At 36.7% G+C, this 116,815-nt stretch overlaps 4 protein-coding genes across 6 annotated transcripts in view; 3 read left to right on the top strand and 1 right to left on the bottom strand.

Annotated features, from left to right (window-relative positions):
• LOC125267868 (nucleus accumbens-associated protein 2) overlaps positions 1-19,552 on the top strand; it is a 47,004-nt gene extending 27,452 nt beyond the window's left edge. The window contains exons 2-7 of one of the 3 annotated variants that reach the window (XM_048189897.1): positions 2,828-2,979; positions 5,078-5,909; positions 12,022-12,198; positions 15,578-15,683; positions 17,983-18,080; positions 18,190-19,552. In XM_048189897.1, the coding sequence (XP_048045854.1) occupies positions 5,123-5,909; positions 12,022-12,198; positions 15,578-15,683; positions 17,983-18,080; positions 18,190-18,701 (1,680 nt within the window). In that variant the 5' untranslated portion in view covers positions 2,828-2,979; positions 5,078-5,122 and the 3' untranslated portion in view covers positions 18,702-19,552. The remainder of the gene's footprint in view (positions 1-2,827; positions 2,980-5,077; positions 5,910-12,021; positions 12,199-15,577; positions 15,684-17,982; positions 18,081-18,189) is intronic. The other 2 variants (XM_048189896.1, XM_048189898.1) reach the window with 2 other exon arrangements.
• A 10,478-nt stretch (positions 19,553-30,030) lies between these two features.
• On the top strand, positions 30,031-83,441 carry nup214 (nucleoporin 214). Its single transcript, XM_048189895.1, is given in 36 exon segments — positions 30,031-30,232; positions 30,663-30,858; positions 33,165-33,316; positions 34,665-34,863; positions 35,042-35,112; positions 35,205-35,268; positions 37,063-37,166; positions 37,252-37,358; positions 37,442-37,508; positions 40,543-40,669; positions 41,067-41,225; positions 42,307-42,430; positions 42,463-42,732; positions 42,814-42,953; positions 46,870-46,955; positions 47,616-47,696; positions 47,774-47,923; positions 49,934-50,092; positions 50,175-50,278; positions 50,771-50,953; positions 52,441-52,526; positions 52,716-52,799; positions 55,398-55,910; positions 57,007-57,109; positions 65,497-65,563; positions 65,679-65,757; positions 65,933-66,011; positions 66,161-66,213; positions 66,607-68,154; positions 72,065-72,135; positions 75,724-75,877; positions 76,052-76,204; positions 77,626-77,797; positions 82,438-82,580; positions 83,105-83,138; positions 83,233-83,441. Coding segments are annotated over 36 exon segments (5,961 nt in total). The 5' UTR covers positions 30,031-30,190; the 3' UTR covers positions 83,270-83,441.
• An 8,899-nt stretch (positions 83,442-92,340) lies between these two features.
• On the bottom strand, positions 92,341-102,103 carry fam78ab (family with sequence similarity 78 member Ab). The gene is made up of 2 exons (XM_048189894.1): positions 101,215-102,103; positions 92,341-95,190 (listed from the first exon to the last, which is right to left on the bottom strand). Exons 1-2 carry the CDS (start codon positions 101,505-101,507, stop codon positions 94,665-94,667), a joined length of 819 nt encoding a protein of 272 aa, XP_048045851.1. The 5' UTR covers positions 101,508-102,103; the 3' UTR covers positions 92,341-94,664.
• Positions 102,104-106,149: 4,046 nt separating this feature from the next.
• On the top strand, positions 106,150-111,248 carry LOC125267864 (inactive phospholipid phosphatase 7). Its single transcript, XM_048189893.1, has 3 exons — positions 106,150-106,378; positions 108,264-108,743; positions 110,300-111,248. The coding sequence occupies exons 2-3, from the start codon at positions 108,323-108,325 to the stop codon at positions 110,686-110,688; spliced, it is 810 nt and encodes a 269-aa protein (XP_048045850.1). The 5' UTR covers positions 106,150-106,378; positions 108,264-108,322; the 3' UTR covers positions 110,689-111,248.
• Positions 111,249-116,815: the final 5,567 nt, after the last annotated feature.

Below are 116,815 nucleotides of genomic sequence, written 5' to 3'. Positions count from 1 at the left end.
TCATAATGAAAACAATGCTACAATGGACTAGTTGCACGGGGCCGCCATTTTGGATTTTCAATCAGTGAGTGTACGCATATAGACTTCCAGTTTCACTTTGTTGTTTATAGAATCTGTTATATCACTTAAAACAACTAAGATATATAGTACAATCACATGAGCCAATGTCATTTAAATGCATGCATGCATGTGTTAGAATAGATTAACGAACTCGTGGTGCATAAGCATATACAAAGACAACAATGCCTTTAAATATGCAACTACGATTAGAGTTGTCTGCATAAAATGCCTTGTGAACATTGACACGTTTGCCCCGTTATAAATTTATTTCCATATTTCTCAATTCTGAGCATAAATTTTCACTTACCTACATTGCTCCATCAATATGATCACATAGCTACTCTTTCCATAAATTATTTTTTAGATAAAAACAAGGGCCGTGAAAAGATTGCGATTAGTTTACATTTTTAACTGTAGCACAAACAGTTTAGGTATCTTACGTTTTTTTTTTACCCGTAGTAAAATAAGTTTTCTGTTGCTTAGACGAGACTTATGCAACAAATGCTCTTTACTCGTCTCACTTGAACTAAATAAATGCAGTAATTAATAGAAACGCACAGGGGAAATACAAACACTGAAAATTATGCATTTGAATTACATTGGCTACTAATAATACAGTTAGCGATAATAATGTTACCAAATAAAGTTACTAAAGCATACACTGAGTCCATATCATATTCTCATGTTTATTTATCTCTGTTGAGGATTGATGCTTCAGTTGACAATAGCAAACATTAAATCTTCATGATGGTCCAGTGTTGTTCCACGCAGTTTTTGAGCCATTTAGTTCCCCAGCTGTCAGAACAAAATCAGGAGATATATTACATACTTGAGTGTTTTGTATGGATAAAGAGATCCCTATGGAGCCTGAACCACATAATCAACAGGAGAAAGATTAAAAGTCAAAGATCGTGTATCTCCGTGTATTTCGTTGAATTTCCACACAGAGGTAACGTTACACAATAATATAACAAGGATTTCTTTCGTCTCTGATAGGCCACCATCTTCTATTTAATTAAAAAAATTCTATTATATCGAGCCAAGTTTCATATTTAAGTTTCTCCCAGCACCAAATGCAAGCGTCGCTACGACCAGACGGGCACGAGCGGAAGTAACCATGCGCACAGTCGCATCGCCGCAGCTCACGGCGCCATCTTGTGCACCTAGTCCATAACTTCATACGGAAGCTTGTTTCTGCCACAGAAAACATAAACATAAATATACATACACATATATACATATATACAATTTTGGGTTGTATATATGTATATATACGCCACAATGTTGGAACGTTTTTTTAAAATTTGAATAAAACGAAAACTAAAAGACTTTCAAATCACATGAGCCAATATTTTATTCACAATGGAACATAGATAACATAACAAATATTTAAAGGGAGACATTTTACACTTTTATCCACTAAATGAGCTAATTTCAAATTTGATGTATGCTACAGGTCTCAAAAAAGTTGGCACGGGGGCAACAAATGGCTGAAAAAGCAAGAAATTTAGAAAAGATTCAGCTGATGAAGATGTCTTAGGATGTCTTAGAGAGGCAAAGATGGGCAGAGCTGTGAAAGAGTGTGTAAAAAGATTGTGGAATACTTTAAAAACAATGTTCCTCAATGTCAAATTGCAAAGGATTTGCAAATCTCATCATGTACAGTGCATAACATCATCAAAATATTCAGAGAAACTGGAGAAATCTCTGTGTGTAAGGGACAAGGCCTTTATTGGATGCCCGTGGTCTTCGGGCCCTCAGACGATACTGATTGTGTCTATCACATTACTAAATGGGCCCAAGAATACTTCCAGAAACCACTGTCAGTAAACACAATCCGCCGTGCCTTCTGCAGATGCCAACTAAACCACTGTCAGTAAACACAATCCGCCGTGCCTTCTGCAGATGCCAACTAAACCACTGTCAGTAAACACAATCCGCCGTGCCATCTGCAGATGCCAACCAAAGCTCTATCATGCAAATAGGAAGCCATGTGTGAACATGGTCCAGAAGTGCCGTCGTGTCCTGTGGGCCAAGCCTCATTTAAAATAGACTGTTTCAAAGTGTATATATATAAACACAGACACACAAGTTTTAGTAATTTTGTGTTTTTTGTCATTTCTATTCATTTTTTTAATGAGTCAAGTCAAGTCACCTTTATTTATATAGCGCTTTTTACAATGTAGATTGTGTCAAAGCAGCTTTACATTGATAACTAATACATTATTTTGACTGCACAGCAGCTCTTAAAGAATAGTGTGAATGCAGGCGGATCATATCAAATGTCAGGTGTCCCCAACTAAGCAAGCCAAAGGCGACAGCGGCAAGGAACCCAAACTCCATAGAGTCTATATTTTGTATTAATTTTATGTTTAAAATTACCATTTTTATTTATTTATTTTAGTACAAAAATGTTAAACTAAATGAAAATGAGATGGACAGGACAGGACAGTGTTTCTTCAGTAAGATGCAGATGTGAGTTATTCCATAAATTAGTTGTTTCATATTCATATTGTGATGCTCTTATAATAACAGCACAAGCTCATAAAGCATCCAACAAATGACATGAAAATCATCTGTGTGGTCTTTTCAGGACAGCATGATTTGCCTACATTGAAATCTGCAGTGTGTGTGTGTGAGTGTGTGTGTGTTTGATGGTGTCGTGCTGCAATTGCTTTTCTTTGCTGCTTCTGTCCTGAAATGACTTTGCTCTGTCTCTCACCCCTCCCTCACCCATCTCTCTCTCTCTCTCTGTCTGTAACTGTAGCTGGTCTCTGTGAGACGTATAGATGCAGCATTGATTTCTTTCAGCATGCAAACACTGGCACAGCTGCAGTCGCACTTGTTGAGTTCAGACCGGGAGACGGACGCAGGCGAAAGCTTTGTCACTTACACGGAAAACTCCGAAACTCCGATCAGGTCAGCCGTCTGTGAGCGAGTGATGGACAGAGAGACAGACTGCGCTTCAGTTGTTGTTCCTGGAAATGTGCTGCGCTGTTTCCCAAGAGCGGAACTTCAGTGTTTGTCATTGTTGATACTGTGGAGTGTGTGTGACGGTGTGATTACTGAGTGTGTGTGTGTGTGTGTCTGATCAACGCTCAGAGCTCAAATGTGTTTATCAGCTGATGTCGAGGCCATTCAGAGCTTCTTTACTGGTGTCCATTTCTCGTGGTCAACCAGTATGTTGCCAATACTGATATATCGGATGGTATTTGACTTTTTTCAATTACTGGCATCGGCCGTTAAGTTTTTCTATTTGCCGATAAGAGTCATGAGCAGGACTTTTATTTTGACATCGCTGAGATCGGCAGTGCGTTTCTCCGTTTTCATTAGTTTACTCTCTCTGTTTAACCGTTCTGTTTGATAATAGAAAGGCAAGTGCTATAATAATAATTTTCTCATATACGTCGACATTCAGCAAATATGCATTTATATCATTTAATCAAGTCTTTGAATATCTAAAATATTTAATTGTACAAACCTTGCCAACTTTTATGTCATATTCATGGTTTACTGTATGTAAAATTAGCGTTAGCGCAGGCTTACACCGTTTACAGTGCCTTTGACTTTTTATATTATCTTTCTTCCTTTTTTAACTATTTCTTTATTCATGAAAATAAAAAGTTCCTGTCTGAAGTATAAATCTGTTTATTTTACAGATTTATTTATCAAGTTCAAATGATTTTTTAATTGATTTATTTTCAAAAGATTTATTTCAAAATTATTTTAATAACAAGGTTCCTGTGAGTGTTATTTTATATGCTTTTATTTAATTTTTTTTAATTTTTTTTTTAATATTTCCCTTTTTTAAAGTAAATAAGTCTGTATTGTTTTTATCTTTATTTCAGTTTGAGTTATTTTAGTACATTAATTTACAACTTAATGAAAATGAGAAATGTTGCCTTGGCAACTAGATGAAGTTAAAAAATATATATTTTTTAATATTTTATTTTATTTAAGTGTTTATATTAATGTTTATTTCATATTTTAGGTTAGTTTTAATTTTTATATTTACAGTCCACTTCAGAATTATTGGCACCCTTGTTAATATGATCAAAGGGGCTTTGAAAATAAATCTACATTGTTTATCCTTCAGAATCTTGGGAAAAGGATGTTGCAATAATTGGATGCCAACATGAACTAGAGGAAAACATTCCCCACTTTCAATTGTTTTACTTGAATGATATGTTAAAATTTTTTGAATGAAAGTTCAAAAGGATTATCAATGCAGATTTATTTTCACAGCCGCCTTTGCTCATATTTACCAAGAGTTTTATTTTTTATTTTTAAATATGCATATTTATTCATTTTTATCTCATTTTTAGTATTGTATTTTATATATATATATATATATATATAAGTTATTGTTTATTTTATATTTTGAATAAGTTTTTGTTTATATTTCCCATTTTCATTATCATTTTACTTCAAGGCTTAGCAATTTTCTTGTTTTTGTCATTTTTATTATTTATTTATTTTTTTTAAATGTCTATAGTTTTATTAATTTATATTCGTTTCAGTTTTAGTTATTTTAGTACCCTCAGTTACAACTAAATGAAAATGAGTTGGCAACTAGCTGAAATAAAATAAGTAGCTTAAATATATGAATATATTGTGTTTTATTTCAGTTAATGTTTATTTAATGTATTTTTCAATTAGTTTTAATTTTTATGTTTCCCATTTTCATTCTAATTTTACTTGAAGTACAAAAATTACTCAAACTAGAATCAAAAACTATAGTCATGTTTAAAAAAAAAAACTAATAAAAATGACAAAAAGAATAGAATTACTAAAACTTTAAGTTGAATCTAAATTAAATGTCTTGGGAACTAGCTAATTTAAAAAAAAAAATAATAATAATTTTCAGTATTTCATTTGAATGTTTCAATGTTTCTTTGATTGTCAAGTAACAGAAATGGGTTTAGTTTGAACTCTAACCCTGGTCAGGATACCATCTAACCCTGTCATTCTCCGTCTAACAGTGTGTCCGTTTCTCTCTCTGCGTGTCTCTGTGCAGATGACCCTCTCGCCGACTCTGTCGACGGTGTGAACGCGGGCCGTCATGTCCCAGATGCTCCACATGGAGATCCCCAACTTCGGCAGCATGGTGCTGGGCTCTCTGAACGAGCAGCGCCTGCAGGGCCAGTACTGCGACGTCTCCATCGTGGTGAAGGGCCAGGCGTTCAAGGCCCACCGCGCCGTGCTGGCGGCCAGCAGCCTGTACTTCCGCGACCTGTTCAGCGGCAGCAGCAAAGCGCAGTTCGAGCTGCCGTCCTCCGTCACGCCGGCCTGCTTCCAGCAGATCCTGGGCTTCTGCTACACGGGGAAGCTGACCATGGCGGCCAGCGAGCAGCTGGTGGTGATGTACACGGCCGGATACCTGCAGATCCAGCACATCGTGGAGCGCGGCATGGACCTGATGTTCAAAGCCAACTCTCCGCACTGCGACTCGGCCACAGCCGCCATGGACGAGCCCAACTCGGGCCCGCAGAGTCCCAGCAACAACCCGCTGGTGCCGTCGGTGTGGTCGCCCTCGCTGCCATCCCGCAGGATCAAGCTGGAGGAGCCGCCGGTGAAACGGGCCGACGGGACGCGTCCGGGTCGAGGTGCTTCGCTCTTCTGTGCTGGAGCGGCGGGCACATTCGTACCCGGAGCGTCAGCGTATCTCGGAGAGCGCTCTAGTCCAGGAGCATCGAGCCTCCCAACCACTGACAGCCCCACGTCATACCAGAACGAAGACGAGGAGTTCGAGGAAGAGCCCTTTGACGCAGAGGAAACCTACAGCCAGCTGTGCGGCCGCTCCGCCAACCCTTACGGAAGTAAACCCAGTTTCTTTCCCACTCTTTCTGGTGATTTGAATGACAAATTATATTATCCAATGCCATTTTTGTCAAGGTGAAAAACAGATGCTTTGAAAAGAGATAACGAGAAAGTCAAAAAGCACAGTAAAATGTGTATATATATGAGCAATATCACACTCGTAGCTGTGCGATATGGCTGTATATCAGCATGGCTGTGAATCGGCTGTAGGTATTAATCACACTGTGCTGATATACAGCCATATCGCACGGCTACGAGTGTGATATTGCGTTTATACAGCAGTTCGACGGCACGAGTGTGTAAATAAGAAAGAAACCATTATGGAGTATCTTTAAAACCCTCTTTTGCGCCTGAGCGAGCATTACCTGTGTCTGATATAACATTCATTCTTCAGGTCGATCTCCATAATATTATATCCATTATAAAAAATCATTTGAATGTCTGCTGAGGAAAGCGATATCTTTACAGTTAAGGAAATTTCCAATAACATCCCTAAAACAACATCCTTCGTTTACAAGAGTCAATTTAAAAGTCTCTTGCGACTGATTCATTCACACGTAAAGTTTTCTCAATACCAAATATAACATATTTATATAAAATAAATTTATTGAACAACAAAATTTAAATGAACAACAATAGCCATTATAAATGACAATAGGAAATAAACACAATTGTACAATTCATTCAAAGGTACAAAAGCAGGATGTGAGTTAAATATAGCTTTAATATTAAATTATTACATTTAACAAAGCTCAATTTGATTAGCTCAGGAACAAGTAATAGATTAATAAGACCAAAGATTGCCCGTTTTATGTACCTAAACTTAATTATATCTCATGTTTAACCACTGTAAGACACAGCAGCAAATCCCTGAAGCACTGGCCGAGATGAAGCTGTTCTCAGCGGGTACTCGAGCACTGAACGACCGCTGACGGCCTGGAGCTCACATCTCCGAAAACATCTAAACAAATTGTAAAATAGATGCTATGATTAAATATGAATCACATATTTCAGGTCTAAACAACTACATTCTCGCCTAAAAACTCTTTGTTCGTGGTACAGTCTTTGTAAAAATATGGTGGATCTGCTCAGACACCAGTCAAATGTTTGTTTGTTTTTTTAAAGAAATTGTTTGTATGCCTCAAGGATGCATTCAATTGATCAAAAGTGACAGTAAAGATATTTATAATGTTACAAAACGATTCTATTTCAAATAAATGCTGTTCTTTAGAACTTTCTATTCATCAAAGAATCCTGAAAAATAAAATGTATCATGGTTTCCACAAAAATTCCACCAGGTTTCACCATTGATAATAATCATAAATGTTTCTTGAGCAGCAAATCATCATATTAGAATGATTTCTGAAGGATCATGTGACACTGAAGACTGGAGTAATGATGCTGAAAATTCAGCTTTGATCACAAGAATAAATTACACTTTACTATATATTCACATAGAAAACTGTTTTTTTTTTTTAAATTGTAATAATATTTCACAATTTTTACTGTATTTTTGATCAAATAAACACAGCCTTGGTGAGAAAAAGAGACTTCTGTCAAAAACATCTTTTCAAAGCACTTTTCACTACTAAACCATAGATTACAGACTCATTTCTTTGTGTCAGCGTGTGAAGTTGTCTAGACAATTTTAAGTAGAGGAGAGTCGGGTAAGATGAGCCAGAGCCAAAAGTAAAATTTGATACACCTAATTATATTTCAGAGCTGTGTTTAATGTGAAGGTCCCAATCCATCCTTGAGCTTACAAATGATTCTTTTTTTAACGACTGGCAGAATTTGAGCTGTCAAAACGGCTGTAATGAGACATAAAACAGGCTGCGAAGAGAAGTGTGAACATTGGGCAGACGAGACGTCTGTTTAACTGTGATAGCAGAGACGAGTGCTAAAGATAACCTGATGTTATTGTACAGAACATCTTTCTCCAGAAAGCACTCGTTCAAAAGCATGAAGCGAATCATTTATATAATTAGAGGTTTATTTTTAGGAAGTGGTGCTAATAAATCACATATCAAAACATATTAATAACCCATTTCACTTTTAAAACTCATCAACCCTGATACATTCAAAAGGTTACGGGATTGAAGATCAGTAAAAAAAATATAGCTGCAAGCATCGATGACGGGCCCAAGCCCCGGCGCCACGCCACCCCGGTTGCTTAAGGAAACGTGCATGGTGGGCAACATACAAAATTATTTTAATTTAAATCAAACGATGATTTTACACGATATGAGAGACTTTTTCCCTTTTATTGTCATTAATTTAATCCCTCATCATGGCAACACTGTTCGAGATATCCTATAATCATTCGCTTCTTCAGTGTCTTTGTGGTGACTGTAGGTAAGAATAACCCTCCCCAACTTTTGTCAAAAGGTGGCGCTATAGTGCCCCTCCTCCCTGCCCATTTCTAAGGCTTTGCCCATGTCTACTGGCTGACAACTTTGACATGTGTGTTGAGTTTCATGAAATTTGAAGCATGCTAAGAGACTCAAAAACACCCAAGAATGTTATTAAAGTTCTATGTGTTGCCATGGCAACAGTATTTAAGATATCAAGAATCCTTTCACAAGTCTACATCTTCTATGCCTTGACATTATTCTAAATTTGAAGCGAATCAGGTAAAAATTAGAGGGCAATTTCAAAGGATTTTGAAAGTGACACACTTCCTGCTGCCAGTTGGTGGTGCTATGACTTTGACTCACAATAGTCACATCCATGTGATCGGATTCCTACAACGAACACATGGCTGAAGTTTCATCAAAATCAGTCCACGTTTGCAGAAGTTATAACACACTTTCTGTTTCCCTTTTTCCTGCCATAAATTAATTTCAACGCCACGGCCAAACCATTTGAGATATCCAAAATCTGTCCGCAATTTAGCATCCTCAATGTCTTGTCTTCATGCTGACTGAGTTTGGTGGTGATTGGATGATTCCCCTAAGAGAAGTATATCAAATTCCAGAGCATGTGTTTATCTAACAACCCTAAATAGCCGACTTCCTGTAGCGCTGTCGTATGACTGAACGTTGTTCGGCTGATGAGATCTATAACTGTATGAAGTTTGGTTATTGTAGGTGAAAATGGGTGCACTACAGAGCCCTTCAAATACAACCATATAAAAGGGAGTGCCACAGAGCCCCCCTACGATGGCCGACGATTCCTATGTGTGTGCGAAGTTTTAAGAGTTTTTGAGCATGTTAAGGGACCCAAAAGTGCCTGAAAGTTCGGGGGGAAAAAAGCTTACCTAAGGAAACAATAGGGCCTTCGCCCCTTCAGGGCTTGGGCTTTAATAATGCCTAAATTAGCAAATTAGTTTTCATGTACTTTGTAAGTTGAAATATTAAGCTTTATGAGACTAATATATCAGTGCAAAATTGTGCAAATTAATTTAAAGACATTTATTTATATGTAGTTTGCGCCAAGATCAATCATTTTAAAAATGTATTAAGCTTTATGATGCCAATATAAGTATAAAAAAACATGGTCAGGAATAAAATTCTGATGGCAATTACTCAAATATGAAATTATAAAATCCCCCAGCCTAAGTTCATCCTTTTTTGCCCAAAAAATACAAAAAAGGAACAATTTTATGTCATTAAAAGCTAAATTTAGGTCGAATCTTTTTCCATGCAAAGAAAATCCAATGATGTTCCAATAAAAAACATCTTTTTGTTGTAAAAGTTATGATTTGCGTACTAAACCCAGTCCAGTAAATACAGTGATGGATAGTTCAGTTTGCAGTTTATTTCATCAGCAGTAAGTCATGAAGACAGTTTCCTGAGAATGAGCCTGAGTTTAGGGAGTCAGGGTTTGAAAAAGGTGCAACTGAAAGCTCAAATCCTTCTGGATATGAAGTAACATGCTGGTCTATTGTCTGCTGTGTGTTATCAGTTTGATTTGACTGTAGACCTGCTTCATTATTGCATAGAGACGGCCGTACAGGAGCTCATATCATGCATCTGTCGGTAAAGTCACACTGAACTCACTGCAGGTCTCGTCCGGCACTCGGGCGTCAGAGATTGTGAAATGCACTCTGTCTGTAATCAGTTAGCACTCTAGAGGGTCACATTGTAGGTTATTTGAGAGATCTTTGTGTGTGTGTGTGTGTGTGTGTGTGTGTGTGTGTGTGTGATTGTTGAGTGTCAGTTTAAGGACTGAAGGACAAATGGAAAGCAGAACTTTTCGTGGCAGTGCAGAGCTTTGAGTTGAGGCAATCTGATGCATCAAGGAAGCGAAAGAGCAGGTTCTTTCCCTGAATAAAGTCACTGTAAAAGACAATTGGTAACACTTTTAAGCCGGTCTCATTTGTTGACAATGCATGAGCTAACATCAACTAACAATGAGCGATATGTTTAACAGCATTTATGAACCTTTGTTAAGGTTCGTTAATAAAAATGTTCATGTTAGTTCACTGTACAGTAATTAAAGGGTTAGTTCACCCAAAAATGAAAATTCTGTCATTTATTACTCACCCTCGTGCCGTTTTACACCCATAAGACCTTCGTTAATCTTCAGAACACGAATTAAGGTATTTTTGATGAAATCCGATGGCTCAGTGAGGCCTGCATAGCCAGCAATGACATTTGACATCGAGATCCATTAATGTACTAAAAACATATTTAAATCAGTTCATGTGAGTACAGTGGTTCAATATTAATATTATAAAGTGACGAGAATATTTTTGGTGCACTAAAAAAAACAAAATAACGACTTATATAGTGATGGCCGATTTCAGAACACTGCTTCAGGAAGATTCGGAGCGTTATGAATCAGCGTATCGAATCATGATTCAGATCGCATGTCAAACCGGCAAACTGTTGAAATCATGTGACTTTGGCGCTCCGAACAGCTGATTCGATACGCTGATTCATAACGCTCCGAAGCTTCCTGAAGCAGTGTTTTAATATTCACCAAAAATATTCTCGTGGCTTTATAATATTAATATTGAACCACTGTACTCGCATGAACTGATTTAAATATGTTTTTAGTACATTAATGGATCTTGAGAGAGGAAATGTCATTGCTGGCTATGCAGGCCTCACTGAGCCATCGGATTTCAACTAAAATATCTTAATTTGTGTTCCGAAGATCAACGAAGATCTTACGGGTGTAAAACGGGACGAGGATGAGTAATAAATGACAATATTTTCATTTTTGGGTGAACTAATCCTTTAATATTAAAGGGGTCCTTGATTATGATTTCACTTTAACTTGTTATGCTCACACAACATCTGCAAAGTTACGACGCTCAAAGGTCAATGCAAAGGGAGATATTTTCTTTTACAGAAATTGTATTTTAAGGACTACAACAAGCTTCCTGGGTTGGTGACATCACAAACTTTAACATTTATATAAATCCTGACAATCCTCATTTTGGCTGCGTGAGATTCTCCAACTTTGTTGTTGTTGTTGAGCTGTTAAAGCTCCGCCCTCTTCTGGAAAGATACAACTTTTGATTTTAATAATGTATTAATAAATGTTTAGATTGACATTAAGATTAATAAATGCTGTGGAAGTACTGTTCATTGTTAGTTCATGTTAACTAATGTAGTTAACAAATGTTAACAAATGAAACCGTAGTGCAGTGTGTTAAAAATTTCACTTCAGTTTAATCAGTCTAATCAAACTGACTGCACAAGTCATTTTAACTTTTTAAAATCTTGTCCAGTTGAATTTCGTGCACTGTTGGTCTAAAGTTTGAAATATTTAAAAGTTTTTAATGTTTTTAAAAGAAGTCTCTTCTGCGCACCAAGGCTGCATTTATTGGATTAAAAATACAGTAAAAACAGTGAAATTATATTACAATTTAAAATAACTGTCGTCTTCTGTAATATATTTTAAATGTAATTTATTTCTGTGATGCAAAGCTGAATTTTCAGCAACTTTGAAATTATATTAATGAGTTAAAGTAGCTAATGGAACATATGTTGGCATGACTTATTTATCAAATCAGTTTTTGTAGTGTGCAGAACAGGGCCTGAAACTCTTAGAAGTGATTTTGAGCAGCGATGCAATGCATCTGATGGTCTTTTCGACTGACAGATTTCCAATATTCCTTTCAAAACATCATTTGAGTTGACAGAAAGGCCTTTTGGTTTAATGTCGCTGTCACTCTGTCTCTTCCAGTGGCAGAGAAGCCTGAGATGGCGGTCATGCCCGTGTCGCTGGAGAACCGCTCCTGTGTGCTGATCCGCCGGGATCTGGTGGCACTGCCCGCCAGTCTCATCAGTCAGATTGGTTATCGCTGCCATCCCAAACTATACACTGAGGGAGACCCCGGAGAGAAGCTTGAACTAGTGGGAGGTTGGTGAAATCACTCATTTCCTTATGGTCAAAGACGGTGTTGGGGGTAACGCATTACAAATACTGTGCACTATGTAATCAGATTATGGATGTAACAAGTAATACATTACAAGTACTATGTATTTGGTAATCAGATTAATTTTTGATGTAACGAGTAAAGTAACACATTACAAATACTGTCCATTACGTAATCAGGTTACAGTTTTGATGCAAGGAATAAAGTAACACACTTTGCATTACATAATCAGATTACTTTTTGATGTAACAAGTAAAGTAACGCATTACAAATACTGTGCATAACATAATCAGGTTACGGTTTTGATGCAAGGAATAAAGTAACACTTTGCATTACATAATCAGATTACTTTTTGATGTAACAAGTAAAGTAACGCATTACAAATACTTTGTATTTTGTAATCAGATTAATTTTTGATGTAACGAGTTAAGAAGTAACATATTACAAATACTGTGCATTACGTAATCAGGTTATGTTTTTGATGCAAGGAATAAAGTAACACACTTTGCATTACATAATCAGATTACTTTTTGATGTAACAAGTAAAGTAACGCATTACAAATACTGTGCATAACATAATCAGGTTACGGTTTTGATGCAAGGAATAAAGTAACACTTTGCATTACATAATCAGATTACTTTTTGATGTAACAAGTAAAGTAACGCATTACAAATACTGTGCATTACGTAATCAGGTTATGTTTTTGATGCAAAGAATAAAGTAACACACTTTGCATTACATAATCAGATTTGATTTTTGATGTAACGAGTAAAGTAACACATTACAAATACTGTGCATTACATAATCAGGTTACGTTTTTGATGTAAGGAGTAATATAACGCATTACAAGTACTGTGTATTTTGTAATCAGATTACTTTTTGATGTAACGAGTAAAGTAACACATTACAAATACTGTGCATTACGTAATCAGGTTACAGTTTTGATGCAAGGAATAAAGTAACACACTTTGCATTACATAATCAGATTACTTTTTGATGTAACAAGTAAAGTAACACATTACAAATACTTTGTATTTTGTAATCAGATTAATTTTTGATGTAACGAGTAAAGTAACATTACAAATACTGTGCATTACATAATCAGGTTACGGTTTTGATGTAACAAGTAAAGTAATGCATTACAAATACTGTGTATTTTGTAATCAGATTAATTTTTGATGTAACGAGTAAAGTAACACATTACAAATACTGTGCATTACGTAATCAGGTTATGTTTTTGATGCAAGGAATAAAGTAACACACTTTGCATTACATAATCAGATTACTTTTTGATGTAACAAGTAAAGTAACGCATTACAAATACTGTGCATAACATAATCAGGTTACGGTTTTGATGCAAGGAATAAAGTAACACTTTGCATTACATAATCAGATTACTTTTTGATGTAACAAGTAAAGTAACGCATTACAAATACTGTGCATTACGTAATCAGGTTATGTTTTTGATGCAAAGAATAAAGTAACACACTTTGCATTACATAATCAGATTTGATTTTTGATGTAACAAGTAAAGTAACGCATTACAAATACTGTGTATTACATAATCAGGTTACGTTTTTGATGTAAGGAGTAATATAACGCATTACAAGTACTGTGTATTTTGTAATCAGATTACTTTTTGATGTAACAAGTAAAGTAACGCATTACAAATACTGTGCATTACGTAATCAGGTTATGTTTTTGATGCAAAGAATAAAGTAACACTTTGTATTACATAATCAGATTTGATTTTTGATGTAACAAGTAAAGTAACACATTACAAATACTGTGCATTACATAATCAGGTTATGTTTTTGATGTAAGGAGTAATATAACGCATTACAAGTACTGTGTATTTTGTAATCAGATTACTTTTTGATGTAACAAGTGAAGTAACATTACAAATACTGTGCATTCCGTAATCAGGTAACGTTTTTTATATAAGGTGTAAAGTAATGCATTACAAGTACTGTGTATTTTGTAATCGGGTTACTTTTTGATGTAGCAAGAAACAGTGCACAGTATTTGTAATGTTTCTTGTTACATCAAAAAGTAACCTGATTACATAGTGCACAGTATTTGTAATATGTAATCAGGTTACTTTTTGATGTAAGGAGTAAAGTAACGCATACTTTACATAATCAGATTACTTTTTTGGTGTAACAAGAAACATTACAAATACTATGCACTATGTAATAAGGTTACATTTTTGATGTAATGAATAAAATAATGCATTACAAGTACTGTGTATTTTGTAATCAGGTCACTTTTTGATGTAACAAGTAAAGTAACATTACAAGTACTGTGCATTACATAATCAGATTACTTTTTTGATGTAACAAGTAAAGTAACGTATACTTTGCATTACATAATTCGATTTTTTTATTAAAGAAGTAATGCATTACATGTATTGTGCATTAGACAATCATTAGGTTTTTTTATGTAACGAGTAAAGTCACACGTTACTTTATAAATGTACACATTAATATTTGAGTTACTTTTTAAAAAAAATTAATGCAGGCTACTTTTAGTTTAATTAATTTGCTTTAACATTTTTTAAACTACTGAATTTAAATCCTCTCTCTTTTCCAAAACGTAATCACTTAGACATGTGCATCTGTGCGCAGGAACAGACAGACAGTACAGTAATACCAAAACATGTTACTTTAAATTTTGTAATAAAAAGACTAGGTAACAGTAGGTAATGTTAAGAGATACTTACACTTTAAGTAACTTGTCAACTACCAGTCATTAATGTATTAGTAGACTCTTAGGTTAGGGTTCGGGTTAGTAGAATAAAGTTGATGCACTTGCAAAGTTATTTATAGTCAGTAGAATTTCTGTTGAGGAGCATCAAAATAAAGTTTTAGCAGATATTAAGCAGATTGTCCACTAATACTCAATTAATACACTAATTAGGTTAGGTGACATGTAGTTGAAAAGTTAGTAGAATGTCTAAAGTGAACCATCAAAATAAAGTGTTACCAAAAAAAAAAAAAAAAACGCCTGCAATTTCTGGATGAGAGCAAAACTCTAAAAAAAAAAAAATGGTTGATGATTTAGTTTACTTTAAATCATTTTCACTAATAAATAAATGAAAATAATAAATTAAATCATACAAATCAAAGAACATACAATTCATACAAAGAATTTTGAACCTGGCTTTATCCAATATTCACATTTTTGTTCTGGAAATGTATGCAAATGAGGGCATATTTAATTAGATAGTAGCTCATTTGCATATTTAAATATAACATTTAAGAAAACTTGTAATACAAAAACAATTTATTTTCACCTTATTGGCGTTCCTGATGTTCTTGATGAGCTGATAGTCCAGTGTTGTTGATTGTTGTTGTGTTCAGGCACAGGTGTGTTCATGACCAGAGGTCAGCTGATGAACTGCCATCTGTGTGCCGGCGTCAAACACAAGGTGCTGCTGCGGAGGCTCCTCGCTACCTTCTTTGACAGGTTTGTGACATCACACCGAAACGACCGCTGTCTGCAATGGGTGTAACGGTTTGGGTATTCCTATTGAAAACCTTCGTTACGGGTCTTTTGTTTCGGTGCACATGTGTACCGAACAAATGCAGCGTTGCTTTAATCGTTGTATGTGCGGAACTTCTGTTATAAAGTCAGAATTGCGAGTTATAAAGTCAGAAGTGTGTGATATAAAGTCAGAATTAATTTTTTTATCATTTTATAATGTTTCTTAAGGTGCACTCATAATGATTTTTACATTAAAAATTGTCATAATTTAGAAAATATAAGGCCATTTACTACCCTGGTTTTAGCCTCTGATTTGAACACTCTGTTTTAAGGGGCGTGTCTACTGTGAGACTTCAATGTGAACGCCCACTGCTGTGATTGGCTAACATCTTTGCATATTACACATAGAGCTCTTTCGAACAAATAATGCTCTACTGAGAGATTCACATACTGTAGTTCAAAATACAGTGCACAGCATAAATGAGTACACCTCCTCTGAAACTTCTGAAAGTCAGCAATTACTCAGTTACTTAGAAGACATGTTAGTGTTCTTTAGAGATATAATGTTCCAGCAAGTCTGCTTAATCAATTACTAAAGAAGCATGTTAAAATTATTCAGGAAAATAAGATTTTCTTATCAAGGTGATAAAATGTTGCTTAGCAAAAATGAGTACACCCACCTAAATGTTACTAAGTAAAACGAAATAAAAAAAATTCTGGTGTAAGTTTAAGGAAATGTTTGATCAACAGATAAGTATGTTGAACCAAAACATTTAAAGAGAAGTAATTTCTATATTATATAGCCCACTGAATCATTCTCAGACTTAATGCTGTCAACATGGAAGCACTTGGGAGAGAACTGTGGTACAAGAGGATTACCAAATCATTTAAGTGTGAAAATATAGCAAAAGTAACACAGAAATTCAAAAACAATGGACTTGTGACAAGGCCCCTGAAAAAATCAGGCCTTCATTTTAAGCTTTCATTTAGGGATGAGGGATTTTTTTGCTAGACAAAGAGCAGGAGAAATCCCAAGCGAGTGTCTCAGAGCCAGCAAAAGCTATGAAAAGAGTGACTGTTGATCTCACAGAGTAAGATACAGCCTGCAGAAATGACATGCATGCTTGTTGTTCTCACTGGAACTACCCACTGTAGCCAAAGCACAATAAAGTCAGTTAGCCATTTCCAAAGCCCATATTTACAAATTATAGACTCTGGGAATCAATACTCTGGTCTCATGAGACCAAATCAATCATTTTGGATCTAACAGCATCAGAAATGTTCTGGTGTTGCTAGAGGAGGAGTATGGAGAGAAGTGCCTGATTCCCACAGTAAAGTTCAGGGGTAGTAAAGCTCTTATATAGGGATGTATGAGTGCTGAAGGTGTGAGGGAGTTGTGCTTTATCAATGCTGTCATGAATTCACACACCACTGTGTAATTTAATACACAAACTTGAAACAGAAGATGTTACCCTTTCCTCATTCCCTGCATTGTTGGGCATTTTTCAACATGACAATGTGGATATGCATTCTCCCAAAGTGAAAAACCTTCTGTGGACATGTATTTCACCAAATCTTAACACTCTTGAGCGCCTGTGGGGGATTCTGTAGAGACGAGTTGAGATTAAAGATCAGGGCATTTGAGGAGCTCATCATCCAGGAGTTAAACAGGACAGATTTGTCATGAACTTGTTCACTCCGTGCAAGAAGGGTCAGAGCAGTATATTCAAAATTATGGAGTGCTAGAATATTATACATTTGTTGAATTAAATCAAGGGTGTACTCATTTCTGCAATCCTTCATTTAAACAAAATTGGCTAATTTACTTATTTTATGGCTATTAATGACACACATTTCACAGTTTTCATTATGCATATGTTTAATACATTTTAGTTTTGCCATCTTTCCATGAATTGTTTTGGTGATCATAAAGAAAATACATCTTTTTGTATTTGTTCAGAGGGGGTGTACTCATTTATGCTGTGCACTGTAAATAAGAAATTTCCTAGCATTAGGATCCTTTGGAAGGTGATGTTATTTTTAGTCCAGTGATCCGGAATCACTGTATCACGTTGATCTGATTCTCGAAATGAGTCGTTTCATTAAAAGCAGTTTTTGGACTAACAAGGAAGTTTTGAGTTCTGTAACTTGACCTCTTATACTGCTGTACCGAAAACAAGGTACCGAACCGTGACTTTTTACATACACGTCATTCATCTGAAGTGCAAGTATATGAGATATTGAGTGTTTTCTCATTGCTTTCTGTTTGTTGAACCTGCAGAAACACATTAGCAAACAGCTGTGGGACGGGGATCCGATCTTCAACCAGCGACCCCAGCCGAAAACCACTGGACAGTCGAGTCCTAAACGCTGTCAAACGTACGTCACGCTCTATATGTCATGAGTCAACATTCATAATCCACCATTCATTCATGTTATGAGGAAACATTTTGTATTCACTCTCCTAATAACGTTCTTTTTCTTTCAGTTTACTGTCAGAACTTTGCTCCCAACTTTAAGGAAAGTGAGATGAACGTCATCGCCGCTGACATGTGCACCAACGCGCGCCGCGTACGGAAGCGCTGGCTTCCCAAGATCCAGTCCATGCTGCCGGATGGGATGGAGGTCTATCAGGGCTCGTCCGCGGCCGTGAGTCTGGGTGTCGGCGGGCTGCCGGTGGGCGTTCAGCTGCCCTTCGAGCCTGACTTCAAGAACCTGCTTCCCTCGGGCCTGAATCTGGAGCAGCGGCTCTACGCCGAGCGCAAGGAACCCGTGAGGACTCATTTGCCGATGGATAGCGGTGAGGATCTTCCCGGCGAGGAGGAGGACGAGGAGGAGGAAGCCCAGACCGACAGTGCTGAGGGGACGTTGGGGGCGGGGCCTGTCAAGCCTGGAGCTGAGGGCGGGGCCTCTGTGGCCACACCCCCTGAGCAGCAGCAGCAACAGGAGGAGGAAGAGGAGGAGGAGTTTGCAGACGGCCTGAGAATAAACGGGAAGTGAGCGGAGCAGACGGCTTCCTTATTGACTCCGGAAACCACCTTTCAGTTCATATCCACCGTGTGAATACATGCTGAAGGGAAGAATCTGTGTATTCAGAAAGCCAAACACACACAGGCATCGCTCGTGAAGAAACACTTACCTGTTCAGTTATCCTGGAAACTAGTATTTCAAGTTGAAAGTCATCTGGACAGTGTCATTTACTCCAGAGAGCAGAAGTCGTGTGACGAAGCTGCGGGTGACCTTCATTGTGAAACATAATATTACGTTTTGCATGTTCCGTTCTTGAGATCACTTTGCCATAAATATAGCAGTGAATCTCGCAAAAGCATGACCAGATCACATTACGCCCCAAAAAACAGAACTTTTGCAACAAGAAATGAAGCCTCATTCAAATAAATAGCCCAGTTTACATGTTTGTAATCAGATTGATGACTGAAAAGCCTCATGTAAACATCTGACTGAACTCAACTGTTGTTTGCAATACATGTAAACAAATATGTGAATCGGATTGTAATGTTTAGGGTTCATATAAACATAAAATCCTAGAATCTTAAATCCGATTGGATTCATTCCAGTGCATGTAATCATACCCATTATTTATGACAGTTAAGCCCCTAAAATTATAGAAATATATAAATAAATAAACTATTAAGAAATAATTACTAGTAATTGTTATAATATATATATAGTAGTGGCCAAAAGTGGGAGATACTTGTTTTTAATAATCCCACAAGTTTGATTAAAGCATCAAAATATTTTGTATTTTTTAGATATGAGGGAAGAACTTGTTTAAGGTATTTATCTGACAAAATTATTTGGCAAAACTACAGCTACACGTTTTATTTTACCATCCAAAAAAAAGGTCAGCACATTTTGTCATGTTTCATTGCATTATTATCACAAATAAAACAATCGACTACAAGCACAACTATGCAATATTATTACAAAACCTTTAATAATATTTGAATAAAGGGTGAAGATATATACATCACTTTTGGCCACTACTATACATTTCTTCTATGGAAGTAAACTAATGCCATATGTTTTTGAAATAAAAAGCTTGTTGAATTGCTACTTGCAAAAAATATGCATTGCATTAACTGTGCTTGTCTGTCTTTTAATGCATTGTATTTTTAGGGCTTGCATTGCGAAATGTTGAAATTTGAACCACTGAATTTGCGGACGTAAAATAAAATGGACAGAAAATTGCCTGCTGAATATTATAGGTTGTATTTTTAAACAGAATTAATATTTTGGAAGTGAAATCTGAAAGGTGAATATGGATTATTGATTTTTTTTTTTTACGATGAAAATGTGTGTGAATTGAAATATTCACAGCTTAAATATACAAACCATGTTGAATTTCAGCCCATAAAAATGCAAGCCTTAAAAATACAATGCATTAAAATACAAGCACACAAGTTAATGCAATGCATATTTTTTTCAAGGAGTGCAATTCAGCAAGCTTTTTATTTCAAAAACATATGGCATTATTTTACTTCCATATTGTTTTCATATTTATTTTTAAAGTACTGTATTAGAATCATTGATTAATGCAATTTGATGTAATTTTCATTAGAATAACGTCACAATGCAAACATAACATGGTGAAACGTGATCTGAGCATGTTATTTTGTGAGATTCATCTACTATCTGCGTTTAATAAAACTGAACTGATTCATTTCATGACAGTTAAGTGATGTTTCATGTCACTGCACAGTTTTTAAGTGCAGTAGTTTTGAATGCTTCCATCGTCTTTCAGATGCCTGCGCGTGTTTGACCGTCTGAACGCTCGCATGACGTCAGACACTCACAGAGACAAACGCACGCCGACGCTGCTAGAATGTGCGCTCACTTCCACCGCTTGCATGCCAAATCTGATACAAATTCACAGCCTTGATAAAATCTGCATCCCCAAAAACAAGCAGAAAAACTGCTACTGTTAATGTAAGGAAGGCGTCAGAGATGTGGGAACAGTCTGGAATCTAAGAGACAAGTTTTTCTGTACTGTAGACTGTTTAATGAACTCGCTGGCTTCTTCACATTTGCACTTGATGGGTTTAAGATGGCGACGAGCGGCACTAAGAGTGACGTTCGTGTCTCTGGGTGATTCTGTTCACGCAGGCTTTGCTTTACGTGCGAAGCGCTTCCTGTTCCCTATGTGTTTCTGACACATGCACTAGTCTAGAGGACACTAACAGAACAAGCCCTCCGGTCTACAGATGACACGATATGACAAAAACATGAAGTGATTCTCACCAAAATCACCAAATGATCTTTGGCCTTAAGAGACTCAAAATGTGTGTTGATGGAGGTTCTGCAGGAGCAGGGTTGGAAAGCACTTGATTTTTTTTGTGTGTGTGTGTGTGTGCGTTTTCTTCATGAAATATGTTATTTTGATTTACACTAGTGGTCAAAAGTTTGGAATATAGTTACGATTAAAAAAAAAAAAAAATTATTGTTGCCAAGGCTGCATTTATTTGATTTAAAAACAGCAAAAATTGTGAAATATTATTACAGTTTAAATCAGCTGTTTTCTATGTGAATATATTGTAAACTGTAATTTATTTCTGTGATCAAAGCTGAATTTTCAGACTCCAGTCTTCAGTGTCACATGATCCTTCAGAAATCATTCTAATATGCTGATTTGCTGCTCAATTATTATTAATATATATATATATATATATTTGGAAAGTGTGATACTTTCAGAAAAATGTTCAAAGGAAATATTTAGCATCATTATAAATGCCTTTACTGTCACTCTTGATCAATTTAATGAATCCTTACTTAAATTTGAATGGTAGTCTATCACCAGGGTTGCCAGATTTTCACAACAAAATCCACCCAATCGCTACTCAAAACTAGCCCAGGGGGTAAAATCCACATTTTTTTGGTGGGGTTCCCCTGGTAAAATTTGCATTTCAGGGGTTAAATAGCATGTTATTTGGGGTCACTTCAACCCGCGGACATGAAAAACAACCCGCTGCGATGGTATTAAAGTAGCCCAATTCCGCGGACTTGGCAACAATGTATCACCCTTTTCGCAAAAATGTTAATATTGATAATAAGAAGAAATATTTCTTCTTTTAAAAAAAAAAAAAAACATTAAAAAAATCAATTTTATTCCAAACTTTTGACCGGTAGTGTAAGCTCTTAAACATTTAATGACGCAAACATATATAATATTCTCACTGAGACTTTAAGAGCGTTATCTTTATCAGGCTATTAATACTGTGGTCGTCAGAATCTCCAGGTATGTCGAGTTTATGGAAATCCTTCTTCAGTCCTGATGACGTTGAGATCTACTGATTTGGCGGCGTTATATTTGATTCGATTGGTGGTTTATTTTGCACTGTCGGTTGTTAAAGTGCCTCGTCAGTGCCGTTGATTGACAGCTGTCATGATTCTAATCAACACTAGATGACTAAACTAAAGACACATTTGTTCTTTCTTTCTTGTGAAGAGTTCAAAACATCATCTTCACTCTCTTCTCTTGTTTTATCATTATTAATCAGGAAGATTCCTGACTCGCGTCTCTGTGAGGATGAAACGTCTTAAGGAGGAATAATCGCCTTGGTTTTGTTGTGGTTGAAGAACTTGTGCCTTATTGTGACTACTGATACCATCATAATAACTACACTTCGGCCTTGTTTGTTAATAATAATGATCAAACCTTCGTTTATGGAGACGGTTTGGGAAATTATGCAAAAAAAAAAAAAACTTGTTGTTTATCACAGCTGTTGGTTTGCTGTTTTAATAACCTCTACAAACCTGAAGATTCTGACCAGAACTGACAGATGGATCCTTGAAAAGATGTCTGGTATGATTAATACTGTTAGATTTCATGTTTATGTAGTCTGTGACTATTTAGAGCGATAGCAATACATTTCTAAAGGTAGAAAGAGTCACTAAAATGTGCTGGAACTAATATATGATCATTAAGGCCAGTTCTTACACTAGTACTTTCAAGCATGTCTTTTATCCACCTTATTTTTCAACGCAGTTTTCTGTGAATGTGTACGATTCTTCGGGAATCAACTAGTGCTGAAATGATAAAACTACTTGGGCTACAGACCTGTGTGTTACGACAACACATTCAAATAATATGGTATGAAATGTTTTGGGAGGAGCTGAAAATGACTGGAAGTGGATAAGACCTGACACATTCAATTTGCAAATGTCATGAGAAATCGAATCCCCCTTGGGGTTGCCAGGTTTTCACAACAAAACCCGCCCAATTGCATTTCAGGGGGATCCCATGGTAAAATCCAGAGGGTAAAATTTGCGTTTTTGGTGGGGATCACCTGGTAAAATTCGCATTCCAGGGACTAAATATCACGTTATTTTTGGTCGATTCAACCCGCGGACATGAAAAACAACCCGCGGCGACAATGTAAAAGTAGCCCAATTCTTGGCAACACTGTCTCCCCTGATTTTGCAAGAATTATAATCGGGCGCTAAAAATACTACCCATTAAAAGTCTGTTGAACCAATGGGATCACAAAAGGAGACCCGATTCCTGGGGGGGACTCGATTTCTCACCACACCGTTCTTACGTGAAAAATAAGGTGGTTCTCTCATTATTTACCCAGAAAGCCCAACGCAAACATGCATCAATATGCCAACCTTCTAAGTATATTGTTATATCTTTGAAACTAAGCACGTTGCACTATAAAGTGGATATCGGAGAATGTCCTTTGCCAACCTGTAGAGCGCAAAGCGGTTTGTTGTAGCTATTCGAATGAATGTAACGTGCTAATTTATAGATTTACGTAGAGGCTCCTTCAATAAGACCGCGTTTATATCAGCACTAATGGCTAACGTAAGCGCTTTTGCACAGCTGTGAGGTTTTGTTTGCGTGTGAGAATGAGAGACGAGTGTTTGTGTCTGCGAGAACTCTTTGAGCAGCTCCACGTTGTGAATATGAAATGCAAACTCTGTCAAACTGAACATATTCGAAGATCACAGTGGTCCATAATTTCACGTGCAACATTTAGTGTTCGTTTGGATGCTGCCCGAGTACAGATATCACGGAAATGGCCTTTGAATGTAATAAAAACAGCTGTTTTCGGGTGAATCTCGCAAAAGAAATGCTCGCAAAATAAGAATGCGTATGTGTTCACATCAACGATGATAACTATAATGATAAAGATACAATTCTAAATATAAAAGAATAGCAGAGTCCACATCACAACTATAATGATAACGGCACAGTGAAACGATATCGCAACAGGGTTGCCAGGTTTTCACAACAAAACCTGCCCAATTGCTACTCAAAACTAGCCCAAAAACCAGCCCAGTTGCATTTCGGGGGGTCCCCTGGTAAAATGTGCATTACGGGGAGTAAAATTCGCGTTTTTGGCAGGGTATCCCTGGTAAAATTCGCATTCCATGAGGTTAAATATCATGTTATTTGGGGTCGCTTCAACCCGCGGACGTGAAAAATAACCCGTGGCAACAGTGCTCAGTTGGCAGACTTGGCAACACTGATTGCTAGAATCACTTTCAGAGCGATTTTTCCAGCTGATGAACTATAAAAACATTGACAGCCATTAAAAATCCATCCTGCTTTAAAGAGCGCGAGCATTTAAAGCGACAGACGACAAAACTGCAGCGTGCTTATAATAAACCGAATGATATTGTGCTTTAATGTGGATGCTAATATCGTTCTTAGTGTGAATGGGTTTGTAAAGAAAATGAAGCAGGGTCATTCCTGCAGTTGAAAGAAAATTCAAATTAAATTATTTTCTAGACTTGTCAGAATGTCTATCATAAAAACACTGGTCAAGCTTTTTACTTTGTTTATGGAGTAGAGTGCGTTCACGCCATGTCGTAATTACCGTAATTACGAGATTCCAGCGTTCAAGTCCTCGTAGACCTCATAATTAGCTTTTTCTGAGAGCTCCTACTTGTACCATGTGACTGCTGCAGATTAATTTAGCCGTTGATAGTGTTGCCATATAAACACATAATTTCTGGTACAAGGATGTGAACAGCTCCGAGTAAAAAATTGTCAAGAAATTACGGTACGACATGGCATGAACGCAGGAAGGAAATGATTTCACTTCTAGAAAGTCATGTGATTTAGGGCGTATGCTTAAGATTTTAAAGGGCAAGTAGCACCAGTGTAACAGGGTGTACTGAAGTTTGAGAGACAAACCAATTTAATGGTTTTACACAAGAAAAAATATCACATTAAATTGTATTTTATGTCAAAGAGGAAAATGTACTAATACTCAAAATTGCTAATTTAGAAATATAACATTAATTTCAAAGTGAAGTTGAGAAAACAACTTTGAGGACAAGTGTCAAGTACTTCAAAAAGTTTTTGTTTTTTAATCATTCTTGGGTACTAATTATAAATTTGTGTTAGCTAGGTACATCTATGCATTGAAATCCATGTGCTATGATCAAGATTTTATGTAAAATATGAAGTATTGTTTCATGGGGACATAAAATCTACCAAACTATAGGAATGACCCCTAAAAATAGGCTTCATTTTCTTCATGCAAATGATCATTTCTCATTTTATTCCTTTGATTTTTGGAGTGAAAAACACCCTGAGGAAATTGCATATTCCTCTGTGCAACCGAAAGACTTACTGTTTAATTATTGAAATTATTATGCGCATTAATTATCTGCCTATAATAACTGCATGCTGTTTCTCCACAGACTGGTGTCCCGTGTGCACATGCGCACTGTACGTATGCGTGTTTCTCCTTGTAAATAACGGCAGCACTTTAAACGCCTCACAGTTCGTGTGAAGCTTGGTGAAATAAATTCACTGGGAGCTTTAAAGCCTTGAGCTCCGAGCGCCGACAATCAGAGGAAGAAGATGTTTTCAGGATTTCTGCTATTGAATGTGTTTCTCATCTGAACACACGAGGCCACGACTCAAATATAACGATAGCTAAGCTTTGCCTGTAGCGATGCGCTTTCATGCTTTGCATTAAAGACAGGTTCCTTAAGAAAGTTTATAACAAACCATTAAACTGCTTTTTTATTGAACTAAGAAACAATTATGTCTACTGCAACACATCACAAATAAAATCTCTTTCATTCCCAGTGTCTTTGTGTTGTGTGATTCTTGTTTCTTTTTAAACGTAAACAAAACTACATGCATTTTGCAGAAGAACATTGTTTTGGTTGTGCCTTCTGCTCTGTGGGGATGAATATGGTTAATCCTACTGCTCATAAAACATTCACTACTAGGCTTGAGAGATATAACCAGTTTAGATGGAAAGGATCTCAAGCTGATTAGCTGAAGACGTCACTGTTAATAGACATGGTACTCCTTGAAAATAAATTCCAGCACAGCGCTACAACAACCATAATGAGCCTTCACAATAGATAATGCTTTATAATGAACTCTGTTAGAGAGCTACATATGGCAATTTATCTGTTCAATAAAACACCTTACTCACCTGTTGAGTAATAAAAACACCATCACCTCTGAAAAGCCAAGCTAATGTTGATTCTTGTTTTATTACGAGGTCTGTCGCCGTCTCTTTTTGCCAGTAGACTCTCCTCTGTTCGGTGTTTGTTTAAAACGGGTGATTTCCCGGAGGCTGGAGATTTAGCTGCTGCATGTCGACCTTTCTCACCCGTTGTGTTGACTGAAGGCCAAAGTATACTTCATTTTTTATGTATAAGCCTGGGTCAGTGTACAGTGTGCGTGGCACTAATTTTGTCATCATCAGAGTACGCGCACCACCGGATTTTACGCTCAGGTCGCACATGCGCATTTAATTTTTTTATAGTAATTAGTTTTTCCACAAGGTGGCAGCCGTGCCCTGGGGGCGTTGATTCACAAGGTAGTCAAAGAAAAAAGAAGTGAAGTCGACCGTTGTGACTGCGGTCACGCCCACTGAGTGGCAAAAAGACTGAAGCTGCGTCCGAAATCGTGTACTGTTGAGTAGGTACTACATTTGAATTTAAATTTAGCCTACTTCACGACTGTTGAAAGAGTACGTTCTATATAGTGTGAATGCGTGTAGTATGAATTAATTCGGATATACTACATCCGCCATGTTGTTACTGTCACATGACCTACCAGTGTCAGTTACATCACAAATCCTCTCCCGTGGCCTCATGGGATAGTAAAGTGTCTATTGTATGCGCACTTCAGAATCTCACTACAAGTAGTAGGTCATCCGGATACTTTTCGCCTACTGTTTTTCGAATACTATGAATTCGGACATACTCTGTTCGCATACTGTTTTTCACATACTATATATTTGATTTCGGACACAGCATGAGTGGCAGTATTGATTTTCAGTGTGAACGCTGTGAAAAACACACAAAACATATAGATCTGAGGTATATTTTTACAGAGAAGCAAATGGTTCGCTACAAATCACAGAAACAGCTGGACTCCAGCAGAGAAACATGGATTTGCAGTTATCATTTTGTGTCAAAATGTTGAATTTTGGGGTAAAATCATACCGTATATATTGTATTGTTATATACTATATTGACAATTCATCAATTAAATACAGTATTTACCATCTTATATTCTGCATAATTGGGTGTTTTTAAATAAACACTGACAAAAACTATTCAAGTTTTAGGGCTGGACGATATATATAACACTGATATAAGTGATCACAAAGATTTAGAGCTATTATATTTATATAAAGCATTCACACACAGATTTGCTTTATGTATTTCCCCGGTGTCGAAATCAGGCACATATAAATGTCTGGAAACATGATTCCTGGCTGCATGTCAATATCCATGGATTAGGGGAGAGTGGGGTAAGATGAGCCATTTTTTATTTATGTGGTCCTCAAGATAAGGGAAAATGAGGCAGAAGTACAATGAAAGTATTTAAAGTAATTTCAGGATGTTTCCTATCATTTTAAATGAACAGAATACATCTATGACAAAGGGCTCTAAAAATATGACTTCTTAAAAAAAAGTGTTCCTCTGGCTCAATTTACCCCAGGTTAGGGGTAAGTTGAGCCGAGTCAGTAGGTGGGTGTAAACTGAATCTGAATCAAACCCATGTGAAATTTTAAAGATAATGTACCTATTTTAAAAACTAATTTAATAATCTAATTTCCTTTTACAAATATTTCTTTTTTTAAAGCTAAATTAAACAACATAAAACCAACCAAATGAAGTTGAAATTTCAGTATGTTTAATTGTTTGCATTTCTGAAACAATATGTTGAACACCAAAGTTGTAACCTTCCCATAAACAGACTAAACAGAGAGTTTGTTGAGTAAAATTAAATAAAAACTAAATAAGAATGAATAAATGTCACTGAAACTAATAAACATTTTAGTCAAAATGTTCTTGAAAAAATGTTCTTGACTGCAGGTGGAAAGATTTATATGATTAAACATCCTCTGGTTCGTATCAGAGAAGGATTTGGTGTACTTGTACACTGTTTTTATCAAATAAACTCGAAAATAAAGATAAACTAAACCAGTTGCGTAATATTACATTGAAATGACACCATTTTATACTTCAGATTTAACTTAACTTCAGTTAAAACGCTGGCTCAATTTACCCCACAGCATTGGCTCACTTTGCCCCACAGCTGCCATTTTAGGAAAAGCTAGCTAGCTTAACAATTCAGAATAATAAATGACTTGCATGGTTTAATACGCTGCTAAATCACCAATATGCATCATAAATAGTTTTAGACCTGGACAGATTTGCTTTGATGAAACAGCCATTACATCTGTTATGTTAAAATTTTACTTTGACAAGCCAAAAACAGTTTTCAAAGTAAATAAGCGACTTCCACTCCTCCCATGTGCTTCTCCTTTTCACAGTCTGGCAGAAATAAAGGGTGGTTCTAAAATATATGGTCACATGACAATAAAATGGTATGGTTGCCAAGATACAGGGGGTGGGTCAACTTACCCACTGGCTCATCTTACCCCACTCTCCCCTACTGGATTTTTGGTAAGTTGTAACACTAGGAACACTATCGAGTCCAACCTTTAGTTGAATTGTTTTTTTATTCGTGTTTTAATCATGATTAAATCCAATCATACAGTCTTTTGCCACTCGAGTCCGGCTGAGGGGGCGTGTTTCGGCGGGAAAGTGATGTCAATGCATACCCTCTATTTACAGATATAACAAGACATGCAAGATATGACGAGAAGTAAAGCACTTTATTAATGGAGAACAAGCTGTTCCTTGTCAGCAGTTTAATGATAACATGTGTCAAACAGACTATTAATTATAAAATATTAGCACTTCTACAAGTACCCTGATGCACTGAGAGAATTACAAATCTTACTGTTTACACTTTATTATAGCTTTCTTATGCATTATGATTTCAAAATCAGAAGATGTTATAAAATTCTATCGATTATGTGAATGTAGCCATGATTTTTATTTTAAACTGGGGGCAGCGAGGAAATTACATGGAAAAATTTAGAGTAAAACGGTAAAAAAATTAAATAAAAGTAAGTTAAAAATTAATTATTAATATAAACAATGGCATTTAATAAAAGGAATAAATAACAGTACAGTATTGTGGGCAGAAAAAAAAAGTAATAATGTAACAGAAATTGAATATTTTCCTAATAATATTTTACACATATTTATAGTATTCATTTTTCATAGTATAAATTGGGTCTGCTAGGGAATAATTAAGAAAAATTCAGAGTAAAACTGTAAAATAAATCAAAAATAAATGATTAAAATAAACATATTTTACATATATATATTTATATATATTTATATATATTTAAGTACAATGAAAGTATTTAAAGTAATTTCAGGATGTTTCCTATCATTTTAAATTATCAGAATACATCTATGACAAAGGACTCTAAAAATATGGCTTCTTAAAAAAAAGTGTTCCTCTGGCTCAATTTACCCCAGGTTAGGGGTAAGTTGAGCCGAGTCAGTAGGTGGGTGTAAACTGACCATCTAAGTTAAAAATTTTAAGTAAAAATGCATTTAATAAAAGGAATAAATAACAGTACAGTATTGTGGGTAGAAAAAAAATGTAATAATGTAACAGAAATTAAATATTTTCCTAATAATATTTTATACATATTTATAGTATTCATTTTTCATATATATATATATATATATATATATATATATATATATATATTTTTTTTTTTTTTTTTTTTTTTTTTTTTTTTAACAGTACAGCCTAAAATTTGTCTTTATACATATATAGCTGTTTTTTAAATTTTAGAATGGGGTCCCTTGAGCCAAAATGGTCAAATTTAGGGGTCAGTGTTTTAATAGATTAAAATCCCTCCATTATCACCTCATGTTCAGTCGCTGCTGTGCTCCATTTGGCCAGTAGAGGTCACTGTCCGAAGAGAAGGAGACAAGTTTCCGCTTCAAAACACGCGTCATTTCCTGCCAAAGTTCAACGCGGGTTCTTGCTAGCACGCAGAGAGTTTGAGATGACCAGAATAAATTCATTAATTCTCCATTAATCACTTAATTAACTACATATTTACTTGTTATTGTTCTTGGCGACGCGAGCGGGACGCTTTGTAAAGATGGGAGACGATCCGGACTCCATTCCAGAGAGAGAGATGAAGGTGACACACTCACCGGCTAATGTTGTTATTATTATTATTATTATTATTAGAGTAAAATGTTCTGTGGCAGATATATGTTGTCTAAATGTGTTTTTACTTTCTCTTATAAGTCGATGTAGTGTAACTTTTGTTAAATGGTTATAATCCTTAGAGAAATTAATATTATAAATACACTAAGTACATTAGAGACAAATATATTTTCCCATCAGATTCTACATAAAGGTTCATTTCAGAATGACTTATTACTCAGTTTTCTGAAATCAGGCTTTCTTTCGTCAGATTTTAAGTTATTTATGCTGTGAAGTGAAAGTGAATCATGACTGTGTTTGTTGTCATTATCAGTTTCACTTCTGTCATCATTACCATACATGTGTGTTTGCTGTACTAATAACTGATCTCACGTCAGTCATCTGATGCTCTTGCTCTCCAGGACTTCCAGTTCCGTCAGATGAAGAAGATCCGTGTGTTCGAGTCGTCTGCTGATCTGCCTAAAGAGCGCTCCAGTCTTCTCTCCATCTCCAACAAGTACGGCCTGACGTTCGTCGGCAGAGACCAAACGCTCAAGGTGTTCTGGACGAGAGACGTCATCACCGCCGGACGGCAGGAGGGAAACCCCAACGACACCGGTGTGAACGCAGTCGGTCATGTCTAAAAAGTCAGCGTGAAACAAGTTGCGCTGGTGTTTTCTTCCCTATTGTGACGTACACTACCAGTCAAAAGTTTGGACACATTACTATTTTGTAATGTTTTCGAAAGAAGTCTCTTCTACTCATCAAGCCTGCATTTATTTGATCAAAAATACAGAAAAAAAACAGTAAAATATTATTACAATTTAAAATAATGTTTTTCTATTTTAATATACTTTAAAATATAATTTATTTCTGTGATCAAAGCTGAATTTTCAGCATCATTACTCCAGTCTTCAGTGTCACATGATCCTTCAGAAATCATTCTAATATGATGATTTATTACAAATGTTGTGCTGCTTAATTTTTTTTTTATAACGTGATTCTTTTTTTCAGGATTCTTTGATGAATAAAAAGTTAAAAAAGAGCAGCATTTATTTAAATTAAATCTTTTGTAACAACATACACTACTGTTCATAAGTTTCGGGTCAGTAATTTTTTCTTTCTTCTTTTTTTTTTTGGAAGAAATTAATACTTTTATTCAGCACGGATGTGTTAAATTGATAAAAAGTGATTAGTAAAGATTTATATTGTTAGAAAATATTTCTATTTTGAATAAATGCTGTTCTTTTTGACTATTTATTCATCAATGAGTCCTGAAAAAAGTATCACAGTTTCCAAAAAATATTAAGCAGCACAACTGTTTTCAACATTGATAATAACTGAGTATCAAATCATCATATAAGAATGATTTCTGAAGGATCATGTGACACTGAAGACTGGAGTAAATTCAGCTTTGCATTACAGAGAAAAATATATTTTAAATGATATTAAAATAGAAAACCATTATTTTAAATTGTAATAATATTTCATAGGGCTGGGTTAAAAAAGATCGTTTTTTAATCGATTCTCATTTTTACGAACCGATATTGATTCTTAAATCCCAAGAATCGATTAGTCTAGTCTGTTTTCAGTTGATGAGCAGAATATTTAGCGCCTCCCATCCAATAAATCGCAATAATCTTTGTGCTTTGTTACTTTTGATATGAAGCAAAGTCTCAGATTTCAAATGACGTCCATCTTATTATGAGATTCAAAAAATAAATGACATTTTGGTGCTGTTTAATGTGGCGTGACAGATCGCTTTAGCACCTCAGTTAAAGAGAAGCATGTGATCATCCTCTCCTCCGCTTTAATACCAGTTACAGCGAAATAAACATGAATGAACATCTGAAGGTATGTTAAAATATACAGTACAACTTACCGAAATCCGTATCATGTCTCGTGTAATCGCTCAATCAGTGCTTCAACCTCGGAAAGACGTCAATAAAACAGCTTGTAGTGTCACGTGTGTCACATTTACCTCAGAAAAACATATTCAGTGACCATAAACTCATTAGTCAGCTAGAAAAGTGAACTCTAGAAAGCAGCGTTCTGATAAATATAGCTATGCACCATTACATATTCATTATAATGTTCTTCAATATTTAATGCATGTTTGAATAAATCAGACAGCTGCGATTTAAATGTTTATTTAAAAACAAAAAACAAATTTGGAGTAGAAATATGATTATGTAATTCTAAACTTTATTTGTAATAATAACATAATTGACTGTAATGTAAGTGTTTGTATATAAATAAGTTAATTTAACCTTTAATATTATTATAGTAGTACCAGCTGACTCTCATGTGTAGTTTACAGCATTAGTTGAGATTTTTTTCCTCTAGAAAATTTGCCATGTGCTGTAACTGAAATACTACATCCAAAATAATCAATATCGAATCAAATCAAAAGCATGTGAAAAGTGATCGAATCAAATTGTGGCAATACCAGCCCTAATATTTCACAGTATTACTGTTTTTTTTCTGTATTTTTGATCAAATAAATGAAGGTTTGATGAGCAAAAGAGACTTCTTTCAAAAACATTAAAAATAGTAATGTGTCCAAACTTTTGAATGGTAGTGTATATCCGAGTTGCCCCGCCCTCGTCATCAGAGAAGTGAAGAGATGTCACTGAGAGAGGGAGGGGAACTTATTCACTCACATGAGATCCAGCAATAGTAAACCACAACCATCCAATCAATTCACAACGGACAAAATCAAGCCCTGCCCTACATTTGTTCTTGTTTGGGAAGCCATTTCACTCAGGATATATGGTACAATAGAGAAGAAAAGACCAGCACAACTTCCCTTTCATGCTGACTTAAATTTAATTTCAAGAACATTATTCTTGTGTAACGTAAATAAAACTAAAAGCTGTCGGTGTGAGTGCGATCAGACTGATGTGTGTCTCATGTGTCGTCAGTCGAGTGCCCGAGTGCTGTCACGGTGACTGTTGACATGGTGATGCATCACATGGCCCTGAGCAGCGATGAGCTCACGCTGTCCGTGTGCGGTGTGGGCGGCGCCGCTGGCCTCACGCTGGACTTCTACGACGTCCGCACCTTCCTGAACAAGGTCATTCATCTCTTTTCATTATATTTCAGCTGTTTTCATTTGTTTCCTGGTCAAGCAGCATTTTATGTTTAGTTTGTTTTTCATCTTAAAGTTCAGTCATTAATAAAGCTCTGTGTCTGCTTTGCATGATGGGGGGGGGGGGGGGGCTGCTATTATTAACCCTCTGTTAAATTTTAGGTACATTTTTACAGACTATAAATAACTTTGCATCTACATGTCAACTTATTCTACTAACACTGACCTTACAGTCTACTAATACTCTAATGAGAGTTTGTTGACATGTAGATGCAATGTTACTTATAATTATTACTTATAATTAAAATGGACCATCAAAATAAAGCGTAACCAAATTTTTACTTTAATTTTTCGTACCATCTGAATGGTACGAAACTTGGTGACTTTTGTGGCACTTGCTATTTGAACAGAAAAATTAAATTGTGGACATAAAGAGAAAAGGCCAAACAGTCACACTTGTGATCTTTGTGAATTAACAGGAAATACGATAAATATGAATAGCAATTTTTGGGGAAGTGGGCTTTGATCATGCTGAAATGTATCCAAATGCACAACCTAATAACATTTTCTACTATTAGTAAATATGTCTGAAAATACTCTTATACTCTTACTCTTAAGCTAAGGAATACACAACCTTAAAAAACATCTAAAAGAAATGTAATTAAGTTAAAATAAAACTTAAAAAGTATGTAAAAAAAAAAAAAAAAAAAAAAATATATATATATATATATATATATATATATAATTGTTATTATTATATTAAAAAATAAAATAAAAAATGCATGAATGTATGTAAACAAAAATATACAGTGTGTATGTATATAAATAAATGTGTGTGTATATATAGACAAAAAAAATGTATAAAAATTAAAATTACATTTTACACGTGTGTATATAGTGTGTGTATATTTGTGTAAAATGTAATTTTAATTTTCATACATTTTTTATTTTTTGTCTATATATATATATATATATATATATATATATATAATTTTTTTTTTTTTTTTAACATACTTTTTAAGTTTTATTTTAACTTAATTATACTTTCATGCTTTGTTTTCATTAAATTATAATTTATACATTTTTATTTTTACATTTTTTTAACATAAATTTTCATACTTTTTATTTCATTTTTTAATATTTATATATATAAAATTTAATTTTTTTAATTTTTTAATTTTTTTTTTTATTTTATTTACATTTCTTTCAGATGTTGTAACAAAATATAGTACATTTATCTCATGGAAAAAAGTAAAACATGGCTGTTTGTCGTGGGTCTGTTGTGAGTGCTGATGGTCACCTGAGGGTTGATGTCATGTGTTTGCTGCAGCAGGACAGACAGGAGAAGCGTCCCTTCACCTCCTTCAGACCCTCGGCCGCTCCGGACACGCTGGTCCAGGATCTGAAGTGGAGTCCGGTGGAGGCGTTCCGTCTGGCCGCGTGTTTGTCCGACGGCAGTATGATGGTGCTGGACGTGCAGGACTCTGTCAGTGTGGTCGCTCAGCTCCCGGCCTCCACGGGAATCACCTGCGGTCAGTGTTTACTGTCAGAAGTTCACTGTGGGGCAATTTTATTTAGATATACTGAAGTTATTGTGATTTTTTTTTTTTTTTTTTTTTTTTTTTTTTTTTTTTTTTTCCCTTCCCAGTGGGATGTCACAGTGTCTTTGCTCTTAAATATGTTTGTTTGTTCCTCTCTTGAACATTGTAGTTTGCTGGAGTCCCAAAGGGAAGCAGGTGTCTGCTGGGAAACAGGACGCCACAGTGGTTCAGTTCACTCCTGTAAGTGTCTACATGGCCATTAATGATGGACAGATCTTCACGCATCATCTTTAGTCCAGTGTCTTAACTCATGCCGTGTGTTTGCGTCTCAGACCTTACAGGCCAAGAAGGTGATCCCCTGTCCCAGCTTCTACAGCCAGGATCACCCCGTCAAAGGTACGACAGCTCAGATTCACTTTTATTCTAAGCTGTTTTAATATATTTTATATCATCTTTTATTTTCACCTTTTATTGTTATTTTTATTTATTTATTTTATATTCCTACTATATAAAGCACTTTGGATTATTTGCAATATGAGCACCAGCACAACTTTAAACCCAGACTTGTGAATTGTGTAATGAAACTGTAGTGGACATCATCGGGCAGCATGATTGGGGAAATTATCTAAATAATCTATAGCAATATGACTACATAATTATTATTGTTGTTATTATTATTATGAATACTAAACTAGTATTAATAAATAAAAGTATTAAACAAAATAAGAAATATTACTATTGTGATATTTTACTGTAAATAAATAATATTTTTGCTATTTAAGAAAAGTATGAGTAATTGCATTTTATAGTACAACAGTACAATTGCAATACCAAAATAATTTATATATTTATTATATAAATACATACAATTTATTTAAATATATAAAATGATATAAAGTTTATATAAATAATACAAAAAAAAGTTCAAACATTAAACCGTCAAGCTTTTTTTAATACAGCACATTTATTATTATTACTAAACTATTAATAATAAATAAAAATATTTAAAATTAAATGAAATAGTATTAAATATTATTAAATAAAAAATTGCTATATTTTATAGTAAAATAAAAACATTTTTACTATAAGAAAAATAAAATAAAACAAAATAATAATTTTATTTTAAAGGTACAATTACAATACTTTAGCTTATTTTCAAACATTAAACCGTCAATGATTTTTGGGCAATATATTAGTTAATAGTAAATAGTAATTACAGTTACTGTTGTAATATTTTACTATAAATTTACTGTGAAGTTATTATAAAGATTATTTTGAAGTATTTAAGAAAAATATAATAATAATAATTTTATTTATAGTACAACAGTACAATTGCAATACTTTTGGTAATTTTCAGTTTTTTGATGCAGCACATTTATTATAATTATTATTACAAAACTACTGTTATTAAATAAAATATTTAAAAAATAAAAATATTACTATTGCAATTTTTTACAGTAAAATAAAAATAAAAAGAATTTTTACTGTAAGAAAAATAATAAAAATAATAATTTTATTTTAAGGTATTATTAAAATACTTCAAGCTAATTTTCAAACATTAAACAGTCTTTTTTGGACAATTTATTAGTTGATAGTAAATACAGTTACTATTGTAATATTATACTGTAAATTTACTGTAGAATTATCAAAATCAAGATATTTTATTTTACAGTACAATATTACAATTGATACTATAGCTAATTCATTCATGTTCTAACAATAAACCATCAAGCCTTTTTTGACACAGCATTTTTTTATTTAATAAAATCGCAGCCTTGGCAATTTGATAATCGCACTAAGCCATGTGGTGATTTTGGTTTTATTTCGGTTCATTCTTCAGCTCCATCCCATCATCCTCTGTTGTAGTGCGAGAAATAAAAAACGTGTAGTTAAACGTAGTTACACATGCGTCGTTTACACGTGTTTTCCTAAAAATCATCCAGTGTGGAAGCTTGTTTCCGCCACTGAATAAAAAATTTAAAAGGTAATTGCGACTTTTTATCCTGCAATTCAGAATTGCGAAATAAAAAGTCGCAATTACTTTTTATATTTTACTTCGAGGCGGAAACAAATTTCCATTATCCAGTGTTCGTTTGGAAAGTGAAAACGAGAGACAGAACTACGTAATTGCACATTTTAATCCTCAGTCAAACTCGCATCATGTTGTACTGTGTGTCATGTGATCTGCAGTGCTGGACGTGTTGTGGCTCAGCACATATAACTTCGCGGTGGCGTACGCAGCGGCTGATGGATCTCTGGAGACGCCGCCGGAGCTGGTGGTGGTGTCGCTGCCTGTGAGTTACTCTTGCAAAACACACATCATACAACACCTTTCAGACACGACCATGCTGACGTGCCCCGTGTGTGTGTGTGTGTCAGAAAAAGGATGAGAAGAGAGGCGAACGCTATCTGAACTTCAACGACCTGGTGTACGGCACCTGCACCGAGAGGCAGCATCACTACTACCTGACCCATATGGAGGACTGGTGAGACTGGTGTCGCACATGAGTTTTGTTGGCCAACGTCACTGGAATTGATAAATCTAATGAAACTGATTTCTCCTGCGCAGGGATCTGGTCTTAGCCGCATCCGCCGCTGCGATTGAGGTCAGCATCATCGCTAAACAAGAGGACAAGGTAAACACAACACTCCAAAGCACGGGTTATTATTGTTAACTAAAACTAAAACCATAAACTTACAAGCGAAAATCGTCACTTGAAATAAAATAAATGGTCACACTATATTAAGTGGCTTCTGTTAGGGCTCTATGATTTCCGTGATGCAGAAAATACGGACAGAATCCTGTCATAAAAATGGAATTTACTGTATAACGCAGATTGTCCTGGAATTTCTCACATTTTTGATCGATAAATAAAAAGTAGGTGGGTACACTTAAATCATGTTCTGTGTCTCCGTGTGAATGATTGGTGCAGACGCGCGGTTTCATTTACCTGACACACTGAAGCGCACGTGAGGCTCGCCGTGTTTTCAGCCTCTGCCGCCTCACTATATGAGGATATATACGCATGAACTTCATCTCCAGACTTCATGAGCATTTTACCATTTAATTTGAGAAAAACTATCATCATATCATAAACACACAGAAACTCAAAGGTCTTCACGGCAACCCGTCAAAATAAAAGGTCGGTTTAGAAATAGTGACAGAAGTATATTACTGTTGTACAGTAGAATTTAGCTGCGTCTCAATGTAATAATACCAATACTAATAATAATACTACTACTAATAATAAGTTATTATTAAAGCATTGTTTTTTAATATCACTACATTTTGTTGTTTCTATAAATTCAATTAATGAGGTATGCTTTTTGATTATTAAAATTTAATATAATTAAAATTAAACTATTAAAATGGAATCCAGACAACTGGTAAAAACAGAATTTTAGGGGGGAAAATAAAACGTATGTCATAGGGCCCTAAAAATATATATTTTTTGATTAAACTTTGTTGTTAAAGATTAATTGTTGTTAAAGGTGCCGTAGAACGTCTTTTCAAAAGATGTAATATAAGTCTAAGGTGTCTCCTGAATGTGTCTGTGCAGTTTCAGCTCAAAATACCCCATAGATTTTTTTTAATTAATTTTTTTAACTGCCTATTTTGGGGCATCATTAAATATGCGCTGATTCAGGCTGCGGCCCCTTTAAATCACGCGCTCCCCGTCCCCGAGCTCTCGACTATAAAACAGTGCATAAACAAAGTTCACACAGCTAATATAACCCTCAAATGGATCTTTACAAGATGTTCGTCATTCATGCTGCATGCATGCATCGATTCCTGTGAGTATAGTATTTATTTTGATGTTTACATTTGATTCTGAATGAGTTTGAGGCTATATGCTCTGTCGCTAACAGGCTAATGCTACACTGTTGGAGAGATTTATAAAGAATGAATTTGTGTTTATGAATTATACAGACTGCAAGTGTTTAAAAATGAAAATGCCGACAGTCTTGTCTCCGTGAATACAGTAAGAAACGATGGTAACTTTAACCACATTTAACAGTACATTAGCAACATGCTAACGAAACATTTAGAAAGACAATTCACAAATATCACTAAAAATATCATGTTATCATGGATCATGTCAGTTATTATTGCTCCATCTGCCATTTTTTGCTATTGTTCTTGCTTGCTTACCTAGTCTGATGATTCAGCTGTGCACAGATCCAGACGTTAATACTGGCTGCCCTTGTCTAATGCCTTGAACATGGGCTGGCATATGCAAATATTGGGGGCGTACATATTAATGATCCCGACTGTTACATAACAGTCGGTGTTATTTTGAGATTCGCCTGTTCTTCGGAGGTCTTTTAAACAAATGAGATTTACATAAGAAGGAGGAAACAATGGAGTTTGAGACTCACTGTATGTCATTTCCATGTACTGAACTCTTGTTATTCAACTATGCCAAGATAAATTCAATTTTTGATTCTAGGGCACCTTTAATTTGTATAAGTTTCATTATTTCAATTAATTGGACATGCTTTTTGATTACTAAAATGTAATTTAACCATTAAAATGGAGTCCAGAAATATTAAAACGGAATTTGGGAAAAAATAAAAAGGATTTCATAGGGCCCTATACTATGTAGTAACATTAAACACCTACAACTCTATGGATTTACTAGGCAACTACATGTTGTTCTGGAAAATTCCCACATTTACTGCTGATGAGTTTGAGATATGGTTAGGATTAGAGTAAAGGGTCAAGATTATTGGGGGTTTTGAGTTAACAGTTTAACTGTAATGCATTAAAAAAACTGTATACATCTGTTGCATAAACAGACCCGGTGAAATGTAAGCTTAAAATATAAAATATAAAACAGTCATAACTGTAACACTAAAACCATCTTGTATCTGATCAGTAATTTCCCATTAATTAGTGAATGTGGAAACTTTTTAGTTTTTGAATGTTACCATGTTTTTACCACTTAATTTACCCCCTTTTTATTAATTAAAAAATCGAGAAATTCTTTGAAATGTAAAATGTTACAAGAACTACAGCGAAAACCAGTGTGATGCAAGAAAATGTGTATTTTTTTTTTGTCAATATTTGTGATTTTATTTGATTATATCATTTGTACTGCTCAAAACAGTCTAAATTTATGAAAACAACATATTAATTTTCTAACAAAACATCACTATTACTCTGAAATGTATTCAAACAAAAAATATTCATTTTGCAGAAGCATTCTGAATCTCCTTTTTATGCTGCAATGGTTCATCAGTAGGTGGCAGCAAACTTCTTTTTCAAACCCTCTTTCCTTTTTCAAATTTAGACTATTTGGTCTATGAATTTTTGATCTTCAAACAGACATTAATTTGCCATTTTATAGTTGTTATATCTAAATATTTAAATGGTTATATCTCTTATGTTTTTATTTAAAAAAATCTGGGGAGAAAAACATGTATTTTGACAGTCTTAACACACATCCAGTTTAATTTTTGTACTAAAAACTGGTCAAAACAGACTTGAATGCATTAGGAGAGTTAACTGCAAATGTTAATTAAATTCAAGTACTTTAATTATAATGCACCAACATGAATGAACATAATAAAACATGAGTAAAATCTATAACGGTGTGTCAGTTACGCTTCAGTAGCACTGGTCAGGAGTGTTTGTCGCAGAGGTTTGATGTGTTGTGACGTGTGCAGGTGAACTGGGAGCTGTGGATTCTGGAAGACGCCAGTCGAGCGGAGCTGCCAGTCACAGAGAACAGCGAGGACACACTTCCTGTGGGCGTGGCCATCGATTACACCAGCCAGGAGGACATTCAGCTGTGTAAGAGCTCCTGTGATTGATGCTTGTCTACTTGCATGATGTGTTTCCTGTATTTACGTCCCAAAATGCACATTAAACTTGTGGCGCTTGTAGAGACGGAGTTGGTGAGATGCAACATTTATATGTAAATGAACACAGAGACACTCTTTTATTTTAAAAGATATATCGCCATTTCAGTTTTATGTCGTTTAATTGTGCAAAAGAGGGGAAAAGTATCAATCAACAGGTGCAAAATGGATCAAAATGAAAAAGGACACTGTTTAACTATTCTTTTTATTTGTGCAGCCACATTTGTTTATTTTAATGTTTCTTTCAGTTTAATGAATTAGCTTTTAATCAGTTGTCGCAGAGACTGGTTGTTTGTTGTAAAGTGTTTTATGTTTTGTGTCGTCCTCAGCTGATGAGAAGAGGTTGCCTCCAGCACCGACGCTGATGCTGCTGTCTACAGATGGAGTCCTGTGTCCTTTCTCTTTACTGAACCTCAACCCAGGGGCAAAACAGCTGACCGTGGCTGCCGTCCCGCTGCCCGAGGATGGAGAGAGAGCACCTGCCGCCGGTAAGACCGCAGCTATAAGACTCGCTTAAGGCCCCGACATACTCAGTTTTTTCATTCCTCACTTAGCGGGTAAAGTTTGAAATACTGGTGACACTTTCCTCAATTACAAAATAAATGCACAACGAAGATTAAAAGTTTAAAATTAAAATTAATAAGATTAAAATAAGAACAGTGACAGAAACTAGCTGCTTTCAATGTTTAAAGGTTTCTTCCTTTGAAAACCAGCATGTCCACCATTTCTGATTTCGCTGGCATTAGCAGCCTATGACTATAAATAATTAGAAAGGTCTAAGGATTTATTATAAAATATTAAATTATTATGATAAAAATCTGTGACGATAATTTCTTTATTTTTGTCAGGAGGTATCCAAAATCCATGTATTTAAAATGAAATATGTGCCTAAAACCCTTCTGTACACTGAAGAAAAACATTGATTTATATGTTTCCCTCAAAATTCTTTAGAAAGAGAAATTATTTTTCCTATTTTTACCCAGAATAGGATTGAGTGAGCTTTACTTGCCGTTAAACATGTCTGTTTCATACTGGACGCCGGAGGGCGCTCTTGAGCAGATACTCCAAATATGTCTCGCAGAAGTAATGTTGTTCCAGGAAGTCCCCTATGGACATCATACTATCACTGTGACTGAATAAAAAGGAGATAGAAACACTTTGATTACACATTATAATTAACAGATGACTATGACAACACATGGTTTATCCGTGTTTTTCAAGCCTTCTTAGGTATTTCCATAATAATAAAGTTAATCTTAATAAAGCTGTCATGATTAATGATATTCTAAAGCCCGCCCACGCATTGACGTGATTGGTTACAAGGTAGTTTGTGACGTCACTAACACTGGCCATTTCAAACCACGTTTTTGTTTACCAACTTTTCCGGAAAATTCGCTTTGGCAAGCTGTTTCTAACTGCCCAAACGAACTTCTGATTTTGTTCTAAATTACGTCACATCAGTTCGTTCTTTGATTTTGGTTGAAGTATATCATTGTGCTCTGAATCAAACCTACAGGCTGCTTTGATGTTGACTCCAGTCATGTGACTTTATTGCGTTCTTCGTTTCAGAGTCGTCCTTCTCTGCTGCTCCCGTCTCAGCCGCGTCCTCCATCTTCCCATCTTTCTCTGCATCTTCTGGCACAGCCCCGCCCCCAGCCACATTATCCTTCACAGCCCCGCCCCCAGCGGCCTCGTCGGCCCCGCCCACCTCTGCATCCACTACAGGTTTTCCTTCTCTCTTCCTCCTATGGGCTCTGCCGCACCCTCAGGCTTCTCACTTGGCTCCACCGCGGGGGGTTTCTCCTTTGGTGCTCCCAAAACGTCCTCCTCCGACGCTTCTGCCTTCTCCTTCGCTTCTTCCGCGCTGAAGGAGGTCAGCGGTGCTCCGGCGTCCGCTCCTCCTCAGCATCTGCCCACCGTGTCTCCCATCATCAGCGGCCCCAAAGCCCCGGCGGAGCCTGCCACGCCTGCCGTCAGGACGAACCTCGCTGACAGGTGAGCGCCTGATCTCAATATCGCTCTTCCTGGACAATCCTGAATGATCAAATGAGCATTTGACGTGTGTGTTTTCGGCAGGTTTTTGGCGGTGGACTCTATGACGTCAGTCGCACCTGCTGGCCCGCCGTTCTCTTTGACCTCCACACCCAAACCCCCAGCAGCGGAGGTCAGCGGTCTGACGGGAGCGCAAAACCAGCTCAAACCAGCTGCTCCTGCAGGTACACACTCACCTCACATCCTCTTCCGTCCAGTTCTTCACCCCTTCAGGTTATTCCTAGAGCCTCATTTATAAAGTGCACGGATTTCATCCTACGTCAAAAGTGAGAAACAAATCCGGATTTGTAAAGGCACAAACTGATGTGAAAATCTTATGCTGAAGAGCATGTTCAAACTTTTTGCACTCATATATACCACAAATTAAAATAATCTGGCTTTGTTTATTAAAATGTAAAGATAAATAGACATTTGCAGTGTGCAGATTTATTATTATATGTGCAAATGAGCAACTGCTTTGTGATAATTGTCACTGAAAATAATATATATGATTTCTAAATATATATATATATATATATATATATATATATAATATATGAAGAGTTTGGTTCCAAAACGCGATAAACGGCATTTTAAAAAAAAATCGAGTTTCCGCCAAAATCAGTATTGTATATGGTCAGTATTGAAAAGTCATTTATTAATTTTGCGCAAAATGCGATATCCGTCGTGTTATTCTGTCATGTTCCCTCCCTTTCTTTCCAAAATGCAACAAACGCCAGTCTCCTTTTTCTCCAAAACGCGATATATCCTCTCTTCAACCAATCACAGCGCACCATTCCACCCACTGTAAACATTGAAGGCTTTTTAAAAAGCCGATTTTAATAACAATGTACTTGGCAAATGTGTTTATTTAACAGTGCGGTGGCGCAAGATACTCTTTAATCGGTAATGACAAATAATTTATAACATTAACAAGATGACCCGTTGAATTCATTTTGGGAGCGACGGCTGAATGTATTTTTAGTAAAATGTCTGTACATAAGATAAATATTGGCAAAGTTTAGACTCTGTCATATATGTGTGAATCAACTTACTTTGTTGTGTATTTTCAATTTGAAAAATAAATTTTATATTGATGGATTAATTGCATTTTGAAAAAAAAGTATCATGGATTTATTGCATTTTGGGGACAAAAAATAACATGTTTTTATAATAAACTTTTTAAAATCAAAATGTAGATTTGAACTTTTAATGTTTTTATAACCAAAAGATGGTATGTGAAAGTTTGAAACAGAAAATAGTGGTTTTCATCTTGCCACTTTCTTGGTAAAGAAAACACCTTTTTACTCAAATTAATCAAAATGGAATTATTGCGTTTTGGAACCAAACTCTTCATATATAATTAGTAAGTGATTAAATAAATTGATGAAAAGACAGTAATATTGTGAAATATTACCATTTAAAAGAACAGGGGCCGTATTCACAAATCATTTTATCTTACCCCTAAAAGTTCTCCTAAATAGCAGTAAAAGTTCTTAGCTAAGAGTTTTCTCTTAAAACCTATTCACAAATCTGCTGAGACCAACTTTCACTAAGAAATATACTGAAGTCTTAAGCTAAGAGTAAGGGCGGGGTTGACCTCGTTGCTATGGAGTAAACACACAGTGATTGGCTGATGGGGGAGGAGTCAGCGATTTAATCATAGTAATATTGTAGAATGAGGTGTCATGTTTCCAAATTAAAATAAAGGTTTTAAAATACAAATGTTGCATTATTCAAATAATTTTTTTCATGAAAATGTTGCCATAGTCAAAATAAAATGTTGCCATATTGTTGCCATAAAGGTTTTAAAATGTAGGCACTAAAAGTGTCACTAATTAAACTAGTGTATATATACAGTTAATTGTCCACCTCTTGGATGTTTTTATCACAAGGGAATGCAGAATTCAAGCGACAAATTATGTTTTATAAACAAAGTTTGAGAGAAACACATTCAAACAGTTTTTCTAATCAGCTCGAGAGAAGGAATATACAGACGAGAGTTGCCTATAGTTACTTCGACAGTTTTCGGCATCCCTCCGCCAACCTCTCGGCTGGGGATATGAGGAGAACTCTGGGTTTGGGCTAAATTCCTTAGACAGCACGCCAAATACGCTTATTATGTTTTTTTTTTTTTACTCTATTCAATCATTTGTAAGTGTGAACTCATGAAAACCATTGCCACAGGTAATCAGACAATATTTATTTATTTGTTAAAGTTTTTTTTTTTTTTTTTTTTTTTTTTTTGGCGTCTCATCGTAGATTCAAATCTATAAATCAAAATGTATTGCATTTATGAAGAAAAGGTTCAGCAACTAAGGCTCTATCGCTATTGCCTCAATGGTGTTCAGTGTCTTTGGCTGGATTAGGACTGTTTGTGATTTGGTCTTAGTGATTTAGGAGCCCTCTTGACTACTCCTAACATTTCACAGACTTAGGAGCTAGTTTTAGCGCTATTTGTGAAATGCTTTGTGAAATACTCTTAAAGCAAAAATTTAGGACTCCTAAAATTAGGACTGACACGCCCATTATTTTTAAGAGTTTCTCCTAAATCGGCAAGTTAGGAGCTACTTTTAGCCTTAAGATGTTTTGTGAATACGGCCCCAGTTTTCTATATGAATATATAGTAAAGTGTCATTTATTCCTGTGATCAAAGCTCAATTTTCAGCATCATTACTCCAGTCTTCAGTGTCACATGATCCTTCAGAAATCATTCTAATGTGATGATTTGATGCTCAAAAGAACAACATTATTTGAAATAGAATCTTTTGTAACGTTATAAATGTCTTTACTGTCACTTATGATCAATTTAATGCATCCTTGATGGATAAAAGTATCAATTTCTTTTTCTTTTTTTTTTAATTCTTAACTTTTGAATGGGAATGCAAATCAGCATATTAGAATGATTTCTGAAGGATCATGTGAGGAATAAATTACATTTTACTATATATTCACATAGAAAACAGCTGTTTTACATTGTTCTATAGCTGGAGATGATGCGCTTGTTCACATTGTGCTTGAATTTAGGGTGAACTGTTTTTTTTGTGTGTTTTATAAAGCGGCATGTATTTACACTTTTTATTATTCATATGGGGCATTTTATAAATCATTCATAGGAACTTTTCAGGAACTGACATACTTTCACATTTTGGATCATTCTATGCATGTCTTTATAAATGAGGCCTGTGGAGCATTAAAGGGAAAGTTCACCCAAAAATGAAAATTATCCTATGATTTACTCACCCTCAAGCCATGTATATGACAATCTTCTTTTAGACGAACACCATCGGAGATAAAAAAAAATATCCTGGCTCTTCCAAGCTTTATAATTTTAGTGAGCGGGGGGCGTGTTTTGAAGCCCACCCCCCCCCCCCCCCCAAAAAAAGTGCATCCATACATCATAAAGATAATCCATACGACTCCAGTCGGTTAATAAAGGCCTCCTGAAGTGAAGCAATGTTTTTTTTGTAAGAAAAATATCAACATTAAAAACTTTATTAACTATAATAACTAGCTTCCGGCAGACGGCCGTACACATTGATTTGCAGTGGAAGAGTGACCTCTGACCCGACGCATGACGTAATGATGAACGCGGAAGCTCAGAGGATAGAGCAAAACAAAACACCGGTCACGAATTAGAAGTCTAAAATGAGAAAATGTGAAGAGAAATGTCGATATAAGTGAAGAGGAGCTCGAGTTTGTTGCACAGCTCTATTTGTTTAAACTGCGAGAGGCGTCTAAGCTTACGATACTCCTACATCCTGCGTCATAGATCATGTCAGGGGTTACTCTTGCGGTGCAATTCGACTTGCACAGTATGCGTACGGCCGTCTGCTGGAAGCTGGTTATTTTAGTTTTTAAAGTTTTAAGTTTGGATTTTTTTTCTTACAAAAAAAAAAATGTCTTTCTTAAATATATCTCTAATTGTGTTTGTCTGAAATAAGAGTGTCATATAGACCTAGGATGGCTTGAGGATGAGTAAATCTTGGGATCATTTTCATTTTTTGGGTGAACTAACCCTTTAAGGCATCAGAATATGATGATGATGATGATGATGATGATGATGATGATGATGATGATGATGATGTTGTTGTGTTTCAGTGTTGACACGGAGTGTCGTTCCTCCAGCCGCTCTGCAGAAACCAGCTGCAGTCGCCCCTCCTGCGTCCAGCGCTCCGTCTGCGCAGGTACGTCACCAGTGTCCGTCCAGCCTCATTGGCTGATATGGCGAAAACATCATGACTTTTTCTGGCAGGATCACGATCTACAATCTTGCCACAACTCTTTTCTATGTTGGTTTTAAGGCTGTTTTGCAAGTTACTGAGCAGTACAGCCAAACTAACTTACCTATTTAAAAATAAAAAATAGCCTTAAGCCAACAAAACATGAAAGAAAATATAATGACAGACCATTTTAGATCAAAGTTGAGGATGACCAATGATTTATTCCACTATATTTAATTTGATTATTATTAAAAATAAGAAAAAAGATTATTTAATTCTTATTAAAGCCACTAAAGTCATTCAGTCAAGAGCAGTGAGTGATTTTCTCATCATCTTTTGTTGTTTGATTAACATTAATGACACAGACAGCCTCAGTTATATTAGGCTGCTGTCACTTTAAGACCGAGTGCACAAATCCAATAGACGTGATTTCTGTTTAAGTTCACCTAGAACCATAGTCACTGCATAGCAACACGGTAATAAACACTGTGTTTTTTGCGCTGGAAATGGTTTAAAATGCATGAAAATAATGATCTGTCTGTGAAAGAAGATTGTGGAGACATTTGTATTGTCATAACGCACACCCCTATACTGATCTGAATGGTGTGTTTTTTGCTGTGGCAGGCCGTGACAATGAAAGCCCTGGAGAAACACCTGCAGCAGAAGAAAGACTCGGACCCCGTCATGACAGGAATACTGGAGGAGGTAGAGCCGATAATCACATGATCACGCGCTCACGTTTGAGTACAAGTCGTATTTACGCTGCTCTGTTCTCTGCTCAGATTGCCCACTTTCAGAAGGAGCTGGACGATCTGAAGACCCGCTGCAGAAATGCTGATTTCAGGGTGGGCAGCACAGACGACATGAAAGACCTGAGGAAAGACTCTGAGAACTTGCACGACTTCACCCTGGAGATCAAAGACACCACGGAGGTACGGCAAACACACACACACGTGTCATCATTTGCTCACCCTGCTGCTGTTCTAATGCCTTCTTTCTTTTTTGGACCACAAAAAAGCATCTTGTTTTCTCAACTCTTTTGCTGCGTCGAAGGCTGCATCCTCCGGAGGTCACATTTAAAGGCTGCATATGTCATCGAGGCAGTCTCATTTAAGAAAAGTAACAGTTAGATTGCAAAGTAAGAAATAAATGACAGTATTTTACACCTCACGAGGGACAAGTCAGTTTTATTACGGTTACTTTTCTTAAATAAGACATCCTTGATGACGTATGGAGTAGTGATCGACCGATATTGATTTTTTATAACCGATACCGATACCGATTATTTGCATGTTTATGTACCCGATAACCGATATGCAGAACCGATATTTATTTACTGTTATACTTCTGTTTTTGACAATTATTACAACACAAATGAGCTGAACAAACCATTTTATTTATAACAATCACTCCCTCCTTGCATACAAAAAAAAAAACTTTATATTTATACACAAATAAATAGAGGGGTCTGAGTCCAAAAAATTAAAGTGCAATTAACTAAATAATGGTTATGTAGTAAATCAAATGATTATATAATCTAGGGTGTTTAAACGAGATAATCTTGTCAAAAATTTCATGCAGTGGCCGTGCTTGAGGCTTCCTGATCATCAACCCATTCAGGTGCTGAGCAATATGAGCGAACTTTTTTTTCCGAGACTATATAAAGTTAAACAGCACTTGTCAGTTGGCATTTTATGATCTAAATTTAATCTAACGTTAAATCATGAAATGCCAACTGACAAAGTGCTGTTTGACTATAACTTAATCAACCGCGATCACGCATGGAGATAATAAATAATTAATTTCCACAAAGCGGTAGGCTATATTTATATGTGTATTAGCGAAATAATTGTTATGTAGTAAATGATAATATAATCTAGGGTGTTTAAACAAGATAATCTTGTCAAAAGTTTCATTCAGTGGCTGTGCTTAAGCCTCCTGATCATCCGTCAGTTGCTAAGCAATATGAACGAACTTTTTCTTCTAGACTAATGGTGAGCAAATACAACAGATAGAGAATTAAATTCAGCGCTTTTATTTTCAACATGCACTCATTCATGTCTGTTTTATTTAACTCATGTACAGTTACGTCTTTATTGGGGCAGGACATGACGAATTACACTACGTGACTCAATGAGTTCGTCTCAATTGTTTAGAAACATGCTGCATAAATTAACTATATCAGGAATTTATGTCTCAGATCTCATTTGTGCATGTCTGTTATGTTAAATAAAGTTGATTAATTAAAGCAAACCAAGTAGAACATATACTTTACCTGTGCACTGAGTTGTTGTTGACTGATCTCCTCAGACGCCCGGGCTGCAATGGCGGAAATCTCAAAACGGCCACAAGATGGCGCCGTAAAATCGGCGAATCCGATATTACAAAACCGATACCCGATTATGGAAAAATGCTTAAATATCGGGAAAAATATCGGTAAACAGATATATCGGTCGATCACTAGTATGGAGCTTTCAGATGTGACCTCTGGAGGACGCAGCCTCCGAAATGAGAGCTTTTAAGTTCATTTAAGCCGTTATTTAACTAATTTAAGACAGCTTTTATGAGGATACTCAAAAAAACGGCATTAATAAGAACTCGATACTGGAGCGCGTCATTCTGTGCACACGAGTCATGTGTGTCACATCACATGACATTCACTGATGTCTTGTGGCGCTTGAATGGTTTAAAAGCATTTGGGTGAATAAAAGGGCGTGATCATATAATGTAACGCTAGCCAAATTGTGACGGAAAAAACAGATACTGCATTAATTGTGTTAAATATTTTTAACATGATTAAACTAAAAAAATGTATTGCATGCAATGCATTAACGCTAATTTTGACAGCATTCGTTTAGTTTGATGTTCTGAAATAACTAGACGTCACAATAGTTGTGAGTCGTACGAATGCATGACTGACCGTGTCGATCCGTTGAGCGCAGTCTCTGCACGGCGACATCAGCGCGCTGAAGACCAGCCTGCTGGAGGGCTTCGCCGGAGCGGAGGAGGCGCGAGCTCAGAGCGAGCTCAACCGAGACAAAGACTACCTCCAGCTGCTCTACAAGAAACCTCTGGACCCGCGGCGAGAGGAGCAGCTCAAGGTCTCGTCACACGCACGCTTGACAGATCATCATATGAAGAGCGTATGAACGTGTGCTGAAAGTAAGTGTGCTTTTGTAACAGGAGATCCGACGCTTGTACCAGTACGTGAAGTTCGCCATGGAGGACGTGAATGACGTTTTAGACGTGGAGTGGGAGAAGCACTTGGAGAAGAAGAAGAAACAGAGGTGAGCGAATGTGATATTCTGTACGTACGGCATCTGTCCACCTATTTTGGGACATTGCATTAAAAAACACTTGATGAAACAGTAAAGTATGCATAAACAATATATTTTTTAAACTATATTGGAAATGCATTTACTGAGTAAATTCCTAAGTGCACAAAAACAAACCTCAGCAGAAGCTCATATGTTGGTTTGGTTGTTCTGAAACTCTGGAGTCAAAGTCTGTCATCAGAATGATTTAATTCCCTCTAGAAGCGTCTCACAGACACCAGCATCTGAACGCAAGAGAACATGACAGCGTTTATTGTGTTATGTCTGACAAAACTCATTTATGATGGAGGAAAAAAGAGCCTGATTGCAGCAACTTACATTTTTATTACTGATATTTTGCACCAGGAAGTGACGATTTTGTTCTCTTGAACACATTGGATGAAAACGCTGCTTTATTTCCAATTTTTTGCGTAGTGTTTCATTGTTCAGTGTTTTCTCCTGCAGGCACATGATCGTCCCTGAGAGAGAGGCTCTGTTTGCAGCGCTGGCCAATAATCTGGACATCATCAATCAGCAGAAGCAGCGTCTGGACCGTCTGGCGAGTGACCTGCACAAGCTGAGACTCTACAGAGGGACGTCAGTGTGGAGCTTCGCCAGCCGGACGCCCTCCACACCCTCCGAACAGAGGTTAGACCCACAACGTTAAAACAACAACTGCATTATCACACACTGCTAGAGTTACCGTCTGATACTGTCATTGTACTATGGTACCACCACAGAATGTTTTTAAAATGTAATATTACATAAACACAGTCGTTTATATCTTAAAGCGGTCCTTGATTATGATTTCACTTTTTTAACTTTAGTTAGTGTGTAATGTTGCTGTTTGATCATAAACATCTGTAAAGTTATGACGTTCAAAGTTCAATGCAAAGAGAGATATTTTCTTTTAAAGAATTTGCTGTTTAAGGACTACAACAAATGGCTGGTAGGGACTACAACAAGCTTCTTCCTGGGTTGGGTTAGTGACATCACAAACCTTAAAATTTACATAAACCCCGCCCCCGAGAACACTCAACAAAGGGGGTGAGGTCATGTCGGGCTGCTTTAGAGAAGAAGAAGAGTTGTTGTAGTAGAGTGTTGTTGACATGCCGTCATTTTACGCCGGACTGCTTCACAAACGAGGGCCAATTCAACACAAAAGATGAACATGACGGCACATGCTAGTGGATGAGTTGAATCAACTCCACAGCAACTACATAAATTTATCCACTAACCATTCAGAAATGTCTAAAAGTTGTAACTTCTTCCTGAGTCTCTCCATCAGTGTCGACTCCGGTTTGAACAATGTAAGACTGAACACCGTTACTGACAATCCTCATTTTGGCTGCGTGAGATTCTCCAGCTTTGTTGTTGTTGTTGAGCTGTTAAAGCTCCGCCCTCTTCTGGAAAGGGGGCGGGAGCAGCAGCTCATTTGCATTTAAAGGGACACACACAAAAACGGTGTGTTTTTGCTCACACCCAAAAAGAGGCAAATTTGACAAGCTATAATAAATGATCTGTGGGGTATTATCTAAAACTAAAACATTTTTATTACTTAATAAACTTAATAAACATTGACGGATATAAAACTCAATGAAAAAAAATAGTGCTGATAGTTTTTATAATCAATTCATTACAAATTTATGGATAATAAATTAACCATGACAATATTTTGTAATTATTAAAATAAATTAAATTGCTTAAAAATAGCTTAGCTTCTTCATCACTACCATACTAATGCTTTTATTTATTTTTTATTGCCATATGAAATATAAATAATTTGTACGTTAGAAATGGAGAGAAGAAAAAAGGGACAGAAAAGTCTTTTTTTAAAGTTTTCAAATGGCATTGTGACCTCACATGATTGTAATACCATTGATTGGATGGTTGTGAGAGAAGAGATGCCGCTGAGAGAGGGAGCGGAAGATATTCCTATTCAAGATTACAAGGAACATGAATTTAAAACGATGTTCATGCATAAATCATTTATAATAAATACTGCAATATTCCATAAAAAAGTAAATGGTGATTTCTTGGTGACTTTAAGAGCAGAAATATGTCTGGAGCTCCTGCTGAACAAGAGCGCGTCACTGTTGAACCTCAGGATTCACCTGCTCCTGTTTGTTTTACAGTCTGGACAGTGAACTGGAGAGTTTGAAGGATGCTCTTCTGAAGGCCAGTCTGGAAACGGCACCCAAAACTCCTGCCAAATCACCATGTAAGAGCTGCATGATTGTCCTTTTGTGATGATGCATGAACTCGTCACCACCCAGAGTTCAATCCGCCTTCACCTCGAGTCTAAAAGCACTGCTGAACACATCAGTCTGAATTATCCATGCCATTAGACTCAGGTTGAATGCAGTGAGGAGTTGATCTAGTTTGATGACACTCTCTGTGTGTGTTGCAGCTAAAATGACCCCAGCCAAACAGTCTCAGCTGAGGAACTTCCTGTCAAAGAGACAGACTCCACCGGTGCGCTCCACCGCTCCAGGTACGTCACACTCGTGCTCCTGTCTCGTATGCAGTGCTGGGTAGTAACTGATTGTCGTCTAGATTATGTAATCAGACTCCAAAAATGAAGTATTTGTCTTAAAATGCTCATAATCAGACTAGTTATTGTTTTACTGATTGCATATTATTCACATAATGGCAGTAAATTATTCATAATTTATTGATTCGCCCTAAAACCATGTCTTAACCATATTAATCATCATCTTTTCCATGTTAATCAGAGTTTTTGTCCTAACCAGCCGCGACAGCAACGGTTCTGTTTTAGAAACGGTTTCTATTTTTGCGACGCAGCGGCAGGAGCAACAACATACAAAGTATGACAATGATAATCTCAGGCACTGATTATGTGCTTTAAGGTTTAAAGAATTAATGCGAGTTTGAATGTTTTGCGTGTACTTTATAGCCGTACTGAAAACGATAATTCACCTCAGATCCTAAAAATAAGTTAAAGGAAACATTAACATTCAAATTTTCAACTCAATGTGAAAAATAGAGGCAAAGATTGTTTCAGTCTGTATATTTTTAATAATGTTAAAATGGTTTAATTTATGAATTTGATGTGCGCGTCCATTTGGTTGTGATTGCAGTGCACGCTTCTGATTGGCTGTGATTTTTTGATCGATTTGCGAGTGCAGTGTGCCTGCAGAGAGACTCCTCCCACATGCTCTTCTGATTGGCTGTGATTTGTGATTTATTTGTTTGCGAGTGCATTGTGCCTGCAGAGACTCCGCCCACACGCTCTTCTGATTGGCTGCGATTTTTGATTGATTTTGTTGCGAGTGCAGTTGCAGAGATACTCCGCCCACAAGCTCATCTGATTGGCTGTAATTTTGGATTTGTTTGCGAGTGCAGTTGCAAAGAGACTCCACCCACAAGCTCTTCTGATTGGCTGTGATTTTTGATCAATTTGGTTGAGTGCAGTGCGCCTGCAGAGAGACTCCGCCCACAATCTCTTCTGATTGGCTGTGGTTTTTGATTGAATTATTTGCGAGTGAATTGTGCCTGCAGAGACTCCTCCCACATGCTCTTCTGATTGGCTGTGATTTTTGATTGATTTTGTTGCAAGTGCAGTTGCAGAGAGACTCCGCCCACAAGCTCTTCTGATTGGCTGTAATTTTGGATCGATTTGGTTGTGAGTGCAGTTGCAGAGAGACTCCGCCCACAAGCTCTTCTGATTGGCTGTAATTTTGGATCGATTTGGTTGTGAGTGCAGTTGCAGAGAGACTCCGCCCACAAGCTCTTCTGATTGGCTGTGATTTTTGATTGATTTTGTTGCAAGTGCAGTTGCAGAGAGACTCCGCCCACAAGCTCTTCTGATTGGCTGTGATTTTTGATTGATTTTGTTGCTAGTGCAGTTGCAGAGAGACTCCACCCACAAGCTCTTCTGATTGGCTGTAATTTTGGATCGATTTGGTTGTGAGTGCAGTTGCAGAGAGACTCTGCCCACAAGCTCTTCTGATTGGCTGTAATTTTTGATTGATTTTGTTGCAAGTGCAGTTGCAGAGAGACTCCACCCACACGCTCTTCTGATTGGCTGTGATTTTTGATTGATTTTGTTGCGAGTGCAGTTGCAGAGAGACTCCTCCCACATGCTCTTCTGATTGGCTGTGATTTTTGATTGATTTTGTTGCGAGTGCAGTTGCAGAGAGACTCCGCCCACACGCTCTTCTGATTGGCTGTGATTTTTGATTGATTTTGTTGCGAGTGCAGTTGCAGAGAGACTCCGCCCACAAGCTCTTCTGATTGGCTGTGATTTTTGATTGATTTTGTTGCAAGTGCAGTTGCAGAGAGACTCCGCCCACAAGCTCTTCTGATTGGCTGTGATTTTTGATCGATTTGTTTGCGAGTGCAGTTGCAGAGAGACTCCGCCCACAAGCTCTTCTGATTGGCTGTGATTTTTGATTGATTTTGTTGCAAGTGCAGTTGCAGAGAGACTCCGCCCACAAGCTCTTCTGATCGGCTGTAATTTTGGATTGATTTGTTTGCGAGTGTAGTTTCAGAGAGACTCCGCCCACACGCTCTTCTGATTGGCTGCAATTTTGGATTGATTTGTTTGCGAGTGCAGTTGCAGAGACTCCGCCCACACGCTCTTCTGATCGGCTGTAATTTTGGATTGATTTGTTTGCGAGTGTAGTTGCAGAGAGACTCCGCCCACACGCTCTTCTGATTGGCTGCAATTTTGGATTGATTTGTTTGCGAGTGCAGTTGCAGAGACTCCGCCCACACGCTCTTCTGATTGGCTGTAATTTTGGATTGATTTGTTTGCGAGTGCAGTTGCAGAGAGACTCCGCCCACACGCTCTTCTGATTGACTTTGATATTTGATTGATTTTTTTTTTTTTTTGTCGCATCTCATAGTCATCGCATCTGGCGTGGACAGACAAACTTATTAGTATTCCAAAGTATTCTAAAGTATTTAGATTAAGTTACAAATCTTGGGTAATCTAACAAAATACGTTACAAATTACTTTTTAAAGCATAATCTGTAGTGAAATTCATTTTAAATGAACCTACTCAGCCCTGTTAATGACTACAGCTTTGTAAGTGACGTACTCTCACCGTGTCTCTCCGTGTCTCAGCCAACCTGTCGCGGTCAGCCTTCCTGTCTCCTCAGTTCTATGAGGATCTGGATGAGGTGAGCTCCAGCTCGTCTCTGTCTCAGCCTCTGGAGCCCGAGGACACGCTGGCGGTGGCCGAGGAAGAGGACGAGCCAGTGCCTGTCCCGGTGCTGACACCCGCCGTCCCACGACACCCCGCCGTGGTCCGAACACCCTCCATACAGCCGGGCTTCAGCATGCAGTCCAGTCCGTTCAGCAGAGTCCAGACCGGCCCCGTACCCGTCATCGGCGCCGGTGAGGCTCAATGTCAATCAAAACGCATCAAATAATGCACGTTTTTTTGGTCGTTAATGTCTCTTGAACGTGTTGCAGCTCCGAAGATAAACATGGACAGTGCCGACAGCACAGCGCTAGCCACAAAAACTGTGAAGCATGGAGCTCCGCCCACAGAGAAGACCACACCCACTACAGTCCCCGCTACTCAGGCTGCAGGAAGAGCCGCCCTTAGCAGACACATGACCAGCCAGAAACCAGGTACAAACACACCGGCCTTCACACATTTACCAGGCAGATCTGTGTCAGAATCCACATTTCAGCTTTGTTTTCATTTTAAAATGTTTAGAGCTGGTCTTTAATATAAACACTTCCAATAATATTAATGTATTTGCATCAGATGTCTGTGATTATCAGTGTCAGTGCAGTGTGTCTCTTTACACTAGAGGGCAACAGACACTATATATCAGACCTACAGCATGTCTGAACTGTTAAACCGACATTAGTTTTCTCAATTTATTGTTATAAATAAAATACACACTACAGTTCAAAAGATTTTATTGTGTTTCAGGAAATTAAGGACACAAATTAATTGAACAAAAGTCACAGTAAACACATTTATATAAAATAAAAGGTGTTATTTTGAACTTTATAATGATCAAAGACTCCAAAAAATATATAAATATGAAGCAGCACAAGTGTTTTTATTATTGATGATAATCTTGAGCAGCAAATCATCATATTAGAATGATTTCTGAAGGATCATGTGACACTGAACACTGGAGTAATGATGCTGAAAATTCAGCTTTGATCACAGGAATAAATTACACTTTATTATATATTCACATAGAGAACAGATATATTAAATTGTAAAAATATTTCACTATTTTTACTGTATGTTTGATCATATAAAAGCAGCCTTGGAGAGCAGAAGAGACTTTCAAAAACATTAAAAAATAAAATAGTTTTTGCACTTTTTTGAAACCTTTTGCTCTTCACTCTGAGTGTCTCTCTCTATTAATACAAGCTCATAAAATCAGTTTTAGATTTAGTAAAACACCATTGAGTGTTTCATTGAAACTGAAGTTATCCTTCCAAAACTCAGACAGTCTGATGTATCATCATCATTTGGGACACTAGATCACATCACATTGAGACTGCGTGACACATCAGCTTCTGGAAAGTGTTATATAACAATAACTGATAAATTAAGTTATTATTGACCGTTACTGTGCTCACATTGAATGCTGTGAAACACATGGACACACAGTTGTCACCGTGATCAGAAATGTGACTTCATTTAATATCGGCATATCCCTTCACGAGTAATGCAACTGTCTGTCTCTGTCGTTTCTAGGAGCGTCTTTGACCGAGTCCACGCTCAAGACGGTTCCTCAGGTGGTGAACGTACAGGAACTGAAGGATAAAGGTCCGCCCATACCGGTGTCCACTGTGATCAGGTGAGAGCCCTGCGTACACCGCAGAGGGATTATGGGGCAGTTTTATTGTCTTTACACTGAATAAAGATGCTTCACTTCAGAACGGTTTGAAAACGCGTGCAGAATGCATTAGGGCTGTACGGTAGTAAAATCAGTATCGTAATATGGCTTATATGGTTGTGATTTAATTAAACAATTATATGCACTACCAGCACATCCATTTGCCAGCAACCCGTCAAAATAAAAGTTTGCTGGTTTAACATTTTAAAATGAAAATATTGGTTTTGTAATTTCTACAGTTGTATTATAAATAGGGCTGTCAAGTGATTAAAAATGTAATCTAATTAATTAGGGCGAATTCAGGGTGAATGGGAAACTTTTTGCCATTGAGATGGCTTGGAAAAGGTGTCCCAATCAACCTGAATTCACCCCTACATCATGTGCCGATTAATTAATCTAATTCATCTCCAATTAATCCAACATCAAATTTGGCTTAGAAATTACCCCCAAAAGATAATTTGAAATCATTATTGTGTAAAGCATCAAATATACATTACAAAAAATAGCTTCAGAAAGAAATATTTTTATTTGATTCAACATAAAATTTATTACATATAAACTATGGGATCATGAGGTTGAGTAAATGATGACTGAATTTTCATTTTTGGGTAAACTATACCTTTAATGGTTTTTTTTTTGTTTGTTTGTTTGTTTGTTTTTTTTTAAATATGGAAATATGAAATTATTTTTAATGACATTATACTCTAAATCAGAACCTAAAACTGCCAGTAGGTGGTGGTAAATGTCTTAATGATTTAAGTCATTGAGTCATTCATTCATTCATTCATTCATTCAGGAGTGAAGAAAATGGTTCTCTTTATGAATCGTTCATTGAATCATTGGTTCACCCGATTCGTTCAAAACACAGATTCAGAAATGAAATGCCACTGTGTGTTGAATTGAGATGAAAAGTTCTGCTTTATCTTTATATTTTTGTTAATAACATCTTTTCACGTGTGATGTAACTTAACTATATCATATAATGTAAATATGGGTCAAAAACTCAAACGGGGCATTTTTGTTTTTTACTGTAAATAGTGTAATTAATAATGCGTTAAATTATTTTTATTAAATACTCAATTTTTTATTTTATAGTACAACAGTTACAATAATAAAATACATTTCTTATTTTGTTGGAAACATTATTTAATAATTATTACAATTATTATTTTATACTGAATTGGACAAAAACACTAGCTATATTTCCATCTAAAGTTGCAAATTTAACTTTAAAATTGGAATATCACTTAAAACATTTGTGAATAAAGCAGTGTTTCCATCTCATGTGTTCAAGAGACCAAAATCATCACTTCCTGGTGCAAAATATCAGTAATAAAAATGTACGTTTCTGCAATCAGGCTCTTTTCTCCTCCATAATAAATGAGTTTTGTCTCAGAGCGTCAGACGAAACGCGATAAACGCTGTCATTTCCTCTTGCGTTCAGATGCTGGTGTTTGTGAGACGCTTCTTAAAGGGAATTAAACCAAATCATTCTGATGACAGACTGAGTTTCAGAAGCACCAAACCAACATTTGAAATGCTGCGATGTGATTGGTCCACTGGTTAGTCCAGTTATATATATATATATATATATGGCAGAAATATATATACATATGTATCTATCAGTGTTACTTATTTCCAGTATCATGCGATCCTAAAATGCATGAGTGGTTGTTTATGATTTGTCACTGCAGTCGTTCTCTCGCTGTGACACTGAGCTCACGCCACAGATAACACACTCATTATGCGCAACAGAAGTTATAACAAATGTGATGTTCATTCGCTGCTCTGCCTGTGTTTGTGTGCGCTCCGTGAATCTGCTCGGACTGTGAAATCCTCTCTCTGCGTCTGAAATGAGGTCAGGGTCAGACTGGAGTCTGCCTGTTTGTTTATTATGGGCTGTGCGTGTGTACGGCGTCCTGTTTTAACCTTTCACATGAGCTCATCTGCCCTCGGGTGCGTTTAGACCGCGAATGTGAGCACGAGCGAACCATCTTATCTGATGAATAACATTCACCCGCCGACAGCAGCTGCAGCCATCATAGATGTGTCGACCTATGAGACCATCAAACCCAAATCAACATCTGACAGTTGCTTAGACATGAGCGTCACATGACCATACACTGAACATCTGTCCATCACAACAAACAGCGCACAGCAGATCGGTGTTTGGTTTTTCTCTCGAGGGGTTCACTTGCAGTGTGATGAAGTTATTAAACTGTCGTCACTGCATCTGAGTCCTTGTCATGTGACTGATTTGTGCAGGGCTGATGCGTTGAGGATAGATGGCAGAGCATTGCACAGCACAACTATTATGATTATGATACAGAGGAACGATATCGTTATCGATACAGAGGATCCTGTTATCGTTCATTATCATTAGTTAATTTAGTTATAAATTAACTAATGATAAATTAGTTAATTAACTTTACATTAGTTATTGTTATGTTATGTTATAGATTAATAGATACAGGATAAATAGATGGTAACACTTTACTTGAAGGGGTGTGCATAAGACTGACATGACACCTTCATAATCATGACATGACACGTGTCATGAATATGAAGGAGGTTTTATGAATGTTTATGACAACTGTCATTAAGTGTCATTCGCTCAATTATGTCATTTTTAATGCAAAGATGACATTGTTTGAGATGTCAGAGTTATGACAACTTGACATAAACCAATACATCATAACCTGTCAGTGTCTTTGTCATGACAACTTGACATCATTTAGCTTTATGGGTTAACATTACATTAAACTGTCATGTGGTTGGTTTTGACATGAGGCCATTATAACAGTGTCATAAATATGTATCTTGAGCTCAAGTACAGTGGTACAAATTGAACTTGTCATTAAAATGTCATTAAGTGACAAAACTCTGACAAATTATTTTATAACAGCGTCATGACTATTTTTCATTTCATGTTTTTTTTGTTTTTGTTTTTTGTTTTTTTAAGTTTCCTCCAACAGAAGGTCAGATAATAGACAATTTCAAATTTCGTAAAAAAGATGACACTGTTATAAAATAATGGTAACACTTTTTATTTTAGGGTCTTTTAACTAGTTGCTTCTTACTATTAGCATTCATATGGCTAAAATATTGGCTATTTATTAGTACTTATAAAGCACATATTAATGCCTTATTCTGCATGATCTTATTCTACATTCTTAATCCTACCCAATACCTAAACCTAACAATTAACTATAATAAGCAGTAAATTAAGAGTTTATTGAGGGAAAAGTCATAGTTAATTGTTTATATATGTGTTCCCTATACTGAAGTGTTAGCAAAATAATGTAATGTAATGTTAACCCATAAAGCTAAATAGTTTTTTTAAGTTTGATAATTAATCTGCTATGACAGGTTATGATGTTTTGCTAATGTCAAGTTGTCATGACAAAGACACTGACAGGTTATGATGTGTTGGTTTATGTCAAGTTGTCATAACTCGGACATCTCAAACAATGTCATCTTTGCATTAAAAATGACATAATTGAGCGAATGACACTTAATGACAGTTGTTATAAACATGCATAAAACCTCCTTCATATTCATGACACGTGTCATGTCAATGATTATGAAGGTGTCATGTCAGTCTTATGCACACCCCTTCAAGTAAAGTGTTACCAAATAGATTAATAGATAGTTGTCATTAACATTATTCTGTCATTACATAACATTATAGTTATCATTAATGTTATGGTTATTATCATCAACATTATAGTTATTAGTTGTTTTCATTTTTATTATTATTTTAATTATTGGGTAAAACTTTATTTTGCACTTTTTTTTTTTTTATTACACTTGCTATAGTAATAAAAGTTAATTATGCATAAGTGCAAGCAACTAACCTAAACCAAAACCATCGTTAACGTTATAGTCATCGTTATAGTTATTAGTACTGTTATTAATGTTGTTGTTGGTTATCATCATTAATATTATAGTTATAATTATAGTTGTCAGTGTCATTTTTGTTGTTGTTATAATCATTAGTTTTTGTAGTTATTATCGTTATAGATCTGGTTGTGACGTGAATTAGCCTTAAGTGTGTAGAGTTTTTCTGGTGTGCATTGAGACACAGCAGGATGTGAGAGTTTGTGGTGGTGATGTGACATCACTTCCTGCCCTGAAGGCCTGACTCTTGCTGTCCGAGCGGAGGTGTATCTCATGTCTGGTTGTTTCTGGGCGTTATGTTACACGGGAGACGCCTCATCTGTGTGTGAATGCTCAAGACAGTGTATCCCATGCAACTTTAACCCAGACACATGTATTATTAACGCTCGGCCTGAGACATACTGATCTGAGTGAATACTGTATCCCACAATGCAACACTCAACCTGACCTTCCATTTTCTATGTAATATTAACTGTAATCTCTTGACTCATTATTATTCAATTTTTACCCTGACATTTTAATTAAATTTAAAACAAGCATTTTATATCCAGTATAGTGAGGTCATGTGACAGATGTAGTGAAGATACACATATGGGGTTCGTACAGTCCTGGAAAAGTCAAGGAATTTTTAAAATACCATTTTTGAGGCCTGGAAATTTTTGGAAAAATAAATAAACCCAGAAAGTTTTGGAAAAGTCATGGAAATTTGCTTCACAAAAATCTTATAGTAGAATGTTTAATTGAAAATATCGGTTAAACAAATTACAATACTTAGCCTTCGGGCATTCAGTCACGTGACTTTGCCTGAGCGAGCGTTACCTGTGCATAACATTCATTCTTCAGGTTGATGTCCATAGTATTATATCCATTATAAAAATCCGTTTGAATGTCCGCTGAGGAAAGCGATATCTTTATATTTGTCCTTTTTACAATTTTCCATAACATACAGCGCTAAAACAACATCCTGTTTACAAAAGTCCCTTTCATTTTAAAAGTCTCTTGCGACTCACTGACTCATTCACTCGTAAAGTTTGCTGCCATCTAATGGCGTATTAATGTAACTGTCACTCAATCCATATTACGCACTAATGGACCCTTTCTCAATACCAAATACAACATATTATCCATATAAGATATATATTAACTGAACAACAATAGCCATTATAAACGACAACTGGAAATAAACACAATTGTACAATTCAGTCAAACGTACGAAAGCAGTGCTCTACAGGATGTAAGTAATCAAATTTAACAACGCCCGATTCGATTAGCTCAGGAACAAGTAATAGATTAATAAGACCAAAGATTGCCTGTTTTATGTACCCAAAATGAATTAAGATCTCATGTTTAACCACTATAAGAGACAGCTGTTCTCAGCGGGTACTCGAGCACTGAATGGCCTGGAGCTCACATCTCCGAGAACGTCTAAACAAATTGTAAAATAGGCGCTATGATTAAATATGAGTCTCATATTTCAGGTCTAAACAACTACATTCTCACCTAAAAACTCTTAAAGCTACAGTTCATGGCACAAGTGTAGTATTTGTAAAAAATACGGTGGATTTGTTCGGCCACCATAACAGTCGCTTTAAGCGGAGTGATACAAACGGTGAAAATTTAGGAGTGCCGTTATCACTAGAATATCACATTGCTCTCAGCCAATTAGATTCGAGAACCAGAAAGAACGTGGTATATGATGAATTAGAGCACTTATTATTCTTATTTTACATTATGCATAGACTTTCATGTAACATTAGGTCATGAATATTTGTCTCAAATGTCATGAAAAAGTAAAAATGTGAATGAATCCTGCAAATGGAGTACTACTGCAAACTTTTACTGCTCCTTACTGTGTGCAGAAATTAATTTGCATTTAATTCAAACATTACCACATCATTATTTAATTTGTAAACAGCACAAATAACTATATTGTGTAGGGATGTACCGTTATGGAAGTTTTGGCCGATAATCCTTTATATTTGGAAGCCGATAACCGATATATTGGCCAATAAATGTAAATCTTGATATTTTTCTGAGCCTGATTACAAAAACAAAAGGCCACTGCTTTTATTTTAAAACAACTGCAGAAAACAAAATGCAATGAAACATCTAGATCTTTCTTTTCCCAAAATCATTTACTAAATGTAGCCTACTTTAAAAATTCCTTAACTTTTAAAATTGTTTGTTCCTATGACATATTGCATTTATGATGAGAAAACCTCCCACACCACCGACATCGTGTCTTCTCTCTAGCATAAACTGGAGGAAATAATCAATACATTATCGGCTTTAATATATCAAACTAATTGATATTATTTAATATATCAACCCAAAACCAATATGGCCGCCGCTATAATGTGCTTCTCTAATACCGTGTTAAGCTTTTACTTAAAAAAAGTCATTTATAGATAGTCAGATACTGTCCTCCTCAGTGTGTACTGCACAGTCTCTGTTTGTGTGTGTGTCTCTTCCTGTCTGTATTGATCTCTCATACTGATGCAGAAAGAGGCCGATGGGGAACGTCCACACACACACACACACACACACACACACACACACACTTTATTGTGTGTTCTTTTGGTTTTTTCGCTGTCCAGAGGTCAGGTGACCATTGTAATGAGGTCACTGCTGTTTATCAGAGCACATCTCTCCTCTTCCTCTGCTCCAGTTACCGCTCTCCATCATCATCATCATCATCATCACATGACCGTCGGACGTTCTGCCTGCTCACTTCTGTGTCTATCTGACCGGCGCTGCAGTGGCAGATATTTGTCCTGAACAGCCCGCAGGACACTTTCCACTTGATCTTCCTGTGCTGTATGAGCATCACGCTCCGTCTCAGATGTGAAAGCAAAACTAACGTGAACGCAGGACATCAGACCTCTTTTGTTCAGATTTTCAGGCTGTTTCTCAAATGTATCCCAGCATACCTAAACACACAGACATTCATCTGTAAATATGGGCCTCTCACACACACACTGTTCACGAAGGGTCAGTTTTGACCTAGAGCCATGTGAAATCATTTTTTTTTTTTTTTTTCCCAATTTTTGTTTTTGTTTTTCCACTTATTTTCTGGATTCCTTTTTAATCATTAAAATAAATGTATTAATCAAAAAGCATATCTAACTAATTGAAATCATGAACTGTTTTTAATTTAACAACAGTTTATTAACTGTGACCCTGGACCACAAAACTAGTCATAAGTCGCACAGGTATATTTGTAGCAATAGCCAACAATACTTTGTATGGGTCAAAAATTATCAATTTTTCTTTTATGCCAAAAATCAGTAGGATATTAAGTAAAGATCAAGTTCCATGAAGATATTTTGTACATTTACTACTGTAAATATATCAAAAATGTATTTTTGTGAGTGGATATGCATTGCTAAGGACTTCATTTGGACAACTTTAAAGGCGATTTTCTCAATATTTTAATTTTTTTTTTTTTTTTTTTTTTCACCCAAATTGACCCTTATAATTGGTTTTGTGGTCCAGGGTCACAAATGTTTAACACAAATTATCCTATGAAAATCTGTTTTATTTTTTCCTAAACTTTTTATTTTTTCTAAATTCTGTTCTCATAATTTTTCTTGATTCCATTTTAATGATTTTTAATGAATGTAATTAAACATGATTCCAAGTTTAATTACATTTTAATAATCAATGCATTTAAGCAAAGCATTTGCGCTCATAAAGCTTGAGCAATTTATTGAACTTGTTACAGTAATACAAGCTTTTTCCCCACTGAAATTCTGTTGGTTGTTTCAATTTTTTCTGAAATTATGATTCTTATACAAATTTGTTACCAAAACCGATGATCAAATGAAGAAATAAACATTAACAATTTAATTAATCTCTTAAAAAAAATAATAAAATGAAAATCTAACAATTTCTTTTATATTTTGGCAAACAAAATGCTGCAAAACAGGTTTACTGTACAAATATTGTGATATTCCTTTAAAAAATACATAATAATAATAATTGTATTCTTAGTTTTAGTAGCAGTAGTTATATTACTTTGAGAGGTAAATTCTACTGTACAATAGTAATATATTTCTGTCATTTAATTCTTCAAGTTAAACCAAACTTTTATTATGGCGGGTTGCAGTGAGGAGCTGTGAGTGTCCATGTTTATCTGCCGATAGTTTTCTCAGATGAAAGGCTGCTGAAGAGACTCTCAGAGCAGCTCTAGAGATGAAGTTAATGTGCTCATATAGTGAGACGGAAGACCAGGATTTAATAGCAGTCTTTAATATTCACAGACACTAGTCCATATCGCCATTTGATTAAGTGTACATCCCTACTTTTGATTTATTCATCCAAAAATTGCCAAATGAATTTACATTTCAGTTCCGTCCATGTTTTTTCCGCAAAGCAGTATCATAGGGCCTTCAAATTACTAGATGTTTTCTTAATGATTAATGGTCCTGTTTTATGTGTGTCTGTAGTGCATCTGTTCCAGCGCCGGCGGCTCAGGTGGTTCAGCAGGTTCTGGCTACGGTGGAGGCCAATAAAGTGAGTCGCACATGAGTTACACTACAGTTACATCTGAAGGAAACCTCACACTGCTTTTTAACAGACCATCAGCAAATGTCTGTCATTTGGTGTAACCATTGTTTTTCACTTTCAGAGTTCCTTTCAAGGTGCGTTAAAGGTCCCAGCGCCGCTGGCAGGTCCGGCCCAGACCACATCATCTAGTTTTGTGTTTGGTGGGTATGAGTTCTCATTCGGTTTTTACTGTTGCTTTTGATCAGTTTGATACATTTAATGCATCCTTGCTGAATAAAAGTATTAATATCTTAAAAAGAAATCATACTGACCCCAAACTTTTGAAAGATATTGTATATTCTGTATCGGTAATGTTTCATTATATTGCTGGTACAGGTGGAGCAGCTAAACCTGATGCAGGAGCATCTTTATCTGTCAGTGAGAAGAACTCAAAGGGCTTCTCATTTTCTCCAGCGTGAGTTATTAAACATTATTATAACTACCTCCACCTCATTATAGGTGATTGTTATTAACTGTAATGAGTCTTGACTGAAGCAACTTTTTCAGTCTTTATGTTTGTATATAAATATGAATGGTTTAGACCCAGACTCTGCTGTTTCACAGGTCAGCTGGGTTCAGTTTTGCACCTCAATCACAGGACACCAACAACACTCAAGGTATCATCTCCATATGTGTCTTATCTCATTTGGAAATGCAAATAATTGATTTTACTCTTTAGATTTCTTTTTATCACTGTAATGGTCAGAAAATGTCAATTTTCAGTAGCATTCCAATGGCCGGGAGTCAGTGCTGCAAGAATCTGCAGAAATCGCTGCATAATTTACATCATTGTTTCTCAACCAGAGAGCCGGGGGCCTTAGAAACCCTCTAAGTGGGTCTCAAGAAGACATATATAAATAAGACAAAACAAGCATTGAAATAAGCTAAAACAACTAAAAATCAATCTGGTTCTTATTTTAACTTTCTGCAGATTCTGGACCTGCCATTGGCCAATTAGTCACACCTTTCTTAGTAAATTCCTTTTTTTTTTCTTCTTATTCTGCAAATAGCGAAGAGTTCTGGCCTGCCAGGCAAGTTCTCTTTTGCAAGCACTACGGGACCAAAGATGCCATTTGGCCCCGTGGGGTCTGAGGAGCCTTTTTCCTTCTCTCCAAAATTGGCTTCTCCTGCACAGAGCGTGAGCTCCTCTACACCACCTCCGGAGCCACCTAAAATCCCTCAAGCTCCCAAAGCCCAAGGCAATGCTGGAGAAACTCTTGGCTGCTTTTCCGGCTTAAGAGTGGGCCAAAGTGAAGAAGTCAAGGATGCCTCCAAGACCGCCCTAAGTTTCACATTTGGACCACCTGGCAACGGATCTACAGGATTCGCATTCGGTTCTGCGCCAATCAAGCCTGCAGAAACTGGAAGTTCAACAGAATTAGCAAGCGCCACAACAGAGGCTCCAAAGACGACTACACCACAAGTGCTCGGCACATCTACGTTTGCCGTTAAACCACAGGAGGGAACGGCTCCCTCAATAAAGCCAACTTTCAGCATCCCCTCGACGACATCTTTTTCACCAGTCGCCACCTCTTTCGGCAGTCTTCTGCGTGCACCTCTACAAGAGACGGCGACTCTTCCAGCAAAGTCCCTCCAGCCAGAGACGACGACTTCACCTGAGTCGACTCCCACCGTTGATACTGAACCTAAAGAACCTCCAGAACCCAGTCCTAAACTGCTAACCTTAAGTGCTCCAGTTGTATCGGTCGCTGAAGCCACTGTTCCCACCAGTACCGAGACCACTGCAGTGCCTTCCAACAAGCCCCCAACTCCTCCAACTCTCGAGGTCTCACCCACACCACCTCCATCAGTTACCCCACCATCCGAGACACCAACACCTGTCTCCGAGCCTCCTGCAGCAGAGCCTGTCTCTGAGCCTGCCGTTGAGACCACCAGCACTTCCACAGCCGCTCCTGCACCCCAAGAGACTCCAGTAACTTCAGCCCCAACGTCCGACAAACCAGGCTCAATCTTTGCCCCACCGTCGGGCGGCACAGACAGTCTAGCAGTAGGAGCCATCGGTTTCACCACAGCCGTCACTACGGCGGCCTCCTCCACCCCATCCGCAGCCATTACCACCAGTGCAGCTCCTACCTCGGTCTTCGGACAACCCTCGTCCGCTGCTCCGACTACAGCGTTCGGATCGACCGCTTTTGGCGCCAGTTCTACCACCTCTGGCTTCGGCAGTCTTGCCTTCGGACAGAGTGCTGGTACTGGGTTCGGCCAGCCTGCAGCCTCTGGATCTGCTAGCAGCTTCTCTTTTGGTCAACCGGCATTTAGCGCAAGTTCTGGGTTCGGGCAGCCAGCTGCGACAGCCACCACATCGGCAGCAGCCAGCAGTGGAGGAGGGCTGTTTGGAGCCTCTAACGCCAACAGTGCCAGTTCCTTCTCCTTCGGAGCAAACGGCACCAGCTCTGCAGCCAGCACTGGCAGTGGGCTCTTTAGCCAAAGTGCTCCTGGCTTCGGACAGCCCAGCGCAGGCTTTGGCCAGGGATCCATGTTTGGCAGCAACACCACCACAGCGTCGTCCTCTGGGTTCGGTTTTGGACAACCATCAGGTGAGTTTTTACAATACGCACTTACTTGTTTTCACAAATTACAGGCTAGTTTGTTCCATCAGGATAGAATAGGATGTAGAAAGGATATATGAGGTGTAGTGGTGCTAACTGCTGGATTGATCCCGACCAGAGGTGTCTCTCGACCCTTTTTTATTGGAACACAAGCCCTAGTTAAAGGGGTCATTTCCTGAGGTGCACTTATAATGTTAATATGCTTTTTACATCAAAAAATTGTAATTTAGATTTTATCCCTCTGATTTGTACGCTCCGTTTTAAGGGGCGTGTCTGCTGAGAGACTTCAGTGTAAACGCCCACTGCTGTGATTAGCTAACATCTTTGCAATATGAAATAGCTAAGTATTACTTTCTCAAACTTTTAGCATGTTTTTACTATTACAGCTCTCAAGGTTAACTAATTGTGAAAAGTGTTAATTATAGCATTACATTAAATCTATGCCGTTATATTTAGATCGTGGCATGAAAGGTTGCAGTGATGAACATTGTAGTCGATCACAGACATGTTGTCTCGTCATTGCAACTCAATTTCTGCACAATAATGAATGCTTTCAGCATAACTAACAGTGCAAACTTGATGTAACTAAGAGATTCGTTGAATAAAACGGAAGTCCCGAACTCAGTCACTGATAAACTCGCTCTGTTTGATTGACAGCTCCAGCGATTGTAAAGGGAGCGTTCTTTGATCGCTTTCTATATATAATTTAATCACCGTTTAAATATCAGCGTTTAGTCACTGGTTTGATTTACTGACACACAGACAAAGATCATCTGACTGTATCATTATCATTAATATCAAATCAGGCATTAGAATGAACACAGTTACTGACATGTTGTTGCATTACTGTCGAGTCCATATTGTAAAAGTCTGTTTGCGCCGAAATGCAATTGATTTACCAAAGAATCCACAGTGAAATGTGCCGAATACAAATAAATAAAGCTCAACTGAGACATTCACATTGTTGAAAATAAATAACCATATTCCTAGCATTAGGATCTTTTGAAAGGTAATCCCTCCTCATCTCACTAACACACCAGTGGGCGGGGCTAACGTTGCAATGATGTAGGCGTTGATTTCTTCTGTGGAGGCGGAGTTTTACCTATCTATAGGCACATTCTGGGATGAGTTGTTCGCTGGGCCTGGTGTCAAAAAAAGCTTTTATTGGACTAACAAGGAAGTTTTTTTAGTTCTGAAACTTACAGGATAATCTTATAGTACGATGACCTCTTATATATCAAAAGCTCAAGGAAAAGTTCTAAATTCATGACCTCCTTTAAATCCTTTTAAATTTACAGTTTTTTTCTATTGCTAAACGACAGTGAGCACAACTGGAGATACATGTGCAAAACTCTAACTACAGTCTGCACTACCAACAGTCACCTGAGCTAAACAGTTAAAGTCCCTGTAAAGTCAATTCTGAGAATTCTTTCTAAACACTTTATAAATGTTACAAATGTATTGCTGAAACACATTACAAAGTCTGTGAATTGTGTAATGCTTAATTGTGAAGTTAGAGCTTTAAACAGTTTTTCACCAAGTCTCTGCTCAGGATTTTTTGGGCGGAGCTAAAACAGGGTCTAATGACGCACATCGTCCCCCCAGCATAGCCCCTCCCCTAACACTATATAACTGTCGATGACGCACCGAGTGTGGCGCCGCCTCTAACTCTACAGCGGTTCACTCGCTCATTCTCGAGTGTCATTACAGTCATACAGCCCTTTGCACATTTAGCTAGTAATGCCTTCGTCACGCAAATGCATATTACATGGTTGTTAAAATATACAATATGCTCGGTCTCCTTATTTAAAAAACTTTCATCAGACAGCTGGGATTCACAGATAATCCGCTGTTTTTGGTGAATGTGACTGAACAGACCTCGGCCCCCCTCCCGCCTCGGCCTTCTTACCGTCCCGACGATAACCGATGATATATGGGGCCGGACAGAGTCTCTCCCGTCCCGGCCTTCATCCTCCCGTCTCGCGGCACCGTCATTTGTCGACTCGACAACAGTTCGGCAGTTCGTGCCCACCAATGAGTGTAGTCCACAGTAACTCTACTAAAATGTGCAACCCTCTAACGTGATTCTTTTGTTTATATGCATCAGTATGTTTGACTCATTAGACAAGTAAGTTGAGACAGCAGCTCTCGCGAGTGGTGTGGTTTCAGCGCCGACAGCGGACACGCCCCAGCGTTTGAGAGCAGAGAGTGCTGCCTATTTTTTCGAGATTTTGATAACTTATTTTATTTACTTGCAGATTTTTTTTAATCATTCAAATTTGGCTGGGTGGTTAATAACACATTTTTCTGTGGTGTGACAAACTCAAAACACATACTTTAAAATGACTTTACAGGGACTTTAACACATGACTCAAAACAGGCTCAGTGCAGCCAAACACTATGCACAACCCTCACTGTGATAACACACACTGTCACTCAGAACACACTGAGAGTAAAAACACTAGCATCAAACTCCAACACAGAAAATACAATCTTTTCATCTTTACAGTTTGAACAATTTCAGTGACTTCATACAAAGTAATATTTTCTTCAAAGACATTCTTTCACATGATTTATTTAAATTTTTAGAACATAACAATTCTTTAAGGTAAATGAAAATTAGCAGTTTGGTTCAATAGTCTGTAGTAATTTACGGAATTACAGTAATGAGAAAAAAAGGTAGAAAACTAAAAGTACATACTGTAATTCAAACAAATAATTGAGGGACTAATCCTGCAAAATTGCAGTCAGCAGTGTTTGAAAGGCACAAGGCTGAAATCTATTGTGTTTTGAATGTGTGGTTCACAGTTTTGACAGCAGAGTGTTAGCATTTGAACAAAGTGCTGTAAATCCAAGTGTTGTGCAGGTTGTGGTTAAAGTCATGGGATAAGTGTGTAAGGAAAAGTTCTAAATTCATGACCTCCTTTAAATACTTTAAATTTAAATATTACTGATAAATCATTTTCTGATGGTGGAGATTACTATATAACGACCTAATATTTCAGCAATAGTGTCATGCATGTTTTCAGCTGTTTGGAATCAGAATTAGCCATTCATGAGTAAATCTTTATTAGTCTAATCGGCCACAAAAAGGTCTGAAATTGTTTGTGATTCACTCACGCAATGCGTATCGTACTTTATAAGACAGAAAGCAAAGATGGCACTGGAGATAAGTTAGACTGTTGACATCTAACATGTATGTTTACATTAATTAAGTGTTGCACATGTCATGAGGATGTAGTGTAGTTATGGGTCAGTGGATGTGATTCCAGCCCATCCGTGGAATGTGCAGCAGTCTCGGGTGTGTCTTCAGGGCAGGATTTCTCCCATTCCTATGAGTTCTTAAAGTTCCTGTGACTTCCACATTATAAACAGCTGAGTCACTGACCCCTGACCCCCTATTCACACCTGTTTATGTTCTGCTTGTTTAGGGCCACGTTAAACTCTAAAGAATGTGCTGATTGAAATGATGCAAATGATTCACCTTAGACTGCATATCATGTTCTGGGTAATTAATGAAATTTGAGATGAACAGTTTGTGCATTTCTAAATCAGTCAGACTGATAGAGGGAGTGTTAAAGGCCAATGCTTTAGTCAGGCAATCAAATCTCAAAATCCAAATGAATCAAATTGGATAAACTCAGAAAAGACATCAATGAATGCATGCACAGAAGCACATCTTCCTTGTTGCATGCACTCATTATGATGCACAAATATAAAAGAAAACAGTACAGATCATTTCAAATTGAAAAGCATTTGATTTTGCAATGCAAAATGCAATCAAGTTCAGTGATAATTATGCATGCATTTGTTAAAATGAGACTAATTTAATCCCATACTGAAGAATAAACACACAGTCGTTGGCTGTATGTTTAATCTCTTAATGTTTTCTGGTCAGGGTTCGGCAGCAGCACTTCCACCTCGTCTGTGTTTGGACAGCAGGCCAGCGGAGCCGGCGTCTTTGGACAGGTACAGTCCTTACACAATACACAAACATAAATTCTTTACCAGCTAAACCAGACAGGTTGAATGTAACGATCTGCTGGACGTGTTTGAGTCTCAGATGCACTGATGTTGTTTCATCAGCATGCGGTGGAGGCTTCAGATGAGGCCTTTGAAACCAGATGACCTGTCAGTCTACTGAAGGACCACTTTGAGTAACCTGAATGAGATCTTAGCTGGGTTTCCATTTTTGGAGGCAAATTTTAGGTTTTTACTAGGGCTGTCAAACACATGCAATTAATTTTTTCAGCTTAATGCGCTAAAAATGTTTAACACAATTAGCACTGCATACATTTATTTTTCCATCATCTATTGGTTAGCATGATGTGCTGATGTGCGTTCAAGGAGGACAAGACACAAAAGTGAACTCAGTCTTTCTTGCTTAAATGGACAAACACAGAATTATGCCAAAATGGCCGCTTTGTCAAGTATCCTCGTGAGCACAATCTTAAATGAGTTAAAATCTTAAAGGGTTAATTACTAACCCTCATGTCGTTCCACACCTGTAAGACCTTCGTTCATCTTCGAAACACAAATTAAGATATTTTTGATGAAATCCGATGGCTCAGTGAGTCATTGACAGCAAGATAATTAAAACTTTCAGTGCCCAGAAAGCTACTAAAGACATATTTAAAACAGTTCATGTGACTACAGTGGTTCAACCTTAATGTTATGAAGCGATGAGAATACTTTTTGTGCACCAAAAAAAATAAAAAAACGACTTTATTAAACAATATCTAGTGATGGTTGATTTCAAAACACTGAAAGCTTCGAAGCTTAACGAATCTTTTGTTTCAAATCACCCTTTAAATGACTCTAAAGAGTTGTGAGGACATCGGAGGTGTGTCAGATCCATCTCATGATGCTCTTAAAGTGACAGCAGCCTATTAAACCTCCTGCTGTCTGTTAATCAAAGAACAAAAGACAGAGAAAATCATTTACTGCTTTTGGCTGAATAACTTTATAGCTTTAATAAGGATTAATCTATATTTAATTTATAATTTATGCATTGAAGACTGAAGTTTGATAATAGGGCTGCACAATATATATCATATATAGCAATTGTCACATAACAGAATGTGCGAAGTCAAGTAGCTTACAAGGATCGTTAATCCGTACGGGCTAGACACCACGGTTCAAAATGCACATGATTTTCGGATCAATTGCAAAGTTTGACCATCATACAATGAAATTTTATCATTTGAACGTGTTTTAGGTCCAGTCAGTTTAAACATTCGAGTGATTTTAAACCATTTGAGTGCACGAAGACTCGAAAGAGAACTTAATTCTGAACTCACACGCTGTCACGCAGATGTACGTGAACACCGAATGCCGTCTCTTCCACGTCTGTTTATGCCTGAACGGACACATATATGCAAAATATGGTCAAAATGCTTGTAAAATATTGAGTATTTAAGTATTTAGTTTAGTCATTTAGTATTTAAACAGTATTTAGGATCTGCGAATTCGGTCTTAAAGTGACAGCAGCCTAATATTCCTGCTGATTTCTATGACATGAATGTTAATCAAACAACAAAAGACAAAGAGAAAAATGTAGTTTTGTAGTTTCAACACAGATTAATTATATTTAATTTATACAGTGAAGACTGTGCAGTGTTATTTTACATTTGATTATTCAATTTCTGTACCTGAATACTGTTTAGACATATATATCTATATATATACATATACATATATATATCTCTGAAATATATATGAACATGAACCATTGAAATTTCTAAACGTTTCGAAACACTTATGATATAACGAAACCTTGTTTACTGAAATCATGTGACTTTGACAGTTTGATACATGCTCCGAACCACTGATTCGAAACAAAAGATTCGTAAAGCTTCAAAGCTTTTGGTGTTTTGAAATCACCCATCACTAGATATTGTTGAATAAAGTCGTTATTTAGGGTTTTTTTTGTGCACAAAAAGTATTTTCGTTGCTTCATAATATTAAGGTTGAACCACTGTTGTCACATGAACTGTTTTAAATATGTCTTTAGTAGCTTTCTGGGCATTTGAAAGTGTTAATTATCTTGCTGTCAATGACTCACTGAGCCATCAGATTTCATCAAAAATATCTTAATTTGTGTTCCCAAGATGAACAAAGGTCTTACAGGTGTGGAACAACATTTTTGGGTGAACTAACCCTTTAAATGACTCTAAAGAGTTGTGAGGACATTGGAGGTGTGTCAGATCCATGTCATGTGCGTCAGCTCTTAAAGTGACAACAGCCTAATAAACCTCCTGCTGTCTGTCATCAATGTTAATCAAAGAACAAAAGACAGAGAAAATCATTTACTGCTCTTGGCTGAATAACTTTATAGCTTTAATAAGGATTAATCTATATTTAATTTATAATTTATGCAGTGAAGACTGAAGTTTGATAATAGGGCTGCACAATATATATCATTTTAGCATCGAAATCGTGATGTGCGCATCTGCGATAGTCACATAGCAGAATGTGCGATGTCAAGTAGCTTATAAGGATCGTTAATCCATAACCACGGTTAATAATGCACATGATTTTCGGATCAATTGCAAAGTTTGACCATCATACAATGAAATTTTATCATTTGAACGTGTTTTAGGTCCAGTCAGTTTAAACATTCAAGTGATTTTAAACTATTTGAGTGCACGAAGACTCGAAAGAGAACTTAATTCTGCGCTGTCATGCAGATGTATGTGAACACCGAATGCCGTTCTCTTCCACGTCTGTTTATGCCTGAACGGACACATATATGCAAAAAATGCATGTAAAACATCGAGTATCCTCAAACACAGTTGCATATGGCTTAGGTTAACTAAACAATTGAGAGACTAAACCGGATGTAATTGTATTTTGGATCCGCGTCTTAAAGTGACAGCAGCCTAATAATCCTGCTGATTTCTGTGTCATGAATGTTAATCAAACAACAAAAGACAAAGAAAATAAATAACTTTTGTAGTTTTAACACACATTACTTGTTTAATTTATACAGTGAAGACTATGCAGTGTTATTTTACATTTGATTATTCAATTTCTGTACCTGAATACTGTTTAGACTTCTGAAAAATATAAAGCACTATTCATTTCATTTGTATCTTTATTTTATTATATTTATCTATGCTTGTAATTTGTTCATTATTTTGGATACTATGCATATTCACTCACCTCCTGAATGATTAATTCTTTCCAAATAAAGCTATTCAAGTCATCTGGTGAAATATATATCACAAAATATCGCAATGTCAGTTTTTTCCAATTTTTCGTGCAGCCCTAATTGATAATTTAATTCAATTTCTATATATTTCCTACCTGTTAGATCAAATATTTAAAATATACCATCTTTATGTTGTTTCTACATTAATCCTGAGATTAAATGTGAAATTATTGCAATATAAAAATATATTAAAAACTGAAAGTGATATGATAATGATAAAAGACAGACAGTCGGTATTATTCATGAATCAGATTAAACTGTTCTTCCACCCAGTAATATAGGTGATTATACTAATTATATTAGTCTTAATCTAAAGCGTGCATGCAATCTGATTTTGTGATCAGGCTCAGTCCGGTGGAAGTCTGTTCGGCTCGAACGCTGGAAACACTTCCTCGGGATTTTTCAGTGGTCTTGGAGGAAAACCCAGTGAAGACGCTGCCAACAAAAACCCGTTCGGAGCGCCAACTGCTGGAGGATTCGGCCAACCCATTAATACAGGTGTGCACACGGATTTTACTCTTACCAGGGTATTTATAGTAAACTAACACTAAAAGATGAAAAGTAAAACACCACTATGATAGTATCTCAACGATGGATGTGTGTTTTGAGCGTCGGAGGGGCGTCTCTCCTCTCCATTGGTGCTGATGTCCTTGTGTGGCTTGTTTACGGCAGGTTCCTCTAACCTGTTTGGGAACAGCGGAGCGAAGGCCTTCAGCTTCGCCAGCAGTTCGTTCGGGGAGCAGAAGCCCAGCGGCTCGTTCAGTACCGGAGCAGGATCTGTGGCTGCTCAGGGCTTTGGCTCCTTCTCTACACCAACCAAACCAGGTCAGACACACACCACATGATGACCATATGCAGTGCAGTCTGAAGCTGCGTTCACGCCGTGTCGTAATTACCGCAATTTTGAGATGACAACACCACTCTGAGCTGTTCACATCTCTGGGGATTATGCGTTTTGGTGGAAACACTATCAGTGCCTAAATCTGCAGCGTCACATGGTACAAGTAGGTGCTCTCAGAAAATTCCCAATTTACAAGTTGTAATTATGAGTTCCACGAGAAGTTGAAATCTCGTAATTACGACATGGCGTGAACGCACCTCAACACACAAGGAAGGAATTGATCATTTTAATGCCAAGCATTATTATTATTATGTGATTATTATTATTTAGTTTTTTGTATTTTATTACATTTATTATATTTAATCTTTTATTTGTTGTTTTATTATTATTATTTTACTTTTTATTTATTGTTGTAATTATTATGATTATTAATGTTGTTATTTTATTGTATTTTATATTTTATTTCTATTTTATTATTAATAATAATAATACATTTTGTTTTTTTGTATTTTATATTTTATTTGTATTATCTATATTAATGTTTTATTTATTTTTAATATTATGATTATTAATATTATTTTATTATATTTATATTGTTTTTTAAAAATATTTTATTGTTTATGTAATCTTTCGTTTTTCATTTTAATTTTGTTTTTGTTATTTTATTAACTTTTTATTTTATTTTATTTATTGTTTTGTGATTGATTAATGTTATTTTATTGTATTTATTTACAATTTTATTTTTTGTCATTCACATTTTATTTTATTTTTATTTATTATAATATCTATTTTATTTTTTATTAATAATATTATATTATTAATAAAATTATTTATATTGTTTATTTTTTGTATTATTGCTTTTATTATAATTATATTTTATTATTGTTTTCATTATTAGTATTATTTTATTGAGGTTTTTTATTTTTTTAGATGATTTTTAATATTTTTTATTATATTTTTTGTTGTTGTTATTGTCTTTATTCTTATTATATCTTTATCTTATTATATTACATTTACTATTTTATTGTTACATTTATATTATTATTATTACTACTACTATTATTTTTACTACTATTGTAAATATAATATAATATTAATATATTAGTCACAGTCATCTTTCACATTCAGCGTGACACTCTTCTGAAAGCAGCAAGCATTTACATTAATGCCAGCGATCCAGAAAATGTAATTCAATGACATGACTCACTGAATTATTCACGCAGACGTGCATTCGGCTGGCTGTAATTTCAGAGCACGCTCAGTGAGCGACACTCTTTCCTGAACAAGACAGCTGCCGCTTCAGTGGCAGTGTACTTTCTGTCCTCCTGCCTCAACCGAGCACTAAACCTCTGAAGAAACCTGTGATGCCCATGTTGATATGTGCTTCATCTCTGGTGTTCTGCAGCTGGCTTCGGGAGCGCACCGGTGTTTGGCAGTCCTCCTACATTTGGTGGATCTCCAGCGTTTGGAGGGCCGGCGGGGTTCGGCTCCGCCCCTTCCTTCAGCAGTCCGCTGGGCGGCTCCTCAGGGAAGGTGTTCGGAGAGGGAACCACGGCCTCCAATGTCGGGGGATTTGGGTGAGGTCCTTTACAGTCTCACTGGTGCCTCGTCCAGTTCAATACAGTGATTTTAATGTGAATGCAAAAAAGTCAAAAACACATATCTAACACATTTTGCATAAAACAAATCAAAACTAGGGCTGCACAATTAATAACACTTAAATCTTGCTGCAACCTAAAGGGCCGTTCACACTGAACCCATTGGGCTGCTTTCCATTGGTTTGGTTTACACACACACACACACACACTAAATATCGGGGTTTCAGCATTTTAAGGCCTTTATGCCAATGTGTAAAAAAGTATCATGTTTTACATTAGCAAACGTAACCATTTAAAGCATAGAAGAAAAAGACCATTTACATCCAATACAGGCAATTTAAACTAATTATTGACCTAGAGAGTCCAGAGAATTGTCCTGCACTGGTTTGGTTCCGATCAGGCGAAAAACCTAGGACTAGTTCGCAAAAATAGTTTTTTACATAATCATGAATATTTAATGAACGATTTGATTGACAGCAGTGGTTCTTGAGGAAAAGTTGTTCAGAATGAGGAAATCTAACAAATGATATGCATATTGTATGGATGTGTGAAACCACGTGATTACAGAGGCATAAAACTCGTTAGCGCCATCTAGTGGTCGATTTCTTTCAAAATTCTCACAGACCGATCGGCTTGCGTTAACCTTGTCTAATAGGTGCTCAAACATCATTGGTCGATGGCGGCCATGTTTTTTGAGATACCAAGAGGCCAATCTTTGCAGTTTTTTGTTTTTTATACGTTTACCTCAGATTGAGCTCATTCATACGTGGTACCAAATTTGGTGAAAATATCTCATTCTGTTCAAGAGCTGTAGCCATTTTAGTAAAAGTGGCTCCGCCCACTTAGAACATATTGGCGCCCCTTAGTGACCGTGAATCAAAATTTCAACCTTTTTATAATAATGATATTCAGACTCCCGAGAATCTTTCTGCACTGGTTTGGTTCCAATTGAGCGAAAAACCTAGGACTAGTTTGCAAAAGTAGGTTTCGGACAAAATCCAAAATGGTTTAAAAAAAATTTGACTCTTCATGTTATAGCCATTTAAAAAAAAAAAAAAAAAAAAAAAAAAATTGCACTATAGCGCCACCATCAGGCCGATACTGTCAACCTCTCCCCAAAACTGAGACCTACAATCTGGCCAAGTTTCAATTAATAATAATAATAATAATTGATGTTAGGCCTAATTTCATCTGGACAGGTTTGTAAAGTGCTGTTCTGTGATAATGTAGTTACATGAGTGTGAAAGTACAGTGAACCTGGAGTGATCACAGCTTCCTTTTATTCGTTTTAGTCGAACATGCGTGTATTTTGGTTTGTCCTGACATCTGCGGCTCAGAACGACTCTGACTGTACGAGAAAATTAAATGTTGGATTTTTGTCATTTTCATCTGGCAGCGGATGGCGTGAGCGTGTTTGTCAGAGGATGTAGGTTATGCGGAGATTATCTGACCGCTGGTTTGTGTGTGTTGAAGATTACAGGCCGAGAGAGAGAGAGATCAGACCGGTCTCCGATATAAGCCACGTCAGGGATCAGCACACTCGTCTGCGTTGGAACACAATTATGCATGTGCGATTACATGTAGACGAGGAGAAACAGAAACATGATTGTTTTTCTGCTGGACTGATGTGGATTTTAGGGGTTTTGACTGAAGTCTAGGTTTAATCATGACGTTCAAATGACTGTTTTCACCTTTTGTTTTCTTTTCATATTCTAGCGTTTGTAGATTTGGTGGAAAAAACAGTTCTGATACTTGAGCAGGTGTGATTTAAGCTTCAGAAAAACATTGCATCTATATGAATAGAACTGAAACAAGATCTTAAAATGCCTTAAATTTAGTTTTGTCAAATTTAAGTCAATGAAAAGGCTTATTTCCCTGGTGAATTAATCAATGAATATCGCACATTTAAAAATTAGACCCATAAAAGTTTCATTATGCATAAAATATTTTTTTCTATTTAATTTTGACACAATAAACTGGGATTTAATTCAGCATAAACTCATGTGACGTCAGAGAAATGTAAATTCAGTATATGTAGATTACCACAGTAAAGGATGTGAGAAAATAGAAAATACATTTTGAAGCATCACCATGAAAATAAATGAGAAAAAGAGACGTGAGCGAAGGAGAGAGACGATACGTTGAGAGAAGTGTAATCTAGAGGAATAATTCATGAGATATCGATCATCAAATCAGGTGATCGCGCTGTCTGCCGTGAGCAGAATGAAACAGGAAAAGAGACAAATCTTCAACACAGCACTTCACAAAAACCTTCATGTGATGTGAAGTAAACAGTCGATAGACAAAAAACGAATCACGACCAACAGAACAACTATAAGGATTCAAATGATACAAGACGTTCAAAAAAACATGCAATTTCTTATGATGATGAAGAGGATAAAGCTCTAGCTAATAAATGCATCTAGTAAATTAATAGATATTAAAGAGGACCTATTATGCCTTTATGAAAATAAAATGTTTTTGCTCTCTACTAGAACAGGTTTTCCTGCTTGAATGTTGATTATTTTCCTCATATTCTCCATTGTTGCAGCTCCTCTCTTCCCAGTCTGTCAGTAACGCTCTGTTTAGTTCCTGTCTCTATGAAGCCCCTCCCTCTGAAAAGCACAATGTGCTCTGATTGGTCGGCTGGTGTGTTGTGATTGGTCAAGCGCTTTGAGTGTGTTTGGGAAAAGCCCCGCCCCTTACCATAACCGCCAGTTTTAACACACTACTAACTCAACCAGGCCCCGCCCCTTTATTCTGCGTATGCCTTGGGCAAGAATTATTCAACCCTCTGGTGCTCTTCTGTATTTTTGACCGAAAAATTGTACGTTTTTTTTTTTTTTTTTTTTTTTTTTTTTTTTTAAACTTCATTGGAATGGTACGAAACCTGTATGGAATGGTATGAACACTTGTGTTCCTCACCGTCAAAAATGACTGCATTAGAAGCGAATTTCATCTAGTGGAAGCGTTTAGTACTGCACCCAAACAAAATCTTACTGAAAGCTCATTTTTTGATATATTAAGCTCAAATTTGGATCACAACTCGTTTAGATTTATGGCTTTGATTTTCTTGCAGTTTTAGAGTAAAATGTGTTTTTGAAAATATGTATTTCATATAAAAATTAAAAATAGTACTTTTGTGCATTTTTCATAACATTGAGAAAATGAACAATGAATTTGTCCACTTTTTTAATCTTCATTTCAGCAATAATCTGTCAGGTGTTGAAAAGAGATCAAACTCTAGTCTGTGCTCTAAAGCATTCAAGATGTACGACAGTTTAAGTTGGACATTTAATTTTCAGGTCTATGCTCAAAAAGTGAACAAATGGATTATAACTACAGCGTAAATATAATTTAGTGCCATAAAATCCCCTAAAAATACTAAAATTACATAAACATTATAGAACAAAAATATAGCATATAACTAAAGCGTAAATATAATTTAATACCATAAAATCCCGTAAAAATACAAAATATTACACAAAAAACATTATCGAACAAAAATATAGCATATAACTACAGCGTAAATATAATTTAATACCATAAAATCCCGTAAAAATACAAAATATTACATAAAAAACATTATCGAACAAAAATATAGCGTATAACTAAAGCGTAAATATAATTTAATACCATAAAATCCCCTAAAAATACAAAATATTACATAAAAAACATTATCGAACAAAAATATAGTATATAACTACAGCGTAAATATAATTTAATACCATAAAATCCCGTAAAAATACAAAATATTACATAAAAAACATTATGGAACAAAAATATAGCGTATAACTACAGCGTAAATATAATGTAGTATCATAAAATCCCCTAAAAATACAAAATATTACATAAAAAAACATTATCGAACAAAAGTATAGCATTATAACTACAGCGTAAATATAATTTAATACCATAAAATCCCCTAAAAATACTAAATATTACATAAAAACATTATCGAACAAAAATATAGCATAGAACTACAGCGTGAATATAATGTAGTACCATAAAATCCCCTAAAATACAAAATATTACATAAAAAACATTATCGAACAAAAATATAGCATATAACTACAGCGTAAATATAATTTAATACCATAAAATCCCCCCAAAATTACAAAATATTACATAAAAAAATATTATCGAACAAAAGTATAGCATATAACTACAGCGTAAATATAATTTAATATCATAAAATCCCCTAAAAATACTAAATATTACATAAAGACATTATCGAACAAAAATATAGTACATTCATTTCATTGAAATAATAAAAAAAAAAATTCAGAAAGGAGTTCAGAAACACTGACACTGATTCAGAGAATAACTCCTGCTGGAGGAACATTTTCATGCTCAAACAGCAACATTACACTCTAAAGAAAGATGAAGATGCACAAAAGCAGAATGTGTCCTGTTTAATATGAGGGTGAATGACAGATGGGGTCAGAGGTGCTGTGTATTTCTGTGTCGTCTGCTGTGATCTAATCCTGGCGTGTCTGTATCTGTAGGCACCTGTGCCGGGCCGCATAACTCGCCCAAATAAACACGCTGCCATCTGTGTGACATGTTCAGCCTCTGACACAGTGCATGTTTTTTTTTTTTTTTTTTTATCATTTCAGGTTCGCGTCTCCTCCTAACGCACCATCGTTTGGCAGTCTAGCCAATCCGAGCGCAGCGGCGCCGTCGTTCGGGAGCCTGGCACAGCAGCCATCGGGGTTCGGCGCTCAGACCGGCGCTTTCTCCGGCTTCGGCTCGTCTGGAGGTGAGATCCCGCCGCACATCCATCCGTCTCCTGTCAGGAGTTCACAGGCTCTCAGCTTTCAAACATAGAGCTGCTTTTATTGTCCTTCCCTTTATAGTTGCAGCAGGTCCCGGTTTAGAGCAGATCGAGCGGTTGATGCTCGAACATGAGCTTGCTATAAACATTCACACATGAGGCGCTCGAGGGTTTGTTTCAAACAGCAGTTTCATTCAAGCTGCACAAAACTTTTCAGTAAAACTTTATCACTGTTACATGTAGTTACCATAGTAGTAACTATAAATCATGCATAATTATTTGCAACCTAACCCTATAGTAAGTACATGTAGTTAATTTATATTACTCAGTGCTTAAATGTATAAATACAGTGTAACAAAGACACCTTAAAATAAAGTGTAACCAATTTTTCTTTCTTTTCTTGTGGCACTAGTGCAAACTAGAAATCTGGAAAATCAAGACGCTTTTTTCCACACTCCATTACTTGATGAAGTCTAACTCTCTGGTTGTCTGTTGGCTTGTGATTGTAGGTTTTGGAGGCTTTGGGAACACCAACACCAACCAGTAAGTGGCAGGTCATGTGGTTGATTCACAGATGATCATCTCGGTGATCACGTGTGTCCATCAGTGTCATGTTCACATCTCTGATGTCTTCCAGACCGTCGTCTCAGACGTTCAGCAGTTGGAGGAGTTGATCAGCGGACACTGACTTCCACAGACACGCGCGTCATCCGATGTGATTTTATAGTGTGTTTGAATATGCCGTGAGGTTTGGTCATCTTTAGGTGTGCTGATGTTTTATGTTCGGTGCGTTTGTTCTGTTTTAACCTGCACAATGAGAAATAAACTCGAGCGCTGTTGACTGTACGTGTCATTTCTGTACTTTACTGTCACAACTGAGCTGCACTGAACAAGAAAGTTACATAGTGTACCTTTTAAATATTTATATTTTCAAAATGCATTTATTCAGTTTGCTTAAAATCTGCATACATCTGTTCATTGAGAAAGCAATTGATTTATTCGGTTATAAAATATGAACAAGGTTTTAAAAAATGTCTAGCCGTACAACAAGCAATATTCATGTAGTTAAAATGCATATGATTGATACTAATTAGATTTGGTAATAAATATATACAAGTGATTGTGGATTTCAAACACGTTTTTTATTATTAGTAGTACTGATACAGCAATCTGACCCGTTTCAAGCACAACCAAAACAATGTTGTTCTGCAAAATGCATTTATGTATGACTGGCAAATATGCATCACATTATTAGTTTGATTTGTTAAAGCTGTAATCCAAATACATGGGAATTTGTACGGAAGAGGATTAGGGCCAAGCAATAATAAAAAAAATAAAACAATCTCGAGATTAAACTCATTAAATTTCAAGAAAAAAGTCGAGATAAAATGTTGAGAATAAAGTCATTAAATTACGAGAAAAAAGTCGTTAAATTACGAGAACAAATTCGTTAAATTATGAGAATTTGTTCTCGTAATTTAATGACTTTTTTCTCATTATTTAATGAGTTTATTCTCAACATTTTATCTCGACTTTTTTCTTGAAATTTAACGACATTTTCTCATAATTTAAAAAATTTATTCTCGTAATTTAACGACTTTTTTCTCATAATTTAATGACTTTATTCTCATTTTATCTCGACTTTTTTCTCGAAATTTAATTACATTTTTCTCATAATTTAACGAATTTGTTCTCATAATTTAATGACTTTTTTCTCATAATTTGAGTTTATTCTCAACATTTTATCGACTTTTTTCTCGAAATTTAACGAGTTTTTTTCTCATAATTTGAGTTTATTCTCAACATTTTATCGACTTTTTTCTCGAAATTTAACGTCATTTTCTCATAATTTAACGAATTTGTTCTCGTAATTTAACGACTTTTTTCTCATAATTTAATGACTTTATTCTCGTTTTATCTAGACTTTTTTCTCGAAATTTAACGAGTTTTTTTCTCATAATTTGAGTTTATTCTCAACATTTTATCGACTTTTTTCTCGAAATTTAACGACATTTTTCTCATAATTTAACGAATTTGTTCTCGTAATTTAACGACTTTTTTCTCATAATTTGAGTTTATTCTCAACATTTTATCGACTTTTTTCTCTAAATTTAACGACATTTTTCTCATAATTTAACGACATTTTTCTCATAATTTAACGAATTTGTTCTCGTAATTGAATTACTTTATTCTCATTTTATCGACTTTTTTCTCTAAATTTAACGACATTTTTCTCATAATTTAACGACATTTTTCTCATAATTTAACGAATTTGTTCTCGTAATTGAATTACTTTATTCTCATTTTATCGACTTTTTTCTCATAATTTAACGAGTTTTTTCTCAACATTTTATCTCAATTTTTTTTTTTAATTTAACGAGTTTTTTCTCAACATTTTATCTCAACTTTTTTCTTGAAATTTAACGAGTTTTTTCTCATAATTTATTCTCAACATTTTATTTTGACTTTTTTTCTCGAAATTTAACAACGAGATGGTTTTATTTTTTTATTATTTCTTGGCCCTAATCCTCTTCCGTAAATTTGACATGCAATTCAAATGCATAAATGTTAAATGTAGATCCAAATATTGTTCTCTCCTGACATCTGATATGTTCCTGAAGTGTAAGGAATGTCACAGTCACTCAGGCTCTTATCGTCACAGCAGCTCGATCCACATGAATGTGAAGGGGGGGATAATCATACTGGAGTACTTCAGATTCTTCTAGAAGAGAATCTGTACAAGTCTCTTCATGTGTCACGTGCTTCACATAACTGACTCACCTCTGCTGCGATTTCAATATTCCTGATGTTTGAGTTCTCTGAGGCTTCATGGGAGCCGATCGTGACATGAATCCGACAGACATTGATGATGATGATGAAACACATTCAGTAATCCTGCCCTTATTCTCCATCTCTGCAAATCCCTCCTGGATAATAAGACCGTCAGATCAAGGAAAACAAGACCAGACATCATGATCTGCCGCTCTCTACATGTTCTACCTTTTCCATCTCACTGTGATTACTAAAACTGTGTTTTCCTCAAAGAGAACAGTGAACTCCACAACTGTAACGATTACAACATTGAGGAACGATATCGCTGGAATCAGGGCGATTGTTTTTATTTACTGCATGAACGATAAAGCATTGACAGCCAATTAAAATCCATCCTGCTTTAATGAGCTTGAGCATTTAAAGCAACAAACAACAAAAGCTGCAGAGCTTATAATAAACAGAACGATATCATCCACTGGTGTGAATGCTAATATCGTTACACCGTGTCCAAACCAGATGCGATGCGGCACATGATAAAAGGTATCTTTTCCATGTAAATTAGTTTTTCTTTGTACAGATGACAATGTTATCAAAACTATTCCCGTTCTCACGGATCTGCGAAAATGACTAAAAACGCTGAATTACGCACTCCAGACAAGTAGATGGCGATGTCACTTTGTAAAGAAAGATTAATTTACGCACCTGCGCATTACGCATTCTTTTACAGAGCACTACAGCGCCAAATGCGTACGCTTATCCTCTTTATTTTTATAGTTTCTTGTTATTTCCCTATAGCGGCTAACAAATTGGAAGTCTCACAGAAATACCTTAATTCTGCATTGATAAATAAGGTGGATAAACATGCCGTCACCGTTTTTGCAGTTTTGCGTTTTTGCAGTTTACACGGAGATGACAGCAGTATTGTTTTCAAAAATTTGCACCATTTTAAGTTTGTTTTCAGGCCACCAAAACGCTGCTGTCGTGTAAATGAACGGCCAAAATGCATACGTTTTCTCTTTTTAATTGAAACAGTCTCTTTTTCTGCGACATCACGGCTGGAACAACAACACTTGAAGTATAGCATGATCTCAGGTAATGTTTATGTGCTTTATTTAATGTTAAAAACATCTAATGTAAGTTTGAAAATCATTTTGTGTGTCTTTTATAGTCGTATGAAAACAACAATGGACAATTTGACCCTTCGTCAGGAGTTTGATTGACAGGCGGTCTAACCAATCATAACGCCGAATCCGCCATTTTGTCCAACAAAGCAGTCAGGAATTAGTAGATTAACATCGGTAGGCTTGAACTTGAAAAGTGGTGTGTACTGACATCTTTCTGCGGTTGAAACAACATTCCTTCTGATGTTCATTCATGTTTATTTGATGCTATAAATTAACTAGTAGGAAGACATGATCGGATTCATGAGCCGCTTGATCTGAGGCGCTACAGAGATCTGTTGCAACGCATTAAAGAGCCACAAAACGGTATTTATTGTTTAAATTTCTTTAAAAATGACAAAATTTCATATCAAAAGTAACCTGCTCTGTCTTGTCTGTCGACGCGTTGTCCGTTGTCGGTGTCCTCTGCTCTGCAATGTATTTTTTTACTGTGAGAACATGATGTGTAGCGAGGCTTTTCGGACATAGCAACAGTAACTAAAGGGGGCGGGTCTTTGCGAACGGTCAGTTCATCTCAGATCTTCAAAATAAATAAATGGGCACAAGAATGTTCAAACTGTTAACTCGTGAACAGACAAGTATTCTATGACAAAGATTGTTTCAGTATGTATTTTTAATCATGTTAAAATGGTGTAATATTCATGAATTTGATTATGTAGCAACTCATCCGGGAGCTTGCCAAGAGAGACCGCCCACGTGCTCTTCTGATTGGCTGTGATTTTGATTGACTCTATAAAGTCTCATAGTCGCGTAGCGTCTGGTGTGGAGTGGACAGACAAATTGTCGCTAGAATCTTATCGCATCGCGTTTGGTTAGGACAGGGTGTTATAGTTATCTGGTTCAAATTATTAGCAGCATAAATAGCAAATTCATCTCTAAAATGCTTTCAATGTGAACTATTTAATTTGGAGAAAGAGATAGGGATGTGAATTTATTGCGTCACATATATGCAAGTTTGATGCACAGCTGATTGGTCCAGTCAAAGTCCCTTTAAGACAAGTCATTTCACTCGGCGGCCATCTTTGACGGGCATCCTGGGCATCATGCAGCTCCTATCTCTTTGAATGGGGAAACATCAAATTCCCCAAAACTGTTCGCCAACCTTACGATTAAATTTCATATTTGAAATCACCAATGAAATCTGACAACAACTGTCTCATAAATGTTTTTTCCAAACTCTCGAATCATGACAAAAAACAAATGTTCAGGCTGGATCAAGCTAATGCGCATGCGCAAACCTAAATGCGCGTCTCTTGTGCCTCATTTCGGAGGCGCGCGTCTGACTGTTTCTATAGAAACCAGTGCTTCTAACGGCTGCTGCAGTGACGCAATGACTTTACCAATCGGCGATTGGTTCTTATTTAGAAGGCGGAACTTATTCCGCCATATTGCGCGTTACACTTTCTCCCATTCAAAACAATACGAGTGACATATCTTGTGTTATTCTATAATCTTTGGTCCAGTTTTGGTTTGTGATCTCCTTGGGTAAAACTAAAAACCAATCCATCTTCATGAAAAACTAGTTTGTTCAAACTGGCATCCAAACAACCTTTGTCTTTCTGTTGTTTTTGTTTGTCACCATGAGCTCATTTAACACTTCAGTACAACAGTATGATATTTTTGACCATCTTCTTTTTCTGCGTAATTCATAATCAGGTATTCATAAGTCTTCATGGAAAGGTTTTGTGGCCTGGATCAGACATGACCGTGCTCCATTATTAGCATCGTTGATGTTGGTCTTAAGGTGATTATATGTGGCTATAGAATGAGACAGATGCACGAGAGCCGCCTGTAAATATAGCAGTGAATGTAGTCCTGGGAATGCAGACGCGCCTGCAGCTCTGAGAGCGTCTGCGCAGACTCATCTGAGACTTTCACAAAAACTGACCTGTAATGTTCAATAAAGCTTGGCCACGATGTTGACGCCTTTCTATAAAGGTCACTGTCAGCATCTAAGACATGTCAATCTTGTTTCCAGATAATCAGAATCATGTAGAGATCAATCCCATGTTTGGGCTCTGGGATCGAAGTCTCTCGGCTGCTTTAGTTTAAGCCTCTTCCTCATCCATGGATAATGGGATAATATGCTTCATTATCAAGTGCAGTTAAATCCACTGTAGCTGCTGCAAATATATTGTGCCATGAAACATGATCTCAAACCAGCCACAGTGTCTCTGTTTCAGTGACACAACCATAAATCATAAATCACAAAATCTATCTACACTACACTGTTCAAAAGTTTGGGTCAGTAAGGTTTTTGAAAGAGTTTCTTCTGCTCACCAAGGCTGCATTTATTTAATAAAAAAAAAATACAGTAAAAATAGTGAAATATTATTACAATTTAATATACCTGTTTTCCATGTGAATATATAGTAAAGTGTAATTTATATCCAGTTATCAAAGCTGAATTTTCAGCATCATTACTCCAGTGTTGTGTCACATGATCCTTCAAAAATCATTCTAATATGATGATTTGATAATAATCATAAATGTTTCTTGAGCAGCATCATTTTATTTGTCAGGATTCTTTGATGGTTTCTCAGCATGCACTGCAGCATAAACATTTATTTGTAAAGTTGACGTGGCCTGCATTAATGTCAATCCTGAATACAGTAGTCAATTCCTTCATTCTTCATAATGATGAATATAATGTACAGTATTCACATCAGATTCATTATTATTTCTGATTGCAGAGTTTTGTTATGAATGCAGAACATCTATCAGACATGAATCATTTTACAAACTCTCTGTTCTGCTTTTTTATCAAACTCTCTTGTATGGAGTCAAATCCATGCCACATATATTTGCAGAACAAAAGTTTTGCAAAGGAAAAAGTATTGAGCAAATAAAGCTTTTTTTTTTTTTTTTTTGTGAACAAAAGAATTACTTGCAAAAGAAAGAGTATTGGGAAATACGTTCTGCAAACAAAAATGAGGAATTGCAAAATATAAATAAAACAGCAAAAATAAAGATAATTGAACAAATCAATGACTTCTGTAAAAGAAGCTTAAGAACCTTTTTCATTTTTGCAAGAGGTTTTTAGCTGCAATGATTTTGCAATATATTTTCCTACTAATTTATTTTAACAATTTTTTGTAAAAAAAAAAAAAAATGTTTTGCAAAAATATGTGGCATGGATTTGACCCATACTCTCGTTCTTCAGCGATGTTCTTGTGTTGGTGCTTTCAGATAAACAGCTCTTGTCAGTTTCATTAAAGTGTTAATCTGTAATCTTTAAACTCATCAAAGATGCAAAACAAACAAAATGCAGTGAATGAAAGACAGGAGACTTCTGAATTTCACAGTTTTATTTTTCATGAAAAGTTCAGCTGTCTTTGAATGGTTTGTACTCGCAATGTGCATCTTCACAGTTTGAAATGTTTCCCACTTCTGTTTTTCAAGTATTATTGTCAAAGCTATAAAACAAGCCGAAACGCCTTTGTTCCTTCTGAAAAGAGAAAACCAAAACAAAACAGCCCCATAACAGAGTCTGACGCCACACACACTCTCACACACACACACACTCTTGTACGTCTGTCTTTGTGAGGACATTCATTGACACAATGCAATCTCCAGCTCCTTACCATAACCCTACCCATCACAACTAAGTGCCTAAACTGACCCTTACCCTATTATATACAACCTGATCCCTAAACCAGGTCTTGACCCTCAAACAGACCCTCAGAGACTCTCAAAAAGACTCAGAAAGCGAAGACCGGCCAAAATGTCCTCATTTTACTCCGTGTCCTCACTCTGATGGTCTAAAACTCAAACCGGTCCTCACAAAAATATCCATGGAAGCTTGTTTCCGCCACAAAATAAAAAAGGTAATTGCAACTTTTTATCTCACAATTCTGACTTTTTTTCTCAAATTATAAAGTCAGAATTGTGTGTTATAACGTCAGAATTGCAACTGCGAATTTTGAATTATGACTTTTTTCTTGTTGCGAGTTTTTATCATGCAATTCTGACTTTTTATCTCACAATTCTGAGAAAGAAAAATCATAACTTTGAAATAAAAAGTTGCAATTACCTTTTTTATTTTTTATTTCATGGCAGAAACAAGCTTTCATAGATATCAGTACAAGTACACACACACACACACAGTATAAACATGTGCTGCTAATCGAGCTGAAGGAACTAAACAATTTCATATCCAAAACTAAATGATTTATTGTGGATATATTGTCTTTGTTGTGACTCTGAATGTTCTCTGAACGTTCTGAAACAAGTAGTAACATCTAAAAAAATGTTAGACAAACAAAAATGTTTCAGAAAAAATGCTCCATGAACGATGTATAAATAAAATATTTTGAGAACGTTATTAAAGACCAGATCGCTCTGAACAAACGTTCTATTAACGTTACTGGAAGAACGTTCTGAGAACATTCCCTGTTCACTACAGACCCCCAAAATATGATAATCATCTTGCATCCTAAAATTTCTTGTGATGGCCCAATTTATATTGTGGAAAAATGTATATTATTAATATATTGTAACTTATTACATTTTTTCTACTCATTATAGCATCATACTCCATAGATGCATCATTTATTTCCTCAATTTATATTTAGTGTAATCTAATTTGTATTTGTTTTTAAATAAAATCTATTTTATTAATTTTAAGCACTGCTTTGAAAGCCCCAGTTTTAAGCCAAACAGCAGGAATCATGTAGCGCAAGATTCTTGACATGGACAAGAACGTTTAATAATGATGGATAAAAGTCTTCTGGAGGTACAAACATCAGAAATCTTAAATATAATTCTTCAGTCAAGTTGTCTACAAGCAAACACACACACACTCTCTCTCACACATCATGTGATTGTACCAAACACACATGAGCATCAAATAAAGCATTTTCTGAAATGACACAAATGATGGCGGAGACGTCCGGCACTGAACGCTGAGGAGGTTTATAATGAAGCTTGTGTTTGTGCCACATGTGCATATCACTGTTGCTCAGCGTTCGACTGCATGTTTAATGTCAGCAGCTTGACTAAAGGCGTCACAACATGAAGGCTCATCCGTCCTGACCAGTTTCTAGCGTCAACACCTTCAGTGTATAAGGCCTTCAATGTGATCAACAACAAATGGCATCAGGAAGCGCTGAAGTGTTTTATCTTATTAAGTTTGACTGAGCTCAGAATGGATCAAAAGTGTGCATAATTGCCATTTTTACTAATATATTAAGCAAATTTGCCTTCAAATTCTCCAACACTGCAATGCAAAAAAATAGATTATTTAAATGTTAAAGTATTTATGCACTATCAGTCAAAAGTTTGGAATTATTATTATTTTTGAAATAACCAATGTTGCATTTATGGTTAAAATTTTTTAAATATTTTATAATGTAAAACAGCCGTTTTCTATGTGAATATATAGTAAACTATAATTTATTCCTGTGATCAAAGCTGAATTTTCAGCACCATTACTCCAATCAGTGTCACATGACCTTTCAGAAATCATTCTAATATGCTGATTATTAATTATTCCAAAGTTTCGACTGCTAGTGCTCATTATAGTGGTATCTGCCTTTCATTGATGCTGATTTCAAAAAACATCGCTGTATGACAGCGAGGAGAGGAGGAAACGCACTCAACTGTCATGAAAATAATGTGCAGTTCTTTTGATTTTGTGCAGAATTGTGGCCTGGACACGAGCAGCAGTCATTCGGAAAACACACATTTCTCCCTCGCAGCTTCTGCTGATTGTGTTTGATTTTAGGAGGAGATCAATGAGGAGAGCAGATGCAGCCTTCAGCGCTTCTGTCGCCTCACACATATACGTGTCCGTCGTTCAAACGCCAGGAGAACTGATTGTTTGCGCGTTCGTTCGTAATAACTCTATTGATTGGCCACGATGTCTTGACATCTTGACAACTCACATGTAGTAGAAAATATATATTTTTGGACTCTCCGCTCTTGTAAAACACAGCAGAAGTGCATCAGTGGCTGGTCGACGGGGAACAAAAACACTGAAGCTCCTGTTGAAAACACTGAATGCATAATAACGGCGTCCCGCTCCGGTCTGGTGTCCTGGTTTGGTTCATTGCCGTCCCCTCAGACCGAGGACTAACTGGGACACGATCAGTGCAAATTCTACCATCTGACAGGTAGGATGTGCGAGGTTTACTGCATTGCACTTGATTTAAGGCGAAAGTTTGCAGTGAAAGCAATGTAAACTTAAGGCAGCGTGAATTGAACAGTCTGGGTGCGTCTCAATCAGCTCTCCAGCTCCCTAGGCAGTCAATCACTACACACTGATGACTGACAACGTCAATTTATGAACAACAGCAGCACAGATATCTTTCTGACATTATTTTTTGTACTGCTACTCAAAGTACTTTCCCTTTTACACTTTTCAGCTGTAAATTAATTATAAATAGTAGCTAGATCATGTTCACTGCCCGTCTGTGTTTATCACTCTAAAGCTGCTTTCAAACAATCTGTATTGTATAGCGCTATATAAATAAAGCTGACTGAACTTTACTAAAATAAGATGTTTAAAAAAAATACATGTCCCCTATGAGATGGGCAGAAAAACTATATGTCAATGCTTTTGCTTTCACTGACAAAACTTTTGAGTTATTTGCGAGCGAATGCAAAGTTTCTCACGGGAACGCAAAGGTTTTGGAAGTGAACGCAAAGTTACTCTGAGAAATGTAAAAGTTTTGGAAGCGAACGCAAGACCTTTGTGTTCCCGCAAGAAATTTTGGAAGCGAACGCAGTTTCTCAAAACACAAAAGCCTTGTTCAGACTGTCAGTCCAAATCCGATTTTTGTGCATATCCGATCAGATTTAGCAAGTCTGAATGGCCAAATACCTCATGAAATGCATTTCGAGCTACATTCATATGTGGTTTGGAATCCTATTCAAATCGCATTTCTGGAAATCAGTTTCAGTCTGACTGTTCCGATTGGATTTCACGTGGTTTATGTGACTCATGCAACGGAAACATGCTGAAAGTCGCTGCAGAAACAATGCTGTGTTGTTGCAATGTGCCGGACGAGCAGAAATTAGCAATAGGCTATAACTGAGACATGTTTTGCGACCGGCGGAGACGACAGGACGGAATAAAGTCGCTCATACCATCCTACCATGTTTCTGCCGTTGCCTTATCATAACGCAGTCATCCAGCGCCGGCGGCTACACATTGTCATGATGTAAATAAGATAACATCTGTATTGCAAACCCCTCCATGCTGTGGTTGTTGTTGTTGTTTTTGGCGTATACCTACGAACGCAACGTCATTGCCATAGAAACCAATGCAGATATTCCGGAAAACAAAAAAGCAGATCTGAACACTTGCGATACACAAAATTTTTAGAATAGATTCCAATCGGATACGCAAATAATCTGATTTGAGCGAGGCTAAAGAGTCTCAGGTGAACGTTTTACTAGAGAACAGCTTTTGCAAGCGAATGGAAAATTTCTTGCGGGAATGCAAAGGTTTTGGAAGTGAACGCAAAATTTCTCTGGGAAAAGTTTTGCGAGTGAATGCAAAGTTTCTCGGGCGAACGCAAAAGTTTTATGAAATAACGCACAGGTTTTGGAAGTGAATGTAAAGTTGTTCTGGGAAACGCAAAAGATTTGCAAGAGAACGCAAAAGCATTGATGTATATCTTTTCCTTCCATCTCATATTTTTTCTATCACCATGTCCCTTTAGGGGCTCCATAGTATTGAGTTGATTTGAGCAATTTATGTTTCATGCTTCAGAATTTCCATTAATGGAACATGGTTCCCTTTCGTTGGATCGTCGAAGATGACTCTATTGGGGTAATTCCCTCCTTCCTCATAGCGATATCTTCGATAACGCAGTGTCTCGTTCCCTCCTCTCAGGGAACCGAGGTTACATTAGGTAACTGGAGATGTTTTGAAGTGCATTGTGGGACTTTTTAGGAAACAAAAGTTTCAGTGCACTGGAAGGATTTGCGATTGAGACGACCACCCTGATCAGTCAACTAGGGTGCTGATTGAGACGGACCCTCTTTCCATTCGTCAGAGACATCGCATTTCGTCAAGCAATATTCCCACACAAAAAAGCCTTTATATTTTGCAGTGGCGTTTAGCACAGTGATTCCCGACCCGTTTTGCAGGTAGAAGCTCGTCCCAGTCTCAGTGTTTGGGAGGGATGACCACCACCGGCTCGCCCGCTTTCGGCCGCCACATCAGTACCTGCGCGTCATTGGCGTTGGGTTTGACCATGGCGTTGGGCGGGATGGCTTCGTTCTTGCCCAGCACCTGCGGCTGCTCTTGCGCGATCGGCTCGCGCAGCTTGGCTCTTTGTCCCAGCGGCTTGTCCGGATCCACCTCGATGTGCAGACGCATGCGCCAGCGCACCGTCTGCAGCACCAGGATCTCACCCGACGCCTGGTTTATTGCCACCAGCCACGTGGTGAAGCTCTGGTCCCTCCAGATGCTGCTGAGCATGGGAACGTTGCTGTCGCTCACCGGGACGCCCCACGTCACGCTGGGGTAGAAGTTATCGTTCATGCTGACGGTGAACTTGGTGTCCTTCTTGGTGGGACCCACAATGGTGCATGTCTCGGTGGTGTTGCCATACCACGGGTAGTTGACACCGTCCGAGTCGCTGATGGCTTGGATTTTTCCGTCTCTGAGATCCGGAAGCTCCCAGCTGGACCTGCGGGAGACACCAGAAGATGAGAGCGCGGAAACACGAGGGAACTGGGCCGAGTGAAGCGCACTGACTCTAGAGGAAACGAGAACACTAGTCGCCAAAGGCAAGAGATGCTTTTTATTCCAGCATTTAGAGGAAGTTAAACATAGAACAGGGAGCCTGAACAAAAGAGGCCTTTCATAAAAACAAACCCTTGCATCTCTATTGGGTCACATCATATTCTGACTCAGTGTTCTGTGTTAATCTCTACCCTTGTGGAAAAAGAAGTGCACTTAAATTGTATTAAAGAGCACTTGTTTGCATCTTAAAAGTACATTTCTAAAAATATGTATTATGTATATATGTATAATTAACCATATTTTAAATGTACTAAAATCCAACTTCATAGTTTTGAACAAGATTTGAGCAGCGTGGACATTCTGCTAAACACCTTCTTTAGTGTTTTACAGAAGAGAGAATGTCAGATGTGTTTGAAGCGACATGATGATGAGTAAGTGATGGCAGACGTCTCGTTTGTGGTGTACTGTGCCTTTAAGCAGCGATGCTCTCAATGACCTTCACCGTACAGTAGAATCAGCACACGGCGCGGGTGATGGCAGGACAAACGCTAGAGCTATCGATTCCCTGATGCAGGAAAACCATGACCTTTCTCCCAGAACTCATGCATCAGCAGAAGAGCATCATGGGAAAGAGGCACATGACATGAACACATGAGGGGCTTTGATTATCATCAGGGGAATAAGAATAGAAACACTCTTGAGAGTGTGTGTGTGTGTGTGTGTGTGTGTGTATGATAGTGTATGAGTGTCTGTGTGAGATAGTGTCTGTGTGAGATAGTGTGTGTGTGTGTGAGATAGTGTGTGATCGTAAGCGTAAGTCAAATGGCTCAAACTGTTTTTTTTATTCAAACAATGCAGAAAGTTGTCTGTGATGGGTAGGATTAGGGGTAAGGTATATACAGTATACAGCATAAAAACCATTACGTCTATGCAGAGTCCCCAAAGATAGTGAACCAGAAGAGTGCGTGTGCTTACGTTGTATGTGTCCAAATGAGAAAACTTATCTATATTCATATTTAATAGTGTCTAATTGATGTAAATGAGAGTTATGGTTTGGTTTTTGCGGAAGGATTAGCCTTGGACTTTAACTTACACGTCTTACTCATATAATTACCAACAAACTGAACTTTGATAGTTGGATGAGTAATGCCTTTATAATTAAACATTTTGTTTTTACATGTTTGTTTTTTAATAGAATTTCAGTCAACTTGCATGTCATTTAATGGGTTATATAGAACAAAACGTGTGTCAGTAGTTATTAGGGGCCAAGCATCGAAATTGTGTAGGCACCTATTGAATCCGCTGGCGTTCTACTTTTTCTTCTTCCCCTCTGGATGTTTATGGCAGCCCACAAAACCACTTGCAGGAAAGTTTTGAAATTTGGCACACTGATAGAGGCCAGTCTGAACTGTCACCATAGCATATTTGGGGCTAGATTTACTAAACGGGGCAAATTAGCATGAGAGCGTATTTCCACAAATGCGCAAATGGGAGTGGCACGTTTTGCACGCGATCTACTGCTGACGCACAAGTTAAAGAACACAGACGCAGTCGAATCATTTACATAATAACCAACGCAATCTAACAAGAGCACCGCAAATTAGCATTGGGACGCAAATAAGCAGAGCTGATGCTCAACAGGTGCGGGTCGACACAGGTGCAAACACGTTCACATATATAGGACTAATATCGTTTGCCAAGCCATGTTGGCCTGTATATACATATATAGATATATAGGCTAACTTGGCTTGGCAAATGATATGTTCGGATAACGTCTTCCTAATATGAGTGAAAAATATTTTCTCCCTTCTACCACACGCTGTCTGTGCCATGCAGCCATGTCGCAAAATGTGTTAATACATGCTTTTTTTGGCCGTTAAATAATGGCACAAATACCAGTAAATGGACTAGCACAAACATTAGTAAATCATGTTGCTTGATTCATTTAAATACTCCCCTCCCATAAATTTTGCTACAAATGCATATGTAATAAGGTCAGCCACAAAAACAACGCAGTCCACACCTTTTCAGTGCTAATTTTGCACTGCGTGTCTTTAGTAAATCCCAACAGTAGGTTTTTAACGGCAAAGGAGGGTTTACACAAGCTGTTAGTAAATCTGGCCCATGGTGTCTCTAACTCGACCCCTCTAGCGCCACCAACTGTCCAAACTGTAACAAAATCTTTTTCCCTCTGATTCCTTGGCTTATTTTCCGTCATGAAAATTTTCCTGCCATTTTGAATTTTCAGAAAAAAAAAACCACACTTTTTTAACTCCTCCTAGGCCGTTGTTCCGATTTTCATGAAAATTGAACAAGATCATCTTCAGACAATGCCAACAAAAAGTTGATTTGTCAAACTGTTTTTGAAAAACATGTGAACGAATTTTACGTTTGCGAAAATAGACGTAAAGCTCCTCAACGCTTTGTCATATTCCAACCAAACTTGGTCCATGTCATCACAAGCATGACCTGAGGTTACATGCTGCGTTTCGGCGCAGCGCCACCTACTGGTTCAGAGATACGGAAAATGTGGTCTCGTTAGATTTATATCGGCAATTATGAATTTTGTAGTAAAATGCTGTATTTTACGAACGCATGAATGGCACGATGCCCTGAAGGAGTCTGAGACGTTTCGGACCAGCGCCACCTAGTGGTGAAATCATTAACATGCTTATAACTTTGGATGTGGTTGATTTATTTTCACGGGAGTCATCTCCATAGATTCCTGAATCCCTACTGAGTCCAATGATACCAAACATGCTAGGTTTCGCCTTATGGTTAGTGCAACATGATTTAGCATTTAAACAACATTCACGAATATCTTAGAAACCGTTAGTCCGATTGAGACGAAACCACCATAGGAAAATCAGAAACATAGGTCGTTGATTAAAAGCTAATGGCCAAATGTCAAAATGTTGATAGTAAGTGGCAAAAAAATGCAAACAAATCAAAGTCAGGTGTGGGTAATTTGATACGCTTATGTATGGGGGCTCTCTGAGGACACACTTGGTGGCGCTATAATTGAACAAAACGTGAAGTTGGCTCTAACTACAGTACTATTGATCTGATTGACTTCAAAATTGACATGCAGTGTCTTTGTCTCAGTTGCTATCATAGTCCATTATGACATTGTTAATCTGCTTCCTTGTTTGCTTCTGTTGTGTTTGGCCCCTTAATTGCTGCTTGCAGCTATATTTTTAATCTTATTTTACTTTATTCAAATCACTGTTACAATGGGATTAAAACAATGTAGTGCTTTATGGCTCTGCGTACATAACTGCTCATATTTTGCATGACTAAAAAGAAAATGACTTTTGATGTTTAAGGTTGCATTCGTAATCTATTTTAATGTTCTTAATGTTCATATTTATCTCTGACATATCAGGTGATGTTGTCTGGAACAAAACCCACTTCAATGCCAAAGGAAAGAAGCAGCGTTAGTAAGGTATGGTTTCCGGCTCAAACCACCATCGCTTCAGCTCAACACGTCTCAGAGAAACCTGGATCTGCCAATTAACCTTACAAAAACAACCCACTTCATCTTAATGTAAAATAATAATCTGGAGTGTAAGCAGACACTGTTGATATTATAATCCTGAGAAATCAGACAGCGAAGAGAGAGCATGCTAGATATGAAACTGTTTTGTTTTTTTTGCTTGCTGAAGTGTGTAAATGTTCGACGGGACCAACGTTATCAGGCTGAAACAGCAGTTGAAATATCAGTCAAGAGCGTCACGTCCGCTGTTACGCGATTCACGTAAAGCTCCTTCTCCGGCTGGACTCGTATTTGCTGTAACGTCCTAAAAGAGCATCTGGAAAATTGCAAAAAGGACAAAATGTGGAACTAAATAAAGCAATGATAATATCTGCAGTAATGTTTGTCTGGAATAAACACTCAACACTATTATCAAATACGTTCTTCCAGATATAACTCTAATTGTTATTCAATTTTACATATTAATATACTTTAAATGCACTAAATAGCAATTTCATCATTACAAATGTGTGTTTAAAAATGCTTGTCAGTACATTCTAACCATTTTCAAAGACAACAATGTAATTAAATATAAGGTTGCAATTAAGTGGGTCAAAAACACTTCAAAGTTCAGCTAACTGCATTTCATTTAAATTTACACTATAATACATTTAATTGCAATTAACATGCAATTACGTGTCTGAAAACATTACATTCACTCACTCGAGTTTATTTTTAAAAAGAGCTGTTATATAGGATATGATGTCATCAACTTACAAAAGGAAGTGGAACAAATTATTAGAAAACAACTTATTTTTGCTTTCAGGAGACAGTGTGCACATTTAATATCAGTCGTTTCATCATTTATTTTAAATGCGTCTAATTTCTGTGCTCGTTTTTCCAGGAATGCATGAAGGCTGAGCATGTGCTTATCTTAAAGTCTCCAGACATCATCTTAAGAGGCTTTTTTCGTTTCATACAGGAAATAGGGCAAAGCATAGCCTCTTCAACAGGAAGTAGGACAAGTGAAACCTCTAACGATGTGCTGTAATGCCACGAGACATGCTTCTGTTGCATGGTCAGATCATCATGCTTTACAATGACGATCCTACAGTAAATGTGGTCACATTTAGACAGTGATATTTGATTGTTCTCTTAAAATGTGTGAGATTGTGAAAGTAAAGCACTAAACGTGTATCAAGAGCACGTGCTGCGCACAAATAACACTTGTTACACGTGCCACATGTAGTTACTATATTAATAACAATAAATGATGCATGCATGCATGCAACTAACACTAACCCTATAGTAAATATTACTCTGTAAGAAACACAAATCCAACAGATAGTCAGAGTACAACATAATTACATTACTGATAATAAACTGCTTGTAATTAATGTGTAATTATCCTGTGGAGCTGCTGGTAATTACAGTTATTGTTTCTAGTTACACATGGGTGTCCATGTTATATTGAAATTGTACAATTAAGTAGTGAGTAATATTAATTAATGTACATGTAATTATGCATAATTTACTGTTGTTACTATAGTAAGTGCATGTAACGTGTAACAAGGACTTAAAGTGTTACTATATTTTCCCCAATAATTTCTCTTACAAAAACATTCACATACAAACACATTATAGTGCATTTTACTATTTCAGTCATTTTACATCAAAATTTCAAGTTTGATTCAATGTGTTACTCTCCGTTTCTGTAAATAATTATGATTATGATCATTATAGCAGGGGTTATCAATCTTTTAGATGCCACAGACCCCAAATATGAGCCCATCCTAAAATTTAAAAGCCAGCTACTGTATGTTTTCATATATAAACCCAGTTTATACTGTGAAATTGTTAATTATAATTATTAACTGTGAATTATTATAAATATTTAGTTTCTGTGACATTATTTTTTCTACTCACTAGTACTGTTAGATGTATTATTTATTTAAATATATTTATTTATTTTAATATATATTTTATTATTTATTTTAATACATTATTTATTATGTATTTTTATATTTCAGATGCAAAAGCCTCTAAGTGAATGTTTATGTTCAGTTATTTCACTTTAATGGCAATGAAAAGGACCTAAACATATGAGCTTGATAAAAATGCTTAAGTTAGAAGAAAATTTCAGACGGCACTTAAGAGGCTTTTGCATCTGAAGTCTTCATACATACATATATACATACATATATATATATATATATATATATATATATATATATATATATATATATATGCAGTATTATATTTAAATTGTTTGATCATTTTTATATTTTCATATATAAGAGACCCAATTTTTAAAAAAAACTAATATTATATACATAAAAATAACATAATTATTAAATAAATATATATTTTTACTACATTTTTATTATGTATTTTTGCATTTTTTACACTTTTTTTCTCTCTAAGCTTTTCCCATGGACCCCAAACCCTTGCATTATAGTGTTAAACTTTGTGTTTAATGTCAAATTTACTTACATCCCTTTCGATCCGTATTTGTTGTAGAACTCCATGTGGTTGCACGCCTGGATCCAGCCGACCGTCCAGCTCTCTTTACCGGCCACCGGCGGCACGACGACCCGGGCGGACGCGCGGAAATGCGGCGTGCGGTAGCGCAGCACCACGCTGGAGGACTCGTCGATGCTGGTGGGGTTCGAGTCGATGGAGGAGTTGAGCTCCAGAACCATGACGCTGTCGCGGAAACTCTTGGGTTTGCATCTGATACTCTGAATACAGCCCATCACAAGCAGCACGAGCGACCAGCAGAACATCAACCCTCAGAATAACGCACGCGACGCGCTGTCCCTCACAATATCGCTCTCGCTCTCAAACGCTGAACGACGCGTCGCAGCGTCGCCTCAGTAACTCTTATTTACGTTCAACCATAAAAGAAAACAAAAGAAAAGAAAAACAATATTCGTCAACTTTCCGTCATCGGCGGACCGTTAAAACGGTTCGTCATCAAACGTCATCACAGCTGGTTTTAAATTAAAACAAACAGGTTAAACCCATCGGCTCAGAGTACTGTTGGCATGTTGCGGGGAAATAAATGATTTTTAACGCTGGAAAAGTCATTATGTTCACATTGTCAGTGAGTTTGTCCTTGAGGTTCAGTTTCTCGCGCACTAATGAGTGAACGATCCGTCTCGCGCGCCGCCGCAGCATCCAGGTGAACTTCATCAGCCCGCGTGAATAAACATGAGCGATGGATAAATCAGTCCCGCTGTCACGAACATACATGTTGTGATGAACAGCCCATCATTGCCCCGTCTAGCTCTTTTCATCAGTTATAATCCATCCTCATCCTCACGTCGGTGCCGCGCTCAGCCTCCGTCCCGCAGCGCTGTGAGTGTCACCGCATCAGCTGCAGCTGCTCTACTCCGAGCGCCTGTGGCGTCACTTCCGCTCCCGACGCACGTATTATGGGGCGTGTAGTTCTGTTGAAATATCTATAACAGCTACAACAAATATATTTCTCAACAACAGAGAAGTCTTAACTTTACGACGATTCTTTATCGAGATCAAACTATGGCTCATTGTGGTGAGTAAGTGTGAAAACACAAAAAAAAAAGGAAAACCCACACGGGCGCCACTGTGGGTTACCTCATGCAGGCTCACAGTAGTTTTTCGCTAGACTTACAGAATAGCGGGTAATGATTTAGGTACGATGTTGTGATGAACCTTTCTCCACTGATATTCGAAGTTGTTCAAAGCATTTCTAAGGATGCTGAGGCAGACTGTGTAACATTAGCAACACATTATTAGCTGTTTTGTAACGTAGTCAAGCAAAAGGCTAATCATATTAATTACCGTTATTGTAAAGAGCGATTGTGTTTACCTCAGTAAGTTGACCGAGTGGATCTCTGAGCTGGCGTGAGTGAGTGGAGGCGGGGCTAATTTGCATATTCATGGCTCCGTGTATACTAAATGAAGTTCCCTCAATTTACTATTTCGTTCTTGATTTACTATTTAGTTCCATCAATTTACTAAAACGTGTGCACGATTTACTGTTTCGTTCCCTCGATTTACGTTTGTGTAACATTAGCAACACATTATTAGCTATTTGATAACGTAGTCAAGCAAAAGGCTAATCATATTAATTACCGTTATTGTATAGAGCGATTGTGTTTACCTCAGTAAGTTGACCGAGTGGATCTCTGAGCTGGCGTGAGTGAGTGGAGGCGGGGCTAATTTACATATTCATTGGGATCCGTGAATACTAAATGAAGTGTAGAGTTACATTCAAGCTATTTTAAGGCATGAAGAACATTTTTTCACAGGGAAAAAAAGTTTAAATAAGTCATTTTGGTACAGAGCCCCAGACATGACATGCAGGAAAAAAATAGTAGGCTAAATCGTGCGCACAATTTACTAATTCGTTCCCTCAATTTACTAAAACATGTGCACGATTTACTAATTCGTTCCCTCAATTTACTAAAACGTGCGCAGGATTTACTATTTTGTTCCCTCAATTTACTAAAAGGTGCACACAATTTACTATTTTGTTCTCGATTTACTATTTCGTTCCCTCGATTTACTAAAACGTGCGCACAATTTACTATTTCGTTCCCTCGATTTACTAAAATGTGCAGACGATTTACTAAAACGTGTGCACAATTTACTATTTTGTTCCCTCGATTTACTAAAACGTGCACGAATTACTACATCGTTCCTTCGATTTACTAAAACGTGCAGACGATTTACTATTTCGTTCTCTCAATTTACTAAAACGTGCGCACGATTTACTATTTTGTTCCCTCGATTTACTATTTCGTTCTCGATTTACTATTTCGTTCCCTTGATTTACTAAAACGTACGCACAATTTACTATTTCGTTCCCTCGATTTACTAAAACGTGCGCACGATTTACTGTTTCGTTCTCTCGATTTACTAAAACGTGCAAACGATTTACTGTTTCGTTCCCTCGATTTACTAAAACGTGCGCACGATTTACTATTTCGTTCCCTCGATTTACTATTTCGTTCTCGATTTACTATTTCGTTCCCTTGATTTACTAAAACGTACGCACAATTTACTATTTCGTTCCCTCGATTTACTAAAACGTGCGCACGATTTACTGTTTCGTTCTCTCGATTTACTAAAACGTGCAAACGATTTACTGTTTCGTTCCCTCGATTTACTAAAACGTGCGCACGATGTACTGTTTCGTTCCCTCGATTTACGTTTGTGTGACATTAGCAACACATTATTAGCTATTTGATAACGTAGTCAAGCAAAAGGCTAATCATATTAATTACCGTTATTGTAAAGAGCGATTGTGTTTACCTCAGTAAGTTGACAGAGTGGATCTCTGAGCTGGTGTGAGTGAGTGGAGGCGGGGCTAATTTGCATATTCATGGATCCGCGTATACTAAATGAAGTGTACAGTTACATTCAAGTTATTTTAAGGCATGAAGAACATTTTTTCACAGAAAAAAAAAAGTTTAGATAAGTCAGTTTGGTACGGAGCCCCGGACATGACATGCAGGAAAAAAATGGTAGGCTAAATCGTGCGCACAATTTACTAATTCATTCCCTCAATTTACTAAAACGTGCACAGGATTTACTATTTTGTTCCCTCAATTTACTAAAAGGTGCGCACAATTTACTATTTTGTTCTCGATTTACTATTTCGTTCCCTCGATTTACTAAAACGTGCACACGATTTACTATTTCGTTCCCTTGATTTACTAAAACGTGCACACGATTTACTATTTCGTTCCCTCGATTTACTAAAACGTGCCCACAATTTACTGTATCGTTCCCTCGATTTACGTTTGTGTAACATTAGCAACACATTATTAGCTATTTGATAACGTAGTCAAGCAAAAGGCTAATCATGTTAATTACCGTTATTGTAAAGAGCGATTGTGTTTACCTCAGTAAGTTGATGGAGTGGATCTCTGAGCTGGCGTGAGTGAGTGGAGGCGGGGCTCATTTGCATATTCATGGTGATCTGCGAATACTAAATGAAGTGTAGAGTTACATTCAAGCTATTTTAAGGCATGAAGAACATTTTTTCACAGAAAAAAAAAGTTTAGATAAGTCAGATAAGATAGTTTAGATAAGATAGTTTGGTATGGAGCCCCGGACATGACAAAAAAAATAGTAGGCTAAATCGTGCGCACAATTTACTAATTCATTCCCTCAATTTACTAAAACGTGCGCAGGATTTACTAATTCGTTCTCTCGATTTACTAAAACGTGCGCAGGATTTACTATTTCGTTCCCTCGATTTACTAAAACGTGTGCAGGATTTACTATTTCGTTCCCTCGATTTACTAAAACATACGCACGATTAACTGTTTCGTTCCCTCGATTTACTAAAACGTGTGCAGGATTTACTATTTCGTTCCCTCGATTTACTAAAACGTGCGCACAATTTACTATTTCGCTCTCTCGATTTATAAAAGTGTGCGCAAGATTTACTGTTTCGTTCCCTCGATTTACTAAAACATACGCACGATTTACTGTTTCGTTCCCTCGATTTACTAAAACATACGCACGATTTACTGTTTCGTTCCCTCGATTTACTAAAACGTGCGCAGGATTTACTATTTCGTTCCCTCGATTTACTAAAACGTGCGCACGATTTACTATTTCGCTCTCTCGATTTATAAAAGTGTGCGCAAGATTTACTGTTTCGTTCCCTCGATTTACTAAAACATGCACACGATTTACTGTTTCGTTCCCTCGATTTACTAAAACATGCACGATTTACTATTTCGTTCCCTCGAATTATAAATCATGCTCATGATTTATAAATCGAGGGAATGATATAATTAATCATGTAAATTGTGCGCACGATTTAGTAAATCGAGGGAACGAATAAGTAAATCATTCGCAGAATTAAATTTTTTTTCTTGCATTTCATGTGCGGGGCTCAGTATTTTGGTGATCAAAGATGAGTTTTAAGGGATAAAATTATTGCCTAAGGGGGCTTTAACTTATTTGTCACAATAAAACAATATAAATGGTTGATCATTGACTGATTTCTTTATTATTAGCATTGGTATTTATCAGTTATGTATTTATTACTATAAAAATGATAAATAAGAATAAATAAATATAGAATATTATATTACTCGTGCATAACTATGTGATATAAGGTCTATTTATATATTCTGAGGGGATTTTAGACTTAAGACCTGGAAAAACACTGATTTTAAATATCAAACGACTCGCGTCTAAACGATAATAAAAACGACCGTCATCGATGGTCTGCGCGCGCCCGTTTAAGCACCTTGGAGAACGCCAAACTCCAACACGCTGTCCGATTTACGATTCCTACTATGGCGAAGACAGAGCTCATTAATATGTATTAAACCGTTACAGCTGTTTCATTGAAGCATCCAGTCACGTGATCAAACTTATATTCATGAGCCGAGCCTTCATTCGTCAGCCGTCTGCCTTCCAGCCAATCAGCATGGCTACTGGGCGTACGTCATTAATATTCAAAAGGCATTCCTTCACCATAGTAGTGTTGTGATTTCGCTGTGGGGCGGACCGTGATGGATGCTGAAGCAGTGCTTACAAATTCACTGATATTTTATGTAAAGATGGTTTCGAAAACTGAGGTGTCGTACGACTTTTCTGCGCGTGTGAACTGACGCGACTGTGAGCGGATCATATCAGACCTGAGGTAGGCCAGATGATGCTTTACATGTGGTTTAGATCAAACCAAACACGACGAGATGGCTGCTTGTAGTAATTGTTCTCGTTTATTGTTTATATATACATTTTCACCATTTGGACAACAAAGTTCACCCATAAACAAAATGAGATTGAGATAGTGTTTGTACCTATTTAGCCATATTTTGGGCGACAAATGTGTTCCCAGAGGAGAGCTAAATCTTAATATTCCTTAGGTAAAAACGACACAAAAATCAAGTATGATTAAAATGGTTTACTTTCAAACAATGTTCACTCATAAATGGCAAGTAACTTTCACAAATAATTACAAGACAAATAAGAAATGACAACAGCAAGTGTTTTTTTTAAGTAGAAACCCTGAAATGCTGTTTTTTTTGTAAAACATAATCCAATAATCTTCATAAAATGCATTTTTTTACAGTGATAGAAACAAAAACAATGTGTGGAATGATAACTAAGATCAGGGTTGCCAGGTTTTCACAACAAAACCCGCACAATTATTACTCAAAACCCGCCCAATTGTATTTCAGAGGGGTAAAATCCACGTTTTTGGTGGGTTTCCCCCGGTTAAATTCTCATTCCAGGGGCTAAATATCATGTTATTTGGGATCGCTTCGACCCGTGGACATGAAAAACAACCGACGGCAACAGTGTTAAATTAGCCCAATTCCGTTGGAAAACCGCGAACTTGGCAACACTGGCTAAGATATGTAAACATCTCTTAATTGTTTTAGGTTTTTAAAAAGTCTAAATTATGACATACTCATAATTATAAGAATAAAAAGTTGAAGTTATGAAATAAAACAGTGCGACACAGCCGCTTTTACACCGTCGAGTTGAACAGTTCTCATTACGTAACCGCTCCAATCCGTGCCGATCGGGGCCAGCTAGTACGGTTACGGTTTCATTTTCCACTGTGGGGCTAACGCAGGGTTGCCAGGTTTCAGAACAAAATCCACCCAATTGCTACTCAAAACTAGCCCAATCACGTTTCATAGGGGCTCCCACAGTAAAAATCGCGTTCCGGGGGTAAAATCCATGTTTTTTGTGGGGTTCCTCTGGTAAAATTCATATTCCAGGGGTTAAATATTATGTTATTTGGGGTCGCTTCAACCCGCGGACATGAAAAACAATCCGCAGCAACAGTGTAAAAGTAGCCCCATTCTGCGCAAAAACTACAGACTTGGCAACACTGGGCTAACGGACGCTCTTTGGAATGTAATACAAAAGCGTCAGTCGTTGCCTTGGTAATGCAACAGTTTACTGATGAAATGAGACGTAAATAGCGAACGCGTAATGGAAGATGATTGGATATTTCTTATAATTTTATTATTAATTTGTGTTTAAGTCACGCTTAGCCAGCTACAGAGAAACTGGTAGCCAGGCAACAGACAAGTGACCAATCACTTCACTTCACGAATTCTACCAGCACAATTCATCGGTTAGGGGCCGTTCACACAGAACGCGTTTTTCCATTACAATGCGAACTTCTCAAAACAAAACTTTTCCACTGACCTTTGCACTCACGTCTTGCGTCTTTTCAGAGTCTTGTGCATGACATGGCGTTCTAAAAATGTGGCAATCTAGTTCAAAACACTTCAACTTTTTGTCTCTGTTTTGGTCCATTTATACTAAAACGGGGTCTGCAGCGTTTTTGAAAGTCTGTTACACCAGTAGGTGGCGACAAGTGACTGTCTTTATGAGTGAGTCATTGAATCATTCACTCAACCATTTCATTCAAAACACTGATTCATTCAGGAATGGATCAAGTGATATTTAATCATTTTCAAATTGTAAGGCCGATTAAAATAAAATCAAGTCTGGTGTAAAGGAACCATCACCCTCTCTAAATATATCTGACACTGTTTTCACAGAGCACAGCCACATCTGAAGCTCATAAGCATCTCGTCCTGCTGTACGACTAAACCGCGCGATGCCTTTGAACCCGAGTCGCTCCAGAGCCAAAGATCGCAGCAGCATTCTGGGCCGCCCCGAGTTTCTGTCCCTGAACGTGCCTCCGCGAAACAACAAATCGTGGAGAAGAGCCGGCCCGTCCAAGAGCCAGCAGAACCAGCCGAGCGAGAACCCCGCGGAGCCGCCGGACGAAGACTGCATGCTGCTCAACCCATCCTTCAAAGGCATTGCCATCAACTCGCTGCTGGCCATCGACATCTGCCTGTCCAAGCGTCTGGGCGTGTGCGTCCACACCTCGTCCTCGTGGGGCAGCGTCCGGTCGGCGGTCACCCTGCTGGCTCTGACGGGTCACGGCATCACCTGGATCTGCGGCACTCTGGTGTGTCTGACTCAGAGTAACACGCCGGCGGGACAGGAGCTCCTCATCAACCTGCTGATAGGTGAGCGCTGTAGTTACACCTTCACTGTTTGCAATTAGTTCTTATTTTTATAATTATAAAGTTTTAGTAAATTTGTTTTGTTTTTGTCATGTTTAGTAGTTTTTTAAAATGTCAGTATAGCTTTTATTAATTTTTTATTATAGATTTATTTTATTTTTCGTATTTTCTGTTTTCATGTTGAATTTGTTCATTTTAGTAGTAATTTTGTTTTCTTTCTTTTTTTAAAAAAGTATAATTTTTATCAAATTTTATTTTAGATTTAGTTTTTAATTTAGTATTTTCAGCTTTTTTCTAATTTAGTTAAAGTTTTAGTAATTTGTGTAAAGTATGTTTTTGTCATTTTTTATTAGTTTTCAAAAATGTTTATAGGTTTTATTATTTTTTTCAGATTTAGTTTTTATTTTCTGCTTTTATTTTAAATTTAATAAATTTAGTAATAGTAATTTTCTTTTTTTTTTTTTTTTTACAATTTTAGTAGTCTTTTTTTAATGTCAATTTTTATGTCCGATTTTTTATTTTTGTATTTTGTTTTCATTTTGAATTTTGGTTAAACTGTTAGTAATTTTCTTGTTTCTATTTAAAAAATTTATATAGTCTTTATATTTTTTATTTTAGATTTAGTTTTTATTTTGTATTTTCTGCTTGTATTTTAATTTTAGTTAAAGTTTTAGTAATTTTCTTGTTTTTGTCATTTTTAGTAGTTTTTAAAAATAGTTTTAATTAAGTTAAAATTAATTTTTCAGATTTTTATTTTTGTTTTATGCATTTATTTTAATTTTAGTTATTAATCATTTGCAAAATAAAAGTCTGTGTTTACGTAATAAATGTGTGTTCTGTGTATAATAATTATGTATATATAAATACACACACATTACATGTATAAATTTAAGAAATATATGCATGTATAAATAAATATATATTTACATATATTTTATATTATATATAAATATAAATATTTTATATATAAATATAACATTTTTTTTAAATATACATATGTATGTGTGTGTATTTATATATACATAATTATTATACACAGAACACACACATTTATTACGTAAACACAGACTTTTATTTTGCAAATGATTAATCGCGATTAATTGTTGTGCAGCCCTAAAATTTAGTAATTTTGTTGAGCGTTTTTGTCATTAGTATTTTTTTAAATGTCTATATAGTATTTTATTAATTCCAGATTTAGCTTTTCTTTTTAAAGTTTTAATAATTTTGTTTTGTGTTTGTCATTTTTAGTAGGTTTTGTAGGTTGAGCATTTAGTAGGTTTCTTTTTTTAAATGTCTAAAATTTTTATAAATTATTTCAGATTTAGTTTTTAATTTTGTATTTTGTTTTATTTTCAGTTTAAAGTTTTAGTGATTTTCTTGTGATTTTGTCATTTTTAGTATTTTTTTAAATGTCTAGATTGATAAAATTGTTTTTCACATTTAATTTTTATATTTGCATTTCTGCTTGTCGTTTCAGAATTTTCCTGTGTGTTTTTGTCATATTTAGTAGGTTTATATATCTCCTGACAGAGACACTCTTTCGTTTGACTCTCTTCCAGCGCTGATTCTTGACGTCCTGACTGTGGCAGGGGTTCAGAAACTGGTCCGGCGCAAAGGACCATGGGACATGAGTCCCGGCTTTCTGGACTGCGTGGCTCTGGACACGTACTCGTTCCCGGCGGCGCACGCGAGCAGAGCGGCCATGGTGTCCAAGTTCCTCCTGTCCCATCTGGTGCTGGCTGTACCGCTGCGGGTCCTGCTGGTGCTGTGGGCCGTCCTGGTGGGCCTGTCCCGGGTCCTGCTGGGTCAGCACCACCTGACCGACATGGCGTGTGGCTTTGCTCTGGGCTTCCTTCACTTCGCTCTGATGGAGACGGTGTGGCTGTCGTCCGGTGCCTGTCAGACGCTCATCTCCATCGGGACCTTCAGCTGGGGCTCCGTCCATTAGGTGGACTCTCATTCACCATACGTTTACATGCCGAGTCCGAGCACACGGACACAATCAGATGGATCTGTCTTTCGACACAGGGGACAAATCTGGTTAACAGGTTTATTAGCTGCTGCAGTCGCATTATCAGGTCTGTTCGGGTTTGACTGGCATTATTTCAGTCTCACTAAAGCGTTTACATGACTTCAGTCTTTATAAAGTGCATGCAGAACCACTGGATCTCACTGCACAGCTGAGTTTCGACTTTCATTTTCACTTCTTAAATTCTGATCCCTCCACGCAACAAGTTTTGCTGGTTTTGTTCCAAAATAATTCTGCAGAACCGAGACATCTCATAGAGGAAGTTGCTCGGAAAGGAAGTTTTTTTTTTTTTTTTTGGCCTGATATAGCAACTGACCTTATATAACAAGTTTATTGGTTAACTGCGTTTTGTCTGGGTTGAGTTTTGGTCATCTGTGCAAACTGAAAACTATGGAAGCTTGTTGGAAGCCACAAAATAAAAAATTAAAAAGGTAATTGTGACTTTATCTCACAATTCTTACTTTTTTTGTCTCAGAATTGCGAGATACAAACTCACAATTGCAAGTTATAAAGTCAGAATTGCGTGTTATGAAGTCAGAATTACAATTCTGACTTTGTCTCGCAAGTCTGACTTTATATCACGAAATTCTGACTTTATAACTCGCAAGTCTGACTTTATGTCTCGCAATTCTGACTTTATAACTTGCAATTGTGAGTTTGTATCTCGCAATTCTGAGACAAAAAAAGTAAGAACTGTGAGATAAAGTCACAATTACCTTTTTAATTTTTTATTTCGTGGCTTCCAACAAGCTTCCATACTTTTCACACTTTGCACAGATGACCAAAACTCAACCCAGACAAAACTCTTGCGAGTTATAAAGTCAGAATTGAGAATTATAAAGTCAGACTTGCGAGATATAAATTCAGAATTGCGAGATATAAAGTCAGAATTGCGAATTATAAAGTCAGAATTGCAAGTTATAAAGTCAGAATTGCGTTATAAAGTCAGAATTGCGAGTCATAAAGTCAGAATTGCGAGATATAAAGTCAGAATTGCAAGATATAAAGTCAGAATTGCGAGTCATAAAGTCAGAATTGCGAGTTATAAAGTCAGAATTGCAAGTTATAAAGTCAGAATTACGAGTCATAAAGTCAGAATTGCGAGTTATAAAGTCAGAATTGCGAGTCATAAAGTCAGAATTGCGAGTTATAAAGTCAGAATTGCGAGTTATAAAGTCAGAATTGCGAGTTATAAAGTCAGAATTACGAGATAGAAAGTCAGAATTGCGAGTCATAAAGTCAGAATTGCGAGTTATAAAGTCAGAATTGCGAGTCATAAAGTCAGAATTGCGAGATATAAAGTCAGAATTGCGTATTATAAAGTCAGAATTACGAGATATAAAGTCAGAATTGCGAGTCATAAAGTCAGAATTGCGAGTTATAAAGTCAGAATTGCGAGTTATAAAGTCAGAATTGCGAGTTATAAAGTCAGAATTACGAGTCATAAAGTCAGAATTGCGAGTTATAAAGTCAGAATTGCGAGTCATAAAGTCAGAATTGCGAGATATAAAGTCAGAATTGCGTATTATAAAGTCAGAATTACGAGATATAAAGTCAGAATTGCGAGTCATAAAGTCAGAATTGCGAGTTATAAAGTCAGAATTGCGAGTTATAAAGTCAGAATTGCGAGTCATAAAGTCAGAATTGCGAGTCATAAAGTCAGACTTGCGAGTTATAAAGTCAGAATTACGAGATATAAAGTCAGAATTGTGTCAAAGTCAGAATTGCGAGATATAAAGTCAGAATTGCTAGTCATAAAGTCAGAATTGCGAGTTATAAAGTCAGAATTGCGAGATATAAAGTCAGAATTGTGTCAAAGTCAGAATTACGAGATAGAAAGTCAGAATTGCGAGATATAAAGTCAGAATTGCTAGTTATAAAGTCAGAATTGCGTTATAAAGTCAGAATTGCGAGTCATAAAGTCAGACTTGCGAGTTATAAAGTCAGAATTGCGTTATAAAGTCAGAATTGCGAGTCATAAAGTCAGACTTGCGAGTTATAAAGTCAGAATTACGAGATATAAAGTCAGAATTGTGTCAAAGTCAGAATTGCGAGATAGAAAGTCAGAATTGCGAGTTATAAAGTCAGAATTGCATTATAAAGTCAGAATTGCGAGTCATAAAGTCAGAATTGCGAGTCATAAAGTCAGAATTGCGAGTTATAAAGTCAGAATTACGAGATATAAAGTCAGAATTGCGAGTCATAAAGTCAGAATTGCGAGTTATAAAGTCAGAATTACGAGATATAAAGTCAGAATTGTGAGTTATAAAGTCAGAATTGCATTATAAAGTCAGAATTGCGTTATAAAATCAGAATTGCGAGTCATAAAGTCAGAATTGCGAGTCATAAAGTCAGAATTGCGAGTTATAAAGTCAGAATTGTGTCAAAGTCAGAATTACGAGATAGAAAGTCAGAATTGCGACTATCTAGTAATTCTGACTTTATGACACTGCAATTGCGAGTTTAAATCTCAATTCTGAGGGGGAAAAATCAATTACCTTTTTTTTTTTTTAGTGGCAGAAACAAGCTTCCATAGAAAACACATCTTTAAAACACGCTCACTCAAAACACAGAAGAATGAACTTGATCAGGATTTTCAAAAAATTACTGTTTCAACCAGGCATTTTTGTTCCTGTCTGGTTTTCTTTGTGTGCATGAATGTTTTAAATCATTATTTTCTGTGATACCGATCAAAGTACTGTAATGACACATGCAATATTCAAGGGATCAGTTGCCTTTGTATTTGTCAGAAAATGAACTTCTGAACTGTATCTGTACTGTACATATTTGTACTTCAACTATAAATAAATGAGCCACTTTTTGTTGATCTCGTTCTGTTAGTTCATCTGATACATGAACAGCGGCCTCAGATTCTCAGATCACGTGTCTGTGAGTCTCCATTGCTCAAATTCACTAATGATGTTTGAAGTGTCCAGGTGTTTGAATCAGTTTTGTTGACTTTTAGTGCAAGAAGTCTTTCTCCTCAAGTTCACACTGGTGAAGAAAATCACATTAACAACATCATTCATGAACTAACTAATCACAAACTGTGTCTGTCTTCATCTTCAACACGACTTCTTGAGTCAAACTTGTAACTCAAAGGTCGTGGGTTCGAGTCTCAGTACCAGAAATGTAGGGGGGAGTGAATGAACAGTAAATATATATGTTTTATATATACGCCATGTGGATTTCATTTTCTGCTGTGCTTCATGTACACCAGCCTCTTTCCTCCTGTGGTGATAGAGACGATGTTTCTGCTGAAGCAGATGAAGTTTCTCGCTTGTCTCTTGTAGATTAGTGTATCAGCACCACGCACATGCTTCACGCGCTCTAATCTCTCCTGCCGTCTGCGTTATGGGTGGAGACGTGTGACGTCACTACTCATGTTGTTTTAGTAAAGTGGCCGATAGAATAGAATACAATAGAGACTAACTGTGCAACAGTATGAAATTGCATGTAAAACATCTGACTCATTGAGGAAGTCTGTTGGTTTATGGTCAGTTACCAACCGTCAGTTTAACCGAATCAACTTTAGCACATATGAAAGAGGCAGTGGTTTATAAAATATAAAAATAAAACCAGCTGAATCCTTCTGAAGAAAGAAGTGACCTTAACTGTATTTAATGTGCACTTGTTGTGTACTTGCAGATAATATAACATTTACGGAATAAAAATGTCCACTTAAGCGCACTTAAAGAGAGCACACTTTCAACATGGTGAAAATACCCACACTTGCATTCTTTGCAGTTGACCACTTGTCTACTTGACTACCCTACTAAAGCACATGTAGCCTAAATAGGCTACTTGATTATAATTTTAACTGTAAGCCTAGTGTTATTTGATGTTACAACCCGAATTCCATGATGTTGGGACATTTTTTTAAATTTGAATAAAATGAAAACTAAAAGACTTTCAGAGCACATGAGAGAATATTTTATTCACAATAGAACATAGATAACATAACAAATGTTTAAACTGAAAAATTTTATACTTTTTTCCACTAAATGAGCTCATTTCAAATTTGATGCCTGCTACAGGTCTCAAAATAGTTAGCACAGGGGCAACAAATGGCTGAAAAAGCAAGAACTTTTGAAAAGATTCAGCTAGGAGAACATCATATTGATATCAGGTCTGTAACATGATTAGCTATAAAAGGGATGTCTTAGAGAGGCAGTCTCTCAGATGTAAAGATGGGCAGAGGCTCTCCAATCTGTGAAAGACTGCATAAAAAGATCGTGGAAAACAATTTTCCCCAACGTCAAATTGCAAAGGCTTTGCCAATCTCATCATCTACAGTGCATAACATCATCAAAAGATTCAGAGAAACTGGAGAAATCTCTGTGCGTAAGGGACAAGGCTGAAGACCTTTATTGGATGCCTGTGGTCTTCAGGCCCTCAGACGACACTGCATCACTCATCAGCATGATTATGTCAATGACATTACTAAATGGGCCCAGGAATACTTCCAGAAACCACTGTCGGTAAACGCAACCCGGCGTGCCATCTGCAGATGCCAACTAAACCACTGTCGGTAAACACAATCCGCCGTGCCATCTGCAGATGCCAACCAAAGCTCTATCATGCAAAAAGGAAGCCATATGCGAACATGGTCCAGAAGCGCCGTCGTGTCCTGTGGGCCAAGCCTCATTTAAAATGGACTGTTTCAAAGTGGAAAAGTGTTCTGTGGTCAGATGAGTCCAAATTTTACATTCTTATTGGAAATCACGGACACCGTGTCCTCCGGGCTAAAGAGGAGGGAGACCTTCCAGCGTGTCATCAGCGTTCAGTTCAAAAGCCAGCATCTCTGATGGTATGGGGGTGCATAAGTGCATACAGTATGGGCAGCTTGCATGTTTTGGAAGGCACTATGAATGCTGAAAGGTATATAAAGGTTTTCAGACGACGTCTATTTCAGGGAAGGCCTTGTGTATTTCAGCAGGACAATGCAAAACCACATACTGCAGCTATTACAACAGCATGGCTGTTTGTGGTCAGAGACGACCATGAACTCTTCAGCAGCTGGAAACCTATATCAGGCAAGAATGGGACCAAATTCCAACACCAAAACTTTAGAAACTCATAACCCCGATGCCCAGACGTCTTCAAACTGTTTTGAAAAGAAGAGGAGATGATACACCACGGTAAACATGCTCCCGTCCCAACTATTTTGAGACCTGTAGCAGGCATCAAATTTGAAATGAGCTCATTTTGTGCATAAAATTTAAACATTTGTAATGTTATCTATGTTCTATTGTGAATATAATATTGGCTCATGTGATTTTAAAGTCCTATAGTTTTCATTTTGTTCAAATTTAAAAAATGTCCCAACATTTCCGGAATTTGGGTGGTATGTTTAAATTTAATATATTTTAAATGTACTAAATTGCAAGTAATTACAAACATATTTAAATACATAAAAAAATACATTAAAGTATAGTAGTTTACAATAAATGCTTGTCAGTACACTACCATATTTTATAGACAACAGAAGAACTTTGCAAGAAGTATCTTCTTTTAACATACAAGTATACTCTTTTTAAAAGTATGCTGAAGTGTACTTTGTTTCTGAAGGCAATAGTCGAACATTGTGATAAACTTTTTTTATATTTTTTTATATTATTATTTATAACTTGTTTAAATTCGTTTCTAGATCGGTTTCATTCCAGGTCATATTCACCTATGCAGTTGTTTCTCTGTCTATAAAGAGCTGCTGTTTGTGAATGAAGGTCCAGTGCTGCTGACAGCATCATTCTGCTCGCTCAGACGGTGGTCCAGATGCACATGATGTGTAAAGAAGATGAGAACACTTCATTAGATTGCTGAGAGAAACAGCTAAATTAACCACAAATTAGTGTTGAAACTGTGCCAGAGGAGCCCCATTAAAGAGTTCAGCAAGAAGCCTGTTTCTCCATTCATTTTATCCAGAATTAAACACGCAGGACATTTGCATTTATATGTGTGGCTCATCAGCTCATAGATGGGATGATTTGACTGATTCTTCTGCCCTCTAGTGTTTCACTCAAACTAACACATGCGACACCCACCG

This window comes from Megalobrama amblycephala, linkage group LG4 (genome assembly GCF_018812025.1).
Source record: "Megalobrama amblycephala isolate DHTTF-2021 linkage group LG4, ASM1881202v1, whole genome shotgun sequence".
Lineage (NCBI taxonomy): Eukaryota > Metazoa > Chordata > Actinopteri > Cypriniformes > Xenocyprididae > Megalobrama > Megalobrama amblycephala.
This window is presented reverse-complemented; position numbering and strand designations above follow the sequence as displayed.

Coding starts and splice junctions, on each gene's coding strand:
- fam78ab (XM_048189894.1), bottom strand. CDS start 101,507: ATGTTCTGCTGGTCGCTCGTGCTGCTTGTGATGGGCTGTATTCAGAGT. Junction 95,191..101,214: donor AAATACGGATCGAAAGGGAT/GTAAGTAAATTT, acceptor TGTCTCCCGCAG/GTCCAGCTGGGAGCTTCCGG.
- LOC125267864 (XM_048189893.1), top strand. CDS start 108,323: ATGCCTTTGAACCCGAGTCGCTCCAGAGCCAAAGATCGCAGCAGCATT. Junction 108,744..110,299: donor CCTCATCAACCTGCTGATAG/GTGAGCGCTGTA, acceptor ACTCTCTTCCAG/CGCTGATTCTTGACGTCCTG.